At 46.2% G+C, this 115,023-nt stretch overlaps 5 protein-coding genes across 13 annotated transcripts; 3 read left to right on the top strand and 2 right to left on the bottom strand.

The window, feature by feature from the left end:
- Window positions 1-5,911: 5,911 nt before the first annotated feature.
- Window positions 5,912-18,021, top strand: LOC146294962 (chitin synthase chs-2-like). The gene is made up of 23 exons (XM_084695493.1): window positions 5,912-5,969; window positions 7,034-7,169; window positions 7,703-7,891; window positions 8,527-8,690; window positions 9,051-9,272; window positions 9,485-9,638; window positions 9,901-10,403; window positions 10,531-10,620; window positions 10,720-10,872; window positions 11,011-11,185; window positions 11,338-11,439; window positions 11,547-11,688; window positions 11,917-12,117; window positions 12,431-12,546; window positions 12,715-12,883; window positions 13,088-13,267; window positions 13,586-14,063; window positions 14,223-14,257; window positions 14,417-14,481; window positions 14,619-14,729; window positions 14,984-15,198; window positions 15,338-15,443; window positions 17,404-18,021. Exons 1-23 carry the CDS (start codon window positions 5,938-5,940, stop codon window positions 17,503-17,505), a joined length of 3,840 nt encoding a protein of 1,279 aa, XP_084551619.1. The 5' UTR covers window positions 5,912-5,937; the 3' UTR covers window positions 17,506-18,021.
- Window positions 18,022-18,843: 822 nt separating this feature from the next.
- rxrba (retinoid x receptor, beta a) lies at window positions 18,844-32,300 on the top strand. 7 transcript variants are annotated; one of them, XM_084695595.1, is made up of 15 exons: window positions 18,848-19,017; window positions 19,644-19,806; window positions 20,155-20,384; window positions 20,807-20,963; window positions 21,358-21,537; window positions 22,458-22,481; window positions 23,168-23,328; window positions 23,463-23,592; window positions 23,745-23,877; window positions 24,159-24,209; window positions 25,615-25,656; window positions 26,212-26,303; window positions 27,331-27,436; window positions 27,581-27,804; window positions 32,204-32,300. In XM_084695595.1, the coding sequence occupies exons 2-14, from the start codon at window positions 19,791-19,793 to the stop codon at window positions 27,726-27,728; spliced, it is 1,470 nt and encodes a 489-aa protein (XP_084551721.1). In that variant the 5' UTR covers window positions 18,848-19,017; window positions 19,644-19,790; the 3' UTR covers window positions 27,729-27,804; window positions 32,204-32,300. The 7 variants fall into 7 exon arrangements, with proteins under 7 accessions (XP_084551722.1, XP_084551721.1, XP_084551725.1 ...); XM_084695596.1 differs by lacking the exon at window positions 22,458-22,481 and having other exon boundaries at window positions 18,844-19,017; XM_084695597.1 differs by lacking the exon at window positions 25,615-25,656 and having other exon boundaries at window positions 18,849-19,017.
- Window positions 32,301-42,153: 9,853 nt separating this feature from the next.
- Window positions 42,154-85,399, top strand: col11a2 (collagen, type XI, alpha 2). Of its 2 annotated transcripts, XM_084695569.1 has the most exons (65): window positions 42,154-42,291; window positions 42,894-43,116; window positions 53,546-53,707; window positions 55,504-55,714; window positions 56,124-56,286; window positions 56,617-56,739; window positions 59,556-61,586; window positions 63,373-63,501; window positions 65,208-65,393; window positions 66,370-66,423; window positions 66,857-66,898; window positions 67,181-67,243; window positions 67,436-67,510; window positions 67,764-67,850; window positions 68,305-68,361; window positions 68,583-68,636; window positions 68,723-68,776; window positions 69,068-69,121; window positions 69,254-69,307; window positions 69,510-69,563; window positions 69,844-69,888; window positions 70,049-70,102; window positions 70,667-70,711; window positions 71,029-71,082; window positions 71,895-71,939; window positions 72,042-72,095; window positions 72,307-72,405; window positions 72,573-72,617; window positions 72,816-72,869; window positions 73,023-73,130; window positions 73,324-73,377; window positions 73,688-73,741; window positions 73,995-74,039; window positions 74,264-74,317; window positions 74,528-74,572; window positions 74,688-74,741; window positions 74,901-74,954; window positions 75,056-75,109; window positions 75,328-75,525; window positions 75,902-75,955; window positions 76,205-76,312; window positions 76,471-76,578; window positions 76,738-76,791; window positions 76,948-77,001; window positions 77,209-77,316; window positions 77,705-77,758; window positions 77,948-78,001; window positions 78,295-78,348; window positions 78,593-78,646; window positions 78,919-79,026; window positions 79,107-79,160; window positions 79,343-79,396; window positions 79,731-79,784; window positions 79,913-79,966; window positions 80,318-80,425; window positions 80,567-80,620; window positions 80,754-80,915; window positions 81,203-81,256; window positions 81,404-81,439; window positions 81,599-81,652; window positions 81,790-82,075; window positions 82,486-82,598; window positions 82,768-82,836; window positions 83,113-83,349; window positions 83,566-85,399. In XM_084695569.1, the coding sequence occupies exons 2-65, from the start codon at window positions 42,999-43,001 to the stop codon at window positions 83,710-83,712; spliced, it is 7,332 nt and encodes a 2,443-aa protein (XP_084551695.1). In that variant the 5' UTR covers window positions 42,154-42,291; window positions 42,894-42,998; the 3' UTR covers window positions 83,713-85,399. The 2 variants fall into 2 exon arrangements, with proteins under 2 accessions (XP_084551695.1, XP_084551696.1); XM_084695570.1 differs by lacking the exons at window positions 42,154-42,291; window positions 59,556-61,586 and having other exon boundaries at window positions 42,628-43,116.
- A 1,291-nt stretch (window positions 85,400-86,690) lies between these two features.
- On the bottom strand, window positions 86,691-91,678 carry hsd17b8 (hydroxysteroid (17-beta) dehydrogenase 8). The gene is made up of 9 exons (XM_084695579.1): window positions 91,612-91,678; window positions 90,857-91,059; window positions 90,348-90,464; window positions 90,016-90,111; window positions 89,661-89,746; window positions 88,235-88,319; window positions 88,119-88,161; window positions 87,930-88,004; window positions 86,691-86,924 (listed from the first exon to the last, which is right to left on the bottom strand). The coding sequence occupies exons 1-9, from the start codon at window positions 91,655-91,657 to the stop codon at window positions 86,905-86,907; spliced, it is 771 nt and encodes a 256-aa protein (XP_084551705.1). The 5' UTR covers window positions 91,658-91,678; the 3' UTR covers window positions 86,691-86,904.
- Window positions 91,679-92,826: 1,148 nt separating this feature from the next.
- Window positions 92,827-107,903, bottom strand: brd2a (bromodomain containing 2a). 2 transcript variants are annotated; one of them, XM_084695571.1, is made up of 13 exons: window positions 105,740-107,903; window positions 102,106-102,415; window positions 101,820-101,957; window positions 101,452-101,599; window positions 100,961-101,142; window positions 100,080-100,568; window positions 99,463-99,591; window positions 99,013-99,237; window positions 98,224-98,510; window positions 97,661-97,853; window positions 97,417-97,552; window positions 96,709-96,837; window positions 92,827-94,195 (listed from the first exon to the last, which is right to left on the bottom strand). In XM_084695571.1, exons 1-13 carry the CDS (start codon window positions 105,769-105,771, stop codon window positions 94,071-94,073), a joined length of 2,523 nt encoding a protein of 840 aa, XP_084551697.1. In that variant the 5' UTR covers window positions 105,772-107,903; the 3' UTR covers window positions 92,827-94,070. The 2 variants fall into 2 exon arrangements, with proteins under 2 accessions (XP_084551697.1, XP_084551698.1); XM_084695572.1 differs by having other exon boundaries at window positions 99,025-99,237.
- Window positions 107,904-115,023: the final 7,120 nt, after the last annotated feature.

The following is a 115,023-nucleotide window of genomic DNA, read 5'->3' as shown; positions in this document are numbered from 1 at the left end:
GATGTGTAGGCCTACATGTTATTTTTGCTTAGGGTTCACTTCAAACATTAAAAGAAAGGATGAGCTAGCAGACTTCTTCAAAAAGCTGAGCAAACAGGATCAGGTGGAAATAGACCCCAGTCCTTGCACCACCCCAAGACCTCAGAGCAGCTCCCTCCTCAAAGCTACAGGCACCAGGTCAGAGCATACTAGGCAGTCAGTCACATGCCAAGTTTAGCTTGTGTTTGTAGGCCACACATGTAAGCCCATACAAAAGTTTTTTTCCGATTAAGCCTCACTTTAAAATGTTGGTTGTTGGTTGAGTGTTCTTGTTTTGATGGCTGTGGCATTTTTTGTGTGAGTATACACTAATAGTTATGTTTTAATGTAAAAGAATGATCTAACCTGGTTGATTAAAGTAACCCTTGTGAACAATACTAGGCCACACTGAAGAACTCAGGTTTAAGTGAATTTTCTCATTCAGCAATCATATGAATAATTTACACTGCTTAGATGCCAGGCTAAGGTTACACACATATTTTCAATTTTGGTCTGTGGAACCCCTGAAGTAGCCCTGGCCACCCCATGTATAAAAGTCTGGTTCCGCCACTGCTCGGTGTTGCCAGATTGGAAATACCAAAGTATCGTAGCTACCAAAGGTTTAACATTTTCGTATTTGGAAAATAATGATCGTGCATATGGTAACACTGAGAAGGCAGTCGACCAATGACAGTTTTCTATAGTCAAGAGCTCGCGCAAGAAGGTGGAACGTACTGAAACTGAACTTTGAACGAGTTCATGAGAGGTATGAACTTGCACAACACTGGGTGTTTATGATTGAGGAAGAGAATTTTTATTCCTATGAAACGTCAATGCACACCATCATCAATGGATGAGTAATCTAATTAGAGATGGATAGGAGTTATTAGTTGGTTCAGAGGCATGCACTCTGTATGAGTCATGCGCTCTCAAATATGTTTGTGGTTTTCTACTGAATTATCTCATCAGCCTTAGCACAATCAAAAGAGACCTTAACAAGTGATTCAAACATATCCTGCCCCCATCTAATACGATGTGTTGTCCGTGCTATATTATATCTGATAAAATTTTCTTCAAAGCATCCGAATATCAGTCCCTTATGCTATTTTTTGGCCCGTTTCTTTTCCAGGAGTCTTCTTGCTGCTCTCATGCAACCACTTTCCCCTTCTTGGTGGAGCATTTTTCCACTCTTGATGGACTTTATCAGTGACCATGCTGAAAAACTACTGTTGAACATTTGCCCCCATATAGCTGATCTTTATGGTGAGAGATACCAAACTGCTAATATGCACTTACTTATTCACTTGGTTGACAGTGTTAGAGAACTTGGGCCATTATGGACTTGTTCGTGTTTCAGTTTTGCGGACATTTTTATTTGCTTCAGCATATATATACCACTCATAATCATAAATAGAAACAACTTCACAATTGTACATCATAATGGGACACAGATCAAAAATTTCAAAGTTGAGTTTTTCTTCACACATAGAATCAACTCCATGTTGCACTTTGTGGCACATGTTATCATACTGTGCCTTTTCTGGGATCTTTCTGGGAGTATGGTTGTCAAACTACAGTTGGTTCTGGGCAAAGTTGTTTCCCTTGCCTTTGTGGGGCATTTCCCCAATACTCTAGAGAAAGATTAAGTTACTTTAAATATATGTTCTTAATAAAATCAAAAATTGTGGTCTCAAATAAAACATTTAGGCAAATGCATTAAACACTAATGAACAATGAGTTCAGAATGATACAATTTTTTTAATTTTATTTATGGTGGTTTGTGAATAACGTTTAAGCTGTTGCTTCATAAAAGATGTCTCGATCTACATTACCCCTATAGAATGATCATATCTACATAAATCATGTACAATTGCAAAAACGAACCAAATTCCATGCCTCTATCCTCCATTTTCCCAATACAAAAACCAAGTAAAAAAGTTATTATTGGTTAATTGTAGGCTATTTATTTAAAAACATGTCAAAAAAGTCAATGTATGTGTTTGGTGGGCCTATGGTTTTTGTTATCGATGAAGTAAAGGTGTATAAAATCGGACCTCAACCTGCATATAGTTCATGTAAATAATGGCGTGTCATTGTATTTTGATAAGATGATGGATGAGGGTGCTGTCATAGTAGGCCTACGCGGCTTGAAGAGAAAGTTCTTTGGGGAGAAGTCACCTGGCCGTGAAATTTGTGTTTTGCCGTGGTGTATCAATATAATCCGTGTTCTACCCTAGGGCGGTTTAAGAATATGGTGCCCCCGCAATTAACTTGGCTGCTTGAATCTGACTCAAAATAGTCAGATTGTGTGAACGAGAATTGGCCTTTATGGAACCGCTTAAGCCCCGACTGACTTGTTGGGTTAATTCAAGTCAAGTTTGGAACTTTAATCCCAGCTTTTCTGAGCGACCTTTATGGATCAGGCCCCTGGTGTGTTGGAGCAGGGAAACATCTAAAGGGGGCAGGGGGGCACAAGGACCAGGATTGACCACTGGTTTAGGAACACTTGATGTGGGGGGTCCAGACAGACCAGCAAACCAGTCTAGACCGTTCCCTCGACCAAGGAAAAATCTTTTTTTTTTGTTTTTTTGTTTATTTAAATAAACGCCTGCTATTTCATCCAACAAATCAGTGCTTCTGAGTAGTGCTGTGCTGTTGCTCCTAGCCACGCCCCTTGGCTGCCACAGTATCTAATGGTCATTCGGCCTTTGCTAATTACGCCCCAAAACTATGGAACAAATTACTCATAAATATTAGGAAAGCAAACATGCTAGACAATTTTAAAAGACAGCTTAAAACTTACCTTTTTACCGAAGCATTTAAGTAATTTTATCTCAGAAGGGTTTTACTACTTTTATTAGGTATATTATTGTTGCTATTTTAATTATTACTTTTATCACTTGTATTATTGTTTTTATTGATTTTATGTAAAGGACCTTGAGCTACAATTCTTGTATGAAACGTGCTATATAAATAAAGTCTTACTTACTTACTGACTTAATGACTCTTTTGTGTAAAAAGTGGATACAACTGTGTGTGTGTCAATTATGTGTGTTTTAGGTTGTCTATACATACAAAAACTGCCGATCAACGAGGTTGTACGTGTAGTGGAAATAATGACATAAGGACTAAGAAGGAAAGGAAAGAAAGGAAAGGAAAAGTGCCTTACCTCAATGAGGTGGAATATTAGCGGCCTGAGTTACACTCTTGTGCCAGCAGTTTATTTGAATTATGTTAGACATCAAAAGAGCATCACCTGGAGGCCTGAACGTGACGCGCAAATTACCAGCAACCACATTCCAATGTCCTTAGTAGCAAGAAATGACAGTAACCGCCAAACTCCCTGCAGGCATAAACCAGACAAACATGTTCCCTTCCCCACTCCACCCCCCTTTAAAAAGCAAACACTATATATCAATCTGTCTAGACTTTATATATGTATTGAAATCAAGCTACAGAGATGGTACTCAATATTTTTACAATCCCAGTAATTCAAATGAAATTACATCCCGCAGTCAGAACACACTCACGTGTGGCTTTTTAGGAACTCTTCCTCACACTCTGGAAATGACAGCAGTGAGTGCGGACGAGAACATCTGTGGAGCTGGGGCTCCAAAGCTGACATTACCCAAACAACTATGCATTTAGGCATGTCCACTATATAAGTATCTTTCCTGATTTGGGAAATCTAAACCCAAACTCACCTGTTCAATGTCCCCACTTCTTGTTTTTTTCAGCTTCATGTGCAATTTAGAGCAAGTACAAGTAGAATTATTGGTCCTACTCCTCACCCTTTCCCTGGCAGTTTACAGTTCAAAATCACAAGGAACACTTTGAGGAAGGAACACAAAGGACTACAGCTGACAGTCCCCCAACGCAGACCCACACTGATTTTATAGACCTTTATTTTTGTATAAAATATTTGTACATTACATTTGGTCATTTAAAAGAAGCATTTATCCAGAGCAACTTACAGTAAGTACAGGGACATTCTCCCCGAGGCAATTAGGGTGAACTGTCTTGCCCAAAGACACATTGTTATGTAGCCGGCCGGGAAGTGAACCAACAACCTTCTGATTAACAGCCCGACTCCCTGACAGCTCAGCCATCTGGGCGGTTAAAAATTGTTGGTATCAAATCATGAGTTGAGTGTATTTACATCCCTACTAGGGGGTTATGGAGGGTGTTACATGGGTGGGCGTGTATGCCACATCAAAGCAAGTGAAGGGACTGGTCATCTGGGAAGGCAAAAAATTGAAAGCATGACCTAAGCATAAACTAATACACACTTTGGTCATTTGGGTGTGAATGTGTTTGTGTGTGCGTGTACATACGTGTGAGTTTGCATGTGTGTTATCAAATCAAAGTTATTTGTATAGCCCTTTTTACACGCAAGCATGTCACAGCGGGCTTCACATACGCCCATAGAACTGCCCCTCAATCAACCTAAACCCTCAAGGAAGACATGGAAAAACTCCCAGAAAAACTCCCAATGGGCATGGGCGGCGCTAGGGAGGGGCTAGCAGGTGCTTCAGCACCCCCAAGAAAGACCAAAGCACCCCGATAGCACCCCCTAAAATATTGCTCATTTAGTGATAGTATGTGATAGTATTCAGGCCCGGAGTGGCCATTGGGAGAATCGGGAGAATTGGCCAGTAGATCGCCAGCTTTCTCTAAGTTTTTTTCACACACCCAATAAAATGATGTGTTAAGTTTGTTAAGTTTGTTAAGTTACTGTGTGACCGATAAGTAAGCTAATAGGCTGCACTAGGTTTTAATATAAATAAGCACATGATCAGACCGTGCATTAAAAAGTGCAGTTTTCAGTAGTCGTGCATGTTCTCATTCTCAAACAAAAGTGCGTGTTGTTTTCATGGAGACAACCCTAAACCATCATTTATTGTTGTGAAGGAAGTTAGCAAGACTAAGCTGATTCGAAAATAATTAAATGGATGGGAAAAATGGAGGAACTGAAGAAGCCAGGTAAAAAAAAAAGACCTGTCACTTCATAAATCTAGGTTCCTGCAAGGGTGGGAAAAAATATGTTTTCTTAAAAGCCCTGAATCTTTCAGGTAAAAATGTGGGTTGTAATTTTCGGAAAACAACAATATGAGTCCAAAGTAGTGTTTATATTAGGCTACATAAAGCTAAAAAAACGATTTAGCACTGAAATTAATGACAAAAATCTATGCGCACTCGCATTAGTGAGAAGTTCCGATTTCAGCTCAAATCAAAACCTTGACTAGGTTCTAGGTTCGGGTTAAGCTCCAAATGTTCAACCTATGGCTCGGCCCCTGGTGGGGATGAGCTGGTTTTGGCCATTACACTGCCGGGCTGAAAATGAGTCCAACTCCGGCCCTGATAGTATTTATATAACATACATATATAATTGCGCAGCTCCCCATGTCAATGATCTAGCACCCCCTCAGCACCTGCATTAAATATTCTCTGGCGCCGCCCCTGCCAATGGGAGAAAACATGGAATAATACACATTGTGTGTGTTTGTGAGACAGGAGAGAGAAAGAGAGAGAGAGTTTCATAGCAGAAAAAAACCCTTCTAGTTCCACCTACCTTTGCATCATTTCCTGTTCCTTAAACAGGTAGTGGTATATATGAGGTGAAGATATAATTGTACACACTAAAGTAGAACAGACATGGCAGAGAACAGAGATAACCTCAGGTAAGTCATTCACTTTTGGAAAAAATACTGGTACTGGATTTGTTATGGTAGGCTGTACAATGTTTTTGGGAGGAAAGGTCATTTTATATTTACATTACTGTTTTATTTTTGATTGTGCCTAGAGCTTTTGCTTTTCTACTCTCTTCTAAATAATCCATTTGTCTTGCCCTTGGTTTCAATGGTGTGAGCATCTTTTTCAAGGAAAATCATTCAATATTTCCCCATTTAATCTCTGGATATGCTTATTGATATATTACAATTCTGGACAAGGTATAACCCTTTACATCTAACTGATATTCAAAATATTTTGTTAAAGCTCCAGTAACATTTTGATGTTATTGCAATTAGGGCTGCAACTAACGATTATTTTAGTAATCAATTAAGATGTCAATTCTTTTTTCGATTAATCTATGAATCGGATTAAAAAAAACAAAAGCATTAATTTCCAACCCTTTATTCAAAAACAGAACTGACAGTGCAAATTCACAGTGCAAAATTTCTTCAGAATATACACAAACAGGCACACAACTTTGAAAAAGTTATTAATATTAGCGTGGATTTAATGCTATTTTCAGAGATTAGCAATGTATTTGAGTTTAGTTTAAAACATTTTTGAAAAATGAAAGGTTGTGGAAGTAGGCCAGGCTTTATTAGAATAATCTGGTGTGTATGTAATATGTTTCCGACACAATTTTGAAAAAAGTTAAGATTTTCGAGGATTAAGCTATTTTCAAAGATTAGTGATTTTCTATCATTTTATTTGAAACTTAATTGAAAAAGTAAAGGCTGTGGAAGTACCAGACATTGTTAAGATACTCTGGTGTCTGTTTGAGGTTTTATATTCATACAAATACTATTATTAAAGTCTACATTTTTCTAAATGGTATGGGTAGTTTTCGACGAATGTCAAATATGAAACTAACTTCACCTCGGTCAATTAACACACCTTTTCGACGCATTTAGTGTGAAATGCTGCACACCTTGGATGACTATAGGTCGTACTGATTTCACCGCTATGTGTTTCAGAACAAGGTACTCAACAACGTCTCCGATGGTCTTTCCTCTACCTCCACTCTGCTCCACGCTCAACTAAACTTTTTTTTAAATACTCAAACATCTCCGCGACTTATTGAGTGGTGTAATAATTGCGCGACACGACGAATCGATAATGACATTTGTTGCCAACGCTTTTAATAATCGATTTTAATCGATTTAATCGATTCGTGGTTGCAGCCCTAATTGCAATAGATAAATAGTCAGGGGTGAGTGATCCTGCTCCATCTGTGCTTGCGGAGAGCAGTCCTAGTCACCACCTGTCTAATTGTGTTGGACAGGAAAAGGTGGGATGTCTGTAGAGACGTGCCTCTCGTCGAAGCTCAGAAGTCAGCATGGAACCTGGTCAAGGTTCTCCGTTTACTGTCTATCGCCCTGGTGGCCATACTTGTGTTCAGTCTCGCTGTGGGCAGCAAGGTAGGAGATTATTCTCATGTTTTACATCATGCATCATAATTGTAGGGTATGTGGTGACCACATGTTTTGTTTAGAATGATGGATTAACAGAAAGGATTTCAAGGTAGTTATTCCTCAAATATTTTCACTAACCAACTTTATCTTGTAATTAAAAAGAATGCGATGATACATTATTAAATTATGCATACATTAATCATTTATTATATGCTCTAACTGCTCTAAGTGTTTGCTACTGTACTTACATGTACAATATTTAACATGTTTGTATCTGTAATATCGGGAATCAGTCAATGGCATTAATTCAATTGTCCTATCATCTATGGATTTGGGATATCTGTTATTTAAAAACAAATGTTTTAGAAACATGACACCTACACGCTGCGTTCAAAATAATCGAATTAATTCTAAATTGAACTCCATACACCTGTTAATAGGCTTTGTCAGTGTGCTATGATGATTTGATTTAGGATAAATTATCAATAAACTTTGTTTTCAGGATGTATAATGATTCTGTTTATGTAATTATTTTGCAGTCTTTCTTTCTGGTCCTGATAACCCTGTCCAATAACGTCACTCACACGGTTCCCGCTCAGAACAAACCACTGCCTCTGCTGTGTGTCAGCTGCGCCATGATATGTCCAAGTGTGTTGCTTCTCATCAAAAGTCTTTGGAAGTATATCTTCAAGAAATCGCATACGCCCAAGAAGTACACAGCTCTCTGGGTGAGGACTCTATTAAATCCAAACATCCTCAATAAAAGATGCCGACGAATATACTGGGAGTGAGGAACGGTCCTTGAATTAAATTAACTTGATTATCACAGCACACAATGTGCAGGCACAGATGCAACTACGCGGCTGCGGCTACACGGGGGGGGGGGGGGGGGTGATGCGGGTTGATGCGGGGTGATGCGGGTGAGGCGGGGGGGAGGAGGAGGAGGAAGGGGAGCATTTCTAAATTATATTTCACGACTTCCTTGTGACGGTATATGTTCCAGTATGTGACTTCCTTGTATGCAGCACATTATGTAACAAAGCTTAAACTTTAGTTGTGATGTAATGTGGTTGAGATTTTGGAATTGGGAACTGATGTTTCAAACCCTTGGTATTTTAAGATTGTGGGCTGCCACCGCTGCCAGGGGGGTCCACAATCTTAAATACTAAATCAAGTTTATGCTTTGTTACATAATGTGCTGCATACAAGGAAGAAAATGTGGCCTTGCCACTTTGAATACTGTCACCCATGTTGTCAATCATAAATGGGAGCATTGCCAGATTCATAAACAACATTATGCCACAATGATTTAATAAGCCCTCAGGAGAATGAGTGGGTTATGTCTTGTTTTGTTCTTTTGTAGGTTGTGGTTTGTGAGTCCCTGGTGGGTCTGGGATCAGCGGTGCTCACTGTGGTGGCAATGCCACATTTCGGCATTATCACCAACGCTATGATCCTGAACAGTTTGAGTCTCCTCTCCTCCATCCTCCAGGTTGCTGCCCAAAGTGTGAAAGGCCATGGATACCGGTATAACTTGATTTGAATTGGGAGAGGGGAGGGACCTTTGTTACATAAGACGCTATTATTTGTGATAACCTAACTTACTGTAAATTACTAGGGCTAAATAAATCTGTCACTTCCTGTAAATCTCGTTGGCAATTTTTGTTGTTGTTGTGGGGCTCCATGTTGATAGATATACAATATTTTGGTGGCATTTTCAAGCTTTATTGGATAGAGGCAGTTCAAGGTTGAGGGGATGGCAGGGAGAGAGAGAGACAGAGAGAGAAAGACTGATGGGAAAAGATGCAGCATCCCCCTGGGGCTCCACTTTGACATCTTCTCATCCTCCCCTTCACCCCCACTTCCTTCATTTTCTTCCTTTTCCAGGTACCTCTGGCCCTCCATCCTCTCCATTGTTTTCACACTGGCGGGCTATGTGCTCTTCAGTGTGAGCTACCTGCTTCCAGAGGGGGGGGAAAGGATGGTGCTCTGGGTGGGGTTGGCTATCGGCTCTGCCCTCCTAGTATCCCTCACCTGGTGGGAGAACTACTTCACACTGTTCAACAACAGCTTCCTGGAAGGCCTGGTTGAAGATATGGATAGGAGCAGGTGGGACACACAAGGACATTACATTTGTATTCAGCATTTATTATCTTGAGCAGTGAGACAGTGTGTGAGAAAAATACAGTGTTTACAGCCCTAACAAAACTATTTCCAAAAAATCTTCCAGTACAAATAAGACTTACGAAAAATCTTAAACAAGTCAACCTTAAAAAAAAAAAATTGACAGGTGAATTTGAAGTGTTGTGCAACTGTTACAGGACCGCAGTTCACATCCTCTCCAGTGTGGTCAGGATCTTGGTGACAGGGGCTGTGGTGGGAGCCTACGTCCCCCTCTCGGGCAGAGACTGGTCAGCACTAACCTCAATCCAAGAGAAAGAGAAACAGCTGGTACTGATTGTGTTGGCTATCCAGGTGAGCCTGCCTGTCTGTCTATCTGTACGTATGTCTGTCTGTCTTTAGATCTGTCTGTCTTTAGATCTGTCTGTCTGTAGATCTGTCTGTCTGTCTGTCTGTCTTTAGATCTGTCTGTCTGTAGATCTGTCTGTCTGTCTGTCTGTCTTTAGATCTGTCTGTCTGTAGATCTGTCTGTACATCTGTCTGTCTGACTGTGCACATTGTATATATCGTATATCATTTTATAAGAATAAGTATAAGAATGATCTCCTTGCTCCAGGTTGGGTGTGCTGCCGTGTGCCACTGGTTTGCAGTGGTGGCCTGTAAGATGCACGCACTGCGCCACGCCTTCGTCTTGCCCTTATACCTGTCTTCCATCGCTGTCCTGGCCGTGTTCCTGGTGCCCATCAGTCTCGCCTACAAAGACTCAAGCCCCTCGCCCCATGCAAACCACACCTTCACACAGTACTGCGCTGACATGAGAAGCGACGAGGTCCCCAACCCGGCTCCCGACTGGTTCCAGGGTGTGGTCATGGATGTCACTCGGTCTCTGTGCCTGAGGGAGATGTCAGACGAGATGAGCATTGCGTTCATAGGAAGTGCTTCCCTCTGCTGGTGGCTGGGGCTAGTGCTGTCCACCATCTACATCCTGTTTATGAAAGTGGGGCGTATAGAGAGGACCCAGGACTTTTTTGTCAGGAGGATGTACGAGGGGGCGTTTCTCGAGCCGTCCCTTCTGCTCAACACACGCTTCGTGGTCAGACACAAGGAAAAAAAAAGGAGGTGTGTTTAATCACCACTTTAAAACATCCCTTTGTCAGTGTGTTTGTGTGTATGTACCTCAAAGTAGATATCATATGTGTGTTTTTTTCAATGAGTTTAACACTAACTCTCTTTCTGCCATTTCCAGTACATGTGAGAAAGTGAACGTGTTCCTGTGTGCTACTATGTGGCATGAGTCATATGATGAAATGATCAAGATGTTCATCTCCATGTTCAGGTAAGGACAGACATTTTACAGTAACATCCTATTGAAGACGACACCATGGCAGAAAATCCTTCAGACTAATATCTCATTTTCTTTCTTTCTTTCTTTCAGACTGGACAAATACAGGCCAAAGGATGGCATCAAACAGGATGTAGAGTTTGAGTCCCATGTCTACTTTGACGATGCTTTTGTAGATGTGAAGGGAGATCGACACGTCAACGAATACGTCGAGACCCTGGTGGACGCAGTCCGAGAGGTTTACACGTAAGACAGATCCATAATCTGTTCTACCACACACACACACACACACACACACACACACACACAAACACACACACACACACACACAGCTTTCCTTGTTGACATGATGTAGACACTACCCTTCTAATTCTACTCTCTCAGTATTTTCCTGGAGGAGGACCCCAGCATTTTCCGAGACAGACCACCCATGCCCGACCAGTCGATCTTGAGAACACCCTACGGAGGTCGGCTGGAGTATATTCTCCCACACAGTAACAAGCTGATAATACACCTGAAGGACAAGAAGAAGATACGCCACAAAAAGAGGTGGTCGCAGGTAGGCAATACAAGTCAGTCGCTTCAAATGCCACCATTATTTACTGTGGTGTATTTCTGTAGTAGAAGTATTCCCAGGCTGTTAAATAGAACGCTATGAATTATTTGTGTGAGGATAAAGGAAACTCAATCCATCACCTAACGTATTTCTAGATCATGTACCTCTACTACATCCTTGGCTGGCGTCTCACAACTGGCTACTTTAAGAAACTTGACAAAGGTGAACCCAGGGAGGAGTTGGAGAAAAGCTTAAAGGTGAAAAACATGTGGGTGCACACACACACACACACACACACACACACACACACTACTATGGCAGGATATGTGTGACATGAGTGTTTCTGTTTTGGGGCTACTTCTAGAAACAACAGAAAAACACCTATCTCTTGGCTCTGGACGGAGACACAGACTTCCAGCCGGCTGCAGTGATGCTGCTGGTGGACAGGCTGAGGCTCTACTCACATGTAGGCGCCGCTTGTGGCAGGATTCACCCCACTGGCACAGGTACGCTCAGCCGCGACATCCTCTACTGCACTGCAGACACCGCACACCCACATCCCTGCAGACACGCCTTACCTAGAAAACACCCTCGTTCACTCATACACTCCCACTGACATGCCAACACACAAGCACACATGCCATACACACGCAGACCTGTAAACACACAAGCACACAACCTATCCACACGCAGACCTGTAAACACACACACCTTTCCACCGGTTTTCCCCGCAGGTCCGATGGTGTGGTACCAGAAGTTTGAGTATGCGGTGGGCCACTGGCTGCAGAAGACAGCAGAGCATGTGCTTGGCTGTGTGCTCTGTAGCCCTGGCTGCTTCAGTCTGTTCAGAGGCGCCGCCCTCATGGACGACAACGTCATGAAGAAGTACACCATAACGGCCACGGAGGCGAGCCACTATGTACAGTACGACCAAGGTACTAACATAACTAAGATAACTTTATTTTTCCGTACCAACAACAAAAAAACGACTTAGGGGAGCAGTGAAATTTGATACAATACAGGTGTTGATCCGTTTATCTTTACAATGTGACAATATACAGGTGTATGATGTTTCGAATTCCTCTCACTTTCCTTCCTGCTTCCCCCTCCCCCCCATCTCCAAACCTTTTCTCCTCCGCTCCTTCTCTCCTCCGCCCCCTCTCCCGTCTCGTTCCCTGCTCCCCCTCCTCTTCCTCTCCCTTCATCGTCCTCCTCCCTTGTCCTGCTTCTCCTCTCCCCCCTCTCCAGGTGAGGACCGCTGGTTGTGTACTCTGCTCCTGCAGCAGGGCTGGAGGGTGGAGTACAACGCTGCATCGGACGCTTACACCAACGCCCCCCAGGACTTCAAGGAGTTCTACAACCAGGTTAGGGTTGGTTTGAGTAGTAGAACCGCCAAGTAACACGATCAAATCTTTATGAATCACACGTATTTGATTTTCATTTCATATTTATTTAACGGTTTAGAGTGAAATAGGCTGTTGTGTGTATCTCAACCTGGGCTTGCGCTTGACCCCACCCTCCACCTTATGCAGCGTCGGCGCTGGGGTCCGTCCACCATGGCTAACACCCTGGATCTGCTTGGTACGGGCTCCCTGACGTCCGAGAAGAACAGCTCCATCTCCAAGCCCTTTGTCCTCTACCAGGTCCTCAGCATGGCAGCCTCCATTCTGGGCCCCGCCACCATCTGCCTCATGACCGCAGGTACATGATGCAGCAGAGGTGGTTGGGTCATAGCACTTGAGTCCAACGGTCCAGTAGATCTCTATTGGGGGCTTGTGAGCCCTGACAGTAATGTTATGTTATAGTATTCTTGATGAAAGGAAGAGGGTTTGCTTTGAATGTGATGTTCGTTGTGGTGTTTGTTTTGTGAATAATACTTTGTCCAACTTTGTTGTTGTCTTTCAGGAAGCTTTTCATTTGTTTTCAAAATCCATCCCAACTACTCCCTTATCGTCGCTGTTGTGCCCCCCACTATCTACCTCATACTGTGCTTCAAGCTGAAGTCGGACACACAGATTACAATTGCAGCCGTCATGAGCGTTTTCTATGCTTTCCTGATGTTGGGAACGGGCTTGTCCATCGTTGGTAAATAACAGTGTTTCAGACCCCATTCACTTACATTAGCATTGCTAACAATGCTAACAAACTTCCATGAACTGTAAAATTCACACCCTCTACTCACCCTTCAAATCCTCCTTACCCTTCACCCCCCCATACCCTCTTTTCACCCCCTCTATCTTCTGCTCACCCTCCACATTCTCTCCTCACCCACCATACCCTCTCCTCCCTCCCCGCCCTGTCTTTCCCCTTTCCCCTCTCCTCACCCTTCACATTCCCTCCTCACCTTCTACCCTCTCTTTACCCTTCATTACCTCTCCTCACTCTCTGTACCCTCTCCTCCAGGTTCCATGGTGGAGGAGCAGACCATTTGGACCCCCAGTGGTCTGTTCATCATCTGTACCCTTCTGCTGTACACCATCACGGCCCTCCTCCACCCCCAAGAGGCACCACTGGCCATCTACGGCCTACTCTATTTCATCTGCATCCCCAGTGCCTACCTCCTCCTGGCCATCTACTCCATGGTCAACATGAACAATGTCTCCTGGGGCACCAGGGAGACCGCAGGAGCCGGCAAGCAGGCAGCCATGCCGCCCAAGACCTTGGGACAGCGCCTTCTACAGGGCTTGCCGGACTGCTGCAGGTGTCCATGCTTGAGAGGAGATGGTATGGAGAGGATGCCGGAGGAGACAGTGGTGATGGGCCAGGAGGTGGGGATGAGGGGCCAGGAGACGGTCATGTTGGGCCAGGAGATGGGGATGAGGGGCCAGGAGACGGTCATGTTGGGCCAGGAGATGGATGTGAAGCCACAGGAGAATACAAGGTAACAACATTGTGACATGCGGTGCTGTGGTAATGGCTATAACATTTGAATTCTGTTCCTACCACGTTTTCTTTCTGGAGGTGATCTGAGCTCATGACTCTTTGTGTGAGCATTCCTAACTGTCTGTTTGGGATATGTTCGTGTCTCTCTTTCACCCAGGTATCTGGAATCACCTCCTCCTCTTCCGGAGCAATGTGAGTCCTGACTTAATGTATATCTCATCTACACCTATACATTGAGAAAGAGCAGGATAGAGAAAGATTTAGAGAGTGAACAAGAGAGATTCGTCTCCACTTAAGGAGATGTTACCTTGACAGTATAGTCTACAGTGTGTATTCTGTTATGTTTCACAGGCTGGGTGACGCAACTTCAGGAAAAGACTGAGGACTATAATTTCAAAGAAGAATATCTTCCAGAGGTAAATTCTTCTCACACAAGATGACGTGTAAAGCAAAAATGGAAGTATAAGTTAATTCAACGTTTAAAGGACAAGTTAGAGGATCGATGTAGCTAGTTGATGATGAAGTGGATGAACAGTCTCATGTTTCTCCACAGGAGGAGGAGATCTTTTTTGTAGATCTGCAGAAGCGTTATCTGGAACCTCTGAAGGAGGACAAAGCGAAGCAGGATCAGATCACCAGTGACCTGAAAGACCTAAGGAACAAGGTAGCCTGAGTCCTGTGTGTTAGCCTGTTCATTAACATACATTAGCATTATTATTTGTATTGGCGCAAGTATTATGTCATTAGGATTGGATGGCAACGTTACCTCTTCCTACTTTCAACTTTACATTTATGTTTAGTTGTTTAGCTGATGCTGTCATCCAATGCATAGTACAACCTCCTTCTCTTTCTCCTCCTCCTTCTCCAAAATCCCTTCTTCCACTTTCATCCTTCCCTCTTCATCCTCCTCGTCTCCAGGTGACGTTTGTCTACTTCATCTGCAACGCCCTGTGGCTGGTGGCCACATTCGTCCTTCAGCTCATCGGCAGTTCTGTCACCATCAAGATCCCCAAAGCCAGCCTGAACCTGACTGCGACGGGGGAGTTTGTCTACATAGACCCCATCGGACTCATGTTCCTTCTGGGGTTCGGATTGCTCATCTTAATTCAGTTCCTGGCCATGCTGTATCACAGGTGACAGACTAGTTTATTTTGTATACAGTCTTTGTACATTCAACTTTTGTGTAATTTCAGAAACCTTCATTAACCAGATTAAATGTCAATTTTAATTTTTGTTTGTGATTAATTTCGATGTTTTTCTTTGTTGTTTTAGGATTTACACCATGATCCACTTTGTGGCGTTTGTAGACACAGAATCCCAGAGTGAGAAAAAGTCCTCCAAATACAAACCACCAGGGAAACCAGAGGATACAGCACAGGTACAGAAACTGAACTGAACTTACTGATTTAGAAATCAGTAAAAAAAAAAAAAACATAAATAAATAAATAAATAAACAAAGCAAACATTTTTGGTTATTTAACCATTGGTCTATTTATGTGAGATTCAAATGTCTGAGAAGCCTGAAATGTTTGATTAACACTGATTGGAGTGATTGGTAGTGTAAAGGCCGTTATATGGTACTCCATACTTCACGATTACGGACAAATGGGAAGGGCCTACGCATAGATGGAACGCCTTGAAACGCCCTATCCGTCGTCTGCGGGGCCGTCGGAGAGCTCTCCCGTGCACCGTTGAAATTCCTGTCGATCCGTCATGCCGTGCTGTACAGCGACGGATACCCCTTGGCCGTGATTGGTCCGCTAGGACATCATTTCCAAACGGCATCATTTCCGACTTCGACAGAAAGGCGTTTTCTCTAAGATCGTCTTCTTGAAAGACGTCTGTGATGAAAACTACTAGGAGATAAAGTTTATTGTGTGCTAGTTTATGCTCTTCTCTAGCGAATTCAGAAACGTGAGTTTGTTGTCTGTGCACTGACTGCCACAGTTTAGTGACCTAGAGTAGTACATTGTAGTTTTGACTGTACATACAGTTTGTTTGGATCTTTTTGTTTTCAATTATATCAGTCTTTTTGTTTATCATTTTTCACATTGGATTATACACTTGGTGGTGGAGAAATGAATTCACAAAACCAGAGCCTTGTCTATATCGCAGGGGTGTCAAACTCATTTTCACCGAGGGCCACATCAGCATCATGGTTGCCGTCAAAGGGCCAGTTGTAACTACGATGTAACGTCAGTAACGATGTAAAAACATGGTGTTTTTGTTGTAGCTTTTGTGAATATAGGGCCTATTATGCTGCAATTGAAGTCCGCCTTTTAATTCTTGGACAATCTGCTGTTTTTCATGGAGGATAAATGTGCACATTTTTCTCAGTGTTTGGTGACAAAATGCAAGAGCGCATAGCGCAAGAGCAAAACTTTTTTTGCCCTTTATTTGAAGGCAGAATAGCTTTTTGAGCTTTATGTAAAATAAACATCGCCGTTTTCCAATTGGTAAAACCTTGTCTAATGAAGGTGATATCTTCATCATTTCTGGCTCCAAATTGTCGACAAGTGAAGCAGAAACATGCTAGCTTGGCTGAGTACTCTAACCAAGTTCGAGAGCGATACCAACTTGGGTTGAATGCCCGAGGACCTTGGCTGAAAATGCACATAGGGTACGTTCGCAGGACCGGCTGCATTGGAGTGCTGTCATTCAAACCATGCTCGCCTTCACCCAGTTAAACTTTGCGTTTAACACTGATGTGCATACACTGCTTTCTAGAGGCGGGATGTCGTCACTTTGCCGAAACACAATCGAAATGCATGGTGAGAGATGTCGTTTATGGTCAATGCACGCTGTAAAGCAGCGTAATCTTATTTCAATAGCCCATTAAGCTTCCACGGGCCACATAAAATGACGTGTCGGGACACATTTGGCCACGTTTGCTCTTTCAGGTGGTTATATTGCATTAGACACAATCTTTAATATAATATTATGCGACTGCACCTGCAGCACTCATAGTCTGACTAGTGACAGCTGGTAGGAGGGTCCCACATGTGATGAGAGGTGGGAGATAAACAACGACGATTTCTAACTTACAAAAACGCAACAAAGCAACGTGTTTTCGACAAAAAACCGCTTCTCCACCTACTGTTCTGGCGGTGAATTGTTTTCAGCACCCCCAGTCTTCGGAGAACCCTAAAGGCAACAGAAATGCTAATTAATCCGTCCTATCTGGCGGCCCGCCCATTCGTAACGGAGTCTTGAGTACCATACTGGCACCTTAAGTGGTAGTTGTGCTGTTGGTTTTGTCCTCTCAGATCATTTGATAACCTTTTATGTTCATTAATACTACATTATCTCGTAATTATATTATTTTAACCTCCTCGCAGAACCTTGACGTTGTACAGCTTGAGGAGAAAGAGAAGAACAACTTGGGGAGCACTGAGGTGGAGATCTATCGACGGTATTCTACTGCAGGGACCATGGTGTGAGGCAACTTCTGGGACTTGATAGCTTTTTGATTTAGCTTAGTTAGTTGATAAATGTTACTTTAAGCATAACATTAAATATGGTAGTCCAAACTATCAAGGTTGCTTGGTCAACTATAGGTAAATCTAGGCCAAAGATTTTGGTTTTGAAATGTAAATACAAACAGTATTTTTTAAACCAACATTAGTAGTGAAATTTAAAAATGGGCTGTTTCTGCTGAAGGGTGGGTGTCTGCATGTGAACAATCTACTGTTACTATGGCCAAGCCTTTGAAGCCAAGTCAATTTAAGACAAAGATGTATTAGTTTTGTAGTTTTATTGTGTGTTAAGTCCTCCAACTGAGGACTCCTACACTGTATGTTTGTAAAGAATACATTTTATCTTTCAAGTGTTCAATCAAATTTTATCCATAAGTATTTATATAAATATATATTTAACTGAGAATACAATTATTAATAACTTATTTATTCTGCACTTTAAACTTTGGGGGCATTTAATAAATTGTATGTTTCAAAATACCCTATCTTGTCTTGTTTCACTGATCTCAGGCCCTCTTAACAGAAAGAACTGTGTTTTTGATTAGGGATAGTGACAATAAGTATATATAATAGTCATTCTTAATGATAATCACACTGCATTTCCATATATGCCCATAAAGTACACTGATAATCCCAGGAAACATCATAAACTTAGTGATGGAAAGTCTTTTTATCTCACAGCTCACATCATAACATTGGGGAGTAGATAAACAAGAAAATCAATGAAAGTAAGAAAGGCAGGGAAGGTCAAAGCTAGACTTATTGTCATATGTAGCCATTAGAGCTACAACATAGTAGCATATTTCATTGTATTCCATTCCATTGCAGACACCTTCATGTTAAATATTAATTTTATGTCAATGTGTTTAATGACTGATTCTTTGGCTTCTTGCATTGGGTTCTCCTTACATATAGAATAATTATTTGAAAAATAGTAATTTACTCAGGTCTGCTCCTTTTAGGTTCCTTTCTAGGTTCCATTTTTAGAACAGCCAGACCAATATAGGCTATTCTCGGGTTTTTATGCATGTTTCTTTGTCCACTGTTTGGTGTGTTTTCCTTCTACATGCATCAGCAATCAATGAAGTGTAGAAAATACCCAGACTACGATCTACCATTCCATATACTGTGAGAATGAGACCATCAACATTGACTTCTGGGATAACCACTGGTTCAGTGCAGACCTACTGCTTAGCAGAGGGGTCACCACACTTGACCTTTCCCAAACAACATTGTCTAAGCTTCTCTTTGTAGATGATGAATAGGTGTTAAAAGTGTAGCTGAACTGGTCATAAACTAAACTGATATATGCTGTAGAAAAATATAAAGGTAGTATATTGTCCATCTCTATTGCTTTACCCTCATCATTTTCGGGCAGGGGGAGGGTTGGCGACGAGGCAAAGTGGGGGCAGACAGAGGAAGAGCACTGGGCCTGACCACATCTTTTCATGCGGAAAAACGGCAACGTCAAAAAGCGTTAGTACATTTTATCATTGCTGCAACTAACACCATGTCTGCAAAGTTATGCAGTAGTGTTGGTTAATTTGATGACTAGTTCACTGTTTTTCAACTGGTGAACAAGTTTACCTAGCTAGCTTGCTAACATAATCAACTAGCCATGCTACACTGTCAGGGTATGAGTGATCCTGCAGGCTTTTTCGCATTAGCACTTCATCTTTTAAGCCATGTTGTTGTAATATGCAATTTGTAATGCATTACTGAACGGGATAAACACCCTGGATAATATTAAAATGTTACAGCATTAGTTGCTGATAGCTAGGCTTCTAGTCAAGAGACAGTCTTGCTTTGCAGACGGACTTGGCTGTTGCTGGCAACGATGTCTAAGCTAAGATTGCTACTGAAGTCTTCCAAGTTGGTTGGCTACAGTACTGTAGCTAGTTAGCTCAAGCTAAATTAGCATGCTTGAGACGTCCAGTCTTTAAATCGTGAAAAAATGGACAAATTGGTAGAAATAAATATTCACATTGTATCACTAACAACGGTTGTGCTATAGATTAGGTATGTGTGTCATATGCAGTATTTTTTATCGATGTTATTTTTTATGCGTAGTTGGCTATCTTTATCTTGTGTTGGAATTTCAGCCCCATTTTTGGTCACCCTTAACACTCTGGCCCGGGCCTTAGTCCGCGGTCTCGGGTTTAGTTGATAGCCGGCTGGAGGGCAGGCTGGGCGGGACTGTGCACGCCTGTTGAGAGTCTCACCACGTATCCTGCACTTCTGAGGCCGAAATGGGCGACAGCAGAGGTACAGTAGAAAATGTAAAGTTTTTGCATTTGTTGTTGATTTCATTTGACGGGTAATGACAGGCTAGCAAAGCCATTATATCTATTTTATCAACCCTACTATTAAATGAGCTAAAGTAAATTAATAAGTAAATTAAATGTAACATTGTATTTGCATGTCGACCTATTAGACAGTAATGAATGGTATTATTATTATATAATTGTAACCATGTTGTGTCCCATCTAGCATATACCTAGAGGATTATTATTTAAATCATCATGAATTAATGATTAAACCACAAATGTACTCGATACTTCCAAATCACCCAGTCACAGTAGCCGTAACTACAGTTGACTTTTGCCCCCCCAGATTCCCGGAGTCCGGACAGCTCGTCTGTGTCATCTCCCCCCTCAGGTCGTCGCTCCTCATCTCCCCTGGTGCCCCCTGTGACCATGACCTCCCTGCCCCCCATCACCTCAGCCGTCAACAGCCCCATCAGCAGCATGGGCTCTCCTTTCTCTGTCATCAGCTCCTCCCTGGGCTCGCCCTGCTTGCCAGGGACACCGTCGGTGGGCTACGGCCCCATCAGTAGCCCTCAGGTGAGCTCCATAAGCTAGCTTGCTGAAAGATAGAGGGGGAACGAGCTAAGAGGTAGAACTTGAGACTACTTTTCACCAAAAATGCATTAACCCGTAGAGGTAGCTAGCTAGGCAACATGTTGTTGCCAAACATGGAAATGGGCCCACTGTGGTTGTAGTTTTGGTTCATTCATTCATGAAACAAAACACCCCACTGACTAGCAGATGGACATATGATATGTGTATAAGGATGTTCTACATAGCTATGTTGGTATATTGTGTCTCTGTTAATGTGAAGCTCTAGAATGCCTGTGGCAACACATATCCTGAAAGACAATAAAGAGAATCTTATCTAAAGCCCTTGACAACAAAGAGACGTTCACTTGCTTCTCTCTCTCTCACTCTTTGTCTTTCTCTCACTGTTACACCCCCCCCCCCTCCAGATCAACTCCACCGTGTCCATGTCCGGTCTCCACGCCGTCAGCAGCTCTGATGACGTCAAGCCGCCGTTCGGTCTGAAGCAGCTGTCCGCCCACAGCCCCGGAGGACCCATGATGTCCCAGAAGCGCATGTGCTCCATCTGTGGAGACCGCTCCTCCGGTGAGACTCTGAAAACGTCAAAGAGTTGCTCACCGTGGTTTTCCAGCCCTCCCCAGTTGTAACTAACCCAATTCGGTGAATCAGTCGAGGTAAACGAATCAGGTGCGGGGCATTAAGCAGCAGCGTTAGGCAGCTCTGAACTTGTTCAGTTGAATCGAAAGCACCAGTTTGTTGTGTGGTGAATTTTGAGCCCCATCATTGGCTTTGGAGGTCAGCTTCCGTTACAGTCACCAACAGAGATCCAGTACCGGTCCATTTATCACTGTCAATTTGTAGTGGTAAAAATACTTTTGTCACAACTTCCCTATTTATCTCTCCCTTTCCATTTCCCCACGGTCTCTCCTCTGTCTCCTTTCTGTCATTCTGCACCTGCTTTTTCTGTCATGCTGTCCAGGTAAGCACTATGGCGTGTACAGCTGTGAGGGCTGCAAGGGCTTCTTCAAGCGGACGGTGCGTAAGGATCTGAGCTACACCTGCAGGGACAACAAGGACTGTCTGGTGGACAAGCGGCAGAGGAACCGCTGTCAGTACTGCCGCTACCAGAAGTGCCTGGCCATGGGCATGAAGAGGGAAGGTGAGGAGGGAGTCACACCTGTACTCTACTCCACTCTACTCCACTCTACTCTATGCTATTCCACTCTACTCTACTACACTCTACTCTATGCTATTCTACTCTACTACACTCTACTCTACTACACTCTACTCTATGCTATTCTACTCTACTACACTCTACTCTATGCTATTCTACTCTACTACACTCTACTCTATGCTATTCTACTCTACTCTACTATACTCTATGCTATTCTACTCTACTACACTCTAGCCTACTACACTCTACTCTATGCTACTCTATCAACTACTCTACTACACACTACTAAACTCTACTCTAGTAATCTACTACACTCTACTAAACTCTACTCTATGCTACTCTACTTAACGACTAATCGAGACTGTAGGCTACTCTGCTAAACTCTACGCTCCTCTACTCTACTAAACTACGCTACCTGACTGTACTAAACTCTGCCATTCTAAACTTTGCTCTACTAAACTCTACCCTACTTTACTCAATAATTCAGCAGTTTTTGACACAGTATATTCTACTTTGCAATGTTTTTCCTACTCTCTTGTGCTACTGTAATCTACTCTTGTCATTGAGCACAAAATGAAGGCCGGCTCAGTAAAGTACATCAGAACCCTGTCGTCTCCCTGGATCTAAGAGAGATTGACTTGGTTCTTTACACTTTAAACACGCACACACGGCACAGCAACATCATCTAACCAACGATTTCTGTATATATCCACTCAGTCGAATTCTTGCAAATGTTAATGTTACTCTTTAAGGGAGAGTTCTGACAGTGCTCATAGGGGATGGACAGCCCGAGAAAAAAAGATGGAGAGAGGGGAGGGTGAGCCTTGTAAACACTAACACCTGTCCCCCTCTCTCCCTCTTTTGTTCCTCTTGTTCTCTCTCCCCCCCCCTCCCTCCTCTTATAGTGGTCCAAGATGAACGACAGCGATGTAAGGAAAAGGGAAGGGAGGGAGGGGGGGGTGTCTGTATGGCTGTGTATGAGAGACTGTGTCCTGTAGGAGAGACTGCTATGGTATTAAGAGGAGTGGGGGGTGGAGGGTGGGGGTTGCAGTAGAAAGTATCGTCTCCTGGGGTAATATGCCGCGTCTCGAGCCTATGGGACGATGACGTGTTGAGTCCTGATGGAGGGTGTGAGGAGGTGTCTAAAACAACAGGCTGCTGCCCGTGTTGTTTTGAAGTGGTCCGTTTGTGTCTGTGGCGTGAAAGGTAGCGAGTGGGGTGACAGTTGTTGAAACTTCACCGAGAAAACGTGCACATCTGTGAATCTCTTTTTTTCTCTCTCTCTCTCTTTGTCTCTGTCGCTCTCTCTCTCTCGTCTGTCTCGTTCTTCCGTGCTCTTGTCTCTTCTCTTGACCTTTTCAACTCTCTCTGTCTCTCCGTCGCTCCGTCTCTCTCGGTGGAACATTTCCCCTGCCATTCTCCCCTCTTGCTTCCCTCTTTTGTCCTTTCCCTCCCTCCCTCCCTCCCTCCCTCCCTCCCTCCCTCCCTCCCTCCCTCCCTCCCTCCCTCCCTCCCTCCCTCCCTCCCTCCCTCCCTCCCTCCCTCCCTCCCTCCCTCCCTCCCTCCCTCCCTCCCTCCCTCCCTCCCTCCCTCCTCCCCCCCCCCCCCCCCCCAGCTGTCCAGGAGGAGCGCCAGAGGAACAAGGAGCGCGACGGGGAGGTGGAGTCCACCAGCATTGTGAACGAGGAGATGCCGGTGGAGAAGATCCTGGAGGCGGAGATGGCCGTGGAGCAGAAGACCGAGCTGCACTCTGACGGGAGCTCCGGGGGAAGCTCTGTAAGTGTGTGGGTGTCCCGGGGTGCGTGTGTTTGTTTGTGGCTGGGTGCGCGGGTGGCTTGGGTTTGCTTGTCTGTGTGTGCGTGAGACAATGGTAGACAGTGTCCTTGATGTTTCTCTGTCCTGTCTGGCAGCCCAACGACCCGGTGACCAACATCTGCCAGGCTGCAGACAAGCAGCTGTTCACCCTGGTGGAGTGGGCCAAGAGGATCCCTCACTTCTCCCAGCTGGGTCTGGACGACCAGGTCATCCTGCTCAGAGCAGGTACACACACACACACACACACATACACACTCTAAAACACACCAACACACGCCCCCACGCTCTGAGACGAGCACACGCGCGCACCCTGAGCCCTACGTGACGAGCGATTGGCTGACGAGCGCGTCCCTCCCGCCCCACGTGTCGGGGGATAGGCTGGAACGAGCTGCTGATCGCCTCCTTCTCCCACCGCTCCATCTCCGTGAAGGACGGCATCCTGCTGGCCACCGGCCTCCACGTCCACAGGAACAGTGCCCACAGCGCCGGGGTGGGGGCCATCTTCGACAGGTAACACACACACACACACAGATATGAAAACACACACTGAAGTCTCACGCACGCACACGTATACACGGAGACACATCCAAACACACGTTCACAGAGCCACGCATGCACGCGGCGCCGGCGAGACACACAAGCATACACGACAATCCATCCGAAACCCTCGGAGGCACGCCACGTGTGTGTTCCACGGTGGAAGATTGTGTCGCCCCGGTGTGCCGTATGAAGTCCACGTGCTCACGTGTGCCCGTGTTCCCCAACGCTGACCGTGGGAACCTGCTGTGCAGACCAGAGGGAGGACGGAATCTCTCTGTACTGTTGGCTGTGGGAGCGAGCGTGTGAGTTTGTGTGCCTGGGTAGGGGTGTGTGTGGGGGGGGTAGTTTGTGTGTGGGTGTGTGTGTGTTTCTCCGGGTAGCTGTTGGTGTATGGGTGTGGGTGTGTGTGTGTGTGTGTGGGTGAGTGGGCCGCTGTGCGGGTCTCTGTAGAATCTTGCATGCCACACGGCTGGGTACTAACGCTATCTGTAGATGCCACCGATGGTTTCTACACAATGTGTGTGTGTGTTTTGACAGTCTTACACCGCACACGCACCCAAACAGACTTCCAACCAAACACACACTCAGACTTGCAACTACACTCACACACGCACAGCACTCGCAATCACACACGCCACTTACAATCATACTCACACCGATAACACTCCCACTACTCACCATCACATGCACACTTAACAACCACACACACCCTCTAGGGTTTGAATTCATCATTGATTATACGTACCTGTCAGAACTGGCAAAACAAACTCCTTATATCCCCAAATCAGACCCACTCACTGTCAATCCTCCAACAAAATGATTTTGGTCGCTTGCTGCTTTTTCCTTCAAAAACACAAAAGGTGCAATATCATTTTCCACGTTTGCTGGTAATTATTCCCATCTAAACTGATTGATTGATCTGCTTTTTTTCCTTGTTATTCTATTTATCATCTGAAGTGCTTCTTCTTCTTCCACTGTCGCTGTCTGACTCTGTCACTACGCAGAATCCCCTGTGCTGATTTGGATTGGTTCAAGCCCGACCTACTAATGTTCCTCCATACCGTCACCAGGAGCCTCACAGGGCCTCACACGTACTCCCACACAGCAGTCAGCGTTCACACACCTCCAAAGAAGATCAAACCCCATCGATCACCTAGAATCCAAATGGCTAATAACAACCCTACCAATCAGAATAATCCAATCTTTGGTCACGTGCCGTGCAGTCATCCACTGAGATGCCTAGTCATTGTCTTATCTATTATCTATGCACTGTCTTATTTCCAGGACATCTCAACCACCTTATCCACCGCATACAGTATTATGCACCATAGGTACCAGCAGAGACTTTTAGGTTTAAAATACCAAAAGGTTTAGAAGTATATACTCACAAGTATGTAGGTGTACAAGTCAGGCAATGAGCCCCATGTGCCTCAACAGTATGTACCCGGGGTGTAGAATAATGCTGCACGAGCCAGACAGAGATTTGAGCTCCAGCACCACTACATGCCACCAGCGACCGTCTGTGCCTCTGTAACTCTGTCCTCTGACCTTTCACCCCGCACCCCCTTGACCCCCTGACCCCTAAACTTGGCTTTGGGGTCCCCCCCCCCTTGTTCTTCTGGGCCCTGGCCTTCCAGCATAACAGCAGCTGTGACATGAGTGTAACTGTGATGACGGTGTAATAACACGTTGTGATTGAACACACAGGGAGAGTGCTCACAGTGCTGAGGTTGGGGCCATATTCGACAGGTAATGACGACACCACATGACACCCCCGACAACCAGAACAAACAAACAAACAAAAGACACTCGTTGAGAGACTCGGGGGGGGGGGAGGGGTGGGAGGGAGGGAGGGAGGGGGGGGGAGGGGGGGTGAAAGCGGTTTGGATTTCCCCGGCTAACGAGTGGTGTGTTTGTGTGTGTGTCACATCTCGGCGCTGTGCTCGCTCTTCTCTGTGTCTCTCTCTGTCCGTCCGGCCGGCCGGGTGATTCCCCGGGCACAGCTGTCTGTGTGTCTGCTGTGAGGGCGGGTGGGCGATGAGAGGTACCAATGACTCTAACCCCGCCTCCTCCTTTGTCCCTCCCTCGTCTCCCCCCCCCCCCCCCCCCGTGGGTGTCTGCCTGGCTTCCTCCTAACCTCCTCTCCTCTTCTCCTTTCACCCCTCCTTTTTCCCTGTCCTCCCTGCCTTTTTGTCCATACCTCTCTCTGATCACTTTGCTCCTGTTTCGTCCCCTACCATCCTCCCCCCCCCCCTCGTCCTTTGGCCTGCCCCCCACCCCCCCCACCCATCCCCCCCTGTGCAGAGTTCTGACAGAGCTGGTCAGTAAGATGAGAGACATGCAGATGGACAAGACCGAGCTGGGCTGTCTCCGGGCCATCATCCTCTTTAACCCAGGTACCATGCACACACACACACACACACACACACACACACACACACTCCCCACAGCTGTTTACCCACCCACCGTCCCAACCTGTGGTCCGTTCTTCGTACGTCCCTTCGCACTACCCTTGTTGTTCATGATTAGGATAGCGGAATTGAGTCGTCTGGGATAATTGCGCGCAAGTCAAGTTTATTTGTATAGCACCTCTCGCAGATCAAAATCACAAAGTGCATCACAACAAAATGCAATAACACGACAAATAAAGAATACATGCACATTTTAAAATAGAAAAACATGACAGACAACCATAAAATGTAGGTATCGATAGTAGAGACCTTGATCAGCAACGCTGCTATTGGCTGCTCACCAGAGCCAAACAGAGCAAGAGCTTGCTCAAAGGCTATTCCAAACTTGAAGATTTAATCAGAATGGCAGGGAACACCTCAAAGTCTGCAAAATCCAGGAGAGGCAAAGTAGTGACCACGTTAGATGTTTTATCGCTTATTACAGAAAGCTTGGCTTATATGTTTTTGATTTTTCATAATTACTTTGTTTATCATCTTTAATGTCATAAATTGAATGTAGTTCCAACAAATTAATGACGTAAATGACGCCCTCACAAGACAACCGATATCTCTTTAAAAAGTATAGTAGCCTAAAGGATCTATCTATCACGCAATGCGCGATTAATTTGGGTTCATGTTTAATTCTGCTAATTATTCTGGCACCTTCTGCAACAGGTTGTTGTCGTAAAAACGGACAAGACATGTCTGTGACACACTTCCTGTATCACCTCTGCTTATATAGTCGCAATCAAATCTTGTTTACATAAAATAAGCCTGCTCCCGAGCAGGTTTAAGGTAAACGATGTGTTGATAATGACAGCAAGTCCAGAATAAGCTTTGAAGAACCGAACAATCCAAGATAATGACAAATCGTCAACAATCATATCCAGCTAACTGAGATAGCGATGTACGGAGAACGGGCCCCGGGTCACTATTGTGTGTTTGTGTGTGTGTGTGTGTGTGTGTGTGGCAGATGCCAAGGGCCTGTCCAGCCCCAGTGAGGTGGAGCTGCTTAGGGAGAGGGTGTACGCATCGCTGGAATCCTATTGCAAACAGAGATACCCCGACCAGCAGGGCAGGTGAGACCGTACACACACGCACACACACACAGAGGTACACACACACACACGGAAATACACACGTGCCAAAGTACCAGACGTGCAGGCTCACACACACAACCAGACGCTGCTATTGGCATCATCACCCACTTCCTGTCCGTCCAGGTTTGCCAAGCTCCTCCTACGACTGCCAGCGCTGCGCTCCATTGGCCTGAAGTGTCTGGAGCACCTGTTCTTCTTCAAGCTGATTGGTGACACACCCATCGACACCTTCCTGATGGAGATGCTGGAGGCTCCCCACCAGCTGACCTAGGGGGAGGCGGTGGCACTGGAAGGGCAGCATCATGTGATCCGCTCCTGGGTCTCTCCACGCCTCAGCCCTTTCTGGGGTAAACACCCTGTCTAACTGGTCTGGAGATTCAGCTCCAACACAACTAGATCACCAAGCAACCTCTGTCTTCACACACACACACACACACACAGACACACACGTGTGTGCACACGCACACCAAACTGAGCTTCAAATGACCATTTACTGTCTTGGAAATACACACCCATATTTTTCTCTAACACACTTCTCCTGTATAAAGGGTTGTGATGCATACATTTCTCCCTTTTTCAAACGTAATCATGTGTTCAAGTGAATCACAAGCTCAGCTTAATTCTCAGTCATCCTATAGCTCTGGAGAACGCATTCTTTAAAAAACAACAGATCCCCTTTTTACTTGTGGGATTTGTATTGTTTTCATCAGCTACAAAGTCCACTGTAGCTACAGTATAGAGTGCCAAAGTCACGTTACGTTGAGCTTCTTACTTTAGGTACTTTTTGTAAAACATCAAGTAACTGTCCAAAAAACTAATATTATAATCAGGAAACCTTCAAGGTGAAACCAGGCTACTATTGTGGCACAAATTTTAGTTCAACTGTCAGCAATACATACAGTTGAACTACAAACCCCAAATGGCTAGCTGTCAAATTGCCTCTAGGATTGTAATGCGGCTTCCTGGCGTAAAAACTTTGAGGGGAGTGGCGGGACTTTGGTTCTCTATTAAAGGTATTTTTTTTGTCTTTCAGTTATGCAATGATCCATGTGTTATATAGTCAGCCCAGCTTTGTGATTGGTCAAGAGAGGTGGACAAGCCTTCCCAATCAGAATAGATTATTTGAATATTGCGCTTTCACCCTTGCTGCAAAAATGTGCAGCGTGAAGTCAAGTACTGTACTTTTCCATTGAGACCTTTCGAAGCATTGAAGGCCAACTAGATTTGGGCCTACCTAAAGCACACATCAGGCTTTTAGGGAAAAAATGACTTGAATTAAACAATTTTTCTTTTTGCTTTCCTTCCATTTTGGCATTTCGGTCAAGTCCAAATGGGCAAAGACTTGAGCTTTTCTATAAAAACACGATATATGAGCTTAGGCTGGTGCAGGACAGAATAGCTATGTCTGGATTCTTTTGAGACACCCTCGCCTTGCTCATGTTCATTTTTGCACTTTGGGAACGTTACTGTGTATGTGAACTATTGTTGCCCCCCCCCCCCCCCCCAAATTCCTCTCAGCCTCCCCTACCTACCTCCTTACCCTGACATTATCTACAGAGCATAGCAATCATACTGTTCAGTAGAGGTATGGTGGCACGGGCTGGGCAGAGTTCTGTGAAAATACCATGAGCTCACTTCCTGGTGTCTTCATACCCTGTCTTTCTATTTATTGAGGGACACCCCCCCCCCCCCCCCCCCAAATGCTGTCATTGGTCAGCTAGACCCTCAGTTTTTTGTCACTGGTCAACCAGACCCTGTAGATTTCGTAGTGTGATCCAATGCTTACAGCCTCTTTGTCTTTGTTACAAATTGACCCTTCTGGAGTTCACTCTTTTCAATCCATAGTTTTCTCCTTCACATGAGGGCGCTGGGGCAAATCATCGACTATGCATTCAAAGTAGGGACTGTACATTCTCACACGCAAACTGTCATGTATGCAAAGACGTCAGGGGAGATGCAATGAAACCACAATGTACAAAGTGTATAAACACGCATCAATTAGAGGCTCACATGATCGGTTGTGGCTTGTGATGTGGCACCATTGGCCCTGTAAGGGTCCTGGTGCTAGGCACTTCCCGCTCTGCTTGTTTTTCCTGTCAAACTTGGACCTGATAGGCAATCAGAATTGAGGCGAGTGTCAGTAGGATTGCGGATGGATAGCGTGTCCTCAGATGGCATCGTTAACTTGTGTCATCCCCCTCACTGATCTGTTCCACCGGTGCTAAGTGATGTGGTCTGACCGGTTTCATGTTTACACCAACACAGGCTCATGCACACGGAGTGTGCAAGAACACAGGGACACGCGCTCCTGTCGCTGGCCCGATCTTTCAAACCTGAGGGCTGCGTGAAAAAGAAAAGCAGGAAAAAAACAGTTGACCCACTCCTGTGGACCTGTCAACTCGATGTGGTGCCAGTCCTCCACGTTCTGCCCTGGAAGGAGGAGGAGGAGGAAGGCTAGGAGTGTGTCCTGCGTGACAGATGATGCCCCTTCCCTCCTCTGTTCAGACCAGCCCCTGGGCTAGAGTAGCTGCCCCAGACTCTCAGTTTTGTCATTGGGGCCGATTTTCAAAAAAATCTCCACAGTCGTAGAGTTGTAAGGTTGATCCTAAACTTTCTTTCGAGCTTCCTTAGTTGAATACAAACTCTCTTTCATTCACCTGGTGCTCATCCACATGTCTCTCTTTGCTACTCTGCGTTTGATTCTTAACTTTGTTTACAATGAGCAGAGATCGTATAGTAAGCTACAGGCTCTGTTTTGGGGGTGTTTTTTTTGCTAGACTTCAGCAGAGGAGTGGTGAAGATGTGCCTCTATGCTGTAGCTGCCAGAGAGATGTTGGGAACAAAGCAAAAAAAAAATGCACAGGAGATCGCAGAAAGTAGAAGCTGGAGAGAGAGAGAGGGAGAAAGTAGAAAAGAGAGGGGGTTGAGGGAGAGAGAGAGAACCTAGCATGATGATGTTACAGTAGCCGTTTCAGTCCTGTGCAAAAACCTAGCACTTTCCTCAGTACTTTGCAGTACTATGGACTGTAAGTCCAGTGCATTGGTAGCACATGTTACAGTACTACTTCAAAAGTATAGTACTTCTGCAGCCCGGTGCTTTCATGGTGACCCCTGACCCCTGAGGGGGACTGGAACACATCACTGCTGCAGTATTAGTCGCTGGTCGAGGCAGCCGGGAGGCGGCAGGTTGTTTTTTTGCCCGGCGTTCGGCCCAAAGAAGCGCGTCCTTGGGACTGCATCATGCACTTAAGGCAGGTCCCTGGGCCCCCCCCCCCCCCCCCCTCGTGTTTGTACGTCTGCTCATGTTGTGTACAGTGTATCTGCCTCATTCTAAAATGTCCCCTTTTCAGTTTTTAAAGAAAAGAACGGAGGAAAAAAACAAAACACGAATGCCCTTGATACCGTTGATTGATGGATTGACGGAAGTCTTGGGTTACCGAGTGTAGAGTTCCCGAGGCTACCGCAGGCTCGGCCATGGTGACGGTGAACCAGGAAGTGCCCCCCCGCCCCCAGTGTCTGGGGCTCTTCCTGTGTACTCGTCCAGAGCCCTGGGCAGGCCTGCTCTGGTGTGTTGCCTCACTGCCAGACCAGTATGGACGGCAGCCCAGGTACTCCACAGCGCCCAGTCCCTGCGGCTGCTCTTGAAGAGGGTTCAGAGTGGTTTGAGAGTGTACTCAATGGAGTAGGGTGCATACTTAGTGTTGTGCATGCTTTTGTTGTATTTTTTCAATGGCCCCTTGACATCACGTGCGCTTGAGTGAGCCCCTAAACAGTGGGGGTGGAGCGTGGCGGCTAGTTAGAGCAGCCCGTTCCTGGGTTAGTTACTGTTAATGTGCAGTAAATATACTGTGAAATACTTGGGGTGGTTTTGATTTTCATGTTTGGCTACACTGCGCAATGGTAACAACGGATCAGTCCAACAAGTGCCAACCGGGAGTTCAAATCAAACACACCTTAACTACTTTCAAGTGGTTAGTCTGTGTTATTGGCCTTGTTCCGTCAGGGAGCCAGCGCCCCCCTCAGGTGATTTTGCTGTGTGTCGGTGCTATTCAAAGGGTTTTCACAGACCAGTTACATGCTAGGAACATGTCTTCGCCGTCTGGATGGCGGTTCTGTCTCATGACCTATGACCCTGTGTTCAGTGCAGCGCCAAAGGACCAGGAATGTGTTGACCTTATTGTTGGGTATTGCCAGGGAACCTTTCCTTCAGCTTGACGGTTCTGTTTTGAGGAGTCCACACCAACAGCCAGACACAGATGCCCCACAGAGCAGCCAGGGCTGAAGCCACGCCCACATCACATGGAATGAACTTGAGGGGAGGAGCTCAATCGGAAGACACCACTTTCATGGGGGTGGGATGGGTTTGTGGCTTTACTGAATAACAATTAAAGGAATACAAGCTGAACGCTTTTCAAGTTTCTGGGAAATTGCCAATGGTTGATGTTATATAGAGTGGAAGACTTTGAGATTGATCAGTTTATTTGTTGATAAAAAAAAATAATTTGCAGGCCTCTCATGTCATACCCAGTCTTTTACACCTCATACTCGTGTGCTCTGCTTCAAAACTCTGTGTATTCAGGAGTATTAAACAAATGCAAGAACTGTTATATCATGTGGGCTCTTCAGTTGTACTTATCCTTTTCCATTTTTCTTCTCTCTCCTGTCTTATTCCTCGTCGGGTTTGTATTTCTGACTCCACCATACATGTGGAAACGATGGACTATTTTGTGGGCTTTGGTGGAGAAGGAAAGAAAAATATGATTTTTCTTAAGTCATTAATTCTGAATCTGTTTTTCTGTTTGTTGTATGATGTCTGAGTAAAGGTTTTAATACTGTACCAAGACCTTGCTTTCTGTGTGTTTACATGGCATTTGCAAATCCTTTACACACAATGTGCTTTAGACTCCTATGAAGTCCTCTGAGTGATACTGCATACATCTTCCTCGAGGATGGGTACATTTTAGTATAGGGGTTGGGTAGGTTAGGTTTTTTTGACTGCAGATTAAGAGGTCGCAGGTTTAAATGCCCTCTGTCCTTTAAATAAAGGCGTCTGCTAAATGAATACATTAGTATGCGACATGTTCATAACAGTTACAAGTCAGCACCACTGAGTAGATATATTTGTAACATAAAATGTCGCGAACGCCCCCCCGCCCCCTTGGGATGGCACGGTCTTCAGTCCAGCAGGATCCCCGGGCCCTGAGTGACCAGTGGCGTTGTAGTTCCGCTCTTCACCACCAGAGGACGGGCAGACCTCTATCCTACCAAGTCCTCTCCTCCTCCACCTCTGTCGCTCAGAGCCAACTCAGGCAGGACCAAGTGCGTGTGTCAGTGTCCATGCGTCCCTAGCTTCAGTTCGGTAATGGCCACTTTTCAGTACAAGTCTATTTTTCTCCTCTCCCCCCCCGCCCCTGTCTCCTCCCTCCGTTTTTGACTGGCCGTTGGTTTCAAATTCCTAAACTGTCGGGAAACTGTCGGTATTGCCTTGAATGTTTCTTCAACATTACAAAAGTTTTTTTGAAAAATTATCATTCTTGAGTAAAATCACAGAGAGAAGCTTGTTCAATGTAGACCAAAGTAGTTCATGACAAATTATGGTCTCAAACTGCCATTCTCCTAAGAATAGGCCTAAGCTACTGTAAATCACCAACATTTCGTTCGTTTTTCTCTCAGAACAATCGATTAAGCGCACATTTTCTTCAACGCCAGAAGCAGTAGCCTACAATGCACCTTATGGAAAATATTTAAGAAATGGTTTACCATTTGCGTTCTCATTGTCATTATGATTGCCACTTCAGAAATGTGCTGTAAAAAAAAATAAAAAATGACCAGGTGTGCGAAATACACTGTCACCCTTGTGATCCTACTCAGGACTGTTTACCTTAAGTTAGTTCTGCTGGTATTTCCTTTCTCACAACCTCGCCAACCCAGACGTTCGTTCTCAATCTGGGGGCGCGGTGCAGTTTCCATTCTGTCCAGTAGAGAGCGCACATACAAAGCCCCCTCTGTTATCAGACATGATGAACAAAGTTGTCTCAAACAGAACCGTAATTAGCTGGTTCGGCTGATACTGTGTCTGTGTGTTTAGGAAAACAAATCTATTGTTTTTTGTCTGCCTGCTGTGTGCTCTCTCTTTTTCTCACTTTCTCTCACACTCTTTATAAAGATGCTTGTGGTGGCATACAACCTCACCCCTCTTTGTTTTCTTAACACCTTTCTAACTCCCACTCTCTCCTGTGCCTTTCTCTCTTTATCTCTCTCGTCTCCTTTTTCCCATCTCCCTCCCTACTGGCCCATCCTGTCCTCCCAATTTTCTCTCCTTCCTTCTCCCCTCCCCAGACCCAGTCTCCCTCTGTCTCCTCTAATCTCCCCTTCTCTGCCCCTCTGCCCTCCCTTTCTCTCTCCTTCCCTTCCCTCTCTCTCTCCTCAGCCATGCCCCTCGTGTGAGGTGCCATAAAGGGGTCTTTATACTATGAGTGAAATTCCTCTTTTTTAAACTTTGCCCTCAAAAATGTGGGATTTCTTTAAATTAATATTATTGCTCTGAGCATTGAAAAAGAAATGTTTGAAGGTGTCTGCCAACATACTGGTGGGCCCTGTACAGCAACAGAGCACACACACAAACACATACACACGCACACACACACACACACACAGGTACAGTACGCTGGCAGAAAAGAGCTATATTGACCATGTGTGCTAACTGCAGAGTCAGCAGGATTTGGTTCAGTTTCTATGAGACTGTGGCATGGATGCACCTTAACAACCACGGAAGACACATTATTAACCTGACAGGATTTTAAGAACGACAAGCCATGCGCAGGACACCTTGTGTGTTTTTTGGCAAACTTGTGTGTAAAATGCTGCTAACTTCTATGAGATTACTGCCAGACTAAAATGTCATTTCTCTGGCACATGGACCTTTCACTTCCATAGTCAAAGTTTCCCAGTGGTAGATGGTGCGGCTGCTTTTGGCTTCCTGGAAGGACGCTCTACTGACAGAGCTGGTCAGCGTCCTGCAGGTCCAGCCCAGCTTTAATGACATGCTGCTGTGGAATCATAGTGTCGCATATGGACCGTGCTCCATCTACCCTTACATTTAAGGCACACAGACAGTCTCTAAGTAACGTGGAATGAGAGTGGAACATGGAACATGCAGTGTGTAATTCTAGTTCTGACTGAACAAGCTGTTTTGGTCCAGATTCTGAGCAGAGCTGACCTCTGTAGTTTGGTGACCCAGTCTAGAGGCAAGTGAGATGCAAGATAACCCTACAATGTGGCGATGAGGGAGTATGCATTCTTTAAAGACCCTACCTGGTTTGAATCGGGTTTATACCTGGTTTAGGTACCCTATATTAAAGGTTAAAGTCTAGGTTAGGGATCTAGAGGACATTAATCTTAGTTACCTTAGTTGGATAGAAACCATAGTTTGTAATGTGAACTTTTTCATTCAAAATGTGTCTCATGTACTCGTTGAACAATGACGTTAAGATGTCTGCGAGGCGGATGGGAAAGTAGCAGCCTAATTACTAAAGAGGGCAAGCTCTTAGCTTCCACCCAGTCATACCATCATCCTCTCATCCAGTCATCCTCTCATCCAGTCATCCCCTCACCCGTCATCCTCTCATCTAATCATCCTCACCCAGTCATCTTCTCATCCAGTCATCTTCTCATCCAGTCATCCCCTCATCCCCTCTTCCCCTCATCCAGTCATCCTCTCATCCAGTCATCCTCTCATCCAGTCATCCTCTCATCCAGTCATCCCCTCATCCAGTCATCTAGCTCCAGGACCCACCCCTGCTCTGTAAGAACGATGAAGGAGGTCAAGTGCTCTGTAGTGGCAGGAGAGAAAGTGAGAGTGTGTGTGTGCGTGTGTGTGTCAGCGAGGGGAAATGGATGAAGGAAGGGAAGAGCAGAGACAGGAAGGGAGGGATTCTTATTTTTCGATGTCATCATCAGCACAGTTGTTTATCCTTGACGTAACTAAACTCTGGATGTGTGTGTGTTGTCTACGCCGGATGGAAACCAACAGAAATCAAACATCGACTTGAACCCGGGGGGGCTTTGATGGGTTTCCAAGGGCTCCGATTGAGTTCAAACATGCCTGTGATTTCTGGGATTGTTTTTTTTTAGTCTTTTTCCTGGCTTGATTAACGATGGGTCTGTGACTGGCCTTTTTGGGCTGGTTGAGAGCGGAGGCTCAATGGTCACCTCGTAGTTCTCCCATGAGTCACGTGATCAACCCTCTGCAGTCTTGTCCTTCTCGTTCCAGAGACGTTCTCTTTCTCTCTGTTTCCTTCTCCAGGTTTCGATCCTCCTCTCACTCTCCTCCTTTCTCACCATCCTGCCTTTCTATCCTTTACAGCCATCCCTGCTTCTTGTTTCTATCTCTCGGTCTATATACAGTACATACTGTATGTACAAACACACATTTCTATATATACATATAAACATTTGATTTCTCTTCTCCTATCTTCCAGTTCTCGTTCTCTCTCTCCCCTCACCTCCAAGCCTCTACTGTAGCCCAGGGTCCAGTCTCTGCCATTTCCTGCTCCACAAAAGACCCCTCTGTTTCCCCTCCGCCCCACCCCCTTCCTCAACACCCCAGTGGTACATTCCCTCGACTCCCTCACTGAATTCCACGTTGACCTCGTCCCTGTGTCCACCCGGCCAGGCTGACCTTCTGGCAGACCCTGCTCAGATACACAGATCAGATACATGGGAAGGTGTTTAGCTGTCTTTGATTCGCTTTAACAGTTCATATATTCTGGCAGCTGTTCTATTTGACCATTAGCTTCACTAAAAACAGTGGATGAAATCAAGCACACCATAAGTATGTACTTCAAAAACACCCTGTGCAAAATCTATACATTTTTGCCTGTAATTGAAAGATGTAAGCACACCTGTGTATTTTAGAGGAAATATAAACTTAACAGGTTTATTCTGGTCTTCCCCTGAATCCAAGAACATATTTTACTTAATCTAAATCCAACATTATGAGTTACTTGTAGACATGGAACCTAGTGGATGTGGAACCGTGTAGACGTGGAACCTAGTGGATGTGGAACTTGGTACACATACTACCTTGCAGACGTGGAACCATGTGAACATGGAATGTGGACCAGGACACGTGAAGGCCAGGTCTGAATGGAACCTTTGTCTGGTGATGAAAGTAGTTCTCAAACGAGGACACCGACAGCATTACAGAGCAACTCCACCAACACAGGACCATGAAGTCACCTGGAAACGACTCCCTCTGCAGCGCAACTATGGCTGTGCTCTCTGGGTCACGATGGCACACAGGCAGCCTTGTCCTCCACAGGGAGCACACAGGTTAGTGTGTGTGTGTGTGGATTTGTGTGTGTGTCATTGTGTGGGAGATGAAAGAGAGGTAACAGCAGGAATGTGAGCTATTAGACGCATGCTTCAGGTGGAGCCCTCGGGCCGCTGTTGCTACGGAGACATGACAGTCAGCTGGCTCTCTGGGGATGGGACACAAGGTCGGGCGGGTCGTTTGACGTTACCATGACGCCAACCTCCACCTGGCCCTAGCGAACGTAAGAAAGGACTCTAGCCTCAAGAGCAGGAGCTCACTGGTGTTCCTTCCTTCCTCTCCCCTCCTCGAGGTCATCTCTGGGGTAGCTTGGAATGGATTGTGTATCTCTGCATTGGTGAAGGGCCTAGGGTTTATTTGAGCATTGGTGGGGACAAAGATTTTTTTATTACCCCAACAGCCCTGCTCTGCCACGATTGGAAGTGACGATTCAATAATCTCACATTGGTAAGGACATATTCCTACTGTCCGCCCATGATCGCACTGCTGTCAAAAATGTTTATCAAACTAATCAATCACAAATTACAGCATTTTTTACAACGCAATGTCACTAAAGGTTTTCACAGAAGCCCATAGATCAGCACTATGACAAGAAATACTGAGTGAGTTAGCAGTTGTTGTTTTTTGACGATCAGAGGGACAAATAATGTTGTTCAGGTCAGGCCATCTACCTGGGATCCAAAACTCCAGAGCTTTACCTCACCTGGGACCTGAAACATCACTAGCCTGGTTGTTCCTGGCTGTGAGAACAAGCTATGGATGAAGACTGTCTGTTATCTAAGATCAGGGACTATTGATTTAGCTCTATTATTTCGTCGATTTATCCCTGTAAGTGATGTAGTGAACAATATTTTACTATTTCCCTTTCCTGCATGCTCACTTTCTTTCACTACCACAATCCCTCTCCTGTCTTTCCTGACTTCTTTCTTTCCACCCCAACATTTTCCTCCCTCTCTCTTTCTACCTAACATTCCTCCCCCATCCTCTTTCTCTCTTCTAGTTATCCCTCTCCTCCTCATCATCATCTTTCTCTCTCTCTGGCTCATCCCCTGCTTCACTCCTTTCTCCATTTCTACTTCACCCCCTCCTCTCTTCTCCGCCTCTTTCTCTCTGTCACTCTCCCCCCCCTTTCTCTCCACCAGTGGGGTCACAGGCCCCGTAGTTCCAGCCATTTCTAAGTCAGTGGGTCAGATGAAGGGAAACCTGGGATTGCCTTCCTACTCCTCCCTCTCTCCCACTCTCCCTCTCCTCTTCTCCTCCTCTGCATCCCTCCGTCCCCTCCCTCCCTACCTGGCCTCTATTTTTTCTCTGGAATCTCCCAGTGTAAATGTTTGATCCCTCCCTCTCTCCTCCTTCTCTCACTTCTTGCCCCCCTCCTCTCTCTCTTCCTCCATCAATGGCCCTCATTCATTCCCTTGTTCCCTCTGCATGCCTCTGGACCCCCCTCCCCTCTGTTCTCCTCAGTCCTAGGGTTTCTCCTGCCCTGTACCTTTCCATGGCCCCTCCTTCTCTCCTCCTCTCCCTTCTCCTCTTGACTCCCCTCCACTCCTCTCCTGCAAACCTCTCCACTCCTCTCCTTCGTCCTCTCCTCCCTAACGTTTCAACCTCCCAGACTTTCGCCCTTTCTCTTTCTCCCTCCCTCTCTCTTTCTGTCTATCTCTCCCTCTTTTTCTCTTTGATAACAAATGAGATAACTCTACACAGTTTACATCATGCCTGTAGCTATTAAGTATTAGGGTCTTTTAGGCTTCTTTCTCTCAAATGAAAGGCTTGTTGAGTGGCCAACTGTCGGCAATGGGCTTAAATAGAGCAGCTATTTCAGTCATCCGGGGGTATTATATTTAATGAGGAGTGATTGTGTTAAATGGTGTGATTCAGGGTGTTTCTCTAAACACTGAGGAGCATGCAGCACCTTTGTGTGCTACAGGGGGATGTCAAATGTAAAAAGTGGTTAGATACACTGAGCACACACACAATCATAAACAGGGTGGCATGCAAACTTCATAGCTTGCAAGCATTCACTCCACACTTAGAAAAACACACCCATTCCTTGAGTAAGCTTCTCTCTAGCCCTTTCTCTCCTTTCGTCTCTCTCTCTCCCTCTCTCTCTCTCTCTGTCTTTCTCTCTCTCTATCCCTCTCTCTCGTGCCTATTTCCAGTTATGTGGTTAACTGGGTGTGTCCCTGGGCCAAATTCTAAATCACTAACCCATTCTCTCACTTTCAATCCCTTCTTTAACTGTCCTCCCCCTCCTCCCCCTTTCAGTTTATCTTAGCTAGACATTCATCACACACACACACACACACTCTCACAGGCACACACACTCACATTCCCCTCAAGGTAACATTCTATATCAACCCCCCCTTCTCTGTTTCCTCTAGCCCCTCTGTTCTCTGATCTATTTCAGTGTGTTGTGGCATGTAGGGTGTGTGTGTGCGAGGTTTGCAGCCCTGCCCAGTAAAGTACAGACTTTTCAAGGAAGTCAGCAATATAATATGGGTCGCTTTATTGTAATTACAAGCTTCCCGTTTTGGAAGTTGGCAGGCTAACCACCACAACGGCTAGCTCAGTCTGTCTGCACTCCATGCCTTTCTCTGCTTATCTTTTTTTCGCACCCCCTGTTTTGATTAGACCCAACCCCCCACCCCCCCCGCCAGTCTCCTCTGTGGTTTGACCCGTTACCTCGGCATCCACTGAGCCTATCAGTTGGTATCACGGAGCCTTGACAAATTATTTGCTAATCAAACGTTCTAGATTCTTCATCCCTCATGGAGTGTTGGAAATCTGGTTCCATGGGTGGCCGGTCTGGACCAAGATGTGACCACACAACCACACGGTCTCTGCCAACAGCCCTGAACCTACGCGAGACAAATTAGTAGGTTTTATTAATTTAAAGAGGCTGACGTTCAAGGTCAATGCAGTAATGGTTAGTTTTGAATAAGATACACCTGTCAGACAGATTCCATCATCTAGTCAGAACATCTGGTACTGCATCAGCACATCGTCAAGACATCTTCAAACAGTAATAGCCTGACCAGTCACCCTCTTACAGGGTCATGTATGTATTCAGGGACACTGAGGTCATTCACCTTAAGATGTAGGTGTTTCCCTGAAAACTCTGTGGTGTCTCTGCACTATAGCATAGATACACAGTACGCAGTCAAAGATGCAACTGTTAAAGTGCCTGACTTATCTAGGCCCACTTTGCTATGGAAGGTCTGTGAGATTCCAAACCCAGGCGATAGTGTGGTAGTGGAGGTGGTTTGATAGCTTGTGTTCTTGGTTATTGAGCCCTGTCTGAGATTTGGATGTCCTCATGATGTACTCACACCTCCTGGTCTAAAGGTAGATGCTGGGGGGAGACAGGAGACTTGGGTTTGAGTGTCGAGCCTCCAACACAAACACAAACAAAAGTTCCCGCCGCTGTCTGTGATTGAACCGCAGCTCAGAGAAAGGCTGTGATTAGGATACTTTCATATGAAATCACATCTTTTTCTACACTGCCCCAGTAAAGTAGAGCACAGCAATATACCACTGCTATCCCTTGGGGGCACAAACACACATGTTCACAAAGAGACAAATACACACACAAAGATGTTTTTGAGCGTCAAAAACATTTTGTTTTGGTTAATGGTTCCATGTGTGTCTACTGTGTTGTACATCTAAATATAAAGGAAAACCTAGAATTGTCTCTGAGAAATGTTTGTGCGTACATAAATGCATTCTTCAGTGGCATAAAGGGATAGTTCACTTGACTGACTTGATTTTACTGCAATTTTGTGAAAACTGTTTTTATTTATTCCATTTAATGCTTACATGGTGATTTGATTTTCCATTTTAGTTTAATTCTGGGCATCTTGCTGGCAGCTGAAAACACAGTCCAGGGACTGCTGGCATCTGTATGATTGATGGATACAGTTGTATATAAAACATTTTTAGTCATTTGTAGTTTCTTATGAGAGAGAATAAAGCTCTACTAAGCGGCCTCGTGTTAAATTACAGTTTCAATGTGTACAGTGGATCTGAAAAAAGTATTTTAGTCCTTGTACTTCAAACTACTTCAAACTACATTTAGTCTCCATGGATTGCAGACTTTGGTCTGTAAGAGTATTCTAAATCGAGAAATCGAGAGAGATTGAAGAGGACGGCCGATAAAAAATAGTCCAAAATACAAACTTTTCCCCCGTTTCTAGATTCAAAGACAGGAATAGGGAATGAATGAGAGGGAGCGGGGTGCAAAGGAACATCAAATAGTGATTATACTTAATTATTGCCTTCTGGCTCTCGCGTGTGCAGTCAAAGAAAGTGACTAACGACGGGGTTGTTACAGTGTACAGGCTCGGGCCACAAACCACAGAGGCACTGAGCTACCTGTTAAGAGCACAGCTCCACTACGATGACTTTGAAACTTAATGCAACTTTACGACGAACAGAGAGGTGACCATTAAGACACACTTTGAAAGTATGAAAGGAACCTCCTCAAAGTTTGACATCAAAGTTTAAGATCAACCAGACTTAGAAAAAAATCAACCTGTTATGGATGACTCAAGAGTCCACTGCATTTGAAGCTGCATTTAGATCATACTACATTTACTGATTTGTATTTTCTACAAGCAGGGCTGTAGCCTCGAGTCGGCCGGGGATTATTGTTCCCGGTGGACTGATTGACAAGTGTGACAGGATGGGTTCAAATAATTGAATCCACGTTGCTCGTTGTTCATATCTAGCGTACACTCTACTCGGGTGACAAGGTGTATTTGGCAGGGGTCAACAATGACTGTAATAACGTGGGCGCTCCCTCGCTTTGAATGGTGTTGCGCACGTTTTCGATCGAATGCAGGTGCAGGAGCAGTCTACATTACTTCTTGCTCAGTCCCGGACATAGGTCCATGTCGTATCGTGCTATGGTGTTCAATCTTCATGCAATTTTATGAAACACATGTCAATTAATAAATATATTTTCCAAGATTGCTATATATAATAGGGCTGCAGTTTTCGGAAACATTTGGGCTCCTAATAACTCAACTTTGTCAGTGCGTACGTGAGCATATATGCCCTCAGGGAGAGCATTTTCTGTTTCAATGTCCGGCTATACTGCCTCCTTCTAGGCAGCTCATGGTGTCCTATTTAGCCTGAAGTTTTATCCACGTGTTACGGGCCAATCAGAGCACGGGGGCGTTCGATGGGCTCGCATTATGGGCGTGGACAAACTAAAGTGCGATTTCGGACAGTGAGCTGATTGGCTGTCTCGGCCCCCTGAATAAATATGTGGACCTACCGATCCTGCACGTTCTTGCCGTTCTTTCTCGGTTTCATCGAGTGGATTCGAAAAAAAAAAAACTGCCATTAGATAAACGAGGTAGACACACAGACAGGCAAGTAGACAAACATTCATGCAGACAGACAGGTCCTGGATTTAAAAAGAGAGTCTTGTCCTGGAGAAGACGCAACTGAGTGCCTCGGACACCAAGACAAGGATGGGAAGTAGGAGATAGAGAAGGTGATATCTGTTTACACACCCAGTAACTGGGTTGCTGGCGGAGGGAGGGAGACGGGCACATTTTTCATTGTTAACACACAATATATAACCTATAGCTCATTCTAGAGAAAAATAAGATTAAGTATTTGAACGATTTAGCCTATATTTGATACAGAATTCACTTCGTTTGCCACCTCATTCTGCTGTCTTGTGCGCGTAGCCTACGTGTGCCCTGCGCGCATTTACGCACAAGTCTCTCCCTCCCTCTTTCTTCACCATCACTCAGTCATTCACTCTCTCTCTCTCCACACACACACACGCTCCCTCACTTTTCGTGGGAGAAAGTAAGAAGGGGGAGAGAGAAAGAGAGAGAAGGGAGAGAGAGTGATTTTTTGGTCTCTCTCTGCTCTCTCCGCTTAGGCACTCATATCCACTCAGCTAACTCAATGGGGCTTTAGCACTAGGGGTTCAAGTATTAAATAAAAAAAATATTTATAGCCCGTATCCCTTTTACTATTTAAGTGTTGTACATAACATAGGTAGATATAGGTAACTTATTAAGGGATACCGGGGAGAGGTGAAGACGTCTCCTGAGGCGTGCCTTTTTATTTTTTGCCTCACAGAAGGTTCAGTCGGATCCGTCTCGTCGACTGGCTTTCTGTGGGAAAGGATAACTTCAACATATTCTCCAGTGCAGTCCAACTAAGCCGTCAAACAACTACAACACTATGGATATTCGAGATTGCCCCTTTCGGAAGAAGAGGAGACCATGGCGCGTGGACCTTTCCTCCTTTGCTCTGGTAACCGTGGTACTCGCCCTTTGCCAAGCTCCCGTGGCTCGTGCAGGTGAGATTGTTTCTCTTCACGGAGGATTTTAGGCTGCGTTTTTACTGACTCTCTTGACTGAATATTATTTTCTTAAATTGTGTGTTTTCCAGCTAAATCTAAGTCATTTGTGGTTGACTGTGTTATGCAGTGCATACTTCGCGCTTGATAACTCCAGCATTGGGTGTCCAAGACAGAAACAGATATGTAAAGGACTTCTGTTGTCAATTTATAGGATAATATGATATTTACTATTTCATGGGTGATTCTTTAGTTTTTGAGTCCATGTGTTTGTGTTCTCTATGTTACTTTCTCAAGAGGCCGTGAGGGCAAACTGACAGGTGTCACTTCGCCATGACTGTTGACTCAACGGCTATAACTATACCAGGGATTTAGTCTTGACACTTTTATTTTGTAGTATATTATAAAATGTACTTAGATTATAAATGATATATTTTAACATTAGACTACACTAGATGTTCAACTTTGATTCACTTTATGTCGAGATAATTCCTCTTTACGCACGTGGTTCCATTATTCCAGACGGGGCCATAGGCTAGGACGGTGCTGAGACGGTTGCACTGAAATACACTGAAACACGTTTAGACGGGATTAAGCATCAGATTGGTAGCTCCGTTCGCTTGCGGTCCTGTGTCTCCTGCTATTCATAAGAGGGTATGGATTTGCTTGTCAACTTCAAAGTATCGACTTGAGCATTTTACCGTCGTTTAATTTGATGATGTTCACCCTGCGCCCCCACCTCTCCCTGTCAACATTATAGTGTCAAAAGGCCTTTGCATTGAAAATGATGATAGCTGGCCTGATGTCAAATGTGACAATACTGACAGCTGTTTTTTCTTTCTTTCGAACAGCAACATGTTTAGTAGCCTATAGTTTACCTGCGTGAGTTCACCTGCGCCCCCAGTGATTTCCCTGACAATTGCAATTTCCCACCTCTGTTAATGGACTATTAGTTTCATTGTTATGTTACATTGTAATACTTGTTATAGATTTTGTAAGGCTTATAAGCAATGCGTGCTTTCTCGACGACATGGCTTTCACCGACATGGCTACCATTAACAATTATTTGCGTTTCCTTTTTCATTTTAATCGGCCTACAGAGAATATACATTTCATTTCTGAAGATGTTGCTCAATTGATTCAAATCATCTTGAGGCAAACTTTTGTCAAACAATTTAATGTTTGAATAATTGAATATTTACATATCTTAAAACAATCGATTGGCGAGTTTATTTAACGTTCAGGTAGTCTAAATCGCGCTCTGATTATACAGGCCACTGAATAGCCTACAGTCAAATTTCACAAGATAAAAGTAATCCGATCTCCGGTGATGTCTGAGGTGAGACAGCATCGAGAGCGAGTGATTTACACGCTGTTATGATCAAATCTGTAAATCCATTTATATTGGACAAATTTGTTTAAGCAGAAGCTCCCACAACGTAATTTCACTTGATCAGATTAACATAGTTAAGATGCATGAACGTTCCCTCATTCATAAACTGTGCACTACTGTCTTCTTATGGACATAGTGTAGTTGCTGGTAGTTATCCTAGAGGGGCTTTAACATAATTTCGTAGCCGTGTTATTTGGCCCGAGCTCCAATTTCAGATTGCTGAGGTGATTGCATTCTCCCGCCGTCCGACTCCCGTGAGTATTTTGGAGGAACAACTTTATGAATAGGTTATTATACAGTGGCGTGCGCTCCTTTGCTGGGCTATAGAGCTTCGAAGAGAGCGGAGTGAATGCGGTAGTGTCTCCTGTGTATGTGAGCTTTGTACAGTTCTGTTTGTGTATATGCGACTGAGAACGCAACCCTATGGATTTTCCCCTCTTTTTGGGGTGTGGAAATGCCTACTGAATGTACCTCTGTGTCAAAATCCTTGAACCGTGTTGTTTTTCTGACTGATGACTGTGAGCTGGTTGAACAAGAATGCGTTAGGCATTTTAAAAGGGTTGTTTAAAGGTAATGTATTTAGTCTAGAAAACAATATTTTTCTTCTTACTTGCATGCATCCTGACTAAAGGCCGCCCGCGTGTTGGGTTTACACTAGTTTGGAAGCGAACCTCTTCCACTTTACAGCGTGCTCCTACGGATTAACGGTCGCAGATGACGCGTTGATAGGCCCTTGAGGGCTCAATGCTAAAAAACTCCCCACCCAACAGGCAATGAAAGACAGAATTAGAGATGGACGGCGACTCAGAAGTCACTAAATCCACCGCGTCTATTTATTCTCTTTTTCTCTGGGAAAAAGAAGTCAGAGAAAAAAAACAGCCATGGTGACACACTCTAGACAGGGCGAGGGAGGGTGAAGAAACGAAAGGGAATGAAAGCAGGGTTGTGTATAAAGGAAGAAAATAGGTGCAATATTTTCTCAACATGGATGTTCCCTAACCTGATTTCAAAGCAGCCCTTCTCAAAGAACCGTCTGTTTCACTAACACTTAACCAAAGCACACTCCCTCACATACACCTTCATTCCCTTGCTCCTTTCACTCCCTTATTCTCTCCCCCCCTTTCCCCACATATTTCCTAAATCTCTCTCTCTCTCCCTCTCTCTCTCTCTCTCTCTCTCTCTCTCTCTCTCTCTCTCTCTCTCTCTCTGTTCCTCTCTCTATGTATATATATATATTTCCTTTTGATTTCTTCATACCTTTTTGTCTTTATTTCTATCTCTATCTTTCATCTTTCCCATTCTCTCTCTTTACTCACTCTTCATCTTTATTTCTCTCTTTCTATCCTCCTTTCTTGCTTTCTCTCTTGCCCCCCATTTCCTCACATCCTCTCTCTCTCTCTCTCTCTCTCTCTCTCTCTCTCTCTCTCTCTCTCTCTTTCTCTCTCTCTCCTCCCCCCTGTCTCCCTCTTTCACTCCCCTGTCTTTCTCCCACTCCCACTGTCTCTCTCTTTCACCCCCTATCTCCCTCTCTCCCTCTTGCAGTCAGGTAGAGGCAGCTAGTGAATGGAGCTACTGTGTGTCTGGGCAGTAGCTGCCTGTGAGAGCTCAGCCCAGGCCACAGGTATGCCTGACAGCCCGTCTACTAGGGCTTCTGTGCCTCCTCTCTAAACCCTGGACTGGGACTCAACTCCCAGGTGCCCCTTGGATTGCCTGTAGTCCAGTCCTGCCCTAGACTCAGGCCACATCTTTCCCTCTCTCCCTCTCTGCACAAAAAGTCGTTTCTTTCTCACACTCGCCTTTATTCTGGAGAGATCCTGGTTTACACCCAATGACCATGTTTGTGGTTGAGCTGCAGACAGCTAACAAGTCTGGTTAACCACTCTTCTCACTCCCTCATTGCCCTCTCATCGCCCTCCCCTTCTTCTCACCCTCTCCTTTACCTCTCATCCATCACCTTATCCTCATCCCTTCCTCAATACATATCCTTCGACCCTCTCTCTCCCCCTCTCATGCTCCCCTCAGCTCCTCACCCATTCCCAGACTGTAGTGGTGAGCGTAAACCATGCACCAGACTGGGCCTAACTACCCATCACTCCCCCGCGGCTGTCCTCCAGACCCAGCCACAGGCCCCGCCCCTCTGGAAGCCCCCACTCATAAAACGGTGTCTCGGACAGACCACCTCAGCACTGCTTGAGGGAGACACAAACTCACAACACTACACAAGAACGCTCTCCCTGCACAGGGGCTGATTTGGGATTTGAGTGTGTGTGCGCACGTGTGTGTGTGTAAGAGAGCGACAGAGATAGTTATATCTCCAACATTGCCCCTTCCAGGCATTTTACCTTTTTAAAGAGAAGCAGTCTAGTCTGGAGATGGTTGGACAGGGTGCCAAGTCCTATAATGACACAGCCTCCATCTCAGCCTGCTATCCCTGCTTGCCGCCATGTTCCTGGCTACAGGAAGTGCGTGGGAGGAAGTTCAAGGCCAGCTTGGTAACGTTGCATTTGGACCGGACCAATATCACATCCTCTAACTCAGACCATCGGGTGTCTACGTACACTACGGTTCATGTCTGGAGTCACTTAGAAATGCAATTTTTCAATGAAAACATACATGGAAAGGAGTATGAATGAGTTTGAACAGGAAATATCGCAAAATGAATAGGATGTGAAAGTCATTGACAAGGTTAGAAATAAGTATTTTTAGTAGAAAGAAAATGTCTTAGCCCAGGCTAAGAATCCTCAATTACAGCCTTGCAGACCTTTGGCATTCTAATTGTCAATCTGTTGATATAATCTTAAAAGATCTAACCCTGTGTTTCCTGAAGCACTTCCCACTAGTTGAATTGGCTTAATGGGCACTTCATATGTTCAGTTTGTCACGCTGCTCCCACAACAGCTCAGGAGGGTTCATATCTGCAGACTGTGGTGGCCATCCCGATACAGACAGAAAACCAGCTGTACAACTGTTTCTGCCTTAAATCGTTTTTGCACAGTTTGGAGCTGTGGTAACAGATTTGCAAAAATGGTTTTCTAATAATCAATTATCCTTTGAAAATGATAAGCTTGGATTAGCAAACATGATGATTGAAAAAATTACAGGGAATTCAGAGAAAAGATAATGAGACGAGTTATTGAGAACTGTTTTATTTCTATAATAGACTGTAGCTGATGGTGTAGCTCTATAATAGACTGTAGTTAACCTCATGGTTAAGGTCTGAGTGTGATTGCTTTGGGGAAAATTCACAGGAATCCAGACATGGTTTGGTAGTTCAAATGACTGCTTGTCTGTGACAGGTACCTCGTCGCTCTCTCTCTCTCTCTCTCTCTCTCTCTGTCTCTCTCTCTCTGTCTCTCTCTCTCTCTCTCTCTCTCTCTCTCTCTCTCTGTCTCTCTGTCTCTCTCTCTCTCTCTCTCTCTCTCTCTCTCTCTCTCTCTCTCTCTCTCTCTCTCTCTCTCTCTCTCTCAGGTGAACTCAAGATAATTGCCCCCTTATAAAGATTATCAAAATGGCAGGTAATTTTCAAAACGGGGATTTCCATGCTTAAATTGAGCACTTCAGCCAAATGTTTCCATAAACAATGATGACAGTACCTTATTGTTACGCATAACTACATAAATACTCTTATTTCACAGCGACATATTTCTCAGTTTCCAGACACAAAGATATACTGTCTGACTGACATCTAAGGAAGTCAGTCCTCTTCTATTCTGAACCTGCAGGGTTTCTTTCTCCTCTGGAAGACCGGGACTTTCATTACATTTAATAAAATGTGTTTGAATTCCTGCTTCCACGTGACACTGAGTAAAACAGTCAAGGGGCAGGAGGTCGAAAGCAAAACGGGTAAAGCCGACGAACCTTAGTATACTTTGAGTGGTTACTATACACTAGTTGTTACTCGGTAAATACTCTTTATACACCTTTCCTATATGCATGTTTATTGCATGTGTGTTAGTGTGGTTGCAGTCCAGACAGAAGTCTGTGTGTATTATCCGAGTTTAGCCTTGCTCTGGCTTGGCTTCCAGACGCGGTCCCTGCTTTGGATGGATCCTCATATGGATGAGGCCTTGTAGTCATATAGAGGATGAAGTCTTGTCTTTCTGTCTCTCTCGTGTCTTCCTGCCTGTCTCCTTCTCCAGCAAAACACACAGGCTACTGCAGGCACGCAAACAGGAGGGAGGTTTGTTTGTTTGGCCAGATCTGTTAGAGATGAGACTTGTGCACATGTGGGCCCGTGTCATGAGACCTCAGAAACATCTGCAGATGTTCTACCAGCTGTCTGCGGTTCCTCTGTGGTCTGTCTAAGAGAAACTTTTAATATCTCTCTCTCTCTCTCTCTCTCTCTCTCTCTCTCTCTCTCTCTCTCTCTCTCTCTCTCTCTCTCTCTGTCTCTCTCTCTCTCTCTCTCTCTCTCTCTCTCTCTCTCTCTATCCTAATTGTCGTTCCATGGACAAGCCAAGCCACTCTTGTAAAGTGTTTAACTCAATTGTAACGTTTAAAAATCAATCTCCATCACAGAGACAACATACTTTCAATGTTGGACAGCCCATGTGTATTCTACAGTGATCCGTCCTGGTCGTGTGGGCACCGGGTGGTTATAATGAAGTTTCGGTCTGTGTACATGAGGGTATTATAAATACATTATAACTATAGAGGATGATGAGGATGATTATAACCTTCACACTGACCTACACATACGCCTAGCTACTGTGGTTTGCTGATGAGAGAGAGGGTGGAGGGGAGAGAGAGAGAGAGGGTGAGGGATAGAGAGGAGGGGAAGGAGAGAGCCAGAGAAAGGGAGAGAGTAGGGAAGTAGAGGAGGTTTGGAAAGAGATGGGTGAGAGGAGGGAGGGAGATGGCATGAAAGCAGGAACGAGGAAAAGGAAAGGACAAACTTGGTTTGGGATTCTTGGCTTCAGTTTAAAGACGCGCGTTTCATCTTTCATGTTGTTTTTCTTCATCATTTCAGTTTTTGACCTTTCATGTTCTGCAGCCCCCCCCCCCCCCCCCTCTCTCTATCTGTGAATCTATTTCTCGTTCCTTCCCATCATCTTCCCTCTCTTTCTCTCTCTCTCCCTCCATCTCCCCCCCCCCTCCTCCTCCTTCTGACAGTGTCACCTTTGTGTTGGTGTGAAGGTGAGAGGTGAGAGGTGAGGGCGTCAGCTGGTGTGTCTGTCTGGTATTTGGCGCGGCTGTATGAGGGAGGCTCAGAAGAAAGGCCGGCGGGCGCGGGGGTCGCCAGGGAGACGGAGGTCACCAGCGAGATGGCCCCAGGAAACCGTCCAAACCTTGATTCATGTCGGACGCTCGTACAAAAGCCTGCAAACTGCAAAATACACAGCAGAGTAGACAGGGTCACCTGGAGGTTGTGTGTCTGGTTGTGTATGTGAGTGTGTGTGTACGTGTGTGTGTGTGTCTGTACAGTATACCACTGTGTATGTGTGTGTGCGCTGATGTACCTTGGTGTGTGTGTGTATGTGTGTGTGTGTGTGCAGTATAATGTGTGTGTGTGTGTGTCTGTGCCTGTATACCTCTGTGTATGTGTACAGAATATGTATGCCCCTGTATACCTCTTTGTATTAGCGTGTGTGCTCCTGTATACCTGTGTGTGTGTGTGTGTGTGTGTGCGTGTTTGTTTGTGTGTGTGTGTGCGTGTGTGTGTTTGTGTGTGTGTGTACGTGTGTGTCACCATATGGCCCTAGTGTCAGTCCTCACCAGTGTTTTGGCGGGCTGTTTGTTTGGACTAGACGGCTGTTAGTTTAGGTGACACTGTTTGTTTTCAGCCTGTCACTGTTAGAGGATGTATGACTGTGGATGTATGGACAGCATCCACACTGTGAATGCCATCGAGAGTCATATTGTGGATCTGTGTGTGGATCTGTGTGTGTGACATTTTGAGAAATAAGACATCAAGAGAGGCTTACGTTGTTTCTCGATGTCAAGATCAAAATCTGATTTGTGTTTGAAGGGGCCCCATCTAGTGGTCAGTAATGTGAATAACATCCCTGGGCTTGGCTGGGCTGGGCTGGGCTGGGCTAGACTGGGCTAGGCTGATCTGAGCTGGGCTGATCTGAGCTGGGCTGGGCTGGGTAAGTGTATAGGTGCTTAATGTAAACGTTGAAAGAGAGGAAGAAAGAGGGCAAAGAGGAAGAAATGAGGCATGTCTGATTGCCCTGTCTAGTTTTATTTGTGCCACCCCTTGTGTGTACAAATGTGTGTGTGTTTATGTGTGGTTACACGTGCATGTGCGTGTTTGCATGCGCGTGTGTTTTTGCATGTATGCATGTTTATTTGCCAGTGTGTATGTGTGTGTGTGTGTGTGTGTGTGTCTGTGTATGTTATTGTAGCGGGTGTGTTCTTGCGCTGGTGTTCCTGGTGATGGGGTTGTGTGGGGCCCCTGGGCAGGGCCGGAAGGGCCCAGGCTGCAGATGTTTCAGGCAGAAACAGAGGTGGACATTGTGTGGCACATTGCTGTGGAACCTGATACACTCAGCCAGCATTACAAGACCCTGCTGTCTGTGCCTGCTCTTCCCCTCCTCTCTCTCTCTCTCTCTCTCTCTCTCTCTCTCTCTCTCTCTCTCTCTCTCTCTCTCTCTCTCTCTCTCTCTCTCTCTCTCTCTCTCTCTCCTCTCTCCTGTTCCTTCTCCCTGCTCCGTCTGCTCCCCTTCTCCTATCTATCCTCCTTTCCTCCTCCTCTCTCTTCCCTGTTCTCCTCCTCCTCTTCCTCCCTCCTGCTGCCCTCTCCCCCTCTCTCTCCTGCTCTCCCAGACGACTCTCCCCCCCCCCTCTCCCCCCCCTCACCCCCACGGCTAACTATCTTTACTTCTTCTTTGCTGCCATCTTCCTATATTTCTATCTATACCTCTATATAATAAGAACAAATTATTTTGACATGGCCTCATATTTCTCTCCTTCCGTCCCTCACTCCCCCTCTCTTTCTAAAGGAAGTTTCTGTTTCCGAGAGTTAATATAGCACTACAGTGTCACTCCACCCCCCACCCCCCCCCCCTCAGCTTTTCTCTCTCCCCTTCTCTCTCCATCCATCCACTCCTGCCTGCCTTCCCCTCTGCCCCAGCCAGGCTGAAGTGGGACCTTGATAAACTGCGGCCCAGACTCCCTGAGTCAATATTAGCGCAGCGTTTGTTGTTGTCCCCATAAATACTCCCATCTGGGCACGAAGCTCTGGGTGTCACCTAAACACAATGACCACTCCCAACAGCGTGACAAACTACACTGTAGATCAACCTGTCGCTCCGCTTGGCTGGGTTTGGATTGACTCAGCGTATACAGAGAGCCCTCCTGTGTGGTCAGGAATGTATTATTCACCAGATGGGTGAATGTGGAACATGCACTTATCTCTGGGATGCATTAAGGGAATACCCACAAAATGAGGGTGTAGAGAGAAACCTGGCAACCTTGCTGATTTCTATTCAAGGACCAAGCAAGCATGCTTTTCTCTTCTCATTATTTTTTTTAACTCAGAAACTGCCTGTAAAACTGTGTGAAGTGGATGTGGCTTTTCTGCTTTTTTAATATCGTATTAAATTAAAGTTAATGTTAAAAACCCTGTAATTATGGGAAAGCTGAGTGGAGGTCAATGGTGAATCTGTCATTGCTGTATCCCCAGGACCATAAAATGCTAGACTTCCATCATAAGCCTATTAGTGAACATACTGTAGTCACAGCAGCCTAGAAATAACCTGAACCGTAACTGACCGCTGAGTATGAACCAGTCTGAAGAAATATTCACACCACAAGTCAGACACAGAGCCAAGTCAAAACCAAGCAGGAGTGAAATCCAAACACTGAAAGGTTCACCCAGTCTAGCACAGTGCAGGGTGACAGTAATAATACCTTCACTGTTTGGAGGGCCCAGTGCCTCCGCCCCTGACTGTCTGACTGGCGAGATCTAGAACAGATCTGTTCAGTTCTAGAGTTCCAGAAGTTTCAGATAGAAGTGTTTCATGTAAAACTGGTGTGAGGGTCGTCTCAGCCAGTCAGCCAGCCAGTCAGCACGTCAGCCAGTCAGCTAGCTATCCAGCCAGCCAGCCAGCCTGCCAACCTGTTACTGTAAAAGATGAGAGACAGCCGTATGTGTAGACAGGATGTGAGTGTGGTGGTGGTGATACCTGGGATGAGTATGCGTGTGTATGACTATGTGTTTAGTTCTCCCAGACTGTCAGATCCAGCTGACTCGGCAGTATCACAGCAGCGATACTTGTTTTATTTGCTCGCCAGACCCCAGAGGCACAGAGGACTGCGTCGCTGGGTAGACTGCTCTGTTGGTCCATTCAGGGCTGTGATAGGCTGGGGCAGGATCCTGATTGGCTGAGAAATTCCGGATAGTTGGGACATGGTTCTGATAGGCTGGGGCAGGGCTGTGATAGGCTGGGAGTTCATCACAGCTAGGACTACTGAATGTCAGGATGAAAATAGGCTTTGATATGCTTCCACAAAATGTCATGGCAAGTTAACATACAAATCGAAACAGGTGTTAATATGTCAAAACAGCGGTTAAGAAGACATATAAAGATGTCTTCTATCGTGGGTGTGATAGTTTAGGGACGTCAAATGAATGTGTTTGATGCAGCAGCCTGCTTAGTGTGGTAGAAATACTCGTGGTAGTTTATCATTACTTGTTTATCATTACATTAACATGATTTTGCATTCTGCTTGAGTTGACTTATCAACCTAACTTTCTCTCCCATGTCCTCTCCATACCCCCTCAACCCCTCTCCTGCCCTTCTCTCCCTCCACCAACGCCCTTTGTCCCCCCCCACGCCTCCTATTTCTCCCTCTCCATCCTCTTCACACTACTGTCCCCTCCTTCTCCTTTCCCCTCCCTCCCTCCCTCCCTCCCTCCCTCCCTCCCTCCCTCCCTCCCTCCCTCCCTCCCTCCCTCCCTCCCTCCCTCCCTCCCTCCCTCCCTCCCTCCCTCCCTCCCTCCCTCCCTCCCTCCCTCCCTCCCTCCCTCCCTCCCCACCCTCATCCCTATCCTTTTCCCCATCCTGCTCCACCCTCCCCCCCTCACCCCAGACCCCGTGGACGTGCTGCGGGTGCTGCAGCTCCCCTCCCTCCCTGAGGGGGTGAAGAAGGTTCCGGGCTTCTGCACCTCCCGCCGGGCCGGCAACGCCGACCATGCCTACCGCATCACCAAGAAGGCCCAGATCTCTGCACCCACCAAGCAACTCTTCTCAGGTACTGTCCGTGTAGCAAAGGTGGTTTGGACACTAAAAGCTCCACAGAACACCACAATAGTGACGCAATGGATGATTGGGTTCGCAAATGAGAGGTCAACGGTTTGAAATCCATTGACCCATCCATTAATTAATTAAATGACTTTCTTAATTGTATGGGTACTTAACCACTATTTTATCAAACAACTCCTGTTGACAGTAACTAACTAGCTTGACGTTTGTGTCTGATAACTCTCCGTTGGGCTGTGACTATGGGGTGTGTTTCAACCGAACTCGTAAAACAAATGCCTCTTCGCTCAATTGGATAGACCTACAACCAATCAGAGCAACGTAATATGTTGTTTGTTGAAAACAAATTAAACCCAAGCGCTCTTTGGTGACGTTGTTGATTACGTTACTGTTGATCATCTGTCCATCATCGTATAAAGCCTGCCCTGACAATTTGATTGGTCCGAACCGCTCCTGTTCGGATAGTTTTTCCGCAAATGAGCTACTCCAGACCCAACTTCCAGACCAAATTTTTTTGTAGGCGGGGCTAAGTTGGGCTGGCAGCCAGGCCAGTAACTAACCTATTATCCTGTTGAAATCAATAGGATGGCTAGTTATGCCTCACATATTTAGACCTCTGATGTGACAGTGACAGCACACATACAGTGCAGAGCCAACTCCAGCTACTTGCTTGCTCGCACAGGACATTTTTTTTTCCCACATGTTTTTTCCTGTTGTGCTGTGATATTTTAGGATCAATTTCCAAGTGTAGGTGTCCACTCATCTTGCACAGGGCCAGACACAACATCCAGTGGCCTCTACATGTTGCACTGAACTCTGTGAACTCTGTGAATTCTTAGAATATTAGACTGTAATCTAAGTGTCAAAATGATCTGTGTCACAGTTCATTTTCACAGTTCTTTTCATCTTCCACTTATTCTAGCGGGATGGAAGGCATGGCTTCCAACCACCATGAAAGAGCTTGGAAAGAAAGTCTAGTCACAGTTTAATTCCTGAAGATTACTTGAGTGTGGGGGTGTAATTATGTCATGCAAGACCATGCAAGCTTAGCAAAGTGATATTTTGTGAAAAGCCAAAACAAATTAAGTTCAGTTGAACAGTAGCTTTCCGCAAGCCTGAGGCAGAGAGGGATGGAAGGTAACGTTTACGTGGTTCAGAAATCCTGAAAAGTTGAGGCTCGTGTCAACTCTTTCTGTCTGACTGTCTGACTGTCTGACTGTCTGACTGTCTGACTGTCCCACACACACTCACATCTCATCTTCCTTCAACATATCATTTTTCCCTCTCACGCTCTCCTCTCTCTCACTCCTTGTCTCCCTCTCTCTCTCTCTCTCTCTCTCTCTCTCTCTCTCTATCGTGCTTTTCTCTCACCCCTCTCATGTGTCTCTCACCCCTCTTTTCTGTCACCCATCCCGCCTTTTCTTTCTCTCACCCCTCCTCTCTTACCCCTCCTCCCTCTCCCTTCCTCTCACTCCTCCACTCTCTTCCCACTTCTCTCACCCCTCCTCTCTCTCCCCTCCTCTCTCCCCTCCCCTCTCACTCCTCCCTTCTCTCCTCTCCTCTCACCCCACCTATTTGCCCCCCTCCCCTCTCTCCTGTCCTCTCTCCCCTCTTTTGTCACCCCTCCTCTTTCACCCATACTCTCTCACACCACCTCTCTCACCCCTTCTCTCTCCCCTCCTCTCTCCCCTCCTCTTACCGCTCCCCTCTCACCCCTCCCTTCTCTCCTCTCACCCCACCTCTCCCCCCCTCCCCTCTCCCCCCTCCTCTCTCACCTCTCCCCTCCAGGTAATTTCCCAGAGAACTTCTCCATCATGGCCCTGGTGAAGGCTCACGCAGGCCTGCAGGCGTTCCTGCTGTCCGTCTACAGCGAGCACGGCGTGCAGCAGCTGGGGCTGGAGCTGGGCCGCTCCCCCGTCTTCCTGTACGAGGACCAGACCGGCAGGCCCGCCCCCGAGGACTACCCCCTGTTCAGGGGCGTCAACCTGGCCGACGGCAAGTCAGTAACAGCCCCCTCGCCCTGGCCCTTTTTGGGGCTCCCTTGCACTTGCATATGTGTGGGACCAAGAGAGAGAACGAAACAGAGAGAAAGGGTTCATGCCTTACAGTAATATGTGTCAAAGAGGACCAAGAAAGAGAGCGAAAGAGAGCGAAAGAGAGCGAAAGAGAGCGAAAGAGAGCGAAAGAGAGCGAAAGAGAGCGAAAGAGAGCGAAAGACAACGAAATACAGAGAGAGTGAAAGGGCGAAAGACAGCGAGTTCGTACCTTAACACTAGTCTAAGAACACACTTAAACAAAACACCAAATACAAACACCGTTTTACCATCCTCAACAGATGCTTCCTACAGTCTCTGACCCCCCTCCCCCTTCTCTCCCCCCCCCCCCTTGACCCCCCTCCTGCCCTCTAGGTGGCATCGCATCGCTCTGTCTGTGCAGAAGAAGAACGTCACCCTGCTGCTCGACTGTAAGAAGAGGATGACCCGCTCCCTGCCTCGCAGCGCCAACCCCGTCATCGACACCAACGGTATCACAGTGTTTGGAGCCCGTCTCCTCGACGAGGAAGTCTTCCAGGTCAGATCTGGGGGGGAACCGGGACTTTGGGATCTGGGATCTGGGCTAGTCCCACTTCATCCTCAACCCTCTAACCTTACTTTGTGTGTTTGTGGCAGTTGTGTGTGTTGAAATGATTCTTATCAGTGACCTATGGACTTTGTAAAGCTCTCTCTTGGAAGTCGCTTTGGATAAAAGCGTCTGCTACATGAATACATGTAAATGTCAAAAGTGGAATGGACGTGGACATCTTGAAAATGTTTCCCACCACAACTCACTGTGTGTTTCTTTGACGCTGTGTTTGTTTGTTGTTGTTTATGTTGTTGTTTGTTGTACGTGTGTCACTCACAGGGAGATATCCAGCAGCTGCTGATTGCCTCCAACCCCCAGGCTGCCTACGACTTCTGCGAGCACTACAGCCCCGACTGTGACTCCCCCCTGCCCAAGTTCCAGGCTCAGGACCCCAACACATACGTGAGTAGAACAGACACACACACACACACACAGGCACACACACAAACACAGATCCCTGACCTCTGACCCCCGAGGAGTAAACCTGGTCATCTAGTTCAGGGAGGTCATCAAAGTGCTGGTCTGTTCTTTCCTTAACGCATCACGACTGTGTATCCATCCGCCTGGTTTCCTGACTCTGTATCCATATGCCTGGTTTCCTAACCCTTTCCCTGAGGGAAAGGTAACCGGTTGTATGTTGTTAATGATATATGATACAAAATATAATGTACACCCAAGAATTAAGGAGCAACGGGCTTATCAAAGAGAGATATATTTATTTGATATCATACTATCTTTTGCATCGTCTGTGCTTTCTGATATGTTGATGCTGTTGAAAAATGAATAAATACAACTCATTATGGTTTTATTCATCGTTTTTCCTATTTCCTCATTCATCAAGGTGGTCTATGTGTGTCTCCACTGAGAAACCATGACTGGTTAGGCCACACGTGGAGACCTGATGAATAGAAAAGCATTTGACCATGTCCTCCCCTCTACTATCATCCCTTCTATTCCTCCTTCTCCCCCTCTCCCTCGCTTATGCGTCCTCTCCCACCCCTGACTCCATCTCTTCCTCCCTAATCCCTCCTCTCTTCGATCTCTCCTCTCACACACACACACACACCCATCCCCCTCTCTTCCTCTCCCCACCCTCCCTTTGAACGTCACTCTTCACTTCCGCTGTCATGCATTCCTTTCCCTCCATACCTCTGCTCATCTGACTCCATCCCTCCATCCCCCCGTCTCTCTCAGTACTTTGATGAGGAGAAGGATGACCATGAATACCCCTATTATTATGAGGAAACAACAGGTCCTCCCTCCTCTTCTCCACCCTCCTCCCCCACTCTGCAGGTAAAGAGGGAGTAAAGAGAGGAAAAAATGTAGAGGGAAGGAGGGAGGGATGGAGAACAAGAACGAGAGACATGATATTATAGACCATTATATCATGAGCTATTAGTGGCAGAGATAAGTGGAACTGCAATTTTTTCTCAAGGGTCAATTTATCTCTTCTTGTGTCTGAACATTATCTGACAGGTCAATTACAGTTTCATGATTAGAACGTCAACAGAAATCTCTCTCTCCGTCTCCATCTCTCCATCCTCTCCATCCTCTCCACACCAGCTAACGCCCTCCTCACTCACAAACCTCCATTTACACCGGCCACTTTCATACCACCTCTAATGCATTGTGAAAAGTGTTCATGCTGTGTTCAGGTTGTGGTTATTGTGTGTGTGTGTGTGTGTGTGTGTGTATTTACGTGTGGCTCTGGTGATGATGTGAAGGCACTGGGAGATCAGGTACAGGGGTGCAGCAGCATACACTACCCCTCCCTCCCCTCAACAAATTCCTCACCTCACCCCACCCATCTGAGTTGTCCCCCACCCCACCTCACCCCACCCCACCTTACCCAAACCCTCATCCCACCTCACCCAATCCCTCAGCCCATCCACCTCACCACTCTCTCCTCACCTCTTACCCCACTCCTACCCTCTGACCACACTGAGCTTGACCAACTGGCAAAAAGAAAGAGAAGTGACACAATGAAGAAAAAAGCTGAAATGTTTTCCACATTCAGATCTCTTCCTTTTCCTCCCCAAATTGCTTGTGACTACATGAAGGTGTAGCTACACTGCATGTATTCTACTCTCACTGAATGTGTACCTCTGTTATGCCTCCCAGTTCATGAATGTTACTGCATGTGTATCCATTGTCTTCGGCCTCCCATCTATGTTCTGGTCGGTATGATATATGTACCTGTACTTTTCTTTGTCAGCATCCGGTATGGTACTCCGTTTCTCTGTCACCCTCTCTGTATGTTTGTTTGACTCTTCGTCTGAAAGCCTCTCGTTATCCGTACAGTCTGTGCGTCTCCTCCACAATGGAATATCTCTGTTTAGCTGTTTATGTTCATAAAATCACCAAGCATGCATCCCAAAGCACGCCCAAATAGAACATTCTGTTCGTTAGGTCTGGTTTACATGGGAAAGGACCTGTTCTTGTTTGTATGTGTTCTCTTCACCTGTCATGGTAGACTATTTTCTAGTCTAACTGGCTTGTGTGTGACTCCTACTATCCTACTGTTGCTGCTGCTGTGCCTCAAAGCTCTCTCATAGTTGGACAGCTCAGTGCTCAGGGCTTCTGTGTGTGTGTGTGTGTGTGTGTTTGTGTATGTGTGTGCAAACGTGTTTATATATTTGTGAGTGTGTGTGTATACATGTGTGTGTGCGGGCACGCGCACCAGCTTTACCTGACCATTACATCCCCAGTGCCAACGCAAACCACAGCCTCCAGTACTCATTAGCACAAAGATGCTGCTTTGTTAATATGGAGAGTGGCATTACTGGAGAGAATTGCTACAGATATATCATTTTTGATTCCTGTCATTGGGCAAAAATAATCTTTTGGATTATCATCCTTTGAGGTAAAACAAACAAACATAGATATTTAAATCCATGTGTTATGATGACACATTTTGAATGAATTTGTTTATTAAAAATCTATTTTCCACTCAGTCTGCATCATCCAGTAATGCCAAAACAGTCTCAATAAATCTTCTAAGCCTTAGCCTCCTACATGTACCTGTATCTCAAAACATCCACCGTTGTCTTTCTCTCTCTCCTTCCCTCTATCCATCCCTTGTGCTTTCATCCCTTCCTGATCCCCTTCATATCCCTCCATCCCATCTCTCTCTCCATCCCTCTATCTCTTTCTCTTCACATGCTCTCAACACCACAAACCGCCACACCACACAACCCTTAACTAATCACACACCGCAGAAGAGCAAGGCTGCTGACAACGGCAAGCCAGCAGCCCCTAAACCTGCCCCTGTTAAAGCCAAACCTGCCCTGGCAAAAGTTGCAAAAGCAGCACCTGCCAAAGTAGTAGCCACCCCTGCTGCCCCCAAGGCAGAACCAGCTGCACCCAAGGCTGAAGCAATTGCCCCCAAGCCCACCAAGGCAAAGCCTTCCCTGGCTAAGCCAGCAAAAGCCAAGCCCACTGCCATGGAGGCTCTCCTGGCTAAGATCATACCCACCGCAGTTACAGCAGCAGCTAAGCCAAAACCTACACCTGCCCCCAAAAATGGTGGTGAAAAAAAGGTAAATGGCAAGCCTGAAGTTGAAAAGAAAGTCAATGGCAATGGCAAAGCCACAACTGATAAAATTGAGGCTAAAACAAGTGGTAATGGTAATGGAAAGCCAGTTGTAGAAAAGAAAGTTATTATCCAAGCTAAGGTCAATGGTGAGGCCAAAGTCAATGGCAAAGTCACAGTTGACAAAGTTGAGGCCAAACCAGCTGCAGATAAAAAAGTAAATGGTGAGGCCAAAGTTAATGGTAAGGTCAATGGTGAGGTAAAAGTCAATGGAAATGGCAAACCAGCTGTAGAAACCAAAGTTGAGGCTAAAGTCAATGGAAATGGCAAACCAGCTGCAGAAACCAAAGTTGAGGTCAAAGTCAATGGAAAACCAGTTGCAGAAACCAAAGTTGAGGCCAAGGCCAATGGCAAACCAGCTGCAGAAACCAAAGTTGAGACCAAGGCCAATGGCAAACAAGCTGCAGAAACCAAAGTTGAGGCCAAAGCCAATGGCAAACCAGCTGCAGAAACTAAGGTTGAGGCTAAAGCCAATGGCAAACCAGCTGCAGAAACTAAAGTTGAGGCCAAAGCCAATGGCAAACCAGCTGCAGAAACTAAGGTTGAGGCTAAAGCCAATGGCAAACCAGCTGCAGAAACCAAAGTTGAAGCCAAAGCCAATGGCAAACCAGCAGCAGAAACCAAGGTTGAGACCAAAGCCAATGGCAAGCCAGCTGTAGAAAGCAAAGTTGAGCCCAAACCAAATGGTAAACTAGCAGTAGAAACCAAAATAGAAGCTAAATCCAATCGCAAACCAGCTGCAGAAACCAAAGTTGAGGCAAAAGTGAGTGGAAATGGCAAACCAGTTTCAGGGAAGAAAGAAAATGGTGACAAAAAAGTTAATGGCAAAAGTGCAAAACCGACAAAAACTGAAACCACTAAAACTCAGCCAGAGAAAAAAGAAGTCACTAAAGTAAAAGTTGAAAAAAATGTTAAACCAACTAAGGCTGCAGAAACACCCAAAGCTCCAGTAGTTAATGAAGTGAAACCAAGTAAGGCAGCAGAAACACCCAAAGTTTCAGTGGTTAGTGAAGTTAAACCAACTAAGGCAGCAGAAACACCTAAAGTTGCTGTGGTTAGTGAAGTTAAACCAACTAAGGCTGCAGAAACACCCAAAGTCGCTGTGGTTAGTGAAGTTAAACCAACTAAGGCTGCAGAAACACCCAAAGTGGTTGTGGTTAGTGAAGTTAAACCAACTAAGGCCGTAGAAACACCCAAAGTGGTTGTGGTTAGTGAAGTTAAACCAACTAAGGCTGCAGAAATACCCAAAGTGGTTGTGGTTAGTGAAGTTAAACCAACTAAGGCAACAGAAACACCCAAAGTTCAGGTAACAAAAATAGATGTTACTAAAGTCAAGGTAGTGAAAACAGAAACTAAGGTGAAACAAGAAGCGAAAACTGAAGTCACCAAAGTCCAGCCGGTCAAGACGATAGTTAACAAGGTTGAAAACGTTAAGAGCTTCCACACCCAAAAGCCTCCCTTCCTCAAACCAGTCCTGAAGAAAGAGCCACCAGCCCCTGCCCCTGTCCCTGTCCCACCAAAACCAGAGAAAACCAAAGTGGTCGTTGAGGTTAATAACGTCAAATCCACCTCCAAAAAACTCCCTCCCTTCGACAAGACTGCGATCAGCGGCACCATCGTCCCTGTGCCGAAGAAAACGGGCAACGGTTATCAACAGGTACAAACCAGGAAACAAGCCCACGGTGGCCGTCCAGAGCTGCTGTATCCTCCACCTCTCCCTTCTGACCACCAGGTCTTTCTCCATCCAGATTTTACAACCAACCTCTCCAAATAACCTGGTCAGGCCGATGAATTCATATGATTGCTAAATCTAAAGTCAGCACATTTTTGTTTATGTGAAGTTAACGTTAAACAACATGCTAACGTGCAGAAGTAGACTTGAGGTTGAAAGTGAGATTCTCTCAAGTTCATTGATAATTACGTAGGCACAAAATCATGTATAAAACTTGACCATCATTATGTAGCTAAAACTGCATTTTAGAAAAGTACCATGAGTAAGTGATTGAATAACCTGTGATTCCAATTCCTTGACTCAGTCACAATGTTTGTTTCAAAATTAATTCAAGACAAGTGATACAAATCTTAAACCAATCTTGAGTTTTATAGTCATGAGCTTAAAACCTTGGTGGTGAACAACCTGGTCCTCAGAAAGGAAGTTGGTGCATACCAACCTGGACCCTCTCTCTCCCTTTCATATATCACATGATCTCCAAGATCATGCCATCCGATATGATATAGACTGGTCTGCACTGCACAGACCTCAAACAGACTGTCCTGTTGGTGCATGGCTATTTGTACAGTCTCCTCGTCACTGCCACTCCTGAAACTCAAGAACCTTCTCTTCAAAGTTCTAAACTCTTCAAAGTTCTAAACACACAGCCTGTTGTGTCTTCCACAAGTCGTATGATATGACTAGTGCACTGTGCACGCTCATCAGATGAAGGAGCTGTGTGCATGGATTATATATACACAGAAAGTCTAGAGAGGACATGTACCATCACAAATCGTAGACAATTCAACACAGCAACTCACATTTCTGTCTGTCTCTCTGTTCCTGTTCCTTGTGTTCTCTTTGAGGATCTTTTGTCTCATATCTTGTCTCATATTTTGTACCAAATATGAACAAAGCAGCCTCACAGAAATAAAACATCATCAGCGTGTTAAACAGAGATGGTCTTATACTTCACCCAAGGCTTGCACCCCCACAATATTACCCCAAGTATTTTCCCTTAGTCTGAGAAACTTTGGTTGGGTGAGCAGTCAGCATGAACATATACATGCTCAACTTCATCCATTGTGATTTTGACACCGTTGAGATGTTTTTTCATTGGAAGACATTGGGTAACTAAAATGTCCTAATGAAGTAATTATTAATTGAAAGCTGGGATTGTTACTTGTTGATTTGTTGAATTAATTCTGTGAGACTGCTACTTTGGTTGTAGCTCAATCAGCTCTCCATGTCTTTGGTGAACTTCTCTCCCAAACTAAACAGAGAACAACAACAGAAAAAAACATCCAGACGTGATGATTATTTATGACAAAGAATGGTCTGGCTTGGACCTTCTCTCAGAACTTCTAGTGACCTCCAGAAGATTGAACGTGACTCTTCTTTGACCCTACCATGGCACTGTGGCTTTGGAACAGTCTGTTACAGGAATTCAACAAAGGAATTTCAGCACAGTCGTTTGCAATCTTGATGATTTCTCAAAAATCTTTCACGCAACAAGATTTATTAACAAGATTTTCAACTGCTGAAATTTCTTTAAAATCAAAACATGATTTGTCAGAAATAAAAATTTTATTCTGACAAATTTCCTTTTGAAATATTTTTAATTCCTCCTATTTAACTCATGGATCCACATTTGACTAACCACCCTCTTTCATACAAATCTGCTTACTTCCACCCCAATCCCCGCCCCTTCCTCTTGACCTGAACCAATCAGGACGTAGATACTGCACAGTCTGAGGCTGGCCCCACCCCCACAGAGACGGATTATTATTATACCTTAGAGGAGACAGCGGCCCCCCAGCCAGAGAATGAGGTGATTGGACAAGAAGAGACCACCATCCAGGTAAACCGCGTTAACACGTGGGGTGAAACATTCACAATGTTCCAGATAGAGATGTTTCATCTAGATCTGGCATGATTCCTAACACACGACGGACCACTCATACCTGATCTAGATCATATATCTCTATCTGAATGTTCTGTAATGTTACACGCTATTGAAAAGACCTTCAATGGTGAAGGCAGAAGAAGACTTCCACACCACACCAGAAGACAAACCACAATAAAAAAACATTCAACAGTCATTCCGACCTATTATAATCTGTTAAAAGGTTATGTAGTGCCCATTCAAAGTTGAATAAGGGAAGATATTGCTGTAATTCCTATGTGGAGGTGAGCCCAGCCATTGTGGTACAAATCCAATCCAGTAGTAGTGTTTCATGCCTAACATTTCCAACATTTTGTTGCCACATCAGTGCCATGACACTCTTTCTCACAGAGGAACACATCACAACATTCTGTTGTATCAAACATTCTCATGTGGCTCCTATTTTCACAACCCAAGATTCCTCCTTTTGTTCTCATGTCAATGCTCTGCTTTGTTGTTTTGAAATAAGAACAAAAATCTTAAGAAAATGGGTGTCTCATAGGAATATTTGATAAAACCCTTAGAAGGAATGTACTGTATATCATGTGTTCCTTTTCAACAATCTAACTGCATCATCAAGAATGAATAATAATGACTGTGTGTTGACTTGAGTTGTGCCTCAAATGGCACAGATTTTTTGCTCCATTTTATGTTTAGCACATCCACCATCGTCGACATAATTATTAAGGTCACTTTCATCAGTTTTGTTTTATATAATAATAATCCTTTCTGATTATTATTAAATCAAACAGTTTAATTGCTAGCATTTTAGTTTACTTTAATTTTGTTTAAAATATAGCAGGGTTTTTGAGGGGGTCAAGTGGTTAATTTAAACATTAAGATTAACTTGGATTCTACATATTCTTGCAACAATCACTGGCGGTAAGTTGAATTGCCAGATACCAACATATTAGTTTTGCTAAATAGAAGCAGCTTTTGTTTTCGCAAAGCAAAGTGCTTCACATGCTTGTGTGTTTGAGTCTTTCCAAATTTTATTTGAGATTTTCTGTCATACAATTTCCAATTAATTAAAATATTTGCAACTTATTTGGCCGTTGGATCCTAACCCAAACACATAAGCTGGTGAAACATTCAGATGCTTTGGTAGAAACGCGCTGGTATGAGCCCAAGGATTAAACGTCAATGATGTAAAACCTTGGGTTTTACAAGACAGCCCCCATGCCAGGAGAGTTTCCCCTGAAGAAATTGGCAGTTCCTCTGGTGACCAACAGTTGGCGCTGTGCTTTACAGTATGCCCCTTTGTCATTGTATGTTTGTATGCCAAAGGTAAGCCTCTCACTGTCTCTACCATCTGCTCTCTTCATTCCTTCTTCCATCCCTTCCTCTTGTTTCTGCCGTCCACTCACATGGTTTCTTTCTTCATGACATCATCAACCGCCACTCCCTCTATTTCCTGGATGTCTTTTTTCCTCTCTCCCCACTCCATCTATTTTACTCTCTCTTTCTCTCCTGCATCCTTCTCTCTTTCTCTCCTTCCTTTCACTCCTTTTCCATACTTCCTTTTTTTCATCCCTCTCCTCCATACTTTCCTCCATCCATCCCTATCTCTCCTGTCTCCTACTTTCCGTCCGGTGTGAACCCTCCCTCCCGGGGGTCCCCAGGTGGAGGAGGTCGATGCGACCAAGGCCGGGGGCGAGGCTGACCCCTTCACGGAGGAGTATGTGACTGGAGACATTGGCCTGAAGGAATACGATTATTCCTACAAGGACTACAGCGATCCACAGCCCGAGGGGGAGGCCGAAGCCAAGATGGGCCCCGCCCTGTCCGCTGTGACGGACGAGGGAGGCGTAAGTCACTACGCTTCTGCAACAACAACAACAACAAAAAGGATCTCCATGGCAACACCAGACCTGGGATGAAACACATACGTGCTAGATGAAATGCTATCCTAAAAGGTTTTCTCTTCAACAATGGGTCTACTGGTTTCACTGAACTTGTTTCAATGACAAATACAAATCAAGCTCACTTTCAGTATGATATTTGCCCAATTGTATTTCATCCAGGTCTGGTAAACTTCTTCAGCCATGTGATCTCTGTGTACTGTGTTGTAGACACACTACACTGGATCATCTACATGCACAGACGGGAGCTAAAATAGCAACAACCGATCTGGTTTCAGATCTGGCTTCAGTCACCAAATGATCTGGCTTCAGTCATTTGTTTTTAGCTCCTGGGTCTGTGTGTGGCTTCCTTCATACTCACCATAGTAAGCTAGTGACCCCTAGAGCCGCTTTCGTGGGAAAAGGTCGTCACAGGAATTCCAAGCAGCTTGAAGAACTGAAAGTAAAAAGATATCAAAGATGGGAGCTCCAATGCAGGACTTTGTTTTACAAACGATTCTGTCTGTACAGATTTGCCCAACATTATCAGCAAAGTGATAACAGTCTTGTGATACAATGTTATCACAGAATACCATGTATGATCAGTTGGCGCCATCCATTTGAGAAGGTAGCACAAAAAGCTTTATTTATGGTGTGGCAAAATAAGGCTACATGTTCTAGATAGTTCACTTAATTGCAAACACTTCGCTTCTATTTCTTAAATGCGATGCCTCAAAGCTGTTTTGAACAAGTCCAATGGGAATCAACTTTTCAATCGTTATTATATTTATGACTTTTTTGTTTTCTGTCACGTCTATCACTCTCTTTAGTCTTCCTCAGGTAGACCAGTGTCTGTGTGTGTGTGTGCGTGTGTGTGTGTGTGAGAGAGAGAGCCTCTGTATTGACTGTGCTGTGTTGTGGGTTACATGTGTGTTTTCCTCAGGCCTCAGTGAAAGCCCTCAAGGGAGAGAAGGGAGATCCTGCTGTCATGGAGCCTGTGAGTCTTCCTCTAAACATGTGGCCTCCCAACCTGCAGGGGGCGCTGCCACGACAGACATAATGGGAGTTGAATCTAAGGAGTTTGTTTTATTTTAGCACGACAGGCTAAAATGAGTGCTCAATGGTCCATAGTCATCTATCTGACTGTCTCCCCTTCCCTGCCTCTTTCTCTCCATCTTCACTCCCTTTCTCTCTGTCTCTCTCTTTCAACATCCCTTCATCCATTTCTCTCTCTCTTTCTTTCTCTCTCTCTGTCTCTCTCCATTTCTCTCCACTGCTGCCTTGCTTGCTCTGTCTCTCCATCCCTCTTTCCCCCTCTCTCTATCTCCATCTCTCTCTTCCTCCCTCCATCCCCTGTCTCTACCTCTCTTCATCCTCTCTTTCTCTACTTCCCTCCATGCTCTCCCGCCCACCCTCCCTCTCTCTTACAGGGCATGTTGATTGAAGGACCCCCTGGACCAGAGGGACCAGCTGTGAGTTCCCTTCCTCCTCTGTTTGTTCCTGTCAGATGGCGACAGCATCCATGGTTCTAAGAATCTGGGTTGGATGTACACAGTAGAATGTGACTGGGTTAGGATTAGTGTGTCCATACTACCAGTGTGCCTGTACAAATTACAAATGGCAAAAAAAAAAAAAAAGAAGATTTCTCTACATGTAGTATGTGTTAGTGCATCAAGGTCTTTCCACATTTGGTATGCACGAGTTGTGGAGGTTTCTATGTAGTGTGTTGATGAGGTTCGCTCTCTGTTCCCCAGGGTCTGTCGGGTCCCTCTGGCCCCTCCGGCCCCCCTGGCTCTGTTGGTGATCCTGGTGAGAGGGTGAGTCGCTGTCTTCTCATGTTTGTATGTTCTGGATCTCTTCCCATGTGTTTGTTGTGTCGTTTGCTGTCGTTGGTTATTTATGGTGTGTGATTGAATACCTCTCTGACCCTGTCAGGGAGTCCTGGTGAATGAGAAATGTTACCCTCTCTGACCTCCCTTCCTTCCCCCCCTCTCTGTCTCCCCCTACAGGGACCTCCTGGCAAGGCAGGAATCCCCGGGGCTGATGGCATCGCCGGACCCCCAGGAACCTCCGTCATGCTGCCAGTGAGTGACCTGACAGGCTCCAGGGAACAACACAGTTGTTTGTAGTTAGCTGTTTATTGTATTGTTGCATGGTAACGCTGGTTCAGTTAAAACCCCACTCCTTTTTGAATACACCTTATTTTCGGAAAAAAAGTCGCCGGAGAACGATATTCATACATAAGATCCTCATTTGATGCTCTCTCTCTCTCTCTCTTCCTCCCTCTCCTACTCTCTCCTTCTCCCTCCCCACCCGTCCATCTCTCCTTGTGTGTAGTTCCGGTTCGGCAGCAGTGGAGGAGATAAGGGCCCCATGGTATCGGCACAGGAAGCTCAGGCCCAGGCCATCCTGTCTCAGGCCAGGGTGAGGCGCCAGAGAGCCAGACACCCCACACACGGCCCCAGCTGGTCCTACACACAGAATGCGCAGAAACGGACGTGCAAACTGATCTAGAGACCGCGTACTCTGCTTCATCCCCATAGTACTGTAGTATGCTGGTCCTAAAAAGTGCATTGACTGTAGAAACTTCTAGAAACTGTACACACTGCCTCATTCACTAGTTGATACTGGTTCTAGTTACTCCATTGAGAGACTAAACTGACATAGATGCCTATGAAACTCCACCTATACGAGAATGTAGAGAATGCGCTTGCAGAGCTGGTCAGAGAAACAGATTTTATAGAACAGACGTCTCTACTCCCTCCCATTGTCACAACAGCGATTTAAGAATAGAAAAAGCCAATATAGAATGGATATCTCCGTTGTCAATTCAGCTTAACCTCTGACCTCCTTACCTCTACTTCCTCTGATTCTCCAGCTGGCACTGAAGGGACCACCTGGACCGATGGGCTACACTGGTCGCCCAGGACCCCTGGTGAGTGTCTTCATCATCATCATCATCATTCCCTCGCAGACAACTAAGTAAACAACTGACGGACTACATACTTCTACACATAAATCCTGAAGAAACTATCAATAAATATATCATAATCCACAGATAACCTATCCACAATAGACAGTATAGCTGTATGTCATATATGATTGAATGATTTAGTTGTCTGCATGTTGCTGAGGATGTTGTGCTCTGTGTTTCAGGGAACGCCCGGCAATTCAGGTCTGAAGGGGGAGAGTGGGGATCCTGGACCTCAGGTAAACACTGATTAACCCTCACATGACTGGCACACAGCTCAGTGACGCAGCAGACAGGCCTCCATAACGCCCATGTTGTCCTGCAGGGCCCCAGAGGACCCCAGGGGTTAGGTGGACCCCCGGGCAAATCAGGAAGGAGGGTGAGTTCTGAAGGGTTTCGCTTGTACTTTTGTATTGATATAATGATATATATATTTTACAAAGACAGACAGACAGACAGATAAACCGATAGATAGATAGATACAGTAGGTCGATCGATAGATAGATAGATAGATAGATGGATGGATGGAGAGAGAGAGAGAGAGAGAGAGAGAGAGAGAGAGAGAGAGAGAGAGAAAAAAAGAGAGAGAGAGACAGACAGACAGACAGACAGACATACAGACAGACAGATGTGTGTGTTAGCATGGTGTTGACTGTGTGTCCTGCTGCAGGGCCGTGCTGGAGCGGATGGTGCCAGGGGAATGCCTGGAGAGTCTGGATCCAAGGTAAAACAGTAAACTTTACATCTTAATCTGTACATGCACAAAACAGAGTTGTTTTCAAGGCCTGGCTGACTCATTCTATAGTGTATGTAATCATTGTTCACACTGTTTAATGAGTTTGTGTGTTGTTTTCAGGGAGACCGTGGCTTTGATGGCTTGCCTGGGTTGCCGGGAGACAAAGGTCACAGGGTAAGTTCCATATCAGAGAGAATTCAACGTGAAACATCTGGCTGATTCAATCATAACGAACATTACATAACGAAAACCCAGATGGGAATGCATTAAGAGTGCCTGATAGTCAGGACTGTGCAAGACCATGGGAGTAATGAGTACTGTGTACTGGTGGTCTGTGATGGTAATCCCTATCTCTTCCTGGTATCTTCGTCTCCAGGGTGACTCAGGAGGCTTGGGTCCCCAGGGACCACCTGGAGAAGATGGAGAGAGGGTGAGACGCTCGGAGATACAGACAACAGATTTTTTTTTAATATTTATTGACTGACATGTACAATAACAGAGTTAGTGATGCCACTTGAACACAGGCTGAGTTATCCGTTCATCCCTCTCTCTCCCTCTCTTTCCAAACTCTCTCCCTCTCTACCTCCCTATCTCCTTTTCTCTCCTATCACCCCCACCAACTGTTTTTGTCAAACTCCCCCACTCTCTTTCTTACTCCCCCCTCTTCATCTCTCTCTCTCTCTCCATTGTCTCTGTCCCTGTGTCTCCAGGGAGACGATGGAGAGGTTGGACCCAGAGGGCTCCAAGGTGAACCAGTGAGTGTTTTTGGACGTTACTCTGGATTTACGCCCCCTCATGAACCCCTACACCCCATCCCCAAAGCTGGTGCGCGTCCTCAAACCACACTGGCACTGACCCACTGCTGTGCTCTCTCTCTCTCTCTCTCTCTCTCTCTCTCTCTTGCCTCTATCTTAGGGCCCTCGTGGTTTGCTCGGGCCTAAAGGTCCCAATGGTATCCCTGGACCTCCTGTGAGTATCTAGACTGGTTCATCCCAAACACAAAACACTCACACATCCACTCCAGTGGAGCCAGCTCACCACACAGTCAACTGTCACACACACTCATATTCACGTTATAACTCTCTCTGCCATGTCCACGCCTCAAACACATACAGAGTATAATTCATAAACTCCACACTTCCAGCCCCCGCACATCCCAACCCTGACCCCACACTGACCACTCAGAGCTTCTGCAACCATAGTGCTGCTGTTCAACCATCTAGAACAGGGTCAGTTTGTACCAGAATAACAATTTAAAACTGGTACTTCCCCCTTGAAACAATGGGCTACAGCATCACCATGCTGAAATATGCCAGTTTAATTCCCAAATTACCCCCCCATGGTCACACATAGTGTATAACACCTCTTTACTGCCTGGTTGTATGTTTTTCTCTAAAAATCCTTATTTAACCACACAACATCTCCTAAAATACTTGTAGAGCCCACAAAACAACAGCCAGAGAGTTGCACTCTGCATGGCCCCTGCTGTTTTTATTCAATTACTTCTGCCTCATTTCTATTTACTTCTTTCAGGGTGTGCGTGGAAACGATGGGCCCCATGGTCCTAAAGGAAACCTGGTTCGTAGCAGTTTCAGCAAAATCTTCTGTTTTGTGGTCCCTTTTTGACTGATGGTTTAGAAAGTTAAATGCTATGCAACACAGATGGCAAATAACTAGGACCTTTTCTTTTCCTTTATCTTTTTTTCTACTTTCCCTCGCATCCCTCTTTCTGTCTCCTCTGCCTCTCTTCTCTTTCCCTTCTTTCTCTCTCCTTGACTTCCACTGTCATTATTTCCTCTCATCTCCTTTCCCTCCACACCCCCCCCTCCTCTCTCTCTTTCATCCCTCTCCCCTCTCCTCCATTTTCCTCCACCTCTCCTCTCCTCCTCTCTCAGGGACCCCAAGGAGAGCCAGGCCCCCCTGGCCAGCAGGGAACATCAGGAACTCAGGTGACACACACACACACACACACCAGGAAACACACTCTCACAACACACACACCAGGAAACACACTCTCACAACACACACACCAGGAAACACACTCTCACAACACACACACACACCAGGAAACACACTCTCACAAGACACACACCAGGAAACACACTCTCACAACACACACACCAGGAAACACACTCTCACAACACACACACACACCAGGAAACACACTCTCACAACACACACACCAGGAAACACACTCTCACAACACACACACCAGGAAACACACTCACAACACACACACACACACACACCAGGAAACACACTCTCACAACACACACACCAGGAAACACACTCTCACAACACACACACCAGGAAACACACTCTCACAACACACACACCAGGAAACACACTCTCACAACACACACACCAGGAAACACACTCACAACACACACACACACCAGGAAACACACTCTCACAACACACACACACACCAGGAAACACACTCACAACACACACACACACACCAGGAAACACACTCTCACAACACACACACACACCAGGAAACACACTCACAACACACACACACACCAGGAAACACACTCTCACAACACACACACACACCAGGAAACACACTCTCACAACACACACACACCAGGAAACACACTCTCACAATTAATAGATTCCACCATATCTGATGTTTAGTATATCCTAACATATCTGATGTCTGGTATATCATACCAAATTTGATGTGTGGTATATTCTACTATATCTGGTGTCTGGTATGTCCTACATGTCTACATGCCATCTTGTGTGTGTTCCTCAGGGCATGCCCGGACCCCAGGGAGCGCACGGCCCTCCAGGAGAGAAGGTGATTATGACTCGTGGGTGTGGGGATGTGGAGGGTATGGTTCTGACGCCTGTAGAGATGTGAGCTCATGCTGGCTGTGTGTTGTGTGTTTCTCCTCTGCAGGGGCCCACAGGGAAGCCTGGTCTGCCAGGGATGCCCGGTGCTGATGGACCCCCTGTAAGCACTGTCTGACCCCTGACTCCTCCTGACCCCTGACCTCTGACCCCTGGCTCCTGTTGTGACTTTATGCTTTACTTCGCCAGTGTAATGCTTGAATTGACCGTGTATCTCTTTCCTTTTCTCTCTTTCTCTCTCCCACCACCTCTCTCCCTCCCTGTCTCTCTCTCCCTCTCGCTCTCCCCTCTCTCTGTCTCTCTCTTTTTATCAGGGTCATCCAGGAAAAGAGGGACCACCTGGGACCAAGGGTAACCAGGGGCCCAACGGCCCCCAGGGAACTATTGGCTATCCTGGCCCTCGTGGAGTCAAGGTGGGTCCAATGTCTCAAACCCAAATCTCCCCCTGTCCTGTAGCAGTGTCTGAACTCAACCATATTATTGGTTGACAACGGCTCAAAGTAATTGATGATGACTAGTTATTTTGTTGATTGCTGTTGATTGGCTTCTGATTGGCTTCTGATTGGCTCCTTGTCTACAGGGAACTCAAGGTATCCGTGGTCTGAAGGGGCACAAGGGAGAGAAGGTGAGTGACGTCAGAACAAGTAGCCTCGTCTCATTTGTTGCATTGTTGCCATGGTAATGTCAGATTGTCATGAATTGCTCCTGGACCACCTGTATGTGTTGTTTATCACCACTAGGGGGCATACATAAGCTGGGCTACAAATAGGTGGTTTTAGGAGCTGGAAGCACAAACAACAAATGTTTTCTTCTTTTTTTTAAGGGAGAAGATGGCTTCCCTGGAATCAAGGGTGATTTTGGATCCAAGGGAGAGAGGGTAAGATATGGAGACCAGTGTTTTTGCATCAATCCAATCACAGTTAAAACTCCAATGGTTTTTAATCTGTGTAATTGAGTGTATGAGTAATGTCTGTCTGTGTGTGTGTGTGTGTGTGTGTCTGTCTGTCTGTCTGTGTGTGTTTTCTGACAGGGAGAGGGTGGCGTGCCTGGCCCCAGAGGAGAGGACGGTCCTGAGGGGCCAAAGGGTAGAGTTGGCCCCCCTGGTGAACTGGGGCCCCTGGGCCTGGTGGGAGAGAAGGTACGACAGAGGTCTATTCTGTTCTTATCTTCAATCACGAAGTTTACTGACGTTTAATAACTGGGTCATTCTTTGAATCCAATTAAATATAAGGTTGGTTGTTTGATTGGTAAGCTGATTGGTTGTTTGATTAGTTGTTAGGTTATTTTATTGGTTGGTATGTTTATTGATTGATTGATTCATCTGATTGCAGGGTAAACTTGGTGTTCCTGGACTTCCTGGTTACCCTGGTAGACTGGGACCTAAGGTAACATAGACAATATACATAGACACACACTTGATGTTAACCATTCGCAGTTACCATGGCATCAAAGCTGACAATTGTGATAATGACTAGAGACAGTACAATACACATGGTATAATGTTCTTCCTGGACAGATAATGTCTTGAGTGGATTTGTGACTCTGACTATATACTCACTTGACTCTATGCATTGACTGGACCCACAATAAATCAAGTGTATTTATTTGCATTACATATACAATTCATATATTGTATTTTGTTTATTATTATATTGAATTCCCATGTATTGTATAAAGTGTGTGTTATCTCTCTAGGGATCCCTCGGTTTCCCAGGATTCCCTGGTTCCAACGGCGAGAAGGGAGCGAGGGTAAGCAACTGCTCCAAACAATAACAAAAGTCCATCCTCACCTTTCAAAACAAGATCCTCGACGTGACATCAAAACATCCAAACTGTCAAGTCTGAAAAAGGCGAAATCTTCCACCTCACTAAGCACATTCCTTCAGAGAGTAAAGGGAGTCTGTAACCATGGTCTGTTAGAGACAAGCCAGGAGATCCGTCTGCCGGACAGACAGACGGACAGTGAGGACGTCTGTGTCTCACTGGGGTTTTGTCTCCTCAGGGTCTGATTGGAAAGTCTGGACCGCGAGGACAAAGAGGACCCACGGTAAAGATCGACTTTATCCATTTCACCATCCACTTACCACTGTCAGACATGTTTACTTATGACGACACTGTGCTGACGTTTGTGTGATCCGTTGTACTCACTGAGACTTCAGTCACTTCACTTCCTCCTGTAGTGGATCATGGACTTCATATAGATACCCTTTATTGATGACTGGGTGGATAGATAGAGGGGAGTGTTTACTGAGTGTGGTCTCTCTCCAACAGGGCCCCAGGGGCCAGAGAGGGCCCAGAGGATCAACGGGAAAATCAGGAGCCAAGGTAACCTCCTCACGTCAACTTACTGAATCATCTGTCACACATAAATATGACGATCGTGGAATGAAAGGAGTTTACATTTTGTTTTTTGTTTCTGAAAAATGTCGCCGGATGTAGAATTTGAAAGAGATCATATTATTGATCCAGTCATGTAAGTGTGATGGTCTTTGGCCTGTAAATTGATAATTTACGTATTTTTGTTTGTTTGTTTAGGGAACATCAGGAAGTGACGGCCCCTCAGGTCCACCAGGCGAGAGGGTAGGTGGTTTACTTGTGGTTTACTTGTGGTTTACTTGTTGTTTACATGTTGTTTGTTGATCTTGTGTTTATTCCCTGCGTATGACCCCTGACCTCTGATGGTTCTGTGTTTCAGGGACTCCCTGGACCTCAAGGTGCCAACGGTTTCCCCGGACCAAAGGGACCTCCAGTAAGAATCACTGCAAAGAATCAGTCATTAAGTCTTGGTTTTATTTGCTGGATTTTTTCTAACCTCTCTCTCTCTCCCACTTTATTTTTCACATTCTCTCTACCTGTATCTCCTTCTACCTCTCTCTCTCTCGCTCTTTCTCCATCTCTCTCTCTCTAGGGCCCTCCAGGAAAGGATGGACTGCCTGGACACCCCGGCCAGAGAGGAGAAGTCGTACGTCTGTTTTCCTCCATGTCTGAACCCCTTAACCTACCAAGTACCAATGATCCTAATGTACAGTACCTCGCTAAGACTCCCTGTGGCTTCCTCTGCAGGGTTTCCAAGGCAAGACTGGACCACCAGGTCCTCCTGGAGTGGTGGGACCCCAGGTGAGATGCCTAGATACCTGGATGACATGTCCGCCACCGTATGGTTCAGATGGAGGGTGTAGGATGGACCTCTGGTGTCAACCCGGTCTCTCCTTCATCTGTTGTTTCTGTCATCTCTGTTTCTCATCTCTCTCTCATCTCTTTCTTCTTTTTCTCTCATCTCTCTCATTACTGTTCCTTTATCTTTCTCTTGTCTCTTCATCATCTCTGTCATCCAGGGTCCCTCGGGTGAGACAGGGCCCCTGGGCGAGCGCGGCCACCCCGGGCCCCCAGGCCCCCCTGGAGAGCAGGGTCTGTCTGGAGCCTCAGGGAAGGAGGGCACCAAGGGCGACCCTGGTCCCCCCGGAGGCCCTGGCAAGGACGGCCCCCCAGGCCTGAGAGGCTTCCCTGGAGAGAGAGGACTGCCTGGCACCCCGGTGAGCAGCACAGGAGGCACTCTGGGCTGGCCTTCATTACATGGGGGGTGATTCCTTCTCTGGGAAGCTGAAGGAAGAGTCACTAGCCTAAAAATGTCCTCACAATTCGATTAGACATCCATTGTTATTGCAGTAACACCTTGACACCTATGGGTGCTATGTACTGTTGACTTATGCATGCTATTCCATGTGTATGAAGCATTATATTGGTATTAACATCTTCTTACTTCCTATGGGTGTCATTTGTATGCAGTGCTATAGCTCCTGTATGTATGTTCACAGGGAGGGTAAGGGTTATTGATCCTATGCACTGAAGGGTTTTGTATGCCTATGTCATTCGTATGCAGTGTTATATCTCCTGTATGTCTGTTCACAGGGAGGCGGTGGACTGAAAGGAAGTGAAGGCCCTGCAGGGCCTCCTGGGCCAGCTGTAAGTGTCAGACAATGTTGACATTGACTTACTTAAGTTGCATTATTTACAAACATCAGATCAGTACGTCAAAATTGAGTTTAACCCTCACCTCGAAAGCAAGATCTTATCTACCATTAAAACATGAAAATATAACTAGTCAACTCAATTCTGAAACCAGTTTTAGTGACCATACCAAGCAGATCGACTCTAGGGAAGATCCCATGTTCTTGTCAGTAACCTGCCCCCCCCCCCCACCTTCCTGAACAGGGATCCCCAGGGGAGAGAGGCCAGGCTGGCACAGCCGGCCCTGTGGGCCCCCCAGGAAGACCAGGCCCCCAGGGGCCCCCTGGAAACGCTGGCGAGAAGGGAGTACCCGTGAGTACTGCTGCTTCATCAGCATGTTGTTGGGATGCAGTGAGGGTCTGTCCAATGTTAAAGCTGCTGTTTTCATACTTTACTCTTCACTCTCTTCTTTCTCTACCTCCTCTGTTCATCTCCTCTCTCTTTCTCTCTCTCCTCCTCCCCTCCCCCAGGGAGAGAAAGGGCCCATTGGGCCAGCGGGTCGTGATGGGGTCCAAGGCCCAGTGGGTCTGCCTGGTCCTGCTGGATCTCCAGGGGTTCCCGGAGAGGACGGAGACAAGGTCAGTAACCACCACCTATCCATCCATCATGAATCCATCCATTCATCCATTCCTCATCTTTCCATCCATCCATTCATCTCTCCATCCATCCAGAGTTTGCCCATGGTTGTGTCTGCTGTGGTGTGTGTTGTGACCGTGGTCGTGTGTTGTTGTTTACAGGGAGAGGTTGGAGAGCACGGCCAGAAGGGAGGAAAGGGTGACAAGGGAGAGCACGTGAGTGACACAGCACAACTACCAATAACACAGCTGGAATCACGGCCTTCTAATCAGTCTGTAGTTCCCCCTGCATCTGAAGTATCACAATATTTTTGACCTGACTGGAGGGTTGACAGTTGATCTTTGTTTGTTTGTTTGTTTGTTTGTTGACAGGGACCTCCTGGTCCTCCAGGGCCTATGGGTCCATTGGGTCAGCCTGGTGCCGCTGTAAGTTAACAACCCCTGAAGAATGACCCATATCATTGATTTCTGATACTGATTGTCATTACTGACACCAGGCCGTATTGTACAACTTTAGTGGCGCCAATGGAAATCACTATCTCTATTCAATGACATTCCCTTCTAGTTTTTCGGATGTTTCTTTACATAACATTTTGTCTTTTACCTCACCCCTCCATCTTTGCTGGCCTCCAGGGAGCTGATGGTGAGACAGGAGCCAGGGGACAGCAGGGGCCGTTCGGGGCCAAGGGAGATGAAGGAACGAGAGGATTCCCTGGGGCCCCCGGTCCTATCGGACTGCAGGTAGGACAGACTGACCCCTATAGACTGACCCCTATAGGCCCCAATAGACTAACCCTTATTGGTTGGCCCCTACAGACAGAAGGCCTTTACACTGCCAGCCATAGACTGACCCTATAGACTGACCACTATGGACTGGCCCTGTAGACTGACCCCTGCTGGCTGGCCCCTACAGACTGAGGTCTACAGGCTGCTACCTTTACACTGACCCTACAGATTGAGCCCCAAACCAGTGTGTAAATTCCTCACACTTGATTCTGGACAGTTCCTGCGATTACAGCAAACCATTCCAAGATGGCTGATATGATTTACACACACTTCCTCCAGGAGCAGGTCTATAGCATCATGTGGCAGGTCCACAGCTGGTCTAACCCAGAGTGTGTCTCTGTAGGGACTGCCTGGACCCTCCGGAGAGAAGGGAGAGACAGGAGACGTGGGACCCATGGTGAGTGATCCACACCAAAATACAGTATATCACATTTGTAGACCTCATACTATGTTTATTTATATTGACACCTGTATCTCTATGGAAAAGCCATACTGTGATGAGAAGTAAATTGAATGTGTTTTCACTGAAAGGATGTGATATATTATGTTATATGAAAACCTAACCATACTGTGTGTGTGTTTCCAGGGTCCTCCCGGGCCCCCTGGACCCCGTGGCCCTGCTGGCCCCAGCGGTGCCGATGTGAGTACTGATCTGACCAGGGACTTCCTGTTATCCACTTCCTGTTATCTATTTCCTGTCCACACACCTATTCATCCACACACTTAGAGGATCAGTAAAACAGTAAAAGGGTTTTGAAATTATAGTAGGAAAAGTGAATAATAATATATCTTTGACTATCGTATCGGTTATATAAGTATCGGTATATTGGTGGTGTTGATGGTGATCGATGTATTATCTTTTTCCGTCATATTGATTATGTTGGTGGTAAGATAGTGATTTATATGTTATTAATAATGTTTGATCTCATTCAGGGTCCTCAAGGTCCTCCTGGTGGTCTTGGTAACCCTGGTAACCTCGGAGAGAAGGTATGGAAGATTCACTTATCGATTGATAATTATCAGATTGATTGATTAAGTGTATATTTATATGCAATATTACAATGTATCTAAGATGGTTTTGAACTGTTAGTAGGTATTGTTACATCTTAGCATGTTAGTATTACCATGCTTTTAGAGTGATGTCATTCTGTTGTTAGCATTCTGTTAGCATGTTGTTAGCATTCTATTAGCCTGTTGCTAGCATTAAGAGCTGAACTGTTTGTGTCCACAGGGAGAGCCTGGTGAGGGTGGACCCCCTGGAATCGGAGGAGAGCCAGGAAAGAAGGTGAGACCCTCAAAATGTTCTGACTACCTCCCACCTTATATCCTCTTTTCAGACTACCTAATTCATTAACTTGTCTCGATATGTGTTGATCAGGCTCTTTGTACTTAACAATAGCATAGTCATTACGTGTTCTTGCCTGAGTGACTGACAGAGCTGTTGTCCAATAACACAGTCCCTATTTTGGGTCTACGGATATCATTGTGGGCTGTGGTTTTTCTGCATTACGATGCATCGTTTCCTGAGTGATTGACAAGCATGTGGTCCAATGGCAGGGCCCTCGCGGAGAGCGTGGTGACAAGGGAGAGTCGGGACAGCCAGGCACTGCTGGACCAGCAGGTGGAAGAGGACCTCCGGGAGATGATGGACCTAAAGGAAACCCTGTACGTCCTGCACACACACACACAACACACGACACACAGATATATTGTATTGTAACTCTACATTGTTATCTTTTCCTCAGGGCCCTGTTGGTTTCCCTGGTGATCCTGGTCCCCCTGGTGAACTGGGCCCCAGAGTGAGTATCATCAGTATAATGCTGCTGCTGTGTCAATCACTTTGTGTGAATCCCCCTCTCTTCTTGATGTCACTTCCTGTCTCATATGAGTAACTTCCTGTCTCGTGTGAGTTACTTCCTGTGTTGTATGATTGACTTCCTGTCTTGTATATGTTACAACACTGTTACTTTTTTCCCCTCAGGGTCAAGATGGAGCGAAGGGAGAGAGAGGAGAGGACGGTGAACAAGGACAAGCTGTGAGTACCCCAAACCTGTCAACTAACCTGTTGTTGTGACATGAAGACCTTAAGCATGTTCTCAGAGTTGTTCCTCAAAGTAAGACCGGACCGAGATTGTCCATGGTATTCTTCTATGACGACCTTAATCATGTTCTCATAGTAGTTCCTCGAAGTAAGACTGTAAGCATGTTCTCATAGTAGTTCCTCAAAGTAAGACTGTAAGCATGTTCTCATAGTAGTTCCTCAAAGTAAGACAGTAAGCATGTTCTCATAGTTGTTCCGCAAAGGAAGACCTTAACCATGTTCTCCAAATGTCCCTCTACGAAGACTCTAACCATGTTCTCTCCCACAGGGTTCTCCTGGACCTACTGGTGAGAACGGACCACCCGGCCCTCCTGGAAAGAGGGTAAGACCTCAGCCCTCACCTCGCTGACTCACACGGTCACTCCTACATGGGTGTAGGATAGTGACCCTGCAATACTATAATGACTACCTGGGAATGACTTACCTTATCTCTTGTTTTCCTGTCACTAGGGTCTGGCTGGAACGAGAGGACCAGAGGGACGGCAGGGAGAGAAGGGAACCAAGGTAGGAGGTCCCACTGAAGATGTCATTCCCCTGAACCACACTGAGCCACAATATGATCTATTAGTCAATTGATGTTCTTGATGTACGTTGATGTAAGAAAAGTAGCTAAGGTCACCAAGATCTGGCAGATGCTGTTAGACCTCATGGACGTCCTTATCTGATAGGGCCAAGCCTCATCACTAGAGCTCTGTTACATCTGACTATTCTCTCTCTCCTCTCTCTCTCTCTCTCTCTCTCTCTCTCTCTCTCTCTCTCTCTCTCTCTCTCTCTGTCTTTCTCTCCCTCACACACATTCTTTATTTCTCCCTCTCTTCCCCCCCCCCATCTGTCTTTCTATCTCTCCTTCCCCAGGGAGACCCAGGTGCCGTTGGACCCGCAGGGAAGACAGGACCAGTCGGACCCCAGGGTCAGCCAGGCAAACCAGGAACTGAGGGTCTGAGAGGCCTTCCTGGATCAGTGGTGAGAGAGAGGGCCTGAGCCCTGACCCTTGACCCCTGAGACACCACTAGCTAAATCCCCTACACTTGTATACCCTCTCACACCCATGTAAATTCCTATAACCACTGATGTTTCTCACCTATGATTCATCATCTCTTCCAGGGTGAGCAAGGATCTCCGGGTCCTGCAGGACAGAAGGGACCTCCAGGACCCCTGGTGAGATCAACTCTGCTATTCTAGATTGTTCTTTTGTCCATACACCTGTAACATTGTACCAGCCAAGTTTGTGATTCCTGAATCCCTGTGTTGGTTATGTTGAGAGCTGTCACAGTACGCTCCTCTCCTCTAGGGTCCCCCCGGTCTACCAGGGCTTCGTGGAGATGGCGGTTCCAAGGGAGAGAAGGGCCACTCCGGTCTCATCGGGCTGATCGGGCCCCCGGGAGAGCAGGGAGAGAAGGGAGACCGCGGCCTGCCAGGGCCTCAGGGAACCTTTGGATCCAAGGGAGAAACTGTGAGTCACACCTGGACACCTGCCCCTGGACCCGTCTCTTAAACAGCATCTATGGACATTTGTCTATCTCAGGGTTGTTGGCCAAGAAGTCTAACCTAACCTAATTAATGTTGTGTTTTGGGTGGTGTTTTCTAAGCTGTGATGGTGTGTTTCAGGTTGGTGTTTCTAACCTGTGATGATGTTTCAGGGTGGTGTTTCTAACCTGTGATGTTGTTTCAGGGTGGTGTTTCCAACCTGTGATGGTGTGTTTCAGGTTGGTGTTTCTAACCTGTGATGGTGTGTTTCAGGGTATGCCTGGTGGAACTGGTCCTCTGGGACCTGCTGGTCCTGCTGGTTTGCCTGTGAGTAACTCCACCAACAACACCACCACCACCTCCACCACCACCATATCCTCCTCCCTCCCTTCTATTTACATTACCTGTGTGGGTGTATTGCAGTTCCTTGCTTGATGTTGACCATCACAGTAACACAACTTCTCTTCTCAACAGGGACCTCAAGGTATCAAAGGAGCCAAGGGTGCAAGCGTGAGTAAACTGCTCTCAGAGTGTAGCTGCCTCATAAAGAAGGGCCCACCGTAAACGACTTTTCCCACCATTACCACCTACTCTAATGTGTAGTAACAAGACTTGACATCCTGCATCACTAAAGGTCATTCTGAAGTGTGTCCTCTGCTTGTGTTCCAGGGTGGTGCTGGTCCCAAGGGAGAGAAGGGAGTCCAAGGACCTCCTGGAGCTCCTGTGAGTACCCCTCCTCTCCTCCAGTCGCAAAACTGACAGAAGCACATCCTGTCACCACAGTCATCATAACTGACACCACAGAGTTTGTCACAACCTCTAAACTCCTCCACCCCTCCACCCCTCCCTCTTCCAATCAGGGCCCCCCCGGCGATGTCATCCAGCCACTCCCCATCCAGATCCCCAAGAAGTCCAAGCGTTCCATCGATGCCTCCAAGATGCTTGCCGAGTCCGATGCCGAGGCCGGCGCGGCCGACGCCACGGGCAAAGACTTCCTGACGGGCACGGAGGGCATGGAGGAGATCTACGGCTCGCTCAACTCCCTCCGCCAGGAGATCGAGACCATGAGGTTCCCCCTGGGCACCCAGGAGAGCCCTGCACGCACCTGCCAGGACCTCAGACTCAGTCAGCCAGACAAGCCAGATGGTAGGATGGGAGGGAGGGAGGGAGGGAGGGAGGGAGGGAGGGAGGGAGGGAGGGAGGGAGGGAGGGAGGGAGGGAGGGAGGGAGGGAGGGAGGGAGGGAGGGAGGGAGGGAGGGAGGGAGGGAGGGAGGGAGGGAGGGAGGGAGGGAGGTGGCTGGTTGGTTGGTTGGTTGGTTGGTTGGTTGGTTGGTTGGTTGGTTGGTTGGTTGGTTGGGAGGGTTTACTTTTAGGGAGGGCAAGATGGAGGGAAGGAAGGTTGGATGAAGGAAACATGTAGGATTGGCCGAGAAATTTTAGAAAAGAAGGATGGAGGGAAGGGAGGGAGGGAGGGAGGATGGAGGGAGTGAAGGAATAAGACAGGGATGGAGGGGAGGGCCGGCACCTGAGTATGTCTCTATGGCTCCCCCTACAGGAGAGTACTGGATCGACCCCAACCAGGGCTGCTCCCGAGACTCCTTCAAGGTCTTCTGTAACTTCACCGCAGGAGGGGAGACCTGCCTGTACCCCAACAAGAACGTCAACACAGTAAGAACCAACTCCAGTCTCAATCATTCTTGAAGTCTTGAAAAATGTAAGCTCTTACATAGATTTTATAGCTTTATTTTAATAGAATAATTCAAAAATATGTGAATTATGGGTTTTGATAAATATGAAATGCAGTGTTGAGCTGTACATGTGACCCTGTGTTTGGCAGGTGAAGATGAATTCGTGGATCAAGGAGACTCCAGGCTCCTGGTACAGTCAGTTTGCCACAGGCAGTAAGGTTAGTACATGGGGTGCACAACTTGGCAGCTTTCTCTGGACATTCCTTTTCACTAACCATGGAACATTCATCCATTCCCCATCCTCTCCTCTTCCGTTCCTTCTTTTCTCTCCACACCTTCCTCTTCCTTTTCTCTCATTTCTTTGTTCTCCCTCTCCTCCTCCAATCCCCTCTCCTTTCCTCTTGCCCTCCTCTATTCTTCTCCTTTCCTCTCTTCCTCCTCTCGTTGTCTTCTTCTCCGGGCCTCTCTCTAACCTTCTCCCCCCTTCCCCCCAGCTCTCCTACGTGGACTCCAGCGGTGAGCCCGTCGGCGTGGTGCAGCTCGGCTTCCTGCGCCTGCTGAGCGTCCAGGCCCGCCAGAACCTCACCTACCACTGCCAGCGCTCCGTGGCCTGGGCCGACGGCACCGCCAAGAACAACCACAAGAGGGCGCTCCACCTCCAGGGCGCCAACGAGGAGGAGCTCAGCTACGAGACCAGCCCCTACATCAAGGCTCTCGTGGACGGATGCTCTGTGAGTACCTTGGTGGGAAGCTCAAAATAGACAGACAGATAGACAATCGGGCGACAAATACACCGTTAGTTAGCTCGGATCTTAAGTTTGTATGTCTGTGCGAAGCACAAACATCAGTGGAAATCACTGAATACAGACCTGTAGACCTGAAGCTTATGATCTATAATCATTTAACCAGCTTGTGTCAAGACTCTGTTTGTGTCTCTGTGTCTCCAGTATCGTAAAGGGCTCGACAGGACAGTTCTGGAGGTGAACACACCACAGGTGGAGCAACTCCCCCTACTGGACGTCAAGATCACAGACTTTGGAGAGAGCAACCAGAAGTTTGGCTTTGAAGTGGGACCTGTGTGTTTCCAGGGCTAAAACTAAAACAGAAAGAGACACACAGACACATAAAAAATATACACATACACTGACTCTGACTCAGACATTCACTGACACACACACACACACACACACGCGCACACACATGCACACTCATGCACTTAAAGACACACATAGAGAATACATGGCCGATAATATGTCAAATGAATTGATGATTTCACACTCACACACATACACAAACACACACACACAGATGCTGTTGTGAGATCGACATGCACTCACTCAAGTACATGCCCAGGGAACAGAACACCTCCCAACAGAGTGACGGACGTGAAGAGGAGAAGAAGAGCCCATTAGAACACAAACACAAACTCTCGCGACCAAGGAGAACCGCAAAAGATCGACCGTGAGACAACAAAGCTCGAGTTCGGAACCTCGAGCAGAATAAAACTGTGTTCTTCTACAGCGATAAGACGGCCTTAGGTGCCGACAAACTACCGTACCTGCCCCCAGCCCCCCACGCCCCGCCACCCTCCCCATGCCCTGCCACCCTCCCCGCTGTCTCTCGCTCTCTCTCCACTTTTCTCACCCATTCTACCTCCTCTGTCTGCCCTCACCCAGCCCCCCCACCCTTCACACCTGTCCATGTCCCTAGTCGAGCCCTGCCCCTTCTTGTGCCTCACTTCCTGTCCCAAGGTAACTTAGAGATGACCTGGGTCTCCACCTCATCCAGGTGTATATGGGTGACTACCGCGTTTCCGTGGTGACCGTTAAGCTCGTAGGATCTCATGTCGGGGTTTTATAAAGGTATACATTTCAGTGTTTCTTTGACTGAGTACTGTCACAATAAAGTCCTAACAGCAATGTACATGGTCTCTGAACTGAATAAGGTTGCATGCAAACAGACCCATTACGCTGTCTCCTCTCCTCCTTCAAGTATCAATGAATCAAAGCCATTAACCTTGTAAATTGTATTGAACTTGATGTATTGTACATGTATTTTATAAATGTTACAAAACTGTCTTAAACAGAAACAGGAAGTATAGTAGAAAGATCAGCTCTGATTGGCCACAACAATAATGCCATGGAAACCAGTCCAGTATTTACTTATTTTTTTGTTTTTACCTTTTTTCAAGCACGGAAAACAATTATCAGGTGGTTAAATATGTATGAGTTTCATAGTTGTCGCAAAACTAAAACTAAAAGATTATCTTCAGCCAATAAATGCAGGCTTTCAAAATGAGCTACTTATACTGAAACGTTGTGTTATTACTACAGATAAATTGTTTCCTTTAGTCTTTCTCACAATCACATACTGATGCTGTGGCCACGTTCCCATACTGGAAATGTGCGTTACAATCCATTTGTACAGAGATGGTGATATTCTAATGTATTTATTAAAAAAACAAGGTGCTATATAAGGAAAAACAAAAACAACCAAATACTCCAGTCGAATGTGGTATTTCATTTTTTATTTATTTCCTGTAGTTATCACATTGACGGTCATGAGAACGATTAAATGCGTATTAAAACCAAAAACGCTATGAGCTGAGTTATCTGTACACACCTCATTGGTCTATGCAAGTTACAGGCTAGGTAATTAAACACATTCCCTGTGACAACAACCAAAGAACTTGTGGCCATATTTTGTTGTAACCCTTCAGAGATCATCAACTGTACTGTTCTGTTGCGTTTGCTTCCGTTATGATTAAATGGTGACTCGTCATGATCTTTCATATCTCTTTGTCACTGTTGAACAGGGCTTGGCTGGGTGGTACTAGCCTGGGGTAAGCTGGGCTGGGGCTAGATTTGAACACGCTTTGGGTAAGCTAGGCTACAAGTAAGGCTTGCCTGGTCTGGGTTAGGGTTCAAAAGAATCATTGGCTCCAGGTATACCTACTATATATAGTTTATTCATCTGTGGTTGTGGGCTGGGGGATTTGAAGGCTTGAGAAGGTTCAGAGTTTAGTGAACAGTGGGCTCTCCAACACCTGGTTCTTCCAGTAGAGAGAGGAGATGACAGCTAGCAGGAGACAGCTAGCTTGAGGGGAAGCTAAGTTATCAACCACAAAGAGAAACAGATAACGAACATATTGTTTAGAAGTCCAATGTGGCTATGGGCTAATATAATTATGGGTTATGTGGTGTGATTGTTTTTATTGTTTGTCTTCTGATATAGCAGAAAAGGGGGGTAACCTAAAACAAAAAGCAGAGGTTGAATTATTTTTAATAAAAGTCTGTCTTTGTCATTCTCTGAAGACAGTCACATTGACTTAAGGGTTTGTTGAAGACAAACAGATGTTTCAACTAAATAATGGTGCTGAAAGAGAAAAAGTATTATTTTATAATGTGTGTAAGTAATTTTTTTCTAATTTTTTTGTTTCTGTAATATATAATCTTTTTAAAAGAGCTGCTTGACTCCCTTGTTTTTCTTCCCAGTCCCTTCCCCATTTTCACTCTCTCTCTTGATTGGCTGGCTGGCAATGCATGTTGCCTATAGGGTTACTTTTAAGCCAGCATTTTTGTTATTTCATTTCTTAGTTCCTGTTCCAGAATGACATCATCACTTACAAGGCTTCAGCCGCCTGTGTGAACAGTCACGCCCTTAAAACCAGGTGTGTGTCATTCAGAAGTCACTATTGATTATATCCACTATAAATCACCTCAACATCACAATAGATATGTCAGTGAATATGTCCTTCCCTCGCTCCCTGCCTTTCTCCCTCCTTCCCCACACTGTCGTGTTGTCCTTCTCTTAGACTTCAGTTGGTTTGGTGTACTGTAGCTCCACTGTCTTGGATCCATTCATGGCTTGTTGATGTCTTTCTGTTCAAAGTCTTTGATTAAACCACATGCCCGCGCATCCTGTCTGCGTGCCAAGCTTCTTAGTGTGTTGCACCTTTGTGTGTGTGTGTGTGTGTGAGTGTCTTTGCATCTATATCTACATCTCTGACCAACATCCTCATCTAGCTTAGCATGACAGATCAGTTTCCGAGGGGAATTTATGCTGTGACTCATTATATCTTTCAAAGTTCATTAAATGTACACCGTACAGATCCACTTGAGTTCATGCCAAATGAATCACTTTTAAAGATGGACAATTACAGGTTAAGGCACATTAGCTCTCCTGGCTGAATAAGTGGTGAGGTCCGAGTATTCAGGTTTGGAATTCCCGGTTCGTTTGAAGGCACAACAGGAAGCTGCCCACAATTATCCATGATGATGGAAAGCTCAGCCAATGAAAAGTCCTCCTGAAGAGACATGTGTGTTAGGGTTGACAAATGGAAAGAAACTGATTGTGGCAGAATTGAGTAGGGGTGTGACCCCTACTCAATCCCTGCATCTCAAATCACATACTTTTTCTTTATTTGTTGGTAGGTACTGCAGTTGCGGGTACATTCTGTTGCATACTGTATGTATGCAACTGGGACATACTACTTAGTCACAACATTGCGCCTTGAACTTCGACCCTCTAGCTTATACATGCATCACAGATTGTAGCATAACATTTATTTTAGGTTGGAGCTACATGTTTTACTTTGGAGATCAAAATAAAACGCAAAGCTGACCAGGGAGCATTCAGGGCATCCAGAGCTGTGCTGTTGTTACTTGGTTAGAGTAACAACTAATGTGTATTGTCCACTGTGCAGAGGATTGTGGGTCATAATAGCCAGCAATGGCGGTTCTAGCACATTGTGCGCGCAGGGCAAGTTTATCACTTGCACCCCCCCCACCCCCCGGGAGGAAGAAATCGTGTGCCGCCCCCTACCCCGTCGGCCGCCCCCCGACAGCGCCCTCAGAACGAGCACCGCTACAACCTGGCTGCGACAAACGAAAACGAAACTGCTGCATGGCAAGCAGGGGTGCCTGCAGCTGCCTGAAGGGGGCGCCAATATGCCAATTCCCCACAAACTGAAATGATCGATAAGAGAAAACCGCGCAGAGATTTCTTTTTTTTTAATGCTCGTGCGCCCCCCACGTGACATGAAAAAATGCTGCCCGGTCTGCCCGTGCCTAAAACCGCCCCTGATAGCCAGGAAAGCATGCTGGCTCGCATACTGCACAATGCGACCAAATACTGTAGGACATCCTGCAGTACACTGTACTGCATTGGAAATACTATGTATTGGGGCATACAAAATACTTTTTCTGGCATACTATATTAAATGGTAGTATGGGTATTGAGACATAAGGAGTGAAATGATCTCAAGGCATTGCCAGTCAAACCTGATCCCAAGGCATTACTAGTCACCCACCTGTTACTTCAATACTGACACCGGTAATGTAGCGAGAGTCATCCGAGGCTAAGAAGGCACAGACATCAGCAACCTCTACATGGAGATATAGAGATGGAGGGGGTTAGACAGAATGGGGGGATGGGTGTTACACAACAGGGTGGTGACCAGAGTGGTTCTACATTGGGAGCACCGTGGAGGTATTTATACCTGCAGGGTCTCCCATCCTCCCCAACGGAACCATGGAGGTTATCTAAACACACACACACAGTACATTTAGCATAGGTCATATACAACAGTAATGATTCTGCGAGGCTGGATCCCACCTTACTGATGACCTTCTCTGGGACCTTGTCAGTCATGGGGGTGGAGATGAACCCTGGTAAGACACAGTTACACCGTATCCCAAACCTACACACACACACACACACACACACAAAGCAAGTCAGACAGTCTTACACTAATCCCTTTTCTCAAAACGTTGTAACGTTGTAACGTCGTACACTGGGTGGGTGGCAAAAGTTTGGAATAATGTACAGATTTTGCTCTCGAGGATAGAAATTGGCACGTTTCCTATTTACTATTAGAAAGAACATTTATTTTTGATCAAATCAAGATAGGGCCCATTTCCAGCAGCCATCACTCCAACACCTCATCCTTAGTAGTCATGCTGATTTTGGTCCTATAAAATCACTTCTCATACTTGGTTCGTTAAATGATGCTTAAAATTGTCTTTTGTGTTCAATACACTTTTGTGCACAGTATTCAATACATTGGCATGTCTTAAGGTCAATATTCGGTCAAAAAGGGCTCAAAATAAAAAGCTTTATCTAGAAACTCATCAATCATTGCTTTGAGGAAGGAAGGCTATTCAATGCTTGAAATTGCCAGAAAGAACTTAAGGAGACGTGGAAGGCTTAGATGTACAACTACACAAGAGGAAAGTACATCACTGTCTCTAGTTGTCTAAAAAATTGATGTCTCACATGTCCTCAGCTGACAGCTTCATTGAGCTCTACCTGTTCACCACCAGTTTCAAGTACAACAGTAGAGAGAAGAGTTAGCCGTGCGGGCCAAAATAGCTGAGAAACAGACACTTTTAAAACAGAAAAATAAATAGGCTAGAGTGTGCAAAGAAGCAGACATTGTCAGGAGTACAGTACAGACGGTGATGGATTGGCTGGCATGATCTTAACCCCATTGAGATGTTGTGAGTTCAGCTGACTGTAAGGTGTGTGAGAAGTGTCCGACAAGCTAGCCACATAAGGCAAGTGCTACAGGAAGTGGGGCGAGAGGTCAAACTAACAGCTTGAATGCCAGGGATCTGCAAAGCTGTCACTGCTGCATGTGGAGGATTATTTTGATGAGAACACTTTGAAGTCGTAAGGGAAGTTGTGAAAAAGTTTGTTTTCTAATTGTAACAGTACTTTAACGTCCTGACGATACATTGGGATCAGTCGAATGTCACTTTGGTGGATAAAAAGTTCATTCAAGGTTCATTTACCGACAACCTCCTGATTAATAGCCCAATTCCCTAACCTCTCAGCCATCTGACTCCCTAAAAAGTACCCATTTCTTTCCGTAACAGCAACATTTGGACAGTATTCCAAACTCTTTTTTCTCTCTATTTGTCTCTCTGTCTCTCTCTCTCCTCCCCCCCCTCCCTCCCTCCCTCCCTCCTACTAGCTCCTCTTCTCTCTCTCACCCCTTCCTGTAGACAGTGTCTCTCTGGGATGTTGGCTGCGGTCTCACCTGCTCAGTTCCTTGGCAGCAGTCCTGGTGAGGCCCTCCACTCCTGCCTTGGAGGCAGAGTAGTTGGCCTGGCCGATATTCCCCACCTGGACAGCAGGCAGACATACCAAAACCACAGCATCAATAACACAATCAACAACACAATCAATACCGCATTACACATGGTATCAAAACAACTGGTTTTATTCATCTGTCAATCATCTTCGAAAAGAGGTTAATTTGATACTAAGCTTTCATATTAGGGTGTTTTACCAATGATTTGTTCTCTCTCCATTTCAACAATCGATTAGAGATTTATTTGGTACGTAGGCGTCATTTTAATTCCGCCAGCAGTAAAGATGTCCGTCTCACCCACCTTGCCCACGATGCTGCCCACAGTAATGATGGAGCCTTTGGGCGCTCCGCAGGCCACCAGGGCCTTAGACACAGCCTGGGTGAAGAGGAAGCTACCCTGGAGGGAGGAAGACAAGGAAGACAGAGGAGGGGTGCAGTAGAAGGGAAAAGGGGGAGACAGAGGATCCAAACAGGAGATGGAGGAAAAGAGGAGGTAGACAGTGAGACAAACAACAAACAACTGGAGTTAGAGTCCACGTTCGTCTTGACGTCCAGTGTGATGGGCTCATGTCAGGGTTGAGCAGGGAGAGTGGGCTCCTAAATGTGGAGGTCTGAGGGCAGGGGCGGAGCTACCTTGAGGTTGACCCGGATGACCTTGTCAAAGTCCGCCTCCTCCATCTTGAGCAGGAAGTCGTCCTGAGTGATGCCTGCAGCGTTGACGCACACGGAGGGGGGCTGGAAGTACCGGCACTGCAGGAGGGGAATGAGAGGGGCTCTAGTCAGCTGTGTGTGTACCAACACAAGGCGTGGGTCTATCTTTCATTCTGAGCGAGGAGGCTTGTTGGAGATCAGGAATTATTACGCGATTATCTCACGAGAGCAAGGCGGCAGGGCCAGGCACTGCTGTTGCTCTCCTCCGCCAAGCCAAGCAATCTGCATTATGGGAAACGACTTGCTGGCGACTGTCTGACTTTCTCCACTTTTTTACCCCCCCCCAGGCGCTACCACCTCGCCTACATTCATGGCGGATCGTAAAAAAGCCAAGTGTTTGAGTGTGTACGAGAGAAAGATTTACATGATATATATATATATAGCTTCAATATCGTCGAAAAATGTAGATGTTGTGTGCATGTGGGTCTGACCTGTATGCTAGTGACCAGTTTCTCCACGCTCTCCTTCGACGACACATCCACGGCTGCCGCCATGTGGTCTTGACCTTTGAGGTCATGGGTCAGGATTCCTAGAGTCTGATTGGCCGAATCCTCGTTAAGGTCAGCGACCACCACGGTGGCGCCCTCTGATGCGAGTCGTTGACAGACAGCTCGGCCAATCCCACTGCCCCCTCCTGGACAGATGGGACAAGCAAGGAGGTGAAGGGTCAGGCTCCACAGCAACAGGCATTTGGGTACACTCTCCTTAGTTTGTGGTCTTACATGATGTAGCAAATGATTGATTGAGGCAAATGATTGATAAGAGGCTTAGGCAGTAAACCATTGTTGCATATTAAAGCTTTTTGTTCATTTTCTCTAATTATTACGTGTAATAGCCCATATGTAGACATACATTGGGACTTTGTGGAAATACACTTCGTTTGATTCAAAACACCAGCCAGCACTGTTCTACTTCCCGAGATACAACAAAAGTAGGATTTAGGCGTGGTATGGTAAGACCATTTTCTTTCGTGTACAATTGAATGCAAGTAGTACATCGGATATAGCGATGTCCCACTTGATGTAATCAGGTCCTGTTTCACTGCTTTATTGATGCGGTGATCGTGGTCCATACAGTTTAAGTAGTTCCCCCACAACCTCTTCACAATCGCAAATCTATTTAGCTACCTACCTCAGACATGCTTTGTTTCGTATAATTGCATAAAGAGACATAACAGGAGACTAACCCGTGACAACCGCCAACCTTGATATGAGTCTTGTGGTGGCTGCCATGTTTCCACCCTTGTTTGTGTTTTTCCCTCTCCGACAGATAGATGGCGCCTCAGGACAAGGAAAAACTAAGATCTAGCAATCCAACGAGGTACAGTAGTAACCTTGCCGTGGTCACTATTATTGGTACTGTTTACATTGGTATGTTCAAATTATCAAATGACTAATAGCATCCCCTTTCATTATTTGAAGTTTAAAACGATTTACAGTTGTCAGTGAGCCAAATTAAGTAGCCTCCATCAAAGTATTTGCAAGTCATACTGTACGTGACGCAATTCTGGTGATTGCCCATTAGTGAATTAAGTTATTTTAATTTCATGTAGGCCTACAGTTGCTATTATGTTCAGTAAAGTGACGTCTAAAACATTTCAGACACACTTCAGAGTAAGATCAAGCGTTTGATATTTGTATTTTTTATTTTATAAAACACAATTAAAACATCCACTAGAATTAAGGTGGAATAAGAAAAACTTGACTGAAAGCAAATCAAGAAATCTCCAGGTGACAACGAAAAAACATGCTCCAGAGTTGTGCAATTGTAGAATATGTACATATCTTCAGTGTAACTTTTTCTTAAGATGTACATGTTTGTGAGTAGTATTCACCATGACAGTATTACCACAAAATGTCTCATAAATTTGGTTTCCATTTTCGCTCAAATCCCCACCCAAAATAAATAGCTAACCCATAGAACACATAAACATAACTGAAAACACCCCAGAACTGATTTTTAAAAACACGATTCAGGACTTTAAATAAACTCACAAATCTGTCAAGTACCCCCAAAATAGGGAGACTCCTAACTTATTCAGAAAATCTGATTAATCTAAAATAAGTTTCAAACATTCCAGCTGCCAAAATTGTCAGAAGGCCAAGTTGTTTAGAAATAGTGCTGTTCTATATGCTCTTACGTACGATAGAGTGGTTGGCATGGAGCAAGAAAGGGGGAAGGGATGTCATTCAGTACAGCACCCCAGGAAAGCTTACTAAAGACGCCACTGAAACTACTCCAAAAAGTACATTAAGAAATCAAATGCTACCAATGAAGATTAAGCAGTTTGCTAGCTTTGTTCCTGCCCTTCTAGCATCGTAGCTCTGCAGACCTAATACATGCAGACGGTAAGGAGACAAAGTAAGGTGATAAGGAAAGGAGACGAGGGAGGAAGCGATGGTAAGTTTTCGTTTTTCGGGCACAGGTGAAGTAGAGATGTGCTCACGGTTTATTGGCAGAACAGTGGTCACAAAAGGAACAAAGCAAACACAGTTTACAGACAGTTCAAAACGCTAACTCACAACAAAGGGGGGGGGGGGGGGGGGGGCGTGGCGGGACCGAGCTATCACACAGCTGTTCACTTCTCAGATGGAACCTCCTCGTGCCGTGGCGAGGACTACACTTACGTTTAGCACTGTAGTCATGCGCTTCTGTCATTGTCCTCCAGTAGGTGGCGCCATTCCCCATAAAACTAGTCTGCCAACAGGACAGTGGGAGAATATTTCCTCCCCTGACGCTAGGAGACTCCGGTGTAGTCCAGGCATGACGGGGGGGGGCATCTGTTTGGACAGCCTGTCTGTCGAGCTAAGACCATGTGTCGCCCCGTGTGTTTGATTTGTACTATTGCTGACTGAGCCAAGGTGCTTTAACATGAAGGGCTCTAAAGGTGGTTTACATTAGCATCCGGTAAGCGAGGCCGCATCATGATGAAACCGTGCCAACACACACGCACACGTACACACACACACACACACCTGTTAAAACCCTCTATACCTCAGTCTGTAATGTAAAATAAAATAAAAGAAGGGGGAAGAAAAAAATAAACGAGCAAAGAGGAAAAAAGAATAAGACAGTCTGTCCACACCAGCTAGTTCCCCTATGATTAGGGGAGTCCTTAAATGCTTCTTTATAAAAGAAAAATAGATATTTATATATTTGTACACCGTATTTACACAGTATTGAGGAGAAGGACAGGGTAATAGGAGAAGTTCCAAAGAGAAAGACATTCTTCCCCCCCCCCTCCATCATTATCCATCTCCAGAGTTCGCATGGAGGTCTCTCTCCTCTCTCCGTCAGGATCCACGGCTCTCGCTCTGTCTCTCCATTCTGGTTCTACACCACAGGGAACATCCCAGTGTCTTCCTCTCTCCTGGTCCAGGGCCACATGGAACACGCCCTGGGTGCGTTGAACCCGGGGGATGGAACCCTGGTTTTGGAATCCTGGAGATGGAACCCCTGGGGTTGTGGAACCGTAGGTTTGGAACCCTGGTTGTGGAACCCCTAGGTTTGGAACCCTGGTTGTCAGTGTTCCGGTCCAGTTTCTCTGGCTGACAACAGCTCTGATCCAGCAACAACTCTAATGGTGGTTCCGTTGGGAGGGAGGAGTGGAGGGGGGGAGAGAGCGGGGGGGCCCCTCCCCCCTCCCTAGTCTGAGTCACTGGTGTCTGAGGAGGAGGAGGAAGAGGAGGAGGAGGAAGAGTCGGAGCTGGAGCTGCTGGCGCTGAGACGAGAGGCTGGGGCGTGGGCTTCTACGGCGCTGGGCTTCTCCGCTGGAACACACACACGGGCAGGGTTACACACACCATACAGGTCCACACACAGCCACACACCATACAGGTCCACACACAGCCACACACCATACAGGTCCACACACAGCCACACACCATACAGGTCCACACACAGCCACACACCATACAGGACCCACACACAGCCACACACCATACAGGTCCACACACAGCCACACACCATACAGGTCCACACACAGCCACACACCATACAGGTCCACACACAGCCACACACCATACAGGTCCACACACAGCCACACACCATACAGGTCCACACACAGCCACACACCATACAGGTCCACACACAGCCACACACCATACAGGACCCACACACAGCCACACACCCTACAGGACCCACACACAGCCACACACCATACAGGTCCACACACAGCCACACACCATACAGGACCACACACAGCCACACACCATACAGGTCCACACACAGCCACACACCATACAGGTCCACACACAGCCACACACCATACAGGTCCACACACAGCCACACCCCATACAGGTCCACACACAGCCACACACCATACAGGTCCACACACAGCCACACACCATACAGGTCCACACACAGCCACACACCATACAGGTCCACACACAGCCACACACCATACAGGTCCACACACAGCCACACACCATACAGGTCCACACACAGCCACACACCATACAGGTCCACACACAGCCACACACCATACAGGTCCACACACAGCCACACACCATACAGGACCACACACAGCCACACACCATACAGGTCCACACACAGCCACACACCATACAGGTCCACACACAGCCACACACCATACAGGTCCACACACAGCCACACCCCATACAGGTCCACACACAGCCACACACCATACAGGTCCACACACAGCCACACCCCATACAGGTCCACACACAGCCACACACCATACAGGTCCACACACAGCCACCCTATACAGGACCCACACACAGCCACACACCATACAGGTCCACACACAGCCACACACCATACAGGTCCACACACAGCCACACACCATACAGGTCCACACACAGCCACCCTATACAGGACCCACACACAGCCACACACCATACAGGTCCACACACAGCCACACACCATACAGGTCCACACACAGCCACACACCATACAGGTCCACACACAGCCACCCTATACAGGACCCACACACAGCCACACACCATACAGGTCCACACACAGCCACACACCATACAGGTCCACACACAGCCACCCTATACAGGACCCACACACAGCCACACACCATACAGGTCCACACACAGCCACACACCATACAGGTCCACACACAGCCACACACCATACAGGTCCACACACAGCCACACACCATACAGGTCCACACACAGCCACACACCATACAGGTCCACACACAGCCACACACCATACAGGTCCACACACAGCCACACACCATACAGGTCCACACACAGCCACACACCATACAGGTCCACACACAGCCACACACCATACAGGTCCACACACAGCCACACACCATACAGGTCCACACACAGCCACACACCATACAGGTCCACACACAGCCACCCTATACAGGACCCACACACAGCCACACACCATACAGGTCCACACACAGCCACACACCATACAGGTCCACACACAGCCACCCTATACAGGACCCACACACAGCCACACACCATACAGGTCCACACACAGCCACACACCATACAGGTCCACACACAGCCACCCTATACAGGACCCACACACAGCCACACACCATACAGGTCCACACACAGCCACACACCATACAGGTCCACACACAGCCACACACCATACAGGTCCACACACAGACACACACCATACAGGTCCACACACAGCCACACACCATACAGGTCCACACACAGCCACACACCATACAGGTCCACACACAGCCACACACCATACAGGACCCACACACAGCCACACACCATACAGGTCCACACACAGCCACACACCATACAGGTCCACACACAGCCACACACCATACAGGTCCACACACAGCCACACCATACAGGTCCACACACAGCCACACACCATACAGGACCACACACAGCCACACACCATACAGGTCCACACACAGCCACACACCATACAGGTCCACACACAGCCACACACCATACAGGACCCACACAGGGTTATACACCACATGACCCAAGCAGGGTTATACACCACATGACCCAAGCAGGGTTACACACCTTTCGACAGATAACACACAAGCCATCCTGAAGGACACAGAACAAGGAAGTACATTCCCACATACACCACTTAAAAACCACAGATGTGGAAATACCGTTATCTCATCTGTGTTTACACTTCTCTGTGTGTTTATTTTGCTGCTGCAGGAAAGGCTTGGATTGTATGTAAATGGCCTCGCTGTGGTTTCTTGGACACATGCGTGTGTATCAGTATTAGTGTGTGTGTCTCAGTATGACTGTGTGTATCAGTACAAGTGTGTGTGTGTGTGTGTGTGTGTGTGTGTGTCAGTGTCTCTTACGTTTGGTTTTGGCTGGCTTCTTGCCAGAGTTGAGCTGTCCAGACACGTCCAGCAGCCTTCGCTCCAGCTCAATCTGTTTCTCCAGGGCCAGCTCCTCCCTGGACTTCCCCGCTCCGCCCTTCTTTCCCGCTGAAACACACACCGGACAGCACAGGGTTGAGACAACGACACACAGACCATGGAAGGGCTTAAGATCACTGGTCTCTGCAAACCCCCTTTCTCTCTCATCTAAAGGTTTGGATCATGAACAGGCGGAGGTACACACAGTTTACATCGCTGGTCTCTCGCCTTCTCTCTACACTTCCAGTCTACAACACTGGTCTCTCCAGCACTTTCAACACAACTCATTCACGGCAGTGATGTCATGCTTCACAGTTGTGTTTAAAAGATATGAACACAGAACAGGGGGTCGTTGTCCCGGCATGAAACTGACAGGGGGGGGGGGGTAAGCGGAGGTGCAGAGCTGAAACTGTCTGTGTAAAAGGGAGAACCGGAATGACGGGAATTCCCAGCAATGACATCACGCCTCCACAACGCCAGCATGCTATCTAAAACTTGCATACAGGGTGGCATTATGCTGGCTTTGTTTGGTTCAGTGGAACTTCTTAACGAAAATACTGCAGGATCTCTGTGTAAACACTATAGGGTTCGACTAGCCCTGCTACCCTCACAGTCGACAGGGAAACCCAGCCCCTCTGTCAGTCTCACCGTAGGGCTTGCGAGGCTTCTTCCTCAGGCAGGTCAGCACATATCTCTCCAGCTCTCTCAGCGTCGAGGGCTTCAGGGTCTCAAAGTCGATCTCGATCTCCTCTGGGTTGGTGTCTCTGAGGGAGGGCTCCCTGGCCTGGCCAGGCAGGGGAGACAAGCCGCATGTTAACACGTGTCTCTTGCTTGGGAGATGTGTGTGTGTCTGTGTGTGTGTGTGTGTGTGTGTGTGTGTTTGCTCCCGTACCTGGATGATGTGCACCACGCGGCCCAGCTTCTCCCCGGGGAGCCTGTTGATGTCCAGGCTGAGCTGGCGCTTCTCGTCGTAGGACATGGGCGACACCTCCTCCTCCTCCTCAGAGTCGTAGTGGGGCAGCATGGAGGCGGGGGCCATGCTGTGGCCCTGCATGCTCAGCATCATGCCCTGGGACTTCTTAGACCTGGGGTGGGGGTGGGGGGAGATGGGTCAACTACGACCACAGAAGGGCTTAAATGGCATGCATGTTGCATGACATTAAAGGCAGGGTATGTATCCGCACCCTATGATAGGTCATGGTTAATATAGTGCTGCGACAGCCAGAGATATCGGATTTATTCCATTTTACTGTCAGAGCACCTGATTCATTGATGGGTCACAGGATGTGGTTTATTTCAGCAAATATGACAAAAAGGTTCCTCTCAAAAGCTTCACCTACCCTACCTTTAAGCAAAGCCACATGCACTTTAGGGGGCTGAAAAGCAGCCCAACGGCTCACGTCAACACGCGAGCCTGCAGCATCGGTAGTGACCAGCAGGGGGGGAGCTACTCACTTGCTCTTGTTGTTCTTCTTGCCCGGGCCCCTCTTGCCCTGCGTGGAGCTGCTGCCTCCTTTGCTGCTCTTAGTCTTGGGCGTCTTGGTGACCTTGGGGGTCTTGGTGACCTTGGGGGTCTTGGGGGCCTTGGGGGGCCTGACGGGCACCAGCTCCTCCTCTACCGGTGCCCGGCGGTGCTTCTCGGGCTTCTTCTTCTTCTTCTTATCCTTCTTGTCTTTCTTCTTCTTAGGCTTGACTATGGGGCCCTGGGAGAGGGCAGCTAGCTGCTCGTGGACCGCCTTCAGCTGGGGGGGGAGGAGGATGGAGGATGGATGGAGGATGAGGAGGACGTGGGAGAAGGAAGGGGAGGTGAAGGGGAGGGTGAGGAGTAGGGAGGGGGTGAGGGGGAGGAGGGGTGGGAGGAGGGAGGGGAGGGCGGGGAGTGGTCAATGCCTGTGGTGGCTGAGCCAAGCTTAGCATTTATAAAAAATGAAATTATCAGTGAGCGTCAGTGGGATTGTGTTTCTGCCTCTGTGGTTAAAAGCCTGATCTCACAATTTCAGACGCAAACACTTATATATTATTATATTGAATCGTTTGCATTTGTAAATGTGTGCTTGCTGTGTGTACTTCTGAGTGTGTGTGCGAATGTATGCCTGAGTATACGTGTGTATGTATGCCTGAGAGTGACAAGTGTGTGTACCTATATCTGGGAACGTTTGTTTGTCTGAGTGTGTCTGTGTGTGTGTGTGTGTGTGTCTGAGTGAGTGCGGGTGTGAGTGCGTACGCCAGTGGAGTTTCTTCTACCTGGGTACACACCTGTTCCTGCAGCTCAGCCAGCCGGGTGGCCCTCTCCTCCTCGCTGTCGGAGCTCGGGCTGCTCTCGCTCTCCTCGCTCTCGCTGCTCGGCTCGCTCTCCGACGACGAGGACGAGGAGGACGAGGAGGACGAGGAGGAGGAGTGGGCGCCGCGGGAGGCTGGGGCTGCCGACGGCTCGTCCGGCATCTTGGCGAAGCAGAACTCAAACACGTCCTGCGGGGGGAGGGGGGGCGCGGTTACTAGGGGGTAACTAGCCGTCGCTAACAGCACGAACGCGGTTATTATCAAAGCTTATCGTCCTGGATAGTGGGACCTTAGAATACAGAATGAGATGCAGTTGTTTTGAGTGTTACAAAATAGAGTAGAACAGTAAATGAGTTTGAGAGTTAAGATCAGAGGTCGAATCTGGATTTGGGGTTAAAGGTCATGTGGGGTTACCTGCAGCTTGCGTGCCATGCCCACCACGTCGTGGTCTGGGGGGTTGTACTTGTAGCAGTTGGAGAACATGAGTCTGACGTCAGCAGAGAACTGCTGGGCCTCCCTGTACTCTCTGCTGTCCATCTTCCTCTGGAGGGGGAGGGGAGGGGGGGGTTAGAACCTTTCCATCTCACAGTTACCGCTTCAACACTTTTAGGGCTCATTTACATTTCAGTAACTAGTTTCCTTTTTACATTTCAGTAACTAGTTTCCTTTTTACATTTCAGTAACTAGTTTCCTTTTTACACTTCAGTAACTAGTTTCCTTTTTACACTTCAGTAACTAGTTTCCTTTCGTCTGCCCTGAGTTTTGCTCTGTTTCCCTGACAGGTGTAAAGACTGGATACTGTATGATTGGCATGTGCCTACAGCATTTTAGCATAGTCATCCTCTTATAATATTTTTCTTTTTTATTAAAAAGTACATAAACATAAAAATGACAAATTCTTACATATAATTTCAAAAACATATTTTCAATTTTATTATTACTATTATTATACATATCTATATTGTCAGCATCTGCTAAATGACTGTAAAAGTGTACAAGGATTTTTGGCGGGAAAAGCGCTGGGCGTGTACCTTGATGGTGCTGAGGTCCATGGGCTGCTTGATGATGTCGTGGTAGTCGTGGAGACCGAGCGACGAGGCGTCCACGGGCTTGTAGAAGGGCCAGGCGTAGGCGGCGTGCTTCTTGGACAGCAGCTCCTTCAGCACCCCGCTGCAGTACCGGAGCTGGGGCCCCAGCTTGCTCCGCCTCACCGGGTTGGGCAGCATCGAGTCGGGCAGGTCCTTCTTGGGGGGCTTGATTGGGCGTCCGCTCACCCCCCGCCTCCCCGCCGGGGCCTTCAGTCCCCCGCCGCGCCCCATGGGCATGCCCAGCGCCCCCATGCCCAGCCCGCCCATCCCCAGGCCCAGGGCGGGGCCGTGGTCGCCCCCCAGGGACGTGAGGGTGAGGGGGGAGTCGTGGCCGGAGCCCATGCCCAGGCCGATGCCCCCCACGCCCATGGTGATGGGCAGGGCCATGGTAGTGGGGGTGGTGGTGTCCGCTTTCCTCTTCACGCCCTTTTTCTGCGGGGAGGACACAGAGAGAGGGGGGGGGGGTGTTTCCCAACGCTCGTAGTTCTGGAATGTTCTAATGTTGCTGTTCTAGCGCTGCGTTCTGAAGAGTCAAGGACTAGAACCACATTCCATTCCGAACATGGCTCACAGGATACGTACACAATACATCTGTTGTTCAAGCTGCGCATCATCTACATGAGATCTTTCCGGCCCTGGAGAGCTACCTCCATACCGCCTTTCCCTCCAACCCCAGTTAGAAAGGACCTGATTCAGCTCATCAACCAGCTCCACCCGATAACCCTCACATTCTGGTGAGCTGCACTGGAGGATGGAGGGGGGTGTCCGCATGTGGTCGTCCAGGAGCGGGGCTGGCGGAGGGGGCGGAGGGGAGGAGTGCGTACCTTGGTGGTGGGCTGTGTGGGGGGCAGCCCCAGCATGGAGGGGGCGCTGTGGGCCAGGCTCTTGGAGAGGAGGGTCTGTGGGGGGGTGGAGAGGAGGGAGTCTGGCGTCTCAGGGGTGGGGGGGGAGTAGGCCGACTGGGAGACAGCGGGAACCTGGTGGGCTGTGGTCACCCCTCCTGATACTGGGGGAAGGGGGGTAAACAAAAGGATGAGTTTACGTACAGGTAAAAAAGCACCACAATACAACAAACACTTCTGTATTCAGCTCACTGCAAGTCTTTTAAAATAGTCTCAAATGAGTGCATTCGTGAGTCATTGGAACCTGAGATTCCTTGTGTGTGATATTTGAATACTGTGTACTGCCCTTACCAGTACAGACTGCCCTTACCAGTATTGACTGCTTTCTTTTAAATAACGACTAAGACCTCTGCCTAGTCCCATCCATCTGAACCCCCAGCTCCCCCCCCCCCCTCCTATCCCTCACGTCTCACCTGCTGCTCTGCGGCCCTTGCCCGGCTTGCCAGGCTTGCCCCGGGGGGGCGGGGGGGGCAGCTCGATCTCCTCCTGGGGCATCTGGGCCACCTTCTGCAGGAAGGCCTTCTCCAGAGACTGGGCCATCAGCACTATGTCATCCGTGGGCTGGGGAACACACACACACACGGGGAGGGTTCATGACAGGATCCCTTTCTGAATGGTTCATTGAAAGAGCTGACTGATCCGTCATCACAACCGGCAGAACCCTTAAGGAGTGGGTAGAGGGTAGATACTGCGACCGTTCACCCTGATCTTCACCAAACCCAAACGACTAATGGCTGGATAAATAAATACGGGTCTCTCTCTCTCTCTCACACACACACACCTTGTTGTAGATGTAGCAGTTGGTGAACATGGTGTTGAAGTCCTGCATGCACTCGCTGGCGCTGCGGTAGTAGTTGTTCTCCAGACGCTTCTTGATGGTGCCCATGTCCATGGGCTGCTTGATGATCTTATGATAGTCCTGGAGGGAGGGGGGGGAGACAGAAGGGGTGGAGACCGAGAGAGAGGGAGACATAGGCAAAGTCAATAAAGAGAGCGCAGGCAAAAATCAACCATGTGAAGATTCCGCACCGACGCGCTCGCACGCCCACCCCACCGCCGACACCCACCGGCAGGTTGAGCTTGGACGCGTCCACTGGGTCGTGGAAGGGCCAGGCGAAGTGGTGCCTCCACAGGGACTTGAGCAGGGCCTTGTGGAGGAACTGCAGCTGGTTGGTGGCCCTGCCCAGGCGGCTGGGGTCCCTGACGGGCGGCAGCGGGGGCCCCGCGGGGGGGTTGAGGCCGTGGGGGAGCAGCGCGGGGCTCTCGAAGCCCTCGTACAGCAGCGACGGCTTCCTGATCCGCTTGCCCGGGCCCGGGGGGCCCTGCTCCATTGCCATGACGACGCCCGACATGCCCACTTCGACCCCGCCCATGGAGCTGTTGGTGGGAAGGGGGAGGTAGAAAGACAACAGGATGGAGGAGGAGAAGGAGGGGATAGGGAAAATGTTGACGTTAGACGCTGCATAACCAGTTTTCACTTTAATGGTATCCTTCTTGTGCCTTTGTCTTTGTGTGGTCAAGCACCAGCAGTCCTGGGTGCTTAGACCCTGTCCTCCCCTGTGCACGAGCAGCACCATGAGAGTTTTTGTCACAGCTCACTGCTCTGCTCTCCACATACACACAAGGGGCCTGGGTACAGTCTCACACACACACTTCTCAGCAGGACTTCTCAGCAGACTGTGTGTGTCCGGGTATGGTTGTGGTGGTTTTCACACAAGAGGCCTTGGGCTAACAGGTCTCAGTTCCACCATGTTAACTGCTGGCCAATCGGCTTCTGAGAGTGCACACATGAATATTAATGAGGGGCGGGACTCGGTGGAGTAGGAACTGTTGCGTCACACTGAGAACCCTGACAAGGGGCTGTTTCATAGTTTCACTGTGTTCCAACTCCGCACACAACCAAGTACATACTGTCCAACCATAGGACCATTGTGTCAAATCTATTACTCGCCACCAGTAGCCTATATTTGCACACTAAGACTATGCGTAGATATACACATGTTCATTTAGGACACTTAGGATTGGCAGTGCAAGGCTGTGTGTCATGGTTTCCGGCTCTGGGTGACCTCTCCCTGTCTTCAGTGGGACTCAGTGGGGACAGTGCAGGACCTGGATGGAGACTTTCATGTTGACATTGTGATAACCTGGGACGCCATAGACGACACCCCAAAATAAAACATGGGTTACACCCCCTTTTTCATCAACACTTGTTGACTCAGACTTGTCTTATATCAACAATTTACTGGAGTACAGTCAGCAGAAATGAAAACAGGACACAAGATGCATTGTGGTTAACATAGTTCTACTTACACTGAGGGGCTGCATATATTTGTTGTGTTTTTTTTACAGCCCTCTTCCTCTTACATCGCCCTGGCAACGAGACTAACAATTCTGCTCCTTTGATCGATAGAGTGGTATTGCCATGGTAACAAAGCCCAACCCCCCACTTACTAACAGCAGTTACAACAGGCACAGTGAGGGCAGGAGTTGGACACAGGCCATAACCAATCCCAAGGCTACAGTCCATTGTCAGGAGTGTATCTGGCCATGAAAGAGAGAGGCATGGTTCAAAACGCTCGTTCCTAACCCTGAATCCAGCCATGCACACTAGTACATTTGCGGGGATCAGGTCGGAAAAAGATGTCTGGATATCTTCCCTGGCTCTTCAACAAGATGGAGTAAATTGTACCACATTAAATGCTTTTGTATCTGAGAAATGTATGTACGTAATACGTGCCAGCATGTACATCATTGTGAATGCGTTTTAGACTTTTGCAGTCGAGGATCTATTGTTTTGAACCGATGCAGGGGAACCGATGCAAGGCTCTCGTGAATCCCTTTCACATGCAGACCAAAATAACCCCACGAACTCTGGCTCACCCTGCACACATGCCCTACTGACACAATACTGGGGAAAGACTGTAGATGTGTATACAGTTCAGACACTGATCTTGAACCAAAGGCATTTAGTTAATCTATATAATAACCTGTTACAAGTCATTACATACTACCATTGGACCATTGCAATTACCATTTAACATGACATACTACATAACATGGATAACCTACGAAACAGCACCCTGCAGTGCTTGCTTACATAAGGCTATAGCAGTTCTACAGATAAATGGTTAGATAAAACGTCTATTTAGAACTGGAAACACCATTAGAAGACTACTCTGGGCAGCTCCTTTACCATCCATTTAAAGTAACTGAATCAACAGAAAATCGGTCCATGACATCCCAGGGATGGTCAAGCACATTCTACATATCCTGGAATAAAAATTGTATGTAATAAATTACCAAATATTAATTCAAAACAATTCATTATTTTGTAATGACACAAGTATGAAAACACATTTTTATAAAACGGTGTACTTTATTGTATGATTTAAACCTTTATACACAAATTGCAGAATATACTGCAGCTACGAGCTAACATACAAAAGTGATACTCTACGTAAAAAAAAAAAAAAATGACCTAGTCATGCATTTAGTAAACGACTACCTATATAAACTGATGAATAACTTCCAACCTAACATTCACACCCCTCAATGCACGAAAACTCAGTCTCCTATGAATTCAGTGGTTGGTATACCAGATTACAAAATATATTATCTATCCGCACATGTTATAATCACCGAAAATAAATGTAGTTCTACTTTTAGATGTGCAGTTAAATAAGGTAGCTTATTGGTAAGTAGTATTAGTATCTGCTTATAAGTGACAGGTGGCGAAAGGATAGCCCGAAACAATCCCGTTTCCAAGCAACCCTTCAGCCGACCACCCTAGATTATTCCTTGAGTCTACCGCGCTCCATTCTGATCGAAAACACCCATGAGACGAAACAAGTTTACCCCCAACCGTTTGATTGTGACATCCCACGTAGCATACCCTGTCTCAGCAGGAAACATGATTATCTGTAGCTAACATATCTAGAGCTAGCCAACATCATAACATCCTGGGCAAATTGCGCCATCACCACCTCAAACAACGCATGCAATTATCACATGGCCACAAAAACAACATGGACATGCAGGACGAGACTACCACCAACCCGGCATATTTTAGAGACAAAACATCGTAAAAACGCTTCTCTCGTTAACGTTAGCCAATTCCCACCACAGACAACCATCGAAATTAGCCTCCAGCCGTACAAACCAAGCTATCAGATTCTGCTAACGTTAACTTCACACCCATCACAATTCCAGCAGATACTGACTAGCCTACACTCACGCCCAGCAGACTTAACGCCCGAACGGCTTCAAAACAACAGCCGCCGAGCGTCTGAAAGGACCGCAGTTGAGTGCCTGGCTTTGCAACGCTAGATAGCTAAAGCGGCTATACAGCTATTTGCCGATCATTGAAACAGAGGAAGATGGCGCCGGCGTAGGTAGTAAAATAAGAACGAGAGCGGGCAACGGCATTTTTTTTACTAATGTTTTGTGCACAAAAACAGCGAACTAAATATAAATAATTGGTATAAGTGCCTTAAAAACCCTACGAGACCAACCAACAATTGCCAGTTTGTTTCAAGAATCAACGCATCCTTTTCACAACAAGCCACTTTCAGCGCTAAACCCCGGCGTACACAAGCTGCAATGAGTTCGGCCATTCCATCAATTTTTATGAAAAAGACTACATATTATGTAAACAATATCCTGTCAGATCGTGAGGTCTAGGTCAAGTTTACCCATCAGTACCTTTCAAGGGGCGGGTTTAAAGCCGTCTCCATCGGGATGGATCCGGATTCTGATTGTAAACTAGACCGTTATTCTGGTTCTGATCGTCCTCCAGTATCCTTCAGTCCCCCTCGCTCACGACAACTCACTGCTTCAGCGAAATGGCGAAACCTGGCTACACCCGATACTTTATAGACCAACCACTGACTGGATTGGACAGGGTACGTTAAAAGGACTACGCCCCCACAGTTCCCATTGGCTAGTCAACACGTCTGCTAAAAGTTTCCACACCCCTTCTAGACTGTTTTGAAGACCCAACAGGAATACATGTATATAATATTTAATCTCAACTTAGAACTGGTCATTTACAGAATTTCATACTTGATACTTTGCTGAGTCTAAAAAAAACGAATTTGACAAGTGTGCTTTACGAAAGCGTCTGATGAAACACTCAAACCGGCAGCGTTGCTTGTCCTATTACATTACGTCAACGTGGGCCAAGCAGCGCCGACGATTGGTCAATGAAAATCTAGCTTTGCGCTTCCACTGTAAACAGGGAGCAAGCCCATTGGTTATTAAGTACAGTCACGCGCCTCTTTCCTTCGCCAGACTCTGAAACCCGACTCCCCCATGCATTCACAGCACTTCCCTTAAAAGAGGGAATCCGCATTTTGGCTTTGCGAAAGTGCGGCAAGATCGCCATCTTGAATTGCCCAGTCTGCATGGCTATCACAATTATCCCCAAACTGCATTGTGAACGCAACTAATTGCAATTGACACGGTATTAACGACAAATCCAAATATAGGCTATTCGTATTTCGGCCATGGCTGCGACATAGGCAAAAGACAGACGCGCTCTTAAGGGCACACTCAGAATGAGTGTTGAAGCATTCTAATACCCTTTAGTCACGAACTCTAGTACAGAGCTTCAACTACAGCATATCCAATCATTTTGTAACAGTCACCGGTTTCACCTGTTAAAGTCTTCCAGTAAAACAAGGAAGTGTAATAGAACATCAATTCAGATAGGCCAAACTGGCCAAGAAATTGCCCTCCATTGAATGACACAGCAGTTTCTCACTTCTCGTATAATTCTGTAATTAATACATTAAAAAACGGCAAAAAGCTCATCTTTCACTAAGGTATTAGTCCAAGAATCAAATATAGTTAACGTCAAGTTCTTAACGAATTCCACAAAACACCACACCCCAGAAACACTGACACTATTCAATAAATTGTATATCGAGAACAACCTGAATCACATTAGATACAACATTATTAACTTTTAACTGCTGAAAAGTTATCTAAACAAAAAACTATGCAAGGTTATACCAACGAAAACGAGTCTTCTTTCGACAAGGCCCAAGCAGCTCACTACATGTGGGTTATCTAACGCACCCATCCCCCACACCACAAGGTTACACGTTCTCTACAATGTCACTCGAATTTGGCATAGAATCTATCGACAAATACTGACAAGTAGCATACATTTGAATGAGGAAAAACTCAATTTAAAGAAGGAGGTGCTTGTAAATAAAATAAAAATTCTAATTTCAAAACATATTGTTTCTAATTTAATCCCCAAAGTAGGACTGAAATAAAAATGATTTCAGTCAAACTCGATGTGTAAATCCATGGGAAGCGAAACTTTCCTTCAATAATCTTCTTGTCTTCCAACACGACACTTTTTTTTCATCACATTTCTCTCAAACATGTCCGACTTCTTCCCCCATTCATTGGATTGAAGTGGGGGAGGGGGGTCATGTGATCAGATAAGACCGAGACGCAATGTTTATCAAAAGTTGCACAAACGCTTCCAAGGGAATGGCTACAATTGTACCCAGCCGTGGTATTTTGCCGTCATATTTTTGATTCCGCCGTCCATAAAGTGCTATTATAAACCAAGAATCGATCGTATTTGTAGATATCTTAGCGAAATCCAGAACAAAGGACATACTTTCAGGAAGTTGCACTTAGATCCGATTGGACCAAATGTAACCACGTGATTCGGCTTGGAAATCCCCTCACCGCATCAACGTCGCTATTTACCGACCTGTCTCTCCTGTTTCATAACTACATCAATGAGTCAATTACCTACACTTAAATAAATCACAATTGTCCTTTGCCCAACGTAGGAAAGGGTTGTGCCGTCTCCCACTAACATATCTCCTCCTCCTCCTCTGCCCACGACGTCCAACATATTGCGCATGCGTTTTGCCACAAGCGCATGTGTCCGTGTCACTATGACAATCCGTCTCCAATCACATTATACTGATTTGAGATCAGTTTTGACAAAAAAATCATAGGAAATGAGAAGTACAGCTTGTTCTGAGTAATCTGCTCTGACCATGAGTGTTGATGCAGTGCAGTTCGATTTTCATGTTGCAAGAGTAGGCTACAGCACTACAAACAGATATAGAACATAAATAGTTGCATGTGCACATAAAAGAAGGTGCGACTTCCTGTTGTTTGAAGCTGGTTTTCAAAAGATAGAGTGGAACTTTACACCCGTCACTTACCTCAACCCTGGCAGGGTCTACTCTAGCATACTGTCTCTGGCTTTCCGAAACATTCTTCATAAGGTGTCCATTCTTGACTTAGTAGTTAATGAGTTAGGGAGTCAGATGGCTGAGCGGTGAGGGAGTTGGGCTAGTAATCAGAAGGTTCCGGATCGGTTCACTGCTGTGCCAAATGACGTTGTGTCATTAGCAGATGTTGGGCAAGGCACTTCACCCTATGTCCCTGTACTTACTGTAAATCGCTCTGGATAAGAGTGTCTGCTAAATGACTAAATGTAATGAGAATGAAATGGTTCATACAGGAGACAAAGGGTTGACACTAATCACGTTTGGGCTACTCAATATTCCATCATCATTTTCTTTTCCACTTTCTACCTTTCTCTGTATGTCCATCAATCTCTCTCTCTCTCTCTCTCTCTCTCTCTCTCTCTCTCTCTCTCTCTCTCTCTCTCTCTCTCTCTCTCTCTCTCTCTCTCTCTCTCTCTCTCTCTCTCTCTCTCTCTCTCTCTCTCTCTCTCTCTCTCTCTCTCTCTCTCTCTCTCTCTCTCTCTCTCTCTCTCTCTCTCTCACTTCTCTGAGTCATAGGAACCCTCTGTGTGAGAGCCCTGTCACATGATCATTTAGCCAGCAGAGGAAGTGGTTGCCAGGGAAGCTCTCTCCCTGCCAACGGCTCATTTCATTCACTGGCAACAGAAGCCTTCCTTGGCAACAGCCAGCCCCTGACAACGGACAGGGCTAGCAGTTGTTGAGAAGGCGAACAAAATACATTGCCACGGTTGGTGTCTTTCTCTACACAGTTTGCAGTTATGAAATGACTACCCCCCCTCCCAGCGCACACACACACATTCATAAACACAAACGCACTTTAGCATTCTGTCTAACCCCCAATATCCCTTTCCATGCTCAGCTTTACATTTCTCCTATATATTCTCTTATGACTGATTACTATGTGGAATTTGTCTGTGTTGTCATCATCATCCCACACCTGGCTTCATTTGCATGGTTGTGTCTTCTGTTTATCAGCCTTGTATTCAAATGAAGGTTCCATAATTTCCATACACCTCTCGTACCAGCTTTTGTTTGTCACATGTCTCTCATTCTCCTGGACTTCTCATGGTTGTCCTTTGTAGATAATACGTGAATGAACCAGAGACACAAACGCCGTGTCTAGAATTGAGGTTTTATAATTAATTAATAGTCAAACATCCGACATGCTTCCTCAGATGAATGTAAAGTTTTCATGCTGAAAATGTTAGTCAGAAGTGTGGAAGCACACCACGTGAACCTTGTAATAAAAAGATTGTGCTATGTTGATGATTAGCGAGACTTTCTCTCTCTGTCAGTCTGTCTCTCTCTTTTTCTTTCTCATTCTCTCTGTCTGGCTCTCACTCTCTCTCTCTCTGTCTCTCTCACTCACACACAAATCATAACATTTACATTTATGCATTTAGCAGACGCTTTTATTCAAAGTGACTTCCAAAAGAGAGCTTTACAAAAGTGCATAGGTCACTGATCATAACAACGAGAAAGCCCCAAACATTGCGGGTAGCCAAAACATGAAGCATACACTGTGAAAAGTCCCAAAGGGAATAACCATAAGAGCATGTAGTTGAACAAGTTACAATTTAACAATTTAATAACATGAACCTCAAAAAGTGCAAGGGTGTATCCGGGGAAAAAAGCAAGCAGCAAAAATATATTAGACAGCAAGTACAGTAGTTTTAAGTCAGTTACAACTAACCAACAAGAGCAACAAATCTCTCAATAAAAGTCATTGTGATCCTGGAGGAAACATCAGGTCCAGCCAATCATTCCTAAGTACCGTTGTACTCCCAGAACAAGTGCGTCTTGAGCCTTTTCTTGAAGGTGAGGAGACAGTCAGTGTCTTTGATGGAGGTGGGGAGTTGATTCCACCATTGGGGAGCCAGACAGGAGAAGAGCTTGTGTTGGGACCGGGCGCTCTTGAGCGGTGGGACCACCAGATGGTTGTCAGAAGAAGACCGTAGGTGGCGGATGGGGGTGTAAGGCTGCAAGAGAGACTTGATGTAGTCGGGTGCAGTCCCGTTCACTGCTCGGAAGGTCAGTACCACGGTCTTGAATCTGATACGGGCTGTGATGGAAAGCCAGTGGAGGGAGATAAGGAGCGGGGTAACATGGGAGCGTCTGGGTAGATTGTAGAACAAGCTGGCTGCCGTGTTCTGAATCCTCTGGAGAGGGCGGGTTGTGCATGCTGGGAGACCGGTGAGCAGCGAGTTGCAGTAGTCCAACTTGGAGAGGACAAGTGCTTTGACTAGCAGCTGGGTGGAATGCTCAGACAGGTATCTTCTGATCTTCCCGATGTTGTAGAGAGTGAATCTACACAACTGGGAGACCGCAGAAATGTGGGCATAACCCATCATATTGTTTTCTGCATCAGATCTGATCAATGTTTGATGACATCACAGACTTACATCACCTTCTATTATTTGCAAAGTGATAACACCACTGAGGCAGAGATAACATCTGCAAAGAGGATCATCAGATTGAAATGAGATTAGGATTAAGATGCTTTATAATCTCAGCGTGAGAGAGTAATCTGTTCAGAAGCATATGTTTCTTAGATTTATAAAGGTTTTCCTCTGCAACTTACTTTGTTGAGGCAACCTTTACATTATTTACTTTGTATGTTCTGCATATTGTCTGTTTGGCTTTTTGTATTTGAACTGCATAAGGTTACTTTTACAGGCATGGTAGTTAGATTTATATTTTTATTAAGAAATATTTTACATTTATCAGAGCGAGAGCGATTTTAGCTAAAACATTCAATCTGATCACACACAGTTTGTAAAGGAGTCTGATATACCGCTGATTTCATGCGTGACAATCAAGTGATCGTTCTCAGGCCTGTTCACACCTCCTTCCCCCAACTCCATCTCCATACTGGAAGAACATGCAGAGAGAAAAGGAGCTAAAGAAATAAATTTAGAAAGAAAGAAAGAAAGAAAGAAGAAAGTTTATGTTTTTTCTTCATTAAAAAATCTTTAATGAGAAAGTGTAAAAGGGAAACACAGGAAGACAGGCAGACGACAAATACAGAAAATAAAGAATAGAATTGAAAGAGAGAGACTGACACTGTAACAGCCTGAATGGAGGAAAAGAGAGCCACAGAAACACTGGGAAAATGCATGTTTTTTTTTACAGTCTTTTACAGGTTTACCATGTCTGTCAGAGACCAACAGTGAGGGAGAGAGAGACCAGCACAGAGGGAGGGAGAGAGACATTGAGAGCCACCAGGTCATATAAGGTGTGAATGGCTGGTATGCAGTCCCTTTGTAGCACCTTCTGTTTTTCTCCCCACAGAATGATACGATAAACAATAGAGACCCAGTTCCATTATGGTGAAAGACCTTTTCCATGTCACAACAACTAGGCTTCATGATGTTGTTTAGAAGAGTTTCTGTAACTGTCAGTGTTGTTGTTTTTCTATACATTATGCTATATTGACTGATCAAATCCAAAATTACTTTTAAGGACACAGCCAGGAGAAATATCCACCTCCTTATTACAGTTTCATCAGATTATGCTGACCAGGAGCAGTGAGATTGGAGGTGGCCCTTTGTGGCCCTATTGTCCAGGCTTGAATCAAGTGTTTGTCTTCAAAGAAAGGTCACTTTTACAAGAAGGCACCAGAGGGACAAGTCTGTCGACCCATTAAACATCATCGTTAGATTAGATTAGGGTGTGACACACCCTTCGTCAGAGGTAGTTTCCCGGACCCAGATTAATCAAAGCCTTGCACTGAGGATGTTGTTGTCCTTGGAGGAATTTAGGATTAGGCTTAATTGATGTCTGGGAAACAATCCCACAAAGAAGGTAGCCTCTCTGGACACTGAATGTAAGCTACATCTACATCAAGGTGTTCAAATCTACACATTTGTAATATTGAGGGAGCAGGATAGGATTTCTGTATGCTCCTTTTAAGTATTTTAGCATACCGTGTACAATACTGTGCACGGTGCAAACAACCTTTTGTATGTTTATACGGTATATTTGAGTTCAGTTGGTTCTATGTTTAGTATTTCCTGGTTGCCTGATACTGTAATAATAATATTTCCACTCAAATTAACTGCTCTTTATGCTAATGCGATGCAGAATGTCTGATCTACCAGCTCCATCTGCTGTTCAATCTCTGTGTCGCATTTGCTACCGTGTGTTTTTTCTTATTGTGTTATTTTGCCATCTAGTGGCTTTTAAATGCAAGTGCATCACTCTAGAAAAAGGGAAGACACTTGGGTTTGATGTGGTTGTGTGGTTTGTGTGGTATGTATAACTTCATGTAAGAAGTAAGTTATACGTACATGATGTAAAATTCTTAACGTTACCAATACATCCTCACAACAAAGTTTTGACCTTAAAAGTATTTTTTTTTATAATAATAATTTCCCCAGATTAGTTAGAATTGATAATTCGATGAGCACACAGAGACTGAGCTTCCATGTGTTCATTTCAGGACGTGATAGTCGTGACACACACGTCACACCTAAATTCCTATTCCTCCTTTCACCAACAGAGAGCAGAAGATGCCGCGTATTGATACTTCAAGTTGAGCTCCACAGTTGTCAGTCTTGACAACTTGGACAAACTCCCATTGTGGCTGGGCTTTCGTTGCAAAGAAATCACGTGATCTGGGAGAATTGCAGTGTTCTTTTATACCTCTTGGAGCACTGTTTCTCCATCAAATCGGGAGATCTCTCTCACCCCATCCGAGCACGGTAGGGACTTCCCTGACACTCACATGCTTCTCATTGTTGTCCAGGGAACTTTAGGGGGTTTACAAAGCAGGGCTTTATACCAGACCCAAACCCACAGAGTTTTTATAACAACGTATTGATTTAGCCGCATACACTTTTATCCAAAGCAAAGGTCAGCACAGGTGAGAATTTAAACATGTGACCTCATGAGCAACAGCCAAATGCTCTGACTACTGAACTATACCCCACCCTATCTAATAACTTCTATGGTCTCAGATAAAACATGTATGAGAATCTTTGAGTCATTTGTACAGCTGGATAGCAGCATACTCCACTGTAGTGTTGTGTATTACTGGAGACAACACAGCCTTACAAATAGTCCTTGATTCATTCGGATTGATGTTCTATGGGTTGTGTGTTAACCGTTGTTCAACATCATGATAATACTCATATCGTAATATATTGTACATAGTAAATCAACGTGTGTTCAACTCAAAACAAATCAACATCAACTTCTCCTCCCACTGACATTACTGTGCTCCCCAAAGAAGTCTTGTCCTGACATAACCCTGAGCCAGACGGAGGTTATTGGGGCGAGGTGTCGTCTTTCATGTGGGGGAAGTCAGACACGTCCTGCTATGTCATCTCCATTCATGACAGTAGTTCAACCACTGCAGTAGCACTGTTGTGGCAGCCTGCTGACATGCGGGAGAGGGAGGGGCGACGAGGCTCCAGACCACCACTTGACCAAAGTAGAATCCCCCGACATTACAGAGGGAAATGTTTGTGTTGTGTCTCGTGTTCACTGTGTCGTGTGAAATACAGATTCCTCCACACGAACCACTTCCACACTGTTAGAACCGTTCACCGCTAGTGGTTGATTATCCGCTGCACTTAATATACAGTAGGCATTATTCGTACGTCTGAAAGCATCTAGAAGCGTCTTCTAAATGAACATGATGTGGACCATGCAGATTGCCCCACCCTTCCTGACCATCTTGGGGTCCTTTACATCGTACACAGTGTTGTGGACATAGGAAGTGTGCTCACTTGGGTCTCTAGTGTCCTCTGATGGAGCCCCCAGAACTGCTGGCTGCTGTGTGACCATCTTGTGGTGTTTGACTGATCCCGTTCTTCCATCCCACCACTGGCCAAACTGACCAATGCCATTGCAGGGGACTGTGCCACTGTTTCGTAACTCTATATCTGCGTGTCACCTTCCATTCATGTGCATTTTTTTTTTAAACGTTGTCTCTATTCTTCCTGCATAATTGTATTTAGGCTGTGGTCTGTTCCTCACTGTGTAATTCTTCATCTCTGGAAAAATGTTTCACTGAATTGCTCCTCCATTTGTTTTTCTTCCACTTTTTAATTTTCTTAATTTTTTTGGGGCGCTTTTCCTTGTCTTCCTTGAGGGTTCAGGTTGATTATAGGTGCCAATATATGGGCATCTGTGAAGCCCTCTGTGACATTGCTTGTAAACAGGGCTTCACAAACTAATTTGATTTGAATACATGTGATGTCCCACACATCGCTGACCCTTTGTTTGTTATGACTACACCAGGTAATCTCGGACCGTATTGAAACTGGGTTTTCATATCGCTTCATGAAAGCGTTCCTGTAAGTCATGTGACCAAAAGGCTTGTCTCCTTAATGCTTGGGTTCAGCTCTTGGCTGAGTCAGGGCCTGGCAGTGGCCCATTTCCCTCAAGTGAAAGAGAAAGCTAAGAAACAGGGGACTTTCCAGCGTGGCTTGTGGTGGCGAGCAGTCTCACCTTCCCGCCAAACGGTACGGTCTGGTGACAGGTCAATCGTCCAATTACCAAGAGTCACGGCCCCCATCTCCTCACCAATCAGAGCCTATTACTGTGTCGCAAGGCCTCCATTTTGTGATCCTGATGTGGTGATCTGTATGTGAAATGGCCACAGGTATTTCCCCTTTACTGTAATCATCCATCTCTCCCTTCTTCCCTCCCTCCTTCTTTCCCGTAAACAATAGATGCATTTGAAACGCTGAAAAATTAAACTAAAAACCAAAAGACAAGCGTTGGGACTAG

The sequence above is a fragment of the Hypomesus nipponensis genome, chromosome 4, assembly GCF_054491055.1.
Source record: "Hypomesus nipponensis isolate SF chromosome 4, ASM5449105v1, whole genome shotgun sequence".
Classification (NCBI taxonomy): domain Eukaryota; kingdom Metazoa; phylum Chordata; class Actinopteri; order Osmeriformes; family Osmeridae; genus Hypomesus; species Hypomesus nipponensis.
This window is presented reverse-complemented; position numbering and strand designations above follow the sequence as displayed.

Excerpts from the sequence above, each read along its gene's own strand:
- LOC146294962 (XM_084695493.1), top strand. The coding sequence starts at position 5,938 with ATGCTTATTGATATATTACAATTCTGGACAAG. Across the intron at positions 9,639-9,900 it reads TGATTGTGTTGGCTATCCAG|GTTGGGTGTGCTGCCGTGTG; the intron begins GTGAGCCTGCCT and ends TCCTTGCTCCAG. Across the intron at positions 14,258-14,416 it reads TCCTCCTCTTCCGGAGCAAT|GCTGGGTGACGCAACTTCAG; the intron begins GTGAGTCCTGAC and ends TATGTTTCACAG.
- col11a2 (XM_084695569.1), top strand. The coding sequence starts at position 42,999 with ATGGATATTCGAGATTGCCCCTTTCGGAAGAAGAGGAGACCATGGCGC. Across the intron at positions 71,940-72,041 it reads ACGGCCCTCCAGGAGAGAAG|GGGCCCACAGGGAAGCCTGG; the intron begins GTGATTATGACT and ends TCTCCTCTGCAG. Across the intron at positions 74,040-74,263 it reads GAGGACAAAGAGGACCCACG|GGCCCCAGGGGCCAGAGAGG; the intron begins GTAAAGATCGAC and ends TCTCTCCAACAG.
- hsd17b8 (XM_084695579.1), bottom strand. The coding sequence starts at position 91,657 with ATGGCAGCCACCACAAGACTCATATCAAGGTTGGCGGTTGTCACGG. Across the intron at positions 90,112-90,347 it reads TCATCCGGGTCAACCTCAAG|GGTAGCTTCCTCTTCACCCA; the intron begins GTAGCTCCGCCC and ends TCCTCCCTCCAG. Across the intron at positions 88,162-88,234 it reads CAGAGAAGGTCATCAGTAAG|ATAACCTCCATGGTTCCGTT; the intron begins GTGGGATCCAGC and ends GTGTGTGTTTAG.
- rxrba (XM_084695595.1), top strand. Across the intron at positions 25,657-26,211 it reads GTTGGGGCCATATTCGACAG|AGTTCTGACAGAGCTGGTCA; the intron begins GTAATGACGACA and ends CCCCCTGTGCAG. Across the intron at positions 26,304-27,330 it reads CATCATCCTCTTTAACCCAG|ATGCCAAGGGCCTGTCCAGC; the intron begins GTACCATGCACA and ends TGTGTGTGGCAG.
- brd2a (XM_084695571.1), bottom strand. The coding sequence starts at position 105,771 with ATGGAGACGGCTTTAAACCCGCCCCTTGAAAG. Across the intron at positions 97,553-97,660 it reads GCGTGGTGCACATCATCCAG|GCCAGGGAGCCCTCCCTCAG; the intron begins GTACGGGAGCAA and ends CTGCCTGGCCAG. Across the intron at positions 94,196-96,708 it reads GAAGCCAGCCAAAACCAAAC|CGGAGAAGCCCAGCGCCGTA; the intron begins GTAAGAGACACT and ends TGTGTGTTCCAG.